We start from the raw sequence: 110,329 nt of genomic DNA on the forward strand, positions 1-110,329 counted from the left end.
GTGTCATCCACACGTAACCTCTGCCGGTCAGGAACAAGCCTGACATTTCGGAACAAGGGCAAGAACATACAACTGTTGTAATCCTTAATCTGCGCTGGCTGCGAGCCATATCCTGGCAAATCCTTGGAGGCCAATTACTAGATATAACATATTTGTAGATACAGACACACAGAATCAGCAGGACCTCATTAAGATGAACTAATCCAGCGTTCAAGTCCCAACTTCCGTACTGTGATAGGTCCTGTGACCCAGTTAACTTTTTTTGGCAGAGTATTTATAGATGCTGACTTGCCTGTCTTTGACTTCAGCTAGAAGTTCTAGGTGAGGGAACCAAAAGACAAAATTAGTCCCACTTACTCGTCACCAGACACTAACCTGATGGCAGTTGGCATCCAACCGGTAAGGAAACGCTGCATCACTGAGCTTTGTTTCAATTCCACAACTGAAACCATTCCTTTCAAAATAAAAGCGATATTAAGAAATACATTGAGTACTCGTTAACAAAATATTTACTGCCACCAGCAAGGGGCTTCACAGGCACGATGTAAAAGAGCTTTTGTGTGTGTGGAGTGAATTAGTACAACACACATCAAAAAAAAAATCAAACTCAAGCAAAGTTCAAAGCTAGGAGAGGGGATGCCACACCGAGCGGTGTTTTGCAGAGGCGGATGCGAGGAGGCAGCCTGTTCCCGCTCCTTACCAGGCGCATCGTGAGGAGGCAGCTTAAGGACGAAGATCCCTCCCAAAGCAGAGGGCAGAGCGAAGACAGCCTCCCCTTCGCTGCTAAGCCACGCCGCTGAGGCAACAGAATTAGACGCCAGGCCTGGCACGCTGGGAATCACGTAGTAATTTGAAGGATCTCTGAAGTTGATTTTGCCGATATCTGTAAACACGGACTGCATTTGGCTCTCTGTTATCAGCTCCTGGAGGAGGGAAACACAGAGAGTACAAATCCTTAGCACACATACGCAAGGCACAGAAAAAACCAACAGATGACTGTGGAATGGCAACTGCAACACTGCTATTGATAAAAAGGATTGTTCTGGTAAGAACTCCCATCCCTACCACTCCTGTTTCCCTTACTGTTAATCCATGACCACCGCTCTTTACGAGCAGATATGAAAGGGATTTCAAAACCTGCAATTTTCTAGCAGAACGCTCGCTCACTCTCTCCCTCATATACTGCAAGACCTCCAAAGGAGTCCTGCGATCCATCAGCTGCTTCGAGACAGCTCATAGCAAAATGCTGGTAATGAGCCCCGTGAAGAGCAGCTCTGCAATAGCACAGCGTAATCCCTTGGGAAAGCTGTCTGGAATTCCAAGAGCAAGAGATGAGCTCTCCAAGAGAGGAAAGGGACCTGACAAGACACACCCAAAAGCGGACATGAGAGAAAAAGTCACAGCAAATGTAAATTTTGCATAAGATCCATCTTCCACACAAAAAAAAGATTCTATACCTTGCTGCGTACAGAGGGCAAGTTACAAACACAGCCAGGCCTCCCTCTGAAGCACTGTCCCTACCTCCAAAGGGTACTTTGTCCCCATTGTCACAAGGCCGGGCCCCAGGGCGAGGGGCCACCTCCAGACTCCGAGCCTCACTTCAGGTTCTGTCACCAACTTTCATTGAAATCGGAGCCCTATTCACAAATCTAAAACACCCTCAGCTTTGGGGTAAACACTGCAAGTCTGACTCCTATGGCCTCGACCCCCCCTGCACGCAGTCTGAGTACATTCAGTTCCAAACAAAGCGAGATTTCCAGCTTGCTTTTCCTATCCGACTCTTTTCCCCAGCAGTTTTCACTTCCACACAGAAAACTACCCGGCACTGATGAACACACCTGCTGTATCTGGCCAAGAATCAGAGAACTTGGAGTTTAGCAGTTTATAACGTCTATGAAGAAATTGAACTAGAAAAGTTTGGAGAGTAAGAAACTAAAGCGCAGAGTTTTCCACAAAATTCAAGAGACCGTGACATGCTCCAGCTCTGCGCCTCTGGAAACACCAGAGGGGTCCAGTCCAGGGTACAAATCCCCACCACAGAGCTACGAAATGGATCGGTCGTGGTGGACTGACCCAGCTGGCAGGTAACTATTACCAGCCACGGGCCCCAGCAGGGCATGGGAGAATAAGAGCAGCAAAAACTCGTGGGACAATATAAAGGTGATTTAATAAGCGAAGGAAAGAGGAAGGAGAAGAAAATAACACCAAACCAAGCAATGCCAAGGCAATCCCTCGCCACCTCCTCCAAGCAGCCTGATGCCCAGCCAGGTGCTGAGCAATAGCCACCTGCCCCAATTCCCTCCCCTGTGTCGCTGAACATGGTTGTCACAGCACAGGGACTGTCCCCTCCCTGTCCCGGCTGTGTCCCCTCCCAGCATCCTGCGCATCACAGCCAGCTTGTTTGGGGAGCAGAGTGAGAAATGGAGAAGCCCCGGACACTGTGCACGCACTGCTCGGCAACAGCTCAAGCAGCAGTGTGTTCCCAACTCTGCTTTGGTCACAAATCTGCCACACAGTACCACGTGAGCTGCTGCAAAGAAAACCAACTCCATCCCAGCCAAAACCAGTATACAGTCTACTCGGCAGGGAAAAAAATCCAGCCCAGCTGGAACGGGCTCAGGGAAAGCTGAGCTTTATACACATCAGCAGCTCACCTCCAGCGTTTCGACAGCCAGCCCACGCAACACGGGCACGACAGGGTTTGCGTGAAGCCCCGCAACAGGGTGGTGTTGGGGGTTAATCCCGCTGGGCAGCAAAGCGGCACACAGCCACACGCTCACTCTCCCGCCCAGGCTGGATGGGGGGAGAGGAAAGGATGAATAAAAGCGAGAAAACTTGGGGGTCAAGATAGCAAAATAAAATAATTGCTTAATAAGTGATAGGCAAGCAGAAGAGAGAAGAAAACAAAACAAGGGACAAAAAGGCTGGATAGACTGACACCCGGCCAGTTTCCAAGCAAAAGATGGCTAACCCCCCCCAAAAAACCTCTTTTCCCTCTTATTGCTGGCAAGGAACATCCCTTTGCTTAGTCCGGGTCCTCTGCCCAGTTGTGCCCCCTCCCAAACCACGGCACACCCCCAAATCTATTCATGTGGGGGGCAGAGTGAGAAACAGAGAAGACCTTGAGGCTGCGCAAACACTGCTCAGCGAAAGCTAAATTATTAGCGCATTATCAACACTGTTTTGGCAGCAAATCCAAAACAGGGCACCACACAAGCTACTGTGGTGAAAAGTAACTCTGTCACAGCCAAAATTAGCTCTGTCACGGCCAAAAGCAGCACGGGTGGGAAGGAGCACTTTGTGCCCATGCTGAGAAGCACGCCAAGGCCTTTGCTATTTTGCAACGCACTTAGCAGCTTCACTGAGGGCTCCTGATGGGCAGGACGGAGGCAGGTGGCTGACACTGGCAGGGAGCAGGCCAGCCCGGTACTCACGCTGCGGTACATGCGGGCGGGATGCGGCAGGAGCAGGCGATGCACCGTCTGCCTGGTGATCAGCAGGACGACCAAGTGGCTCTGCACTTCGCAGAGGTGCACGCCGCCCGGTAGGAACGGACAGCCCTGGATGCGGAGGCGTACGGCGTTGTTCAGCAGGTTGACGTCCAGAGATTCCTCCACCAGCTCCACCGTGTCTCCCGATGTGGTCCTGAGGGAAGAGACGGGGAAAGGTGTGAGGACGGCGGGTACAGGCGGGGGTGGAGAGGTGGGCCCAAGCCGGGGGGGATGAACCGGGCCCGGGGGCAGGCCCAGCCGCGGAGGGGGGCCGGGGGCAGGCCTAGCGGGGCCTGCCCCCGGGCCCGCACTCACCACCGCACGAAGCGGTTCCTAGTCGCGGCGGCGAGCTGCGCGCTCTCCTGGTAGCAGAAACCCCCCGCGCTGTCCCCGTAGCGACCGGCGGGGAGCGGAGCAGTCCCCGGCGGGCTAAAAACCACCTCCCGAGGCCGTCGCGGTGGGCCCCGAGCCGCCGCGCTCAGCTCCAGGCAGCTCCGCTCCGCCAAGCCCGCCGCCATCTTGCCGCCCGCCTTCCCGCCTCGCCCGCGCGGGGCATCACGGGAAGGGAGGCGCGGGGGGTGACGGGCAGGGGCGGGGCTGGGGGAGTGTTGCGGCGCCCCCTAGTGGGCGGGCGGAGAGGGGGAAAGACGTGGGGAGGGGGTGCGGGGAGGGGGGGCCTGGGGAGAGGGGAGGGGGAGAGGGGGATTAGGGGAGAGAGGAAGGGGAGAGGGGAAGGGGAGAGGGGGATTAGGGGAGAGGGGGATTTGGGGAGAGAGGAAGGGGAGAGGGTCTGGGGAGAGGGGGATTTGGGGAGAGGGTCTGGGCACAGGGGGATTTGGGGAGAGGGTCTGGGGACAGGGGGTCTGGGGAGAGGGGGATTTGGGGAGAGGGGGATTTGGGGAGAGGGTCTGGGGATGGGGGTTCTGGGGAGAGGGGAAGGGGAGAGGGGTCTGGGGAGAGGGGGATTTGGGAGAGGGTCTGGGGAAGGGAGCTCTGGGGAGAGGGGGATTTGGGGAGAAGGTCTGGGGAGAGGGGGATTTGGGGAGAGGGGGATTTGGGGAGAGGGTCTGGGGAAGGGCGGTCTGGGGATGGGGGTCTGGGGAGAGGAGGATTTGGGGAGAGGGGGATTTGGGGAGAGGGTCTGGGGACGGGGCTTCTGGGGAGAGGGTCTGGGGACAAGGGGTCTGGGGAGAGGGGGATTTGGGGAGAAGGTCTGGGGAAGGGGGGTCTGGGGAGAGGGTCCTGGAAGAGGGTTATGGGCAGGGAATCTGGGGAGGGGGGTTTGGGGAGAGGGTCTGGAGAGGGTGTTTGTGGAAGAAGGATCTGGGGAGAGGGGAAGGGGAGAGGGGGATTAGGGGAGAGGGGGATTTGGGGAGAGAGGAAGGGGAGAGGGTCTGGGGAGGGGGGGATTAGGGGAGAGGGGGATTAGGGGAGAGGGGGATTTGGGGAGAGAGGAAGGGGAGAGGGGAAGGGGAGAGGGGGATTTGGGGAGAGGGTCTGGGGAAGGGGGGTCTGGGGAGAGGGTCTGGGGACAGGGGGTCTGGGGAGAGGGGGATTTAGGGAGAGAGGAAGGGGAGAGGGTCTGGGGAAAGGGGGATTTAGGGAGAGGAGGATTTGGGGAGAGGGTCTGGGCACAGGGGGATTTGGGGAGAGGGTCTGGGGACAGGGGGTCTGGGGAGAGGGGGATTTGGGGAGAGGGGGATTTGGGGAGAGGGTCTGGGGACGGGGGTTCTGGGGAGAGGGGAAGGGGAGAGGGGTCTGGGGAGAGGGGGATTTGGGGAGAGGGTCTGGGGAAGGGAGCTCTGGGGAGAGGGGGATTTGGGGAGAGGGGGATTTGGGGAGAGGGTCTGGGGAAGGGCGGTCTGGGGATGGGGGTCTGGGGAGAGGAGGATTTGGGGAGAGGGGGATTTGGGGAGAGGGTCTGGGGACGGGGCTTCTGGGGAGAGGGTCTGGGGACAAGGGGTCTGGGGAGAGGGGGATTTGGGGAGAAGGTCTGGGGAAGGGGGGTCTGGGGAGAGGGTCCTGGAAGAGGGTTATGGGCAGGGAATCTGGGGAGGGGGGTTTGGGGAGAGGGTCTGGAGAGGGTGTTTGTGGAAGAAGGATCTGGGGAGAGGGGAAGGGGAGGGGGACTGGGGAGAGGGTTTAGGGAGGGGGTGTGGAGGGAGAGGGTCTGGGGACAGGGGGCTGAGCAGAGGGACGGGGGAGAGGGGCAGGGCCACGGGGCGCAGGATGGGGTCTGGGTTAGGGGGGCTGGAGCAGCCCCGCGTCCCGTCCCCCCTGGCAGCACCCACCGCCCCGGGCCCCACTGGGTGCTGCCGCCCGCGCCGCCGGCAGCCGCAGCCAGACACGCCGCCTTCCCACGCCCGCCCGGCCGGGCACCGCGCTGCCGGCACCCACCGTGCCAGCCTCCGGCACCCGCCTCTTCCCCACGCCTCGGCCCCGGTGAAGGAGCCGGTGGCCGCCTGCCCGGCCGTGCCGTGGGGACGGCGTGGTGCGTGCCAGGCACGCCGAGGCCTGGCTGCGGGCAGAGCACATGCCGGCGTGCCGGCGAGGGCGGCGGGGACCCCACAGCCCCACTGGCCCGGCGATGCCGCACGCCCCCCCCGTCACGCCGCGTGGCATCGGTGCCGGGGGCCTGGCCGGGCACGCCGCACCGGGGGCAGCCGGCCCCGAACAATCCTGCCTTTGAGCGGGAGCCCAGCGCCGGCGGCACAAGGCGCTCGGCCGCCCGCCCGCAGAATGGCCCTATTCTGGTGGCGGCAGGTGCCGCGGAGTGCCGCACGTGGGCCTGGGGCTCTGGCTTGCCCCCCTGCTTTATTTGGGGGGCTGGCAGCACCCCGGGCTGCTGTGGGACCCATGGGGAGCTGGCACCAGGTGCCTTTCGGGGCTCGTGTGCCGTGGCAGTGCCGGGCCGGGGCCGAGCTCGACCGAGCCGGGGCCGGAGCCGGGCGCAGGCCAGGGAAGGGGCAGACGTGGCGATGGAGGGGATGCTGGGTGCACCCGCCTGCCCACGGGCACCCACGCTGCCCCGGCCCCGAAGTGGGGGTCTCGCTCACAGTGCCCCACGTCTGCAGTGTGGCGGTGGCGGCCCCGTGGCGGTGGTGGCCTGCGGCACCCGGGGGGTCTGCCCGCCTGGTGGGGTCCCACGGGGCAGGGACCCCACAGGGTGCCCGTGTCCCCTTGGGCTGGGACCCCACGGGGTGCCCCAGTGCCTGCGGGCTCCCCCCATGCCGTGCCTCAGTGCACCCCAGGACCGTGCCAGGACCGTGCCAGGACTGTACCGGGACCGTGCCAGGACCGTGCCGGGACTGTACCAGGACCGTGCCAGGACCATGCCCGGGACCATACCGGGACTGTACCGGGACCGTGCCACGACTGTGCCCGGGATCGTGCCCGGGACCGTACTGGGACCGTACCGGGACCGTGCCACGACTGTGCCCGGGACCGTACCGGGACCGTGCCTGGACCGTACCGGAACCGTGCCAAGACCGTGCCAGGACCGCGCCCGAGACCGTACCGGGACCGTACCGGGACCGTGTCCAGGACCGTGCCAAGACCGTGCCGGGACCGTGCCCAGGACCGTACCGGGACTGTACCGGGACCGTTCCACAACCGTGCCCGGGACCGTGCCGGGACCGTGCCCGGGACTGTACCGGGACCGTACCGGGACCGTGTCCGGGACCGCGTCCGGGAGCGGGCGGGGGCCGGGGCGATGCCGGAGCGGCCCGGGCGGGGCGGCCGCAGTCCCCGCCCCCGGGGCTCTCCCGCCGCTTCCTGCGGGCACGGTCGGGCCGGGGCGGCGGCGGCGCGCGGTGAGTCCGGCGCGGCGGCGGGAACGGGGGCGCGCGGGGACGGGGCGCGCCGGCGGGAGCGGGACACGACGTGCGCGGCGCGCGGGGTCCCCGTGGGGAGGGAGCCGTGGGGTGTCCCCCCCCCCGCCCCGGGGCGGGAGTTCTCGGTCACGGTGGAGCAGGAGCCGTGGGTCCCGGGGGGGCGGCAGCTGTGGGTCCCGGGGGTGCCTGGCACCGGGGGGGGGGGTGGTGTGGGAGCCGTGGGTCCCGGTGGAGTAGGTGCTGTGGGTCACGGGGGTGCCCGGTGCCGTGGGTGCCGGTGGGGTGGGAGCCACTGCATCGCAATGGAGCAGGATCTGTGGGTCCCGGTGGGGCAGGAGCCACTGCATCCCGGTGGGGCGGGAGCCGTGGGTCTCAGTGGGACAGGGAGCTGTGGGGCCCAGAGTCCCCAGTGCTGTGGGTGCCAGCGGGACAGGGAGCTGTGGGTCCCAAGGTGCCCGGCACTGTGGGTGCCAGTGGGGCCAGTGCCATGTGTCTCCGTGGGGCAGGAGCTGGAGGTCCCCGTGGGGCGGGAGTGGTGGGTGCCCATGGGGCAGGAGCTGTCCCAGGGTGCCCAGGGCCGTGGGTCCAAGTTGGGGCAGGAGCCGTGGGTGCTGGAGGGAGTGTGGGGCGCAGGTTCCTGGTGAGCCGTGGGGCAGGGCCGTGGGCCCCAGGGGAGGGTAGGGGACCGTGGGTCCTTGGGGTGCCAGGAGGTGCCTGGGGCAGGCAGCCATGGGGCTGAGGGGGACCCCAGGCCCAGCCGGGGGTGCAGGCTGTGGCATGGGGGTGACCCCCGGCTGTGTGCCAGGGGGCTGGGACGGGGGGTACCGCAGCGGGACCCCCAGCCGCGCGTGGGGTGCGGGTGCCCTGCGCCCTTCCGGTGGGATTAGGTGGCCGCTGGCCACACGGGACGCCATGGGCGCCGGGCACTAAGAGGCTTTGGCAGCCCCGTGGGGTCGATGCCGCCGTGTCCCGGGAGCGCGGCACCGCCGACGTGGGCTCCGGTCCCACCCGGGCACGGCATCACGGCTGCCGTGGTACAGGGCCACCCTGCTGTGGCACGGGGACCCTCGTCGTGCCGGACCACCTGCGGCACCGCCATGCTGCGGGCAGGGGTGCCAGCACCCAGCTTGTGCCCACTGGGCACCAGTGGTGCCAGCCGGGGCCGGGAGCGACAGCCGTGGCCGCGCCGAGCCGTGGCAGCTGGGCTGGAGCCGGCAGCGACCTTCCCTGCTCCCAGGGCCGCTGGGATCCTGGAAAACGCCTGGAAATGGTGAACTGCCTTCCCTTATATGGCTCCGCCAGGCTGGCCCTCCTCCGGCCCGGCTCGGCCGGCTGCCCGACCGGCACCCCCGGCCTGCCCGCCCTCTCCTCTCCCGGCGTGCCGTGCCGTGCCGGGGCCCTGGGAAAGAGCTGTGGGCCGTGCCTTGCTCCCCGTCTCCGGTGCAGGAATGTGCAACAGGGCCGGCGATCCCGTGGTGGGGAGAAAATCCCTCGCACCGGCACCGGTGGCTCGGCACAAGCTCCTGCCTCAGTTTCCCCACGCTGGGGAGTTTTGGGGACCCACCATGCCAAACCGGCCGGCAGCCCCCCGGCTGCCTGTGCCGCCGGTGGCACCCGGGGGTCGCATCCGGCTCGGCACCCCGGGGGACTGTCCCAGTCCCCACGGTGGGGCTGGGGGTGCCCAGGGCCTCCGGCAGCCCCCAGCTCGGGGGGGTCGGGGGGAGCAGCCCGTCCCGCCCGGGGTGAAGGTCAGGGCTAATCCCCACCCGGAGGAGGCGGCAGGCGGGAGCCCGGGGGCTCTGGCCGGCCGCGTGCCCACCGCGGTGGCATTGGAGGGGTAAGAGGATAAACCCCCCCCGCCCGGCGGGCCGGGCCGGCGGTAGCTGGGGGGCCGAAGCGAGTGGCCGCGGTCCCTGTGACGTGGGGCCAGCGCCGTAATCCCGGCGCGCTGAGCGGATTAGGGCGGCCGGGGGCGGCCTTCGGGAACGAGCCGCGGTGGCTGCAAATCCCCGGGCGGGCATCACGTGGGGGACCCTCTGCGGGCACTGGGGTGCCGTCCCCCCCGTGCCGGTGGGGCGCGAGCCGTGCCCCTCTCTGTCCCCCCAAAGCCACCCGGGTGTCCCCTCATCCCCCAGCAGGGACCCGGTGATGGGTGGGTATGGGGGTTGGACCACGCTGGGGGTGGGTGCTGGGGGTCTCTGACCCCCATGTCCCCAGCGGTATGGGGTGCCCTGGGGCTGGGTGCCCCCTGGCCGAGGTGGCCATGGGGCCAGGGCAAAGCTGAAAGGTTTGGGGGGGCTGCTCCCCAAATCGCCCAGAGCCGGGGTGCTGAGAGAGTGCCCCACGGCAGAGCCAGCTGTGCCGGCACCTGGGGACCCGGGCTGTGGCACAGCCTGGGAATGTGGGGCTGGGCCCCACTTGGGGGGCACCATGGTGGATTTTTGGGGGGCTCCTGGCTTGCGCGGGAAAGCCGTGGGGAGAGTGGCGGCGGGATCGCGGCCATGCGGCACGACGGGTGCGGGGAGGAGCTGGCGGGAACCGGCCTGACCGGTTCGGTGCCGGCACCCCCAGTGCCGGGGGGCTCGGGCGGCCCCGCCGCCGGCACGTGGCCCGGCTGAAGGTCACCGTCCCCGGGGCCACCCGCCTGCCAGGGTGAGCGGGCTCGCTGCCCTGCCGCAAACTCTCCCTCTGCCAAAAAGCGCGGCGGCGAGCCCTTGCTTGCCGCTCCGGCACACTTTGCTGCTGGTGGCCGGTTTTTGGGTGCGCCAACCAGGTCGGTGGCACTGAGGGATTTCGGTGGCACAGAGCGGTTTCGGTGGCACAGGAGAATCCCGGTGCTGCAGGGGAGTGGCTGGTGGCACTGGCTGTCCGGAAGGGTGAGCCGGCGCTGAGCTCACCGGGAAGGTGTCCCGCGGGCGCGGCGGTGACGCACAGCCCCGGCACAGGGTGCCGGCGGGTGGGGGCTCGGTGTGGCGATGGCGCTGGTCCCGCTGGGGCATCTCCTCCTCGGGGAGCATGGCCCCCGGCTGTTGGCGCGCATCACCCGGCTCTGGGGTAAGGGGGGGGTGAACCCCCAAATTTGAGGACCTCCGTGGGTGGGAGGCCTCGATGGGCTGTGCCAGGATCCGGCTGGGCCGTATCCTGCCTCGGCCGATCGGCAGCCAGGGATTTTGGGGATTAGGGGATGCTGGCACGTCCCCGCCTGGAGGGTTTGGCCATCAGGTCAACACCAGGAGCTCTTCACCATGGGGGGGTGTGAGCACCCCTTGGCCCCAAACGCTGCCCGGACCTCGGGGGGTGTCCGCACCCCCTAACCGTGCTGCTCTCCCCTCCAGACCCGCCCTGTGCCCCGCTGGTGCCGGGGGATGCCGGCATGCCGGTGCCCACCTGCCCGCAGCGCCCTGCCCTGAGCCCGGTGCCGGAGCCCGGCCACGCCATGGAGGAGCCGGCCGACGGTGGGGCCGAGCCCTGGGCCGAGGGGCTGCGCAACAGCAACAACAACGCTTCCCCGGGGGGGTGGACGGGTGCCCGCGGCGGGCACCCCCTGGCACCTTTCGGTGGCCCCGGGACCGAGCCCAGCTACCTGGGGCGGGTGGTGCTGGAGATCGTGGAGTCGGAGCGCACCTACGCCCGTGACCTGCGCAGCATCGTGGAGGTGAGCGCCGGGGCGGGACACCCCTCGAAGGGGGTTTGGGGGGGCGGCCAGTTGCACCGGGGCCGCCACCCCCAACTGCGGGTGCCCGGCAGGGTTACCTGGGCAAGATCATCGACGCGGAGGAGCCGGTGCTGCGGCCGGAGCAGGTCAGCGCGCTTTTTGGCAACATCGAGGACATCTACGAGCTCAGCAGGTGAGTGCTCCCGGTGCTGCCGGGGTGTGGGGGGGCACAGCCGGTGCCACCCCGTCCCACGGTGGCGGGGGGCTGCTGTCACCCCATCCCCTCTGTCCCCTCCAGCACGCTGCTGCAAAACCTGGAGAGCTGCGCCAGCGACCCCGTGGCTGTGGCCGTCTGCTTCGTCACCCGGGTAAGGGCGGGCGCAATGGGGGGCACCGGGGGGGCACGGGGCCGTGCCGGGCTCTCACCGCGCTCCCCATCTCCACAGAGCCAGGAGTTTGCCATCTACACCCAGTACTGTAACAACTACCCCAGGTGAGTAGGGGGGGCGCGGGCGGGCAGGGGGGCAGGCGGGGGGCTGAGCCCGCTCCCTGCCCGCAGCTCGGTGGCGGCGCTGGCCGAGTGCATGAGGAGCAAGCCGCAGGCTCGGTTCCTCCGCGAGTGCCAGGAGCGGCTGCGGCACGCGCTGCCCCTCGGCGCCTACCTGCTCAAGCCCGTCCAGAGGATCCTCAAGTACCACCTGCTGCTCCAGGTGAGCCGGCACCCGGCGCGTGGTGCGGCATGGCGCGGGCACCCGGTACAGGATGGGTACCCGGTGTGGCATGGGTGTGTGGTGTGGGCGCCTGGCACAGTCTGGGCACCCGGTGTGGCATGGGGATGTGGCATGGCATGGGCACCCGGCAGAGTAGTGGCACCCAGCGCAGTCTGGGTGCCCGGCATGGCATGGGGATGTGGCAGAGCATGAGTTCCTGGCACAGTTGAGGCAGCTGATGTGGCACAGGCACCCGGCACAGCCTGGTCCCCCGGCATTGCAGGGACACCCGGTGTGGTGAAGGCACCCAGCATGGTGTGAGCTCATGGCATGGCACAGGCACGTGGCACAGCCTGGCACATGGCATGGCACAGGCACCTGGTGTGGCACACTTCCACGGCACAGTCCAGGCACCCGGCACAGCACATCTCCCTGGCACAGCCTGGTCCCCTGGCATGGCACAGGCACCCTTCCCTGGCGCAGCCTGGTTCCCCGGCATGGCACAGGCACCCTTCCCTGGCACAGCCTGGTTCCCTGGCATGGCACAGGCACCCAGCATGGCCCATTTCCCCGGCACAGTGCACACACCCAGCATAGCACAGGCGCCTGGCACAGCCCCGGCACCGAGCACCGCAGCCCCATTGGTGCCGCCCCGACACCGTGTCCTTTGCCGGCAGGAGATTGCCAAGCACTTTGAGCACAAGTCGGGGGACGACTACGAGGTGGTGCTGGAGGCCATCGACACCATGACCTGCGTCGCCTGGTACATCAACGACATGAAACGCAAGCACGAGCACGCCATCCGCCAGCAGGTAGGCGCCGGCGGCGCGGTGGGTGGCACCGGGCGGGCACTGCTGCGGCAGCGGGTGGCCTGACGCGCCCGTCCCCGGGGACCCGTGCAGGAGATCCAGTCGCTGCTGTTGGGCTGGAAGGGGCCAGACCTGACCAGCTACGGGGAGCTGGTGCTGGAGGGCACCTTCCGGGTGCAGCGGGTGCGCCACGAGCGTGCCGTCTTCCTCTTCGACAAGACCCTCCTCATCACCAAGCGCCGCGGTGACCACTATGTCTACAAGAGCCACATCCCGGTGGGTGCCGGGGATGGGGGGCCAGGGGGGTGCTGGGGATGGGGGAGCCTGGGGGTCCCGGGGATGGGGGAGCTCGGGGGTGCCGGGGATGGGGGGCCAGGGGGGTCCCAGGGATGGGGAGCCCGGGGGTGCCGGGGATGGGGGGCCAGGGGGGTCCCAGGGATGGGGAGCCCGGGGGTGCCGGGGATGGGGGGCCAGGGGGGTCCCAGGGATGGGGAGCCCGGGGGTGCCAGGGATGGGGGGCCAGGGGAGTCCCAGGGATGGGGAGCCCGGGGGTGCCAGGGATGGGGGGCCAGGGGGGTCGTGGGGATGGGGGGCCAGGGGGGTGCCTGGGGGGCTGACGGCCTCTCCCCGCAGTGCTCCTCGCTGATGCTGATCGAGAGCACGCGGGACTCGCTTTGCTTCAGCCTGGCTCACTACAAGCACAGCAAGCAGCAGCACAGCCTGCAGGTAGGGGGGCACAGGGTGGGGGGCACCCTAGGGACCTCCCTGCCCGACCCCACTGCCCTCCCTGTCCCCCCCAGGCCAAGAGCGTGGAGGAGAAGCGTGTGTGGACCCACCACATCAAGCGGCTCATCCTGGAGAACCACCACGCCATCATCCCCCAGAAGGTGAGGGCAGAGCGGGACGGGCACCGCAGTGGCACTGGGGTCCCCCCCGCATGGCGAGGTGGGGGCGGCTGCACCCCGGCTTCACCCCCCATCTCTCTCCACCTTTCCTCCGCCCCAGGCCAAGGAAGCCATCCTGGAGATGGACTTGTTCTGTGAGTGCCACCAGCGCCCCGCGGTCCCCTCCCTGCCCTCGCGTGTCCCCCCTGTCCCCCAGCGTCACCCCCTGTGCCCGCAGATCCCCCGCGCCTGCCCCGCTGCAGCCCCGAGCACCTGAAGAAGAGCTGGTCCTGCCAGCCCCTGGGCGACACCGCCGCCGAGCCGCGCCAGGGCCGCCGGCAGTCCGGTGAGACCCGTGCATCCCCGGTGTCCCCGCTACCACCGCCGCTGTCCCTTCCCTGGGGCAAAGCCACCGCCGGCTCGTGCCGATGCCCGCGGGCGGGGATGATGGGCACTGGGTGCCGGCGCTGACGGGTGTCCCTGTCCCCGCAGAGCCCTTCCAGCGCCGGGACCGCGCGGAGACACTGCCAGACCGGCTTCACGGGCACATGGGGCGCAGGCAGTCGGGTGCGGACGCTGGCGGGGAGTGGGGACCCCAGCTGGGGCGGGGGGGGCTGGGTGCCGGGCTTGGGGTGCTGGTGGGGTTGGGGACGGGTTGGGAGATGCAGGGATGATGCCACTGTCGCCTGATTTGGGTGCCCAACTTCTCCCCGCAGAGCCTACCAAGCAGATCCTGCGGCAGCTGGGCGAGCAAGGTGAGCTGGCACGGCCGCTGGCACCGGTGGGGTGGGTGGAGGGGGGCCAGGGGCTGGGGGGGGCATTTTGGGGTGCTGCTCCCCCCCATAACCTCCACTTTTCTCTTTCTTGGCTGGCAGGACTCAAGGTAAGGCCGGGGTGCGGGGTGGGCTGGGGTGCCCCGTGTCCCCAGCCCTGGCACACCGCTTGCCGGGGTGGCACGGGGCGCTGAGCCCGGCACTCGTCCCCGAGCAGCACGCTGGCAGCGACGGGGCTCTCCTGGAGGCAGGGGAGCCCCCCCAGCACCCCAGTGCCTGGGCGGTGCCTGAGGGCGTGGTGGAGGAGGAAGAGGAGGAAGAGGAGGAGGAGACTTTGGGCAAGGACTGCCAGGAGGAGCTGCCTGGGGTCGGGGACCTGCCGGTGGAGCCCCAGGAGGAGCAGGTACCCACCCCGGCCCCCCAAACCCCAGGGAGGGCACTCACTGCGTAGTGCTACCCAGGGCACCCCATGTAACTCCTGGGGCGCCCCATATTGTTCCCAGGGTGTACCCCACATCACTCCCGGGGCACCCAGCATCACTCCTGGAGCACCCGATGTTGCTCGCAGGGCATCCCACGTCACTTCTGGGGCACCCTGCGTCACTCTGGGGGTACCCCACATCATTCCCGGGGCACCCAGCATCACTCCTGGGGCACCCGATGTTGCTCACAGGGCATCCCGCATCACTTCTGGGGCACCCCACATCACTCTCGGGGCACCCAGCATCACTCCTGGGGCACCCGATGTTGCTCGCAGGGCATCCCGCATCACTTCTGGGGCACCCCGCGTCACTCTTGGGGTACCCCACATCACTCCTGGGGCACCCAGCATCATTCCTGGGGCACCGAATGTTGCTCGCAGGGCATCCCGCATCACTTGTGGGGCACCCCGTATCACTTCCAAAGCACCCCACATCACTCCCAGGGCACCCTACATCACTCCCGGGGTACCCCGCATCACTCCCGGGGCACCCTTTGTTGCTCCCGGCACCGCTGTGGGATCCTCAGCCGTGGCTTGGCCAGGACTCATCTCCAGCAGCGCTCCTGCTCGGAGAAGCTGGGGGGGGTCTCCCTGCAGCCCATGACACCCCACGTTTGCTCTTGCCCAGGTCGGGGGGCACCCACCGGCGCCGGAGGGACCCAAGCGGCCAAGCAGCTGGGGGCCAGGGAGCTGCGAGAAGGTCAGTGCGGCCCCGCAGCCCCCACCCAGGGATCCGGAGGGACCCAGCACCCACCCGCCTGCCCCTCCGCAGGCCGGCAGCGCTGGGGAGCACCCTGAGGGGCTGGGGGCACCCGAAGCCCCGTCCTCGGCGGGGACCCCGGTGCTGCCCGGCAGGGAGGGGGAGCCGGAGCGTGCTGCGGAGGATTTGCAGGGGCTGAGCAGCGAGGAGGAGGAGGAGGAGGAAGAAGAAGAAGAAGGAGCTGCCGGCAGCATCCTGCCGCCCTCGGTGCTGGACCAAGCCAGCGTCATCGCCGAGCGCTTCGGTGGTGGCGGCAGCTTCTCCCGCCGCAGCAGCCTGGCGCTGGATGGGCCGGCGGCGCGACCGGCCAGCCGTAGCGGCAGTGCCCTCAGCCTGGACGGCGGTCCCCCGCTCGAGGCCGGGGAGCCCGGGGGGTCCCGCAGCACCATCCCCTCACCCGAACCCCTCGCCGGAGCCCGCCGGGAGTCGATACTCTCCAGCCGGGACCGCCTGCTCCTCGACAAGATCAAGAGCTACTACGGCCACGCTGAGCACCGGGACGCCGGCTTCAGCGTTCGCCGCCGCGAGAGCCTCTCCTTCATCCCCAAAGGGCTGGTGCGAAGCTCCGTCTGCCGCCTCAACGGCCTCCCCCGGCCCCCGGCGAGCCCTGAGCCCCCCACCCAGCCGGCACCGGGCGGGCCCGAGGCATCGCCGGAGGAGCCGTGCCAGGAGAATGGGGTGCAGCCCCCCGAGCCGCTGCTCATCCTGGAGGAGGACGACCTGGGTGCCGTGGGCGAGGGGCCGCCGGCCGGGCCACCGCCGCAGCTGCTGCTGACCCCCCCGCACGCCGGCACCAAGGTGTACCAGTTGGCGCGGCAGTACAGCCTCCGCATCAAGAGCCGCCGCGCTGGCGCCCGTTGCGCCCCGGCGCACCCAGAGGAGGGGGACCCATGTGCTGGCACAGTGGCTGTGCCGCGGGGCGGGGGGCCAGTACCGTCACCCTCCCCGGGTGCCCCCCGCAGCCCCCTGAGCCCCGGCGGTGCTGAGCCCTTCGCCTGGCCCGACGTGCGGGAGCTTCGCGCCCGTTTCGGTGCCCCACGGCCCCCGCCGGTGAGCCGCAGCCGCTCGGCACCTGAAGGGCCGTGCCGGGGCGGCCGGCCAGCCGAGAAGGAGCGGGGCAGTGGCCGGAGCCGGAGTGCCGAGGCAGGCGGGGGGCCCAGCACCCCCGGGCCGGTGCCGGCACGGCATGGCAGTGACGGGGCGCTGTGGGTGGCAGCGGAGGCCCCCCTGGGTACTGGGCAGCGGGTGCTGGTGCTGGAGCGGTTGCCAGCCCCCCCTGAGCCCCCCACTTACGTGCAGATCCGCTCGCCCACCACCCGGGAGAAGATCTGCTTGAAGGCGGTGGTGGAGCGCTGCAAAGCCTACCAGGCATCCGAGGAGTACCGGCGGCGCTGCCCTGAGCCCCCCGACACCCCCGAGCCCCCCGAGCCCCCTCGCCCCGGCCTCGTCAGGGACCTGCGGCAGAAATTTCAGACCCTCGACGCCGCCAGCTAAGTGGGTGACAGGGAGAAGGGGTGTCCCGTGGACCCCCGGGAGAAGGAGCACCCCGTGGACCCCCAACCTGCCTGGGAGAAGGGGCACCGCATGGACCTCCAGCCTACCTAGAAGAAGGGGCACCCCATGGACCCCCAACCTGCGCAGGAAAAGGGGCACCCCATGGATCCCCAGCTCGCTTGGGACGAGGAGCACCCTGTGGACCTCCAACCTACCTGGAAAAACGGGCGCTCCGTGGAGGCCCAGGCTGACCAGGAGAAGGGGCACCCCGTGGACTCCCAGGTTGCTTGGGAGGAGCAGCACCCTGGGGACCCCCAACCTGCCCAGGAGCAGGGGCACCCCATGGACCCCCAGCTCACCCGGGAGAAGGAGCACCCTGCGGACCTCCAACTTACCTGGAAGAAGGGGCACCCCATAGACCCCCAGCTCACCTGGGAGAAGGGGCACCCTGGGGACCCTCAACTTGCCCAGGAGAAGGGGCACCCCATGAACCTCCAACCTGTCCAGGAGCAGGGGCACCCCACGTCCCCCCGGTGCCCAGCACTGTGCCCGTCTCACTTTCACGTCTTTATTAGAAAAAAAAAACCCCAAACTGAACCAAAAGTTCCTCTCTGGTCACCCGCGCTCCCCCCGGGGTGGTTCGGCATGGCCGTGGGGTGCAGGAGGGTCCCCCCACCCTAGCAGCGCTGGTGGGGACACAGGGTGGTGGGTGCAGACGAGGGGCGGTGGCGAGCGGTGCTCCGCGCGCCCACGGGCCGACGCTCTTTGGTTGGTGCCCGCGGGGGGGCCGGGGCTGCCCCCTCTGCACCCACGTGCTGGGGGGGCCGGGGGTGTTATGGCTTTGGGGGGGCACCCACAGCAGCCCCCCGTGTGGGTGCTGGGTGCCGGGTGGGGGGGCATGCACGCGTGTGGGGCATGCGCACCCGTGGCCGTGCGCGCGGAGGGGTGGGTGCACCTGCATGCAGGGACACGCGTGTGCACACGTGTGCATGCAGGGACACGTGTGTGCACGGGGCTGCTGTGCGTGGGGCACCTCTGGGTGCACACGCCTGGAGGGGCACGTACACACCTACGCATACGTGTGTGCACATGGGGCACGTACACAGGGCTGTGCGTATACCTCCGCGTTCATCTCCACATAGGTGTGTGCATACCCTTAAGCATGGAAATGTATGTATATATATAAATACAAATATATACATACACACACGTGCACGCAGGCACGTGTTCAACGCACACCGCGTGTGCCCGCTCGTATATGTGCCGCTATATGTATACATAGATGTGAGCCCACGCGTGCGCTCGCAGAGGTGAGGGGTGCGTCGACGCGTGCCCGTACAGGGGCTGTACGGCTCCCGCACACGCGTGAAGCCTGGAGCTGCCCCTATAGACCCGGCTGTACGTGTAGGTACGCGCACACGCAGGTCCCTATGCGCACGTGGCACCGCCGGCGTGACGGGTCCCCGAGGCGCGGGGGAACCCCCTGGGGGGGGGTGTTATTTCTTTTTTGGGAAGAAGCTGAACCGTTTCTCCTTGTCCTTGCGGGGCAGGGGGGGTTCAGGGGGGGCCAGGGGCAGGGGCAGGCTCTGCGCCTTCCCCCGGCTGCTCCGGCACTCCGTTATTGCTGTGCTCAGCCCCTGCAGCCAGGCCTGCAGCTCCTCCTGCGGGCATGGGCACCGGCTCAGGGTGGGGGGCTCCCCTGGCCCCCCATCACCTTCCCAGCCACCCCCATGTCCCCCTGGGTGATACGAGCTGCCCCACATTTTCCCCAGGCACCCATGTCCCCCTGGACACCGCCAGCCCTCCCCCATGTCCTGATGGCACCCCTGGGCACCCCATGTCCCCCCCCACATCCTCATGGCACCCCTGGCCACCCCATGGCCCCGCAGGCAGTGCCAGCCACGCTGTGTGCCACTGGGCACTACGGGTCATCCTGTGTCGCCCCCCCCCTCCGGGCACTACTGGTCCACCCTGTGTCCCCTGGGCATCTCTGTCCCCCCGCCACGTCCCCTGGGCACTGCCAGTGTCCCCTGGGAACCACCAGCCACCTTCTGTGCCCCTGGACATCTCTGGCCACCCCCATGTCCCCTGGGCACCACTGGTGTCCCCTGGGAACCATCAGCCACCTTCTGTGCCCCTGGACACCTCTGGCCACCCCCATGTCCCCTGGGCACTGCCAGTGTCCCCTGTGTCCCCTGGGAACCACCAGCCGCCTTCTGTGCCCCTGGACATCTCTGGCCACCCCCATGTCCCCTGGGCACTGCCAGTGTCCCCTGTGTCCCCTGGGAACCACCAGCCGCCTTCTGTGCCCCTGGACATCTCTGGCCACCCCCATGTCCCCTGGGCACCGCCGGTGTCCCCTGGGAACCACCAGCCACCTTCTGTGCCCCTGGACATCTCTGGCCACCCCCATGTCCCCTGGGCACCACTGGTGTCCCCTGGGAACCATCAGCCACCTTCTGTGCCCCTGGACACCTCTGGCCACCCCCATGTCCCCTGGGCATCACCAGCCACCCTCTGTCCCCGTGGCCACCGCCATGTCCCCTGGGCACTACCAGCCACCCTGGGTCCTCCTGGGCACTGCTGGTCCCCTCTGTCCCCTGGGTATCTCCAGCCCCATCGTGGCCCCCCGGGCACTGCTGGCCACCCCGTGTCCCCCCGGGACGCTCCTCACCTCATCCTTGCCGTGGAAGAGCCACTCGCTGCCATTGCTGAGCCTGGGGACAGAGCGCAGGTGCCGGTGAAGCGTGTGCCGCCCTGTGCCGTGCCATGCCACACCGTGCCGTGCCATACCAGGGCCGTACCTGAGTTTGAAGACGTGCTTCTTCTTCTTGTAGCCGGCGGCCACCTCGCAGAGGGCGTCCTGCAGCCCCAGGGGCTCCTCGCCGTGGCAGGGCAGCCCCAGCGCCCGGCTCTTGGCGTCCTTGAAGAAGGCAAGCTGGCCGCCCCGCAGCACGCAGTACCGCGTGCTCCACGACCTGCCGCCACACCGCCCCGTCAGCCCGGCGCGCGCCCGCAACCGCCCGGGCACTGCCACCACCGTCACCGCCATGCCTACCGGTTGGACGCCCGTTTGGTGGCCGCCTCCAGGTCGTGCTTGCGGCCGAGGTAGCCCTCCAGCTGGACACTGCAGGTGCGGGCCGGCAGCGTGGCCGGCTCCTCCGGCTCTTCCCGTGGCAGCCGTGGACTTGGCGACGCCGGCTCCTCATCGCCCGTCGTCCGCGCCAGCTGCCGCAAAGCAACAGCCCTGTTACGCTGCGGTGTCGCTGCCCGCCACCAAAAGCCACAGCCTGAGGTCCCATCCCCTCCCACGGTGGCACTCCGCACATGGGTCCCTGTCCCCAGCGGGGGCTCACGGTCCCCGAGCCGGTGGCCCAGCGGTAGGTGCCAGCCAGGCGTGGGTCACCCCCAGCTCTCGGTGCCAGTGTCCCCACCAGCTCCAGTACCCAGGAGCTGGTGGCTACTGGGAGGACCCCAGTGGGCGGCTGGGATGCGGTCCAGCCCTGGGACCCGCACCCCGGGCTCAGCGCCGTGCCAGACCCCCCCCCAGATTTGGGGTGATGGGGTTGAGCCGAGCCAGGCAAGCAGCCCTGGGAGCCACCCCGGTGTTGTCCCCCACCCAGGGGGCTTGGGGACAGTGGGGGATGCTGGTGGGCAGACGGGGCCCGGTGGGGGGCCATGGTGCCTGTCCAGGGACAGCAGCTGGGTGCCACAGGAGGGGCTCAGCCAGGGTGGGTGCAGGGCCAGGGCGCGGTGATCCCAGGGTGCCCTGATCCCAGGGTGCCCGTCCCCTCCTCCTGCGCTCGGGGACGGCCCCAGACCCGCATGGCTGTGTCTGCCGGCACCGCGGGGAGCACGTGAAGGTCCTGCAGTGCGTCCGGCTGAGAGTGACGGGAGGAGGGACACTGTCCCTGGCAGGCAGGAGGTGACCGTGTCCCCAAGCAGGCAGGCAGAGAAGGATTGTGTCCCCAAGCAGACAGAGGGGCTTCTGTCCCCAAGCAGGTGAAAGTGACTGTGTCCCCAAGCAGGCAGAGGGGGACCCTGTCCCCAAGGAGCCAGGAGATGCCCATGTCCCCAAGTAGGCAGAGGGGGACCCTGTCCCCAAGAAGCCAGAAGATGCCCGTGTCCCCAAGCAGGCAGAGGGGGACCCTGTCCCCAAGAAGCCAGAAGATGCCCGTGTCCCCAAGCAGGCAGACGGAGTCCCGTCCCCAAGGTGCCAGAAGATGCCCGTGTCCTCAAACAGGCAGAAATGATCTTGTCCCCGAGTAGGTACTCAGGGATCCTGTCCCCAGGCAGGTGAAAGTGATCTTGTCCCCAGGGAGCCAGAAGATGCCCGTGTCCCCAAGCAGGCAGAGGGGGGTCCTGTCCCCAGGGAGCCAGAAGATGCCCGTGTCCCCAAGCAGGCAGAGGGGGGTCCTGTCCCCAAGGAGCCAGAAGATGCCCGTGTCCCCAAGCAGGCAGAGGGGGGTCCTGTCCCCAAGGAGCCAGAAGATGCCCGTGTCCCCAAGCAGGCAGAAGAGGCAGAAGGGGTTCCTGTCCCCAAGCAGGCAGAGCAGGCAGGAGGAGCAGAGAGGTTGGCAGCGAGCACAAGGTGGCTGACACACGGGGTGACGATGCCCTGAGGCGTGACGATGCCGTGTGCGGTAATGATGCCCCACAGGGTGCTGATGCCTTGGAGGGTGACAATGCCCCATGGGATGACGATGCCCCACGGGTGATGATGCCCCATGGGGTAATGATGTCTTGCAGGGTGCCGATGCCCCATACAGTGATGATGTCTCTTGGGGTGACAATGGCCCTCGGGGTGATGATGCCTCGCAGGGTGACATCCCCATGGCGTGACGATGCCCGAGGGATGATGAAGCCCCAAGGGCCAGGTGCTTCGTGAGCACGGCCGGCCAGGAGCGCCGTTGCTGTGTGTCCGTGGGCAGCTCTGCCCGATGTCCCCTCCGTGTCGGGGCAGAGCCAGCCCTGGTTCCAGGGCTGGGTGCTTGGAAAGCCGGGTGCCGTGCGGTCGGGGCCCTGCGGTGTCCCCGCGGGTTCCTCCGGGGATGCACGCTGCCTCGCCGACAGCAGAGGATGGTGGCCGGGATCTGCCCGCCCCAGGGCAGACACTCCAGCTCTGGCTGCTGCCCCGATCCCAGAGACACCATGCACCCATGGGTGCCAGCCTCCGCCAGCTGGCCTGAGCCTGGTCATGGGGAGAAGGGGTGCTCCAAGCCGCCGCAGGGACCCCCCCAGGAGTCGGGGTGAAGGGGAAGGTGCAGCACCCGCGTGCCTGCCCGACCTTTTTGGGGTCATTTAGCATTTATTCAACTCAAGGCAAGGAACAAGGCAAGGGCTGGGGGTGCGGGGAGCCGTCGGCATGCCACGGTCACGGGGTCTGCCAGGAGCCTGTGGGACATGCGGGGAGACCTTTTTTGCTGCTGGGGAAGGAGAAAACTAAACTCGAGAACTGACCAGCTCTGGTCCGTCAGTGGTGGGCGGAGAGGCGTCCCGCGTGCTCGCGTCCTTCCTCTTCTCCTCCTCCTCGGACCTGCGGCAGGGAGGCAGCCCGCTCAGCGTCCCCGGCGGAGCGCAGCACCCCCAAAATCCCCGTCCCAGCCAGCTTGCTGGGGAAACGCAGCCACAGTCTCGCAGGGACCAGGGACTGGCGCTGCTCTCCCGACCCCGCCAAGGGGTGAAAGCCCCGGCATGGCAGGGCTCGACCTTCATCTCTGCTCTTCACCTGCATCGCTCTACTGCTCCGAAAGGGCGAATTACTAAAAAACCCCTTAATGCTTTGAGAAGAGGGATGCTGGAAACGATGCCCAGGAGCCGGCTGGGCACTACAGGCTGCCCCTGCCCGAGATGCTGCTGCAGCCGTCTGGGAACGGCACCGGCATCTCTTACCCGGCCTCCAGCTCCCCATCCAGATCCAGGCGGTAGTCGGGAGCCTCGGTGCGCGTCACCCCGTCCCGCGCCAGCCCCTCGCGCAGCGTCCGCCCGCCCAGGAGCTCCAGCTGCCGGGGAAGGGGACAAAGGTGTTAAGCGCTGGCGGGGACATGAGGTGGGGAAACTGAGGCAGGGCAGGCAGAGGCCAGCCAGGACTCGCCATGCCCCATCCCGAGCCTTCCTCACCGTCGTCAGCTTCCTCAGGGCGGCGATGCGCTCCTCCCAGGTGGCCGAGGACTTCTCGAAAGCCTCATGCCGCTTGAGCAGCTTCTCCACCGCGTCCACCGTCTGCCCATAGTCGCTGCTGGCGAGGTAGGGCTCCTGTGCCATGAGCCACGACTCGGCCACTGAGGCGTCCCTGGAGAACTGGCACACCTCCAGCACTGCAGGCAGGGACAGACAGCACTCAGCCCCCTGCCACCGTCACCCCCCAGCCAAGCCATGCTCCCCTCCGGCACCGCCGGCGCACTCACGCAGCCGCAGCTGGTCCCAGCGCTGCTCCCACATCTCCATCATGGCCTTCCTCTTCTCCACCAGCTCCACCAGCTTTGCCTTGATCTGCGAAGGGACACCGTCACCGGGCCACCCCGGTGGCACCGTCCCCACCGCGCCCTGGCCCCGGCCGCCCTCACCTCGGGCGAGTCCTGGTGCTTGCGCTGCAGCAGCTTCTTGCCCAGCTCGATGCAGGTGGCAAAGCTCTTGCCCCGGGCGTCCACCTCGGCCCTGATGCTCTGGTGGTACTTCATGAGCAGCTCCACCGAGGAGACATCCCTGGAGACAGAGAGGTGCCGGCGTCGGTGGTGTCATCGGCACTGGGTTGCGGCATCGGCGCTGGGTCCCGGCATCGGTGCTGGGTCCCAGCAAATGGTGCCAGGTGCTCGCCGGGCGCAGCCGTACCTGGGTTTCTCCTGCGTCTCGATCTGCCGGACGGTGCTCTCCATCCAGGAGAGCAGGTCCCGTGCCATGCCGAAGAAGCGATGCTTGTCAGCCGTGTCCACCAGCCGGGCCCGGCGCCCGCTGCATGCCTCCAGCAGCGCCCGCAGGGCTCGTGCCACCTCCTGCTCCCGCTCCTGGATGCTGGCCGCCTTCTCCCCGGCGTAGGCAGTCTGCAGGCGTGCCGCCGTCTCCCGAAACTGCTGCACCTGCCCGGCGGAGCCAGAGAGCGTGGGGAATGCTGAGTGCCAGCAGCGGCAGTGCCGGGCATGCCCGCCGGCTCTGGGGTGCAGCCTCACCTGCGCCTCCAGCAACTGGAGGTCACGCTCGAAGGCGCTGTGCATGCGGTGGAAAGCCTCCACCGTGCCGGCATCTTCGCCCAGGTCCTGGGGCAGCTCCTGGCGCCGGGCGGCGATGAGGGCCAGCAGCTCAGTGCCGTCGTAGAAGTACTTGTGCAGGTCGTGGGAGGCGGCGAGGAGCTGCATACGGGTGTCGATCAGCTCCAGGAGGTCAGCCCAGCTCTCGTTCAGCCCGTCCTTCCACTCGGCCATGGTGGCCGCCTCCGCGTGCCCCGCGTCAATAAGGTCCTCGATGGTCAGGTTCACCCGGTCCACGCGTTCCTGCCCCACGCTGCCTGTCTCCCGAGCGAACTCCCGGAACTTCTCCCGCAGGAGCTGCACGGGGGGAGAAGGGGGACGGAGAGAAGAGTCAAGGTTGCCCCCCCAAAACCGCGCACCGGCACCGCCATGCCCGCCCCAGCACCCTCACCGTGACGTGGTCCAGGTCCTGCCCCATCTCCTGGGAGGAGGCGACCACGTCGCGCTCTGCGATCCACTGCTCCAGGTCCTCCACCTCCCGCTTCAGCTGGAAGAGGTGGGACATGTTCTCCAGGCGCCGGCGGCGCTCCTCGGCCGCCTCCTTCAGCCCTGCGTAGTGCTTGTCCACCTGGCCCTGCAGCCGGATGATCTGCTCCCTGCGCGGCCCCGGCACACAGACACCCCAGTTCTCACCCGGGAAAAGGTGCCCCCGACCCATCTGTGTTGCCAACTGGGGGGGGGGGGGGGTGTTTGGAAAGGGACCCACTTTGCGCTCCCCACGTCCCTCTGCCACCACCTCCCTGACGCAGCCGGGGCAATGCCACCCAGCTGGAGCGAGACGCCGGGGCCGGAGCTCCAGTTGAACCACCCACCCGCCCCGGTGCTGAGGGCATGGGGCTGCCCCGAGGGACAGGGGACACAGGATGATGGCACCTACCCCTCAGGGTGGCCGGCAGAGAGCAGCTGCTGAGCCCTCCCCGCCAGCTCCTTGATGGTTTGGCCGTAGTCCTCGATGGACCGCTGCTGCCGGACGTGCCTCTTCAGCATCACCAAGCCGCTCTCCTCATCCTGCAGCACGGCAGACACCAGTGCCCGTCAGCACCCGGCATTGCCATGGGATGGGGACCAGGGTCCAGCCCCAGCACCCACCCTGCAGACACGTCCTGCCTCTGTCCGGTGCAGCGGGGAGTGATGGCGAGCTCAGCGGGGTATGGCACGGCGTGGCACGGCATGGCAACAGATAGCATGGCCTGGGGTGGCGTGTAATGGCACAGCTTGGCACAGGATGGGATGGCATGGCATGGGTTGCAATGGCCAAGCACAGCATGGCACAGGATGACCCGTAATGGCACAGCATGCCATGTAATGACAAGGCATGGCATGGGTTGACCTATAATGGCATGGCATAGGGTGGCCTGGCGTGGCATGTAACGGCACAGCCTGCCATAGCATGGGATGGTGTGCAATGACACAACATGGCATGGGATGGACAGCGTGTTATAGCACAGCATGACGTGGCATGTAATAGCATGGCATGACATGCCATAGGATGGCGTGACATGCCATAGGATGGCATGTGATGGCGCAGCATGGGATGGATGCCACATAATGGCACGGCATAGGATGCGATAGCGTGTAACGGCATGACACAGCATGGTACAGGATGATGTTTAACAGCACAGCACAGCCCGTGTTGACATAGGATGTCCCCGCATGGCAGAGCGCGGCATGGCACAGAGCCCCCCCCCAAGACACGGGGGCACCACACAGAGCCACCCCTCACCTTTGGCTTCTCCTCAGCTCCCATGAAGAGCTCCTGCTCACTGACCCAGGCCTCGGCTTCGCCGGCATCCAGGTAGTACTGCTGGGCCTCGCCGGCCTCCCACAGGCGCCGGTGCCGGGCGGCCACCTCCGCCTGCAGTGTCTCCCACAGCCCCCGCAGCTCCCGCACCCGTGCCTCCAGCTCCGGGCTCGGTTCCCCGCCGCTCGCCGCCACCTCGCCCCGGCTCAGCACCTCGGCCAGGCGGGGGGCATGGCCCGCCAGCTCCTTCTGCAGCGTCTGCCGGTGGGGCGGGCGGTCACAGCGGGGGTCACCCATGGGATGGGTGGCCCCAAGGGACCGGCCGGGGGGGCGGGTGCTGCCACTGCGCCCGGGCTCACCTGGTTCCTCTTGGCCAGGCGCTGCACACTCGGGAGGTCGGTGCCGTGCTCCGTCGACCTTGCCAGGGGAAGCCTCTCCTGCACCCACAGCTGTGGGTGAGAGCACCCGCTGAGCACCGCGTGGCACCCACGGGTGCACCTGGCATGCCAGACCCTGCCGCGGCAAGAATGCTCACCGTCTCGTCCTCCAGATCCCGCCCAAGCTGGTACATGGCCTTGGCAGCCTCCAGCTCTTTCCTCTTCCTCCCCAGCGGCTCCAGCAGGTCGAGGAATCTCCGCTGGAGCCTCTGCTCATGCCCATCGGCATCCGGCACGTCCCCGGCAGGGGGGGGCCCCTGCCACCCCAGCTCCTCCAGCTCCTTCATCCGCGCTCCCACTTGCTCTTCCAGCCTCTGGCAGGACACAGCCGTGTGAGCCGGGGGGCAGAGCCGAGCCGAGCCGGGGACCCCCAAGGCACTGGACCAGCCCCGTGCCGCGACATGACCCAGCACCTCGGCCCCCCTGCCCCAAATGGGGAGCAGCGCATCCCTACCCAAAGGAAAGGCTGAGGTGCCAACACCCTTCCGCCCGCCCAGCCGCTCGGCTGGCAGTGCCACCACCCACCGTCAGCCTCTTCAGCAGCAGGTTGGTGGCGGTGAGGTCCTTGGCCTGCTCAGCAGCACGCAGCTCCTCCTCCACCCGCCCCAGCCAGCTCTCCAGCTCCCCGTAGCTCCGGGCGTACAGCGTCGAGCGGTCAGCCTCGAAGAGCCGCCGGCCCTTCTCCTCGGCGGCGCTGCACAGCCCGTCCCACCGGCCCCGCAGCTCGTCCAGCTGCCGTGCCACCACCTCGCCGTACTGCGGCTTGCGGCTCGCCAGCTCCTTCCCCTCCTGCCAGCAACACCAAAGAGGTTGGTGGCCGCCGCAGCGCGGCTCCACGCTGGCACGGGGACCTTCTGCCCGGCCGGGGGGCAGCGAGGCTGCCAGGTACCGGTGCCAGCACCCACCGTCTCAATCTTCTCCAGCCAGCCCTGGTTGGGTGCCAGCTCGGCCATGAACGCCTGGTGCTTCTGCCACTTGCTGTGGAGACCACGGGCTTCGCCGTAGGAGACGTCCTGTGCCGTCAGCATCTTCTCCTCCACCCAGGCCTCGAGCTGCGGGCACGGGGCGTCAGTGCTCGGCTGGTGGGGACCCCCAGCACCACCAGCCATGCTGCGTCCCTACGCGTCCCTACCTCCCGGCAGCTCTGCAGGAAGGTCTGCAGCTCGTGGTTGTCCTGCAGCAAACCCGCCGCCTCCTCTGCCTTGGCCGTGACGGCCCCGTGCCTGGCAGGGTGACCGGAGACGGGCAGCGTCAGCCCCGCTGCCCCACACACTGCCCACCCGCCAGCCCCTCACCAAACTCACCGCTCCCGGAGGGCCTGGCACTTCTCAGCAATCTTCTCGGCAAAGATGTTCCCCTCGGCCACCAGCTTGGTGCCGCTGGCCACCACGTCGGGGATCTTCTCGGCGCTGCTCTCCATGCTGGCACGGAAGTCCTGGAAGCGGCGCAGAGCGGCGGCCGAGCCCTCCAGCGTGGCGGGCAGCTCCAGGTGTGCCAGCGTGTACTCCTGGGGGGGCACGGCGGGGGGTCAGTGCCCTTTCAGGGCACCCGAGAGCCAGGGACCCCCCCAAACCCGCCTTGGGCACCCACCTGGTTGGTGAGGAGGATCTCCACCTGCTTGGCATCGCGGAGGAACTCCTGGAAGCTGCGACACTGGATGAGGAAGCGGTGCTGGGCCTCCGCCATCCTGCCCAGGGCGGCCCAGCCGGCCTCCACGCCGCGCAGCCGCTGCCGCAGACCCTCGTACTGGGGGTCCGCCTGCTCCCCCACCACCCTCTCCCCCGCCTCCACCACGGCGGCGAAGGCAGCCGCGTGGTCTTCCGCATCCTGCCGGGCGGCCTCGTGCCGCTGCAGCAGCTCCTCCGCCTCGGCCAAAGAGGCCGGCACCTCGTCGGCAGCCGCCACGGCTTTCTGAGCCCCGAAGAGCCAGGCCTGGAAGTCATCCAGGTCCTGCAGGAAGCGCCGGAGCTGCCCGGCTTCCCCCAGGGAGGCCGCCTGCTCCCCCAGGGCCTCCTGCAGCTCTTCCCAGGCGGCCGCCGCCGCCGCCAGCCGCTCCGTCGCCTCCCCGGCCACCTCGGGCCGTTCCTCGGCCAGGCGGTCGGCCTGGGACCGCAGGGCAGCCAGGCGGCCCTCGGCGACCGCCAGCTCCCGCTCAATGCCGTAGAGTTTGCGTTGGGTGGCCAGGACGCCGGCCAGGTCCCGGCCCAGCTCGGCGGTGGCCTTGACCACCCGGGTTTTGCTCTGCAGCCATTGTTGGGTCTCCTCGCACTCCAGACGGTAGTTGAGGAGGCGCAGCGCCGAGCCCACCGCCCGGCGACGCTCGGACACCAGCTCCCTGAACCGGTCCCACCTGCGGGGCGGAGGCGGGTGACAGCAGGAGATGCGGCCGGTGGGGACTGGCCTGACCGCCTGGGTGTCACCCGCCACCATACCTCTCGTTGAGCTGTTCCTGGCACTGCCGGACCTGGGGGCTGCGGGGGTGCCCGCTCGCCAGCAGGCTGTCGGCTGCCTGGTTGACGGCGGCAATCTGGGAAGCCACGGTGGCCATCTCCTGCTCCAACCCGTCCAGCCTGCGGGGACGGCCAGGCTGAGAACGGGCTGCACCTTGGTACATGGCATGGCAGCACTACCACCGCGGAAGCCCCTACCTGTGCTGCGCCACGTCCAGGTCCTCCAGCGCCTGAGGGACCTCCGGCTGCCGCAGCCAGGTCTCCTTGGCCCCCATCCAGAGGTGGCAGGCATCGCTCTCGCCGAAAACAGTGTAGAGGTCGAGGGCGTCCTGCAGCTGGCGGCCCCGCCGCTCGGCCAGGGCGGCCGCCTCGGCGTGCAGCTGCCGCAGGGCCGCCAGCCGGCTCTGCGCCTCGGGACCGGCCCGCAGCTCCGGGGGGAACCCCTCGGCTTGCTGGGCCAGCCCGTCCAGCTGCTCCTTGGCGGCCGCCATCTCCTCCAGCAGCTCCTGGTGCTGCCGCAGCAGGGCACGGGTGCGGGATTCGTCCTGGCCCAGGTCCTCGGCGGCCGCCCGCCGGCGGGCATCCCGCAGCCCCTCCGCCAGCTCCTCTGCCTCTGCCTGGAACTGGAAGAAGCCCTCGGCCTCCCGCAAGCCACGCCGGCGGAACGCCGCCAGCTCCTCCAGCTGCGTCCACAGCGCCCGGACCGCCGCCCCCCGCTCCCGCAGCCGGCTGGCCGCCTGGCCCGCCGCCGCCAGCCCCTCGCCTGCCACCAGCGCCCGCTCCAGCCGGCTGCCCCGGCTCCGCAGCTCAGCCTCAAAGGCGGCGTGCCGGCGCTGGAGCAGCAGCACGCCCGGCAGGTCCTTCCCGAAGTCCAGAGAGGAGTAGAGCTGCTCCTGCTCCTTGATCCAACCTTCTGCCTCGTCCAGCTCCCACAGGCAGGTCCAGAGGGACCGGGACTGCTCCAGCAAGGCTCTCCTCCGGGCCGCCAGCGCCTGCAGCTCCCGCCGGCACATCTCCAGGTGGCTCACGCGGTCCCGGATGACTTTGGGGTCACAGGGACGGTAGCCTGGCCAGGGAGCAGGGCGGACACCCATCAGCAAGGCGTCCCGGCTTCCCCCAGCCGTGCCATGATCCCAGGGCATCCCGGCGTGCCTACCCTCAGTGTCGGCGAAGCGGAGGGCAGCAGCGCTGATGGCCCGTGTCTTTTCCGCCTGCAGGGCCATGTCACCCTCCAGCAGCCGGTGGGTCTGCAGAAGCTCCTCCGCCTCCAGAAGGTGCTTCCCAGATTCGGGCGATGCCAGCTGCACCTGCGGGAGAGCCCTGGCCGTCACCCACCACCGGCTCTGGCGGAGGGCACCCGCTGCCACCCAAAAGCTGCCGCCAGCACCCCAGCATCTCATCTGCCTCTCCAGGGGGGACCCACCAATGCCCTGGCCGGTGGGACCAAGCCACCCCACCCATGGTGACACCCAACACCCATGGCTCACCTTGACCTCATCCATCCAGTCGATGCTGTGGAGCATCTCCTGGAAGAGGTGCTGCAGGGTGAGGTTCATCTCCAGGCGTTGGCGCCGGGCGGCGAGCAGCTCCAGAAGCTGCTCCCAGAGCCGCAGAATGTTGTCCTTGCGCCCGTTGATGCGCTGGATGTCATGGTAGCCCTCCACCTCCAGCTCCTTCGCCACTGCCTCGATGGCCTGCACCCGCTCCTTGTAGGCAGCCGTGTCCGTCTCGATGGCCTCGTGCTTCTTCTTGGCCGCCTCCACTGCCGGCAGGTCCTGGCCAAAGTTGTCCTGCCCCGGCACAAAGCCCACGGTGAGGCTCCGGCGGGGCGCACCGGTCCTGGGGTGGGTGTCCCCGACCTCACCTGGGCCACTAAGCGCTGGTTCTCGCTCAGCCAGGCCTCCCGCATGGCCGCTTTGCGGTCAAAGCGCCGCGCCAGCTGCTCCAGCTTCTCCTGCCGGATGAGCTCGGTGCGCAGCGCCAGCTCCCGCTCGTGCTCGGCTTTCTCCAACTGCTCCCAGGCCTGGGGGAAGGCGGCACCAGACTGGGGTGGCACCCGTGTCCCATGTCCCCCCCGCCACGTCTGTTCTGCTGGTTAACCCCAACGTGACCTGTGGGTGGGGGAGCACGGCTGGAGGAACCCAACCTCCCCTGGGATCAACCGGACCTGCCCCAGGATGGACTTGGATGTGTCCTGGGATGGACCCAACCTGCCCTAGGACCTGAACTACCTTGGGATGGACCCAACCTGCCCTAGGACGTGAACTACCCTGGGATGGACCCAACTTGCCCCAGGAGATGGACCCAACCCGCCCTAGGACCTGAACTACCCTGGGATGGACCCAACTTGCCCCAGGAGATGGACCCAACCTGCCCTAGGACCTGAACTACCCTGGGATGGACCCAACTTGCCCCAAGAGATGGACCCAACCTGCCCTAGGACCTGAACTACCCTGGGATGGACCCAACTTGCCCCAAGAGATGGACCCAACCTGCCCTAGGACCTGAACTACCCTGGGATGGACCCAACTTGCCCCAAGAGATGGACCCAACCTGCCCTAGGACGTGAACTACCCTGGGATGGACCCAACTTGCCCCAGGAGATGGACCCAACCTGCCCTAGGACCTGAACTACCCTGGGATGGACCCAACCTGCCCCAGGAGATGGACCCAACCTGCCCTAGGACCTGAACTACCCTGGGATGGACCCAACCTGCCCCAGGAGATGGACCCAACCTGCCCTAGGATGTGAACTACCCTGGGATGGACCCAACTTGCCCCAGGAGAGGGACCCAACCTGCCCTGGGACAGCCTGGGGAGCAACGCCCCCGGGGACACCAGGGGAAGAGCTCCCACTAGGTCGCAGGGTGCCACAGGAGCAACCATGTGTCCCCGTGGCATGGCACGGCACACGGCCAGGCTGCCGGGAGGGGCTCCATACCCGGTTGATGTCGGAGACCAAGCGCCCCTCGTGCGGGGTGTAGACGCGCTGGTTGTTGGCTCGCATCCGTGACTGGATGGTGAAGAGCAGCACCTCCAGGTTACCCTTCTCCTGAAACCTGCCCCAGAGAGAGCTCAGCCCAGGGCACCCATGGGTGCTCACCACCACCGCGCAGGCACCAGGGGCTCGGAGGCGCTTACTTGGGGGGCTTCTCCACGGTGCGGTAGGTGCTGAAGGCTTGCAGCTGGTGCTGCACCCCGGCCAGCGAGTTGGCGAAGCTGCGGCTGTTGAGGGAGGCGATGGTCTGCTCGATCCAGGTGAGCAGGTCAGAGGCCAGCCCCCCGTAGCCCTCGATCATCCGCTCTGTCTCCTTGGCGTGCTCAATGACCTGCGGCGGGGCCAGCGGTGAGCACTGGGTGCCGGTAACCTGGCAGAACCCCCCTGCCCCAACGCTGTCCCCTACCTTGCCCAGACGCCTGCCCTCCACCTCCAGCACCTTCATCTTGGAGAAGTAGTGGTAGAAGGCCACCACGTAGGTGATGATGGACTTCTCGTCGGGATTCTCCGTGAACACATCTGCCCAGCGCGAGCGAGAGGTGTCAGTCCTGACCCAGCCTCTGCACCGCCCCGGCATCACCCCGCTGGCAGTGGGCCACCACGACCTCATGAGGTCCCTCCATGCTCCCACCCAGACCCACTTCCACAGGGTGGCAACCTCTCCATCCCTCCACGGGGTCTGGGCTCATCCCAGGGTGCAATGGGGAAACTGAGGCAGGAGGGTCGGCAGCGGCAGCCTCACCTTCAGGGTCAAGGAGAGGGGTGATGCCCAGGTGCCGCTCTGCCACGCTGAACGCGTGCTCCAGGTTGTGCCGGGCGTTGGATTTGGTCAGGTTTTGGAAGTCAACCAGCTCAGGCCTGGGGACAGAGGGTGCGGGATGGTGGTGGCACAGCCATGGGACATGCCCCGGTGCCACTGCCGCCCTGGCACATCCCGGTGCCCGCCGCAGTGCCACCTACCTGTGCTTGTGGATGAGGGCATTGAAAGCCAGCCCGTCCTTCCAGCTCGAGGTGAAGTTGGTGACGTTCACGTGGGGATACCTGCGATGAGGACAGGGTGTCACCGTCACCCTCTGGGCAACCCTGGGCACGGTGGGGTGTGGGTCCCACCACCTACCCCGCTGTCTTCATCTGGCACCAGAGCAGCAGCGCATCCCTGGCGGAGCGCGTCTCCCGGCCCTCCTGCGTCTGCACGATGATGTCCTGGATCTGGGGGCAGAAGGACATCCCGGAGTTGAGGGAGGACATCCACGGAGGAGGGCTCCAGCTCGGGAATGAGCCATGGGGTGCTGAGCTGAGGGGTGTCCCTCATCCACCCCATCCCACCTGGAAGCGGAGGATGATGGTCCAGATGAGGCCGAGGACGAGGCGGTGGTTGCCATCCACGATGTCGTGGGAGCCCATGTTCTCCAGGTGCACCCGCTGCTCCTTCAGGAACTGCAGCGCCTTGTCCACGTTCTCCAGGCAGTGGATCCGCATCCGGCCCTTGGTGGGCTTGGGCTGGGGCACGACAGTGCTCAGCACCCTCCCCTCCACGCTGGGCACCCCCAACCCCTGCCCGGGGACACCGCTGCTGCCACCCCAAGCCTGGTGGAGCCTTGGTCAACACCAAGGTCAACAGCCTTGGGGGAGCACCAGAGGTCTTGGGGCATGGCATGGCATGGCATGGCATGGCATGGCATGGCATGGCATGGCTCGGCTCACAGGGTCCCCAGCTGGATGCGAGTCCTACCAGAAGCTCTCCCGACAGCACCTCCAGCAACTTGATGAGCACCCGCCCGTCCCGGAGGTCCATGTAGAGGTCCGAGATGCGGCAGGTGACGCGAGCCAAGTGCGAATTCACCCACTTGGTGAAAGTTTTCTTCTGCACAGCCTCCCGCTCGTCTGCAACAAGAGTGGGCACGGTGGCACCGGCGGTGGGGACAACACGGGAGGACTGAGGGGACCCGAGACCCGTCCCCGACCTGCCAGAGCTTTGATGCGGGAGCGCTCGAAGAGGCGTGCCGAGCTGTTGTCGTTGTCCAGCTCATCATCGGAGGCGTCCCAGCGGACGTTGATGCGGCTGTACTGCTGCTGCAGCTCCAGCTGCTCGTAGTCGTTCGCCGAAGTCATGGTCCCGGTGTCCCCCGGCCGGGTGGCCGTCGGCTACCGGCAACAGGCCCCTGGGGGAGAGTGGGGGCTGTGGGTATCAGCATCGCCGCGGCAGCTCGCCGCCCCTGCCGCAGGCAGGGATTTGCGGCTCAGAGCTGCCGGTTAAGCTGCTCAGAGGGATTTAGCCTCTCCCCCAGCCAGGTGTTGGGGAGCACCTGGGTGCCACACACTCGGAGACTCGCCCTGCTGGCACGGACCCCTGTGCCGAGCCGTGCCGATGGCTACTTACGGCGGTGCTTCCCCACTCAGGTCCTGCCTGCCCACCCAGCATGCCTGGCCAGGTCCCCAGGGGCATCCCCCCAACCCTTGGGTGCCCCTGGGTGAAGCGGGTGCTGCTCGCACCCACCCTGACGCCTGCACCGTGGAGGGGCTTCGCCAGCACCCGTGGCAGAAAGCGGGTGGCAGCTGCTGGCGGGGGGGCCACCCACCCCCGGGGACATTTGAGACACAGATAGGACACGGCCGGTATCTAAAAATGCCTGCGAGCAGCTGCCGGGAGGAGGCTGCTGGGGCCCCCGAGGGGTGCGGGGAGCCAGGCTGGGGCTCCCCACAGCCAGCACCCTGGCCGGGATCCCCCCTGGCACCCCGGAGCCGCCGGGAGCCCTCGGCCACGGGTGCACAGCACAGCTGGGGGAAACCCCGGGCACCCCAAAAGCCCTCGTGTCCCCGCGAGAGCCCCCGGCCCCCAGGGACCCCCCAGGCAGCCAGCGGGCAGTTGAGCTTTATCGGGGCCGGCTGGGCTGGGCACCCTAATCGCAGCCGCGCAGGCAGGGCCTTGGCTGGGGAGCCGGCTTGCATGCAAGAGCATGCCAGAGCGTGCAAGGACTTGAAGGAGTGTGCAAAAGCATGCACGTGCAAGCAAGGACATGAAGGAGCGTGTAAAAGCATGCACGTGTGAGGAAGGACATGCAGGAGCATGCATATGTGAGCAAGGACATGCAGGAGCATGCATGTGTGAGCAAGGACATGCAGCAGTGTGCCAGAGCATGCAAGAGCACGCACGTATGAGCAAGGACATGTAGAGGCGTGCCAGAGCGTGCAAGAGCATGCACATGTGAGCAAGAACACATAGAAGCATGCCAGAGCACGCATGTATGAGCAAGGACACGTAGAAGCGTGCCAGAGCATGCAAGAGCACCCACATGCAAGCAAGGACATGCAGGAGCATGCACGTGCAAGCGAGGACATGCGAATGAATGCGAGAAGGCACACGAGAGTGTGCAAGGCAATGCAAGCGCATGCAGGAGCACGTGGGAGCGTGCAAGAGCAGGGCCCGCAGCCCTCCGTGCCGTGGCTCTGTGCCGCTGCCAGCCAGCGCAGCTGGCACTGGGCTCGCCCTCCTGTCCTGCAGCAGAAAACCCCTGGGGAAGCCCAAATTTGGGGATCTCCACCCCAACACCGCAGGAACTGCAGCTGGTCTGCCTGGGCCCTGCAAAAGGACTGGGTGTGCTGAGTTGTGTCGGGTCTCTCTGGCGTGCTACAGCCTGGTGCTGCCATCCCGGCAGGAGACCTCGGTCCTGGCTGGGCCTCCCCCACACCACCACCACAACAGCAGGGCCACGGCCGCGAGCATCCGAGGAGGAGGAGGAGATTGCGCCGAAGGGAGCCACAGCGGGGCCCAAGGGAGCCGCCAGCGTGCATTTCGAGCATGGGTGCTCGCTGACCCTTTAAATCTCCCTCTGCCGCACCGGTGTCTTCCAAACAGCCCCGTCTGGCAGAGCCACGCCACCAGCACCAGCCGCCCAGGGATTGTCATTCCACCCGCTCGGCAGGAGGAAAGCCGGGAGTGCCGGGGTGCTGGCCCCGCCACGAGCATCCTGCGGCCAGGGCCAGGGCAGCCTCGCCTTCCCCAGCCGACGGCTCGATGCCGTGAATCAGCACTTCCCAGCAAGGGGCTGGCACCGTGCCGCCGCCGAGGTCTCCCCACCGGGCCCGGGTGACGTCCCCCCCTGCACCCCGAGTGTGGCTGGGGCAGCAGTTTGGCGCCTGCCACTCGCAGCACCCTCGAACCCCTTCCCCGGCTCAGCGCTCGTCACCGCAGCGCGCTGCTGCAACATCGGCTGCCGGTGCATGAGAGCTCATCAGGGTCCCCCAAAACGCACCGAAATAGCTGCCCCATCACCTCCGCCTGCAGCCTGGCAGGTCCCTGGGGCACCCGCTGCCCGGCATCACCCCGGCTGCTTCGCTTCACCACTTAATGCTGTTATTTTGCATCTCCACCAAGCCAGCAGTCAGCCACACTCCCGATGCAGCCGGTGCTGTCAGGAAGGGGCAGGAGCTGGGGGGCATCCCCGCGGCCCCCCGACAGCCGCCTGCCTCCCCAGCGCATGGCCAGGACCGGGAGCAGATGGCCCCGCTCGGCACGGCCGCTCGGCACAGCACGGGGTTGTTGGGCACGGTACGGCACAGCTCCTCCGGCCGGCGATGCCCCGTTCCGGCTGTGGCTCCCCGGCCATGCTCTCACCCAGCGGGCGAAGGTTTGGGTTTCCCCAGGGCCGGAGTCAGCGCGGATGCCAGCCGTGCCAGGACTGTCCCATGTCACCTAACCCGGCAGTGCACCGAGCGGTGACACGCACACGTGCTGACACTCCACAGACATTTTTGGCTATAAATAGGCCTCCCCTGCGCACGGCGCGGGCCGAGCCCCACTCCCTTCTTAGGAGCTGCCCCTCTGCACCTCCTCACCTACCCCAAAATCACCGGCTGGGGCCCTAAAAACACCTGATATCTGCAAAGTACTCCTCGGGGGACCACGCCGGCACCCACCAGGGTTGCAGGGGTCTCCTTTGCTTGACACCCCCTCAAACGCTCTCTGTTGGCTTCATCCAGCGGAGCGAAGGGCACCACAATCCCCTGACTCCGGAAGCTGGAGATTTGCAAAGGCAAAAGCCGCTCTGAAAGAGGAGCTGGGAAATCAGCCCTGGGTGGCCCACGGCTTATTGGGGTGCAGGCAGGGGTTCCCCCAACCCAAAACCAGTCCGTCAGCATCCTCCTGCCGCTGCGCTGGGACGAGGGTGGCCAAGGGCACGGCAGCCAGAAAACTCTTCCCAGTAACTCCAGTTCCCCCAGTTGCTAAAAACCGGTGGTCGAAGCGGGCCGGGTGCTGCACCCCACCGAGACCCGCCTCACGTCGCCTCCGGAGCCCGCTCGCCCACTGCGTCCCACCGGCACATGTTCGGCGGTGCCGGGAGCGCCCGGGACTGCTGCGGGGACCCCGCGCAGGGTTGGCACCCGGGGGGAACGTGTCCCCAGGGTGTCCCCAGAAAGGCACCGCCGCTCGCCTGACCCCTCGTCCCCGCAGCTGTACGTCCCCCGCGGGGGGACACGGGGTGCCACCGGGCCCCGCACCGCGCGGGGAAATAGGGGCGCTGAGCCCCCCCCCCCGCCAAACTTTGCTCCGTGCCCGCAGCCCCCCGGGACCGTGCCCGGTGCTGCACCCCAAACCCGGTGTCCCCGGGGCGGGCAGCGCGTCCCGCTGCCCCCCCCCGCTTCTCCCCCGGGGAGCGGCGCCTCCCGGTGCCCTCCGGTCCCTCCCCGCTCCCGGAGGCGGCGCATCCCGGTACCCGCCGGCGGTGCCCGGGGCGGCCGCGGCTCTCACCTGCGCGGGGCGGCGGGCGGACGAACGGCGGCGGCGGGCCCGGGGCGGGAGCCGGGACGGGAGCGGGGCGGGGGGAGCGGAGCCGCCCTGCGCCGCGATATAAATAACATTATCTGGGCGCGCAGGGACATTCCTGCCCGGGGCCAGCGGCGCTGCCCGGCCCCGATAGCCCCGCTCCCCCCGGGAGGGCCGGGCGGAGGCGGGCGGGGACGGGCCGCCCGCCCCGCAATGCAGCACAGCGGCCCCCCCCGGCCGCCGCCGCCACCACCGGCACCGGCACCGGCCGGGCGCGGAGCGGCGCAGCGCCCCGCTGCCACCGGCGGGGCCGCCGGTAACTCGGGCTGGCCGCGCTGCCCGCCCCCGGCAAGCCCCCGCTACCCCCCAGCTAGCCCAGGGGGCACCTCAGCTGGCCCTGGGCGTCCCCCAGGCAGGCTTGGGTGTCCGCCAGCTAGCCCGGCCTGTCCCCCGCCGGCTCAGGTGTCCCCCAGCGCCCCTGGCTAGCCCCAGGCACTCCTGGCTAGCCCTGGGGGGCCCCCAGCTAGTCGCAGGCATCCCCCAGCTAGCCCTGGGGGTCTCCCACTAGCCCTGGGGGTCCCCAAGCTAGTCCCAAGCACCACCCAGGTAGCCCTGGGTGTCTCCCACTAGCCCTGGGGGTCCCTCAGCTAGTCCCAGGCATCCCCCAGCTAGTCCCAGGCACCCCACAGGTAGCCCTGGGGGTCTCCCACTAGCCCTGGGGGTCCCTCAGCTAGTCCCAAGCACCACCCAGGTAGCCCTGGGTGTCCCCCAGCTAGTCCCAGGCACCACCCAGGTAGCCCTGGGGGTCTCCCACTAGCCCTGGGGGTCTCCCAGCTAGTCCCAGGCACCCCACAGGTAGCCCTGGGGGTCTCCCACTAGCCCTGGGTGTCCCTCAGCTAGTCCCAGGCATCCCCCAGCTAGTCCCAGGCACCCCACAGGTAGCCCTGGGGGTCTCCCACTAGCCCTGGGTGTCCCCCAGCTAGTCCCAGGCCCCCCCCAGCTAGCCCTGGGTGTCTCCCACTAGCCCTAGGTGTCCCCCAGCTAGTCCCAGGCACTTCACAGGTACTGCCAGGTGTCCCCCCGCTAGCTCAGGTGTCCCCCAAGTACCCCTGAGTGTCCCCTGGCTAGCTCAGGCACCCCCACAATTAGCCCTGCTTGCCCCCAGCTAGTCCCACATGCCCCCCCCGCCCCAGGACCTCCCCGACTCAGCGATGGCTACCCAAATTCCGGCCCGTACCCCGCGGGGGGGGTGCAGGGGCCGGCTCCGAGCTGCTGTCCCGCCCATCCCGCCTCGCCCGAGGCGGTTCCGCAGCGGACCAGCCCGGGGGGCTCCGGTGAGGGCTCCGCGGGGGGGCACAGCCCCGTCCGCACCCGCCTCACCTTAACTCTGCCCGCGGCGGGGAGCCCGGGGCGGGGCCTGCCGCTAGCCCCGCCCCTATAACAAGCCCCGCCCCTACAACAAGCCCCCCCGCCCGTATATAGCCTTTCCGCTCCCGAGCCCCGCCCCGCTACAACAAGCCCCGCCCATATATAGACTTTCCACTCTCGAGCTCCACCCATAAGGCGGGGGCTCTCAGCCCACACCACGCCCCCGCCTCTAAGCCCCGCCCCACGGCGCAAATCTCGCGAGATCTGCAGGGCGGCGGCGGCGGGATGTGCGGGGGCTGCGTGGGCACCGAGTACCCGGAGCGGGTAGGCCGCGGCGGGCGGGGCGGGCCGGTCCCGGCGGGGGCCGGTCCCGGTGTCAGCCGTCTGCTGCCGCCGTAGGGCACCACCTGCCTGGAGGGCGGCTCCTTCCTCCTCAACTTCGTGGGGTGCGCGCAGTGCGGCCGCCGGGACTTCGTGCTGCTCGACAACCGCGCCGCCGGCCTGCACGGCGGGGACGAGATCGTCACCTACGACCGTGCGCCGGGCTTGGGGGGACCTTTGGGGCCTGGGGCTCGGGGGGGGCTGAGGGCTGGGGGGAACCTTTGGGGCCTGGGGCTCGGGGGGGGGGCTGAGGGGGACCTTTGGGACCTGGGGCTCGGGGGGGGGGCTGAGGGGGACCTTTGGGGCCTAGGGCTCGGGGGGGGGGCTGAGGGGGACCTTTGGGGCCTGGGGCTCGGGGGGGGCTGGGGGGGACCTTTGGGGCCTGGGGCTCGGGGGGGGGGCTGAGGGGGACCTTTGGGACCTGGGGCTCGGGGGGGGCTGGGGGGGACCTTTGGGGTCTGGGGTTCGAGGGGGCTGGGGGGTGGCGGTGGGGGCTTGGGGGTCGGGGAGGGGAGGCCTGGGGGGGTTTAATTGGGGAGGGGAAGATTTGGGGGCCCGATATTCAGGGGGGGGCTCAGTGCGTGGGGATGACTGATGCTTTTGGGGGGGCAGGGGCTGGGGAGGTGATGCCCCAGGGGGATCTCGAAGCTTGGGGGTGGGAGGGGGGTGTCAGGGCACTGATGGCTGTTAAGGGGGGGTCAGGTGCTGGGGGGAAGTTGGGGGGTTTGATGCTCTGGGACCCACCCTGGGGACTGGGGGGTCAGTGCCCCAGGGGGTGAGGGTGGGGGCTTGTCCCCAAGGGACTGAGGGGATTGGGGAGGGGGGGGAGTCCCCCAGGGACAGCGGTGCCGGGGCTGGGAGCAGCCGTGTCCCCTCAGCCCCTTAAGCCGCTGTCCTCTCCCCTCCACAGACCTGTGCAAGAACTGCCACCACCTGATCGCGCACCACGAGTACACCTTCAGCGTGGTGGACGACTACCAGGTATGCCCGGGGGAGCGGCTTGTGCCCCGCAGCCCCTCTCCAGCTCCAGAGACGTCCTAAGCCGAGCCCCGGGCTGTTCCTCTGCCTCTGGGTCTCCAGACCCACCCTGCCGTGGGCAGCCCCGCAGATTCCCGCCTGCCCTAGCAGCCGCAGGAGGGAACCAGGCGGCTTCGACGGCGAGCCGTGGTACCAGCCTCAAAGGTTTCAGAGCCGCACTCCTGTGCTCAGGGCTACTTGGAGCCCCCTGGCCACTAGTCCCTGCTTCGTGGGGGGCGGCCCAGCTCACCTCTCGCCTCCCGCGCAGCCCCTGTGTGGGAACGTCAGTGATGTGTGCGGCCCAGAGCAGCAAAACGTGGCTGCGTGGTGGAGGGTCCTGCGGCTCTCCCAGCCCTCCTCCCTGGAACATTTCCTATGCAGCAGCTAAACGCTGGAAAATGGGCTCAGGGGAGCTGGTGGGGTTCGTCCCGGGGGACGAAACGAGATCCCCCCGGGTCTGATTGCAGTCGAGGATCAGGTGCCGGCTCTGGCTCGAGTTTCCCTGGCTGTGCCCGGAGCGGAGCTGTGGCAGAGCGCGGCTATGGCAGTGCCCCCCTCTCCCGTCCCACCGCAGGAGTACACCATGCTGTGCCTGCTCTGCGGCCGGGCCGAGGACTCCATCAGCATCCTGCCCGACGATCCGCGCCAGATGACCCCGCTCTTCTGAAGCCGGTTTGTATCCCGGCATGAGTCCCTCTGTGCCCCGGCGCCTCCTTCCCTACCGCGCAGAGCCGCGGCACCGGGAGGTCCCTGGATCCCTGGCACAGGGATCCCTGGGGACAGCGCAGTCCCTTATGTGATTCTCTTCTCCAAACCTCCAGCCTGGATGTGGCGGACACACCTGATGCCGGATGCTCCCACGTGCCCGGTGGCAGCTCAGCCCTGCCCGCTGCCCTGCGGCTCCGACCCCGGCTGCAGGAGCACCGCGGCCTGAGCCCCCCTTGCGCTGAAGACATGAAGGGGGCCTGACATGTCACCCCAAAAAGGGGTCCAAAAGGATGCCCGCCCTGTCCTGCCTCAGGAGCCCACGTGTGTGGGGGCAATAAATGTGATGTGTTACAGCTCGGTGGTGCAGGCGGGAGCGCTTTGGGGGTGGGCTTCACCCCCCTGGACTCCCCGTACCTGGGAAGGCTGCGGGGGCCCAATGCAGGGATCGGGGGGGGCTTTTCCTTTCCCGGGAGCCTGTGGGATTCCTACCCCTGTAGCGGATCTGGCCCTTCTCCGCATCCCAGAGCCCACTCTGCTCACCAGCGCTCTCCCAAACCCAGCTAAGAAGTGTCTTAATTATTTCCCCCCCTCCAGGGGCTGCGTGGGGCTGGTGTGGGGTCCCTGCACCCCCCCCGGGGCCCATTTCTCCGGGGTGTGGAACCCAGCCCTGCCCTGCCCGGGGATGCAGGTTCCTGGGGCGGGAAGGAGCTGGGTGAGCCGCAAGCTGCCGAAATCACTCCCTTGGGGTGGGGTGTGCTGTTGGCACCCAGCCCCAGCAACGCCCGCGGGGAGCTCGGTGCTGCCGGCCTGGCACCGCTCCATCCCTCCACCACCATTTCCTGGATCCAGCACGCCGGGGCTCGTCCCTGGCAGCCCCCCCCACAAACCACACGGACGCGGGCACGCTCCCTCCGGCTCATTTATTGCCGCCAGCCCGCGCCATCCCGGTGGCTCCAGTCCTCTGCCCCCATCGAGCCCCCTCCCTGTGGCAGTTTCGGAGGGGACCGTCACCTTGCGGAGAGCTGGGACCGTCCCGGGGGGGCGGCAGCCGGCGGCGGGGGGACGCCGGAGCCAGCCTTACTTGGCCAGCTTGAGGAGCCGCTGGATGTCGGGCTCCAGCTGGGCGGTGGGCATGCGGGGGCTGTAGCGCCGGAAAGGTTCCCCCTCAGGACCCACCAGGAACTTCTCGAAGTTCCAGGAGATGTCGGAGCGCCGCACCGGGCTCCAGATGAGGAAGCGGGGCTCGGTCATCAGGTGTGTCGCCTCGTCGGCCGGCGCGGGCAGGTGAGCCTTCAGGTAGGCGAAGACGGGGTGGGTGTCCTGCCCGTTGACCTGGCACTTCTGGAAGAGGGTGAAGTTGGGCTCAAAGCCGCCCCCCGGCCGCACGTGCTTCAGGGTGTTGAGGATCTCCTCGTTGGTGCCGTTCTCCTGCGGCGAGGAAGGAGAAAGCCGGGGCCGTGCCGCGTTTTCCCCCTTCTCGCACCCGGTGCCGGGCACCGCGGTGGCCCCCGGGGACTTACCTGGTAGCCAAATTGGTTGCAGGGGAAGCCCAGCACGACCAGCCGCCGGGGATAGCGGGCTTGCAGCTGGTTGAGCTGGGTGTAATCCCGCACCGTGGTACCTCAGAGGGACGCCACGTTCTCGATGAGGACCACGCGGCCCCGGAAGACGTTGAAGTCCACCTTCTCCCCCTGCAAGGAGGTGGCGCTCAGGTCGTAGAAGGACTTGGCGATGGGGACGGTCATGGCTGCGGGCGCGCGTCTGCCTTCCCCGCGTGCCCGTTGGTGCGCCTTAAGGGCTGCCCGGCGCCCACGTGATGTGCCGGCTCCAAAGGTCTCCTCGCCCTGCCGTGACTTGGCAGAAACCAGAGCCGACCCACCCATCCCACGCGCTGGCACCCACCCAAGGGGGGAAGGAAGAGGCAGGGGAGCGCGCGGGCGGTGTGGGGCCAAGGCGATGCTCCTACCTGCCTCAATAATTCATGGGGCGGCGTGGTGTGGCACGACTGCTCTTCCCCGTGCCTGTAAGTTGTGGGATGCCGTGGGGCTCGGTGCATCCGGCCTGGCACGGTGTGTCCCCGAGGGCTGGGAACACCCAGGGCAGTTGGGAAATAACAGGACTCCAGGAGCTGGGGCTGCGCAGGGCGGAGGAGGGGGCGACTCGGCCGCGGGCGGGCGATGGGAGGGATGGGTGCCCCAGCGCACCTCCTTCCCCGGGGCTGCTTTGGCACCGCTCCCGGGACCTCCATCCCGGTGCGCGCTGCCTTCCCCCCTCCCAGTGCCCACCAGTCCCGGTGCCCACTGGTCCCAGTGCCAGCGTCCACCCTAGTACCCATCTACCGTGCTGCCCACCATCGTCCCAGTGTCCACCCATCCCAGTGCCCACCGCCATCCCGTTTGACCGCGCTGGCCCCATCCCTGCCGGGGCTGGCTCCTGCTGTTCCCGCTGCCGGAGCCGAGCCGGCAGCCCCACCGGACAGCGGTGGCGGGCACGGTGCCCCACAGACCCGTCCCCCAGCCTGGAAAGGGGACACCGTCCCGGTGGCCCTGGAGCGGCCTCAATTATTGATAACCGCTCGGGTTGCCGTGGCCCGGCTCTGCCCGCGGCACACTGCCCCGCTCGCCCGGTGCCGGCGGCTGCCCCGTGGTGCCGGGGGCTCCGGTGGGGTACAGCCGGCGTGGCACCGTGCCACCGGCGTGGCACCGTGCCCGCAGCCCCCCATGGCAGCACACGAGCCACCGGCCGCCTCCAGCATCACCTTTATTCTGCAAACCGTGTGTGTGTAAAACCCCGGGGGGGGCCCACGGGCAGCGGGTGGGCACACAGCGCCCGTGACACCCCCCCACCCCATCCCGCCCACTGAGGGGGAACGCGGGTGCCAGGGTGGGGGGCACCCCCACCACGCCTGCCCGGCCCCCGCCAACCCTGGAGGGGGGGTCCCCGGTTGCTCCCCCGCCACCAGGCACCCGCCACTCCCCCCCCGCATTGGGGCTGCCCCCATCCCGCACCCGCCGTGCCCCCCCCCAACACAGCCCGGGGTGGGGGGGTGTCGGGGGGGGCCCAGGCTTCAACACCAGCAGGTTTTGGGGTTGTCCTCGCTCCCCAGGGGCTGCTGCTCGTCCTCCTCCAGGCCGGCCAGGGTGGGGGCGCGGGGGGGGCCCCGCAGCCCCTCCAGCTCCTTGCGGTGCGCCTGCAGCACCAGCTCCGTCAGCCGCGTGAAGGACTGCGGGAGAGGAAGGGGGGGGTGAGCTGGGGGACCCCCCTGGACCCCCCCCTGCACCCCAGTCCACCCCCAAAGCCCCCCCCCCGCCCCCCCCCCGCACCTCCTTGATGTTGAGGTTGCTGCAGGCGCTGGTCTCGTAGAAGTCCATCCCGTACTCCCTGGCCAGCTGCAGGGCGAGGGGCCGGTGGCGGCACCGTAATTTGGGGGGGTGTCACCACCCCCAGTCCCCCCCCCTTGCCAGCATGTGCACAGCCGGGCACGGACGCACGGACAGACGGATGAGCTGTGCTGCCTGGGGGGGGGGGGGCTGGCGTAGGGGCAGCCCCTGGGGCTGGGCACTGGGTGCAGGGGTCCCTGGGGGGGGGGCAATGGGTGCTTTGGGGGTGCAGGGGACCATGCTGGAGGTGGGGGGGGGGTGGGGGTCCCTGGACACACTGTGGGGGGGAACAGGGTGGCATAAGAGGAGCCCCGGGGGTGCACAGGCACTGGGGGGGTCCCTGGAGGCACTGGGGGCTGGGGGGGGGTTAGGGGTCCCTGGCTACAAAGACTGCAGGAGGGTGGGGGGTCCCTGGCCATGCTGGGGGGGGGCTGGGGATGCTTGGGGTTTGGGGGGGTCCCTGGACACAGACAGGGTTGCAGGAGGGTTGTTGGGGTCCCTGGGGAGTGCAAGGGGGGGCTCAGGGGGGGTCCCTGGCCATGCTGGGGGGGGCCTGGGGATGCTTGGGGTTTGGGGGAGTCCCTGGACACAGACAGGGTTGCAGGAGGGTTCTTGGGGTCCCTGGGGAGTGCAAGGGGGGGTCCCTGGCCATGCTGAGGGTGCCGGGGGGGGGGGGCCTGGCCACCCTGGGGGTGCAGGGGGGGGCCCTGGCCCCCCCGGGGGCACACGCCAGCCCCCGCTCACCTGCAGCCCTTGCTCTTTGGCCACTTGCCTCTTGTGCTCCTCGTCCGCCTTGTTCCCGATGAGGATTTTCTGGACGCCGTCGGGCGCGTACTGGGGAGGAGGGGGCGGAGTGAGGACCCCCCCCCGCCCCGCTCCCCACCACAGGGGGGACCCCCCCCAGACCCCCGCCCCTGCACCCCCACCTCATCCACGTCGCTGGCCCACTTTACGATGTGCTGGTAGGAGCGTTCGCTGCCGATATCGTACACCAGGAAGATGCCCTGCAGGAGAGGGGGGGCGGCCATTTACACACACCATCACCCCCCCACCCCGTGCCTCAGTTTCCCCTCTCCTGCGGGCCAGGATGGGACCCCCCCACCCCGTACCTGCGCCCGCCGGTAGTACTGCTTGGTGATGGTCTGGTACCGCTCCTGGCCTGCCGTGTCCCTGCAGCCGGGGAGAGCGGGTCAGCGCCGCCACCCATGGCACGAGTTGGTCAGGGCTCAGCCCTCACCCTGGAGGGGGGGATTCAGACACCCCCCCCCCCCCCCCCCCAAATCCCCCCCACCCCGGGGCTCAGCGCTGGCACTCACCAGATTTGTATCCGCACCTTAATGCCATCCACTTCGATGGTCTTCATCTTGAAGTCGACGCCTGGGATGAGGAGGGGAGGGGTTATGGGGTGCCCTGGTGTCCCCCCATCACGAGGACTGCTGTCACCAGGGCCACCAGGGTCCCTCCGGTCCCCTCACCCTCCCCTGGCCCACCCCATGGTGCCAAAACGGGTGCCAGGGCTCGCCCGTGCCCACCCCGTGCCCGCAGCCATAGCCCTGCTGTGGCCTGGTGCCCCGGTAGCAGCCAGTGCCGGTGCCCACAGCCGGTCCCGGGCCTGACGGGTGGCCCTGGGTGCTGGCCCCGGCCCCACTGCCAGGTGGGCGCTCCCGGTTTCACCGTGCTGTGGCTGCCCGGTGCCCCCGGTTCCCCCGTGCAGCAGCTCCCTGGTGCCCCTGGTTTCCCGGTTCCCGGGTGCCATGGCTGTCCGGTGCCCCGGTGCCACAGCTCCCCGATGCACCCCGTTCCCCGGTACCGCAGCTCCCCGGTGCTCATGGTTTCTCAGTGCTGTGGCTGCCTGGTGGCCCCGGTTCCCCGGTGCCACAGCTTCCTGGTGGCTCTAGTTCCCCGGTTCCCCGGTGCCGCGGCTCTCTGGTGCCCACAGTATCCCAGTTCCCCGGTGCAGCGGTTCCCCGGTGCTCCCAGTTTCCCGGTGCTGAGGCTGCCCAGTGCCCCCAGTTCCCCAGTGCTCCAGGTTCCATGGCTCCCCGGTGCTCCCGGCTCCCCGGTGGTGCGGCTCCCCTGTGCCCCCGGTATTCCCGGTTCCCCCATGCCGCGGCTGCCCGGTGCTCCCAGTTTCCCGGTGCCGCGGCTCGCAGGTTGCCCCGTTCCCCGGTGCCCCCGGTTTCCCAATTCCCCCGTGCTGCGGTTGCCCAGTGCTCCTGGCTCCCCGGTGCCCACGGTTTCCCGGTTCCCTGGCTCCCCGCTGCCCGCAGTTTTCCCGTGCTCCGGTGCCTACGGCTCCCTGATTCCCGTGTCCACGGTTTCCCGTTTCCCCGGTGCTGCGGCTCCCCAGCACTCCCGCTTCCCCGGTGCCCACGGTTTCCCGGTTCCCCGGTGCCGTGTCTCCCCAGCGCTCCCACTTCCCCGGTGCCCATGGTTTCCCGGTTCCCCGGTGCCACGGCTCTGCAGTTCCCTGGTGCTCCCGGTTCCCCGGTGCCCACGGTTTCCCGGTGCTGCGGCTGCCCGGTGCTCCCGGTTCCCCAGTGCCCACGGTTTCCCGGTGCTGCGGCTGCCCGGTGCTCCCGGTTCCCCAGTGCCCACGGTTTCCCGTTTCCCCAGTGCTCCCGGTTCCCCGGTTCCCCAGTGCTGCGGCTGCCCGGTGCTGCCGGTTCCCCGGTGCCCACGGCTCCCCGGTACCCACGGCTCCACCGTTCCCTGGTGCTCCCGGTTCCCCGGTGCCCACGGTTTCCCGGTTCCCCGGTGTTGTGGCTGCCCAGTGCTCCCGGTTCCCCGGTGCTCCCGTTTCCCCGGTGCCGCGGCTCCCCGGTGCTCCCGGTGCCACAGCTCCCCAGTTCCCTGGTGCTCCCGGTTCCCCGGTGCCCACGGTTCCCCGGTGCTGCGGCTGCCCGGTGCTCCCGGTTCCCCGGTGCCGCTGCTCCCTGGTGCTCCCGGTTCCCCGGTGCCCAGTTTCCCGGTTCGCCGGCGCTGCGGCTGCCCGGTGCTGCCGGTTCCCCCGTGCCGCTGCTCCCCGGTGCTCCCGGTTCCCGGGTGCCCACGGCTCCCCGGTTCCCCGGTGCTCCCGGTTCCCCGGTGCTGCGGCTCCCCGGTGCTCCCGGTTCCCCGGTGCCCACGGTTTCCCGGTGCCCACGGCTCCCCGGTTCCCCGGTGCTCCCGGTTCCCGGGTGCCCACGGCTCCCCAGTTCCTTGGTGCTCACGGCTCCCCGGTGCCCACGGTTTCCCGGTTCCCCGGTGCTGCGGCTGCCCGGTGCTGCCGGTTCCCCGGTGCTGCCGGTTCCCCGATGCCGCGGCTCCCTGGTGCTCCCGGTTCCCCGGTGCCCACGGCTCCCCGGTTCCCCGGTGCCCACGGTTCCCCGGTGCCCACGGCTCCCTGGTTCCCCGGTGCTCCCGGTTCCCCGGTGCCCACGGTTTCCCGGTTTCCCGGTGCTGCGGCTGCCCGGTGCTGCCGGTTCCCCGGTGCCGCGGCTCCCTGGTGCTCCCGGTTCCCCGGTGCCCACGGTTCCCCGGTGCCCACGGCTCCCCGGTTCCCCGGTGCCCACAGCTCCCCGGTTCCTCCGCTCCCCAGCCCTCCCTCCATCCCCAGCGCCCCCGGTTCCCCGCTGCCCGCTTCCCCCGCTTCCCCCGCTGCCGCCGGGCGCTCCCCGTGCCCCCCGCCGGTGCCCGGTACCGATGGTGGAGATGTGGGCGGGGTGGAACTGGTTGTCGGTGAAGCGGCAGAGCAGGCAGGTCTTGCCCACGCCCGAGTCCCCGAGCAGCAGCAGCCGGAAGAGCACATCGTACTGCTTGGCCATGGCGGGCCGGGCCGGGGCCGCCGCTGCCGCCGCGACCGGGGGGCGGGAGCGCTGCGCCGCCGCCGCCGCCGCCGCCGCCGCCGCGCCGGGCTGGCACCGGGGCGGGGCGCGGGGCGGGGGGGGGCTGCAGCGGGGGATGCTGTGGGGAACGGGGGGGGGGGCACACACCGGGGATGCACCGGGGGGGGGACACACCGGGGGATGCGGGGGGGGGGGGGGCACCGGGGGGACACCGGGGGATGGTTTGGGGCACCGGGAGAGGGGATACGGGGCAGGGAGCACCGGGGATGCAGCGGGGGATGCTGTGGGGAACGGGAGGGGGGACACACACCGGGGATGCACCGGGGGGGGGGGACACCGGGGGATGCGGGAGGGGGGGGGCACCGGGGGGACACCGGGGGATGGTTTGGGGCACCGGGAGAGGGGATACGGGGCAGGGAGCACCGGGGGGGGACGATACCCTGGGGGATGGGGGGGGGGGGGCACCGGGGCTGCAGCGGGGGATGCTGTGGGGAACGGGCGGGGGGCACACACCGGGGATGCACCGGGGACGACACACACCGGGGGATGCGGGAGGCGGGGGACACCGGGGGGACACCGGGGGATGGTTTGGGGCACCGGGAGAGGGGATACGGGGCAGGGAGCACCGGGGATGCAGAGGGGGATGCTGTGGGGAACGGGAGGGGGGACACCGGGGATGCACCGGGGGGGGCGACACACACCGGGGGATGCGGGAGGCGGGGGGCACCGGGGGGACACCGGGGGATGGTCTGGGGCACCGGGAGAGGGGATACGGGGGAGGGAGCACCGGGGATGCACCGGGGGGGGACGATACACTGGGGGATGCGGGGGGGGAGGCACCGGGGCTGCAGCGGGGGATGCTGTGGGGAACGGGGGGGACATACACCGGGGATGCACCGGGGGGGGGACACACCGGGGGATGCGGGAGGGGGGGGGCACCGGGGGGACACTGGGGGATGGTTTGGGGCACCGGGAGAGGGGATACGGGGCAGGGAGCACCGGGGGGGGACGATACACTGGGGGATGAGGGGGGGGGGCACCGGGGCTGCAGCGGGGGATGCTGTGGGGAACGGGGGGGGGGCACACACCGGGGATGCACCGGGGACGACACACACCGGGGGATGCGGGAGGCGGGGGACACCGGGGGGACACCGGGGGATGGTTTGGGGCACCGGGAGAGGGGATACGGGGCAGGGAGCACCGGGGATGCAGAGGGGGATGCTGTGGGGAACGGGAGGGGGGACACCGGGGATGCACCGGGGGGGGCGACACACACCGGGGGATGCGGGAGGCGGGGGGCACCGGGGGGACACCGGGGGATGGTCTGGGGCACCGGGAGAGGGGATACGGGGGAGGGAGCACCGGGGATGCACCGGGGGGGGACGATACACTGGGGGATGCGGGGGGGGAGGCACCGGGGCTGCAGCGGGGGATGCTGTGGGGAACGGGGGGGACATACACCGGGGATGCACCGGGGGGGGGACACACCGGGGGATGCGGGAGGGGGGGGGCACCGGGGGGACACTGGGGGATGGTTTGGGGCACCGGGAGAGGGGATACGGGGCAGGGAGCACCGGGGGGGGACGATACACTGGGGGATGAGGGGGGGGGGCACCGGGGCTGCAGCGGGGGATGCTGTGGGGAACGGGGGGGGGGCACACACCGGGGATGCACCGGGGACGACACACACCGGGGGATGCGGGAGGCGGGGGACACCGGGGGGACACCGGGGGATGGTTTGGGGCACCGGGAGAGGGGATACGGGGCAGGGAGCACCGGGGATGCAGAGGGGGATGCTGTGGGGAACGGGAGGGGGGACACCGGGGATGCACCGGGGGGGACACACACCGGGGGATGCGGGAGGGGGGGGGCACCGGGGGGACACCGGGGGATGGTTTGGGGTACCGGGAGAGGGGATACGGGGCAGGGAGCACCGGGGATGCAGAGGGGGATGCTGTGGGGAACGGGGGGGGGGCACCGGGGATGCACCGGGGACGACACACACCGGGGGATACGGGAGGGGGGGGGCACCGGGGGGACACCGGGGGATGGTTTGGGGTACCGGGAGAGGGGATACGGGGCAGGGAGCACCGGGGGGGGACGATACACTGGGGGATGAGGGGGGGGGGCACCGGGGCTGCAGCGGGGGATGCTGTGGGGAACGGGGGGACACACACCGGGAATGCACCGGGGCGGGGGGGACACCGGGGGATGCGGGGGGGAGGCACCGGGGCTGCAGCGGGGGATGCTGTGGGGAACGGGGGGGACATACACCGGGGATGCACCGGGACACACACACACACCGGGGGATGCGGGCGGGGGGGGGGGGCGGCACCGGGGGGACACCGGGGGATGGTCTGGGGCACCGGGAGAGGGGATACGGGGCAGGGAGCACCGGGGATGCAGAGGGGGATGCTGTGGGGAACGGGGGGGGGGGACACACACCGGGGATGCACCGGGGACGACACACACCGGGGGATGCGGGGGGGGGGGGGCACCGGGGGGACACCGGGGGATGGTTTGGGGTACCGGGAGAGGGGATACGGGGGAGGGAGCACCGGGGATGCACCGGGGGGGGACGATACACTGGGGGATGGGGGGGGGAGGCACCGGGGCTGCAGCGGGGGATGCTGTGGGGAACGGGGGGGGACATACACCGGGGATGCACCGGGGCGGGGGGGACACCGGGGGATGCGGGGGGGGAGGCACCGGGGATGCAGCGGGGGATGCTGTGGGGAACGGGGGGGGCACCGGGGATGCACCGGGGGACACACACAAGGGATGCACCAAGGGGGGACCGGCGGGGACACCGGGGGACATTGTTGGGGACACCGGGAGATGCTCCGGGGCACCGGGGGGGGCCCAGGGGACAGGCTGGGGGACACGGGTGGGGACAGCAGGAGGAGCTCCGGGGCGTCAAGGGGAGCACAGGGGGTGCAGGGGGGGACACAGGGGGTGCACTGGGGAGGGGACATCTGGGGACGCACCAGGGACCCCCCCCAAGGAGAGAGTGGGGGACACAAGGGGGGGCACCCAGGGATGCACCAGGGGACACGGGGGTGACACAGGGACCCGCACCCAGGGGACACCCCGGAGGGACTGGGGGGGCTCCCAGGGATGCACCAGGGGACACCGGGGTGACACAGGGACCCGCACCCAGGGGACCCCCCCGGAGGGACTGGGGGGGCTCCCAGGGATGCACCAGGGGACACCGGGGTGTCCCCGGGGCGGAGGGACCGGGCGCAGGGCGGGGGGGCTGGGGGGGTCCCCAGGGCAGAGCGGGGCAGCCCCCCAGGCAGGGCTGCAGCGGGGAGCTGCGGCGGGTGCTGGGGTGCAGCACTGGGTGCTGGGGTGCAGCGGGGCAGTGCAGGGCAGCGCAGGCCGGGGCGGTGCAGCGCGGCCCCCCCAGTGCTGCCTGCGGCAGGGCGGCACGGCGCAGCGTGGCGCATGTGGCAGCACGGGGCGTCGTCGTGGCGAAGACGCTGGGGCAGCGATGCAGCGAGGCGGTGCAGTGCAGCGGCACCGCAGCAGTGACGCAGCGCGGCACTGCAGTGCCTGCATGCTGCTGTGCAGTGACACCCCGCCACGAGGCTGCACCGCGGCGCAATGCGGCACAGAGGGACTGTGCAGGGCCGGAGCGTGATGATGCAACGCGGCACTGCAGTCCAGCGGTGCAGTGCCATAGTGTGACGATGCAATGCAGCACTCCAGCGCAACCATGCAGCGCTGTAGTGTGACGATGCGACGCATCGCTGCATCACAACCACGCAGCGCTCCAGCGTGATGATGCAGCGCTGTAACGTGATGATGTGATGTAGCGCTGTAGTGTGATGATGCAATGCAGCACTGTAGTGTGATGATGCAATGCAGTGCTCCAGCGCAACCACGCAGTGCTGTAGCATGATGATGCAATGCAGCGCTCCAGTGCAACGATGCAGCGCTGTAGTGTGATGATGCGATGCAGTGCTCCAACGCAACGATGCAGCGCTCTAGTGTGACAATGCGACGCATCGCTCCATCACAACCATGCAGCGCTCCAGTGTGACAATGCAGCACTGTAATGTGATGATGCGATGCAGCGCTGTAGTGTGATGATGCAGCGCTGTAGCGTGATGATGCGATGCAGTGCTCCAGCACAACCACGCAGTGCTGTAGTGTGATGATGCAACACATCGCTCCATCACAACCATGCAGCGCTCCAGTGTGACGATGCAGCACTGTAACGTGATGATGCGATGCAGTGCTGTAACGTGATGACGCGATGCAGCGCCGTAGTGTGATGATGCGATGCAGTGCTGTAGTGTGATGATGCGATGCAGTGCTCCAGCGCAACGCTGCAGTGCTCCAACACAACGATGCAGCGCTCTAGTGTGACAATGCGACGCATCGCTCCATCACAACCATGCAGCGCTCCAGTGTGACGATGCAGCGCTGTAACGTGATGATGCGACGCAGCGCTGTAGCGTGATGACGCGATGCAGCGCTCCAACGCAACAATGCAGCGCTCTAGTGTGACAATGCGACGCATCGCTCCATCACAACCATGCAGCGCTCCAGTGTGACGATGCGATGCAGTGCTCCAGCACAACCACGCAGTGCTGTAGTGTGATGATGTGACACATCGCTGCATCACAACCACACAGCGCTCCAGTGTGACAATGCAGCGCTGTAACGTGATGACGCGATGCAGCGCCGTAGTGTGACGATGCGATGCAGCGCTCCAGTGCAACGATGCAGCGCTGCAGCGTGATGATGCAACACAGCGCGGCAATGACGCAATAAGGCAGCGCAGCGCCGCCAGGGGCAGGCCCCGGCCAGCTAGCCCAGCATGACGTCACAGCGCGGTGACGCCGCGCGGCCGCGCGGTGACGCCGCGCCCGCCCTCCCAGCCCGCTCCGCCGCGCATGCGCGCCCGGGCCAGGCGGCGGCGGGGCGGGGCGAGGCGCGGCGGGGCGGGGCGAGGGGCGGGGCCGCGTGTCCCCGCCCGGCCGCCGTCGTCCCGCTGCCCCCCGCCGGCGCGAGCCGCCCGCAGCATGGCGGGAGCCTCCCCCCCCCCGGGCGGGCGGCGGCGGCTGCGGGACGACGGGCTGCGGACCGCCACCTCCGCCGAGCAGGTGCGGGACGGCGGCCGGGGGGGGCCCGGGGGGTCGGCCTGCGGTGGGGCCGGGCCGGGCCGGGGGCCGCCATGTGGGGCTGGGCGCGAGGGAGTCAGCCTGCGGGGGGGGTGCCGTGGGGCCGGGGTGGGGGGTGCCGTGGGGCTGGCTCTGAGGGTGCCAGGCTGCCGTGGGGCTGGGGTGGGGGGTGCCGTGGGGCTGGCTCTGAGGGTGCTGGAGTGCCGTGGGGCTGGGCTATGGGGTGCCGTGGGGCTGGCTCTGAGGGTGCTGGAGTGCCGTGGGGCTGGGGTATGGGGTGCCATGGGGCTGGCTCTGAGGGTGCCAGGCTGCCGTGGGGCTGGGGTATGGGGTGCCGTGGGGCTGGCTCTGAGGGTGCCAGGCTGCCGTGGGGCTGGGGTGGGGGGTGCCGTGGGGCTGGCTCTGAGGGTGCCAGGCTGCTGTGGGGCTGGGGTGGGGGGTGCCGTGGGGCTGGCTCTGAGGGTGCTGGAGTGCCGTGGGGCTGGGGTATTGGGTGCTGTAGGGCTGGCTCTGAGGGTGCTGGGGTGCTATGGGGCTGGGGTGTGGGGTGCCATGGGGCTGGCTCTGAGGGTGCTGGGGTGCCGTGGGGCTGGGGTATGGGGTGCCATGGGGCTGGCTCTAAGGGTGCTGGAGCGCCACGGGGCTGGGATATGGGGTGCCATGGGGCTGGCTGTAAGGGTGCTGGAGCGCCACGGGGCTGGGATATGGGGTGCCATGGGGCTGGCTCTAAGGGTGCTGGGGCGCCACGGGGCTGGGATATGGGGTGCCATGGGGCTGGCTCTAAGGGTGCTGGAGTGCCACGGAGCTGGCTCTGAGGGTGCGAGGCTGCCGTGGGGCTGGGTGATGCCCACCCCACTTCCTCCCCACGCGGCTGCTGGCCCCACACCTGCCTGTCGCAGCAGCTCAGGCACCCGGGGTTTTGGGGGGCTGCCACCCACCAGCCATGGCGGCTCCCGGGGGACACCCACCGGGGGCTGTGACACGTGTCACCCGGGACCGGGCTGCCCACCCTGCCCCTCCTCGGAGAGGGCGAGGGGGTCCCGGGGGACGGCCAGACCCCCCTCCCCGCTCCGGCTGAGCCTGATCCAGCCCCGGCGGTGCCGACGCTCCCCTGGGTGCCGGGACGGGCCTCGACGGGGTGAAAGGCAACGCCGGCGTTTCTCAATCCGTGGGGCTCCCACTCGCCTCCGGCCCGGCGGGACGCGGTGCCCGTGGACGGGGCTGCCCGTGCCGCCCCTCCTCGCCCGTGAGGCTGCGGAGACGCCCCCGCCGAAGCCCGGGGTATTTTTTGGGGGGCCAGGCGGATTACCCCGGCTTGGGACGGCGCTGGGTGTTAAGGTCAAGTCTAAAATGAGGGGACGGTGCCACAAGCCCCCGTTAGCCGGCAGTGCTGTCCCGGCATTAGCGGGAAGAGGGAGGCCACGGTGTTTTACATTCGGGGTGCCAGGACGAACCAAACTCCATCTTTAAAACCACTGCGTGTGAAAAGCAACACTGCACGGTGCTCGAGTCCCCGCCTGATCCCGGCCGCAAAGCTTCTTGGCAGCTCCCGCTAAGCCGCTCTGCGGGCAGGCGGGACCGAGCGGCTTTCGGTCGCTTTGGTTTTCCCGGAGAAGGCGATGAGACGGTGCCGCCAGTAACGGGGGGCGGCTGTGAGTGGGATAAACCCCTGGGAGAGGGCAGGAGCCTCCCCGGCCGGGCTGGGAGCCGGGGAGGGCTGCGTTAGGGATGGGCAGAGCCGCTTTCCAGAGCTCACCGTGGTCTTTGTTTCCCCCCTGCCCTCTCCCTGCCGCGCTGCGGCCGGCGGCAGACCAAGGTGGAAGACATCGTGCAGGAGGTCTTCGACGCCTGCAAGACGAACCATCACGCCTCGCAGTAAGTCCTTGCGGCCGCTCCTGCGGGCGTTGGGGCGGGATCCTGCCCCTTCTCACCGACGCAAACCCTGAACGCGGTGGCGTCGGCTCAGGGCTCGTGGCTCCGCTCGGCCGGGCTGCCCTGGCTGCCGGCGCTTTGCCCGCCGAGCCCTGCCCTGCCTGTCTTCCAGATTCGTCCTGCAGCGGGAGAAGCACTTCCATTACCTGAAGAGAGGCCTCCGCCAGCTGACCGAAGCCTACGAGGTACCCGCCGTGCCGGCGGTGCTGCCGGCTCCCTGCTCTGCCCTCCGGCTGGGGCGAACCCTTCGCCCCGGGGCTGCTGCCGGAGTTGTCACCCGGTGTTTGCCGTCCCCAATCTGTCGCTGCCGGCCCCGGGGCGGAGGCAGCGGTTCCTAGTGTCCCCTTGGGTCGCGCTCGTCCCCGGGGTGATGCTCCAGAGCAGCAGCTCTGGGGGCTCTCCTGCCTGTACCCTCTCCTGCAGCAGCTCTGCCTGCTCCTGCCTGCACCCCCAGGCCCCGCACCGCTCCCCGGCCGCCCTGACTGTCCCCTCTGGTCCCCGCAGTGTCTGGACGCCAGCCGCCCCTGGCTCTGCTACTGGATCCTGCACAGCTTGGAGCTGCTGGACGAGCCCATTCCCCAGTCGGTTGCCTCTGAGTAAGTGGCACCGGCGCGGCGAGAGCTGGGGGGAACCGCAACGGCAGCCAGGGGACCCCCGCCGCGGACCCGCGGGTCACCCGCGTGATGCCGGAGGTGCCACCTCCCGCTGTCCCCGGGCGCTGGCGGCAGCAAAGGAGCGCTTTGTCTCCCCCGCGGCAGTCAATGCTGCCTATTCTTCCGGCCAGCGCCTCGCGCTCCGGCGTCTTGTGACGGACGGAGATGGGGGAGAGAGATAACCTCCGGCTCCGACCTCGGGGGGGGACACACCGGGGGTTGGGGGGGGCTGGGCTGGCCCCCGTCCCGGCACGTGGAGCCCCCGGTGCGGCTGGGGGGTGAGGAGGCATCTCCCTCGCCCGGCTGGGAAGTGTCACCCCACCGGGAGTGCCAAACCCCTTCCCCACCCTCCCCCTGTGTCCCCGCAGCGTCTGCCAGTTCCTGAGCCGCTGCCAGAGCCCCCAAGGCGGCTTCGGGGGGGGGCCCGGCCAGCACCCCCACCTCGCCCCCACCTATGCCGCCGTCAACGCGCTCTGCATCATCGGCACGGAGGAGGCGTTCGGCGTCATCGACAGGTACGGCCAGCACGCCGGCGGCGTGGGGGGCATCCAGCCAGCCGGTGCGGGGCCGGGGGGAGGCAGGATGCGTGCCCCCCCTTGTAGCCCGCTGGCTCTTGCAGGAAGAAGCTGCTGGAGTACCTGCACTCGCTGAAGCAGCCCGACGGCTCCTTCCTCATGCACGTCGGCGGCGAGGTGGACGTCAGGTGAGCTCCCGGTGTCGGGAACGGCTCTGCCGCGCTTCCAGCCGGCTGGGTGCCGTGGCGGGGAGCCGGTGCCGTGGCTCTGAGCGCCCGTCTCCCGCAGGAGCGCCTACTGCGCCGCCTCCGTGGCCTCGCTGACCAACGTCCTCACGCCCGCGCTCTTCGCCGGGACGGCCGAGTGGATAGCGAGGTGAGAGCCAGCGTACGCAGGGACGGGTGGGGGGACAGGGGACGGCCCCTCGTGTCGGTGCCGTCCTGAGCCCGCTGCCCACGCAGGTGCCAGAACTGGGAGGGCGGCATCGGCGGAGTGCCCGGCATGGAGGCCCACGGCGGTTACACCTTCTGCGGCGTGGCGGCCTTGGTCATCCTCAAGAAGGAACATCTGCTGAACCTCCGGAGCTTGCTGGTGAGTGGCACCACGCGTGCGGCCCCTCGGCTCTCCCGGCGTTTGCCAGGACGGGGTGTCTCAGCCGGTCGGCGGTGCCAGGGGGTGTCCCTGTCCTCGCACCGGCACCCGCTCCTGTCCATCCCACGCAGCACTGGGTGACCGGCCGGCAAATGCGCTTCGAGGGCGGCTTCCAGGGCCGCTGCAACAAGCTGGTGGACGGCTGCTACTCCTTCTGGCAAGCCGGCCTCCTGCCCCTGCTCCACCGCGCCCTCCACGCCAGGGGTGAGTCGGTTGTGGGGGGCTCCCGGCTTCCTCTGCCCCCAAAAACGGCATCTCCGGGGAGGGATGAAGGTGTTTTAGTGAGGGAATAAAGCGTGGAGTAACTCGGTCCTTCTCATGTCCCTGTTCTCAGGGGGGCTTCGTGCTTCCCCACAGGTTTCTTGGCAGCAAGGCTTGACCGTCTGCGGGGCAAACACCTTGGTGGTTCCCTGGCGTGTGTGGGAAGGCCCCGGGGGGGGGTTTTGCCACCTTCCCGGGGGCCCCTCCAGGCATTTCACCGGCTTTCCCCTCCAGGCGACACGGCGCTCAGCATGGCGCGCTGGATGTTCGACCAGTCGGCGCTGCAGGAATACATCCTCCTGTGCTGCCAGTGCCCGGCCGGGGGGCTGCTCGACAAGCCGGGCAAGTGAGTACCAACTCGGGGTGGGGAAGGGGCTGCCCGGTGCCCCAGACCCCTGCTCAGCACCCCAATATCCCCCCCAAGGTCCCGGGATTTCTACCACACCTGCTACTGCCTGAGCGGGCTGGCCATCGCCCAGCACTTCGGCAGCGGCGATCTCCACCACGAGGTGGTCCTGGGCGTCCCCGAGAACCGCCTGGTAGGTGCCGGGCATCGCCGTGAGCTGCCGGGGCGGGCAGGGCTGAGCTGCCGGGCCTCTGCCCGTCCTCCGCAACGCCAGAAAAGGTATCAACCTCCTCTCTTTCTCTCTCTGGCAGCAGGCCACACACCCCGTCTACAACATCGCGCCGGAAAAGGTGGTGAGAGCGGTGATGCACTTCTTGCAGCAGCCCGTGCCCAGCCTGGAGCCGGCGGCCGCTGCCGACTAGGGGTCCCGCTGCCCCCGGACTATGCGGAGGGGCCCTGCCCGGGGCCGGCGGGGAGCTGCCGCGGTGTCTCGGCGCGGACGGGCAGAGCGAGGTCCTCAGGGTGCTAGCAATACCAAAAACCGGCCTGCCCCACGGCCGCCAGCTCCCGCCACCGTGCCGGGCACCCTGCCGACCTCCCGGCAGGAGCCGAGCTGGCCGAGGGGGACACGGGATGCGGCGGAGCTTTTGGCATCAATAAACCAGAACAGACACCTGCCGTCTCCTGTGCGCGGGGAGGGCACGTAGTTGCCACCGCCTCTGTGCCACCGATGGTGGCCCTGGGGACGCGGGGCAGGAGGTGACACCAAGCTCGGGCTGTTTCCAGCCGCCGCCGGGAGCTGCCCTGGTGCCACCTCCCCTCCTGCCCCAAGAACACGCGGCTACCACGGGGAAGGATAAAATAAGTTTTTTTTTTTTTTATTATTTATAGTCTTATAGTAAAGGGAAGCCTTAACTTGCAAGACAACTCTGGGCAGTATGTACAACATACCTTAGATCCATGGAATGAATGGCATCAAAATGGGGACGGGGTCACCTACGGGGCCGGGACGGGACACTAGAGTTCAGAAAAATGCCACGGAGGTGGGGAAGGGCCGGGGGAGGCGTGGGGGGGTGAGGGAGGGAAGGAGGAGGGGACAGGGCGCACCCACAGACCACCCAGCCCGGCGCTGCACCGTGGAGGGAGGGTTGCGGGCGCTGCTCCCCGGCTCTCGCAGGCGCTGGGGGCAGGTGGAATTGCACACGCAGAAAATAAATAGCGAGACCCCCCCAGCGCTTGCCGGGGTGGGGCAGGCGCAACTCCCCGCAGGGCCTGGCCTTTCGGGGGGGCGGGGGGGGCTGCCCGGCTCCTGCACAGCCTCACCCTTCAGCTCAGGACTGCCGTGGTCCCCGGGTATAAATAGAAATGCTCATATAAAATCCGAAGGGAGAGGCGCTCGCTAGTTGTGGGAGGGCGATGGGGGGGCATCTCTCCTCGCAGCCCCCGGGATTTCCCCCCCCAAGTCTGTCGGGCGGGCGCTGCGAGGCCCTGCCTGGCCGGCTCCCCCCGGGGCCGTTGCGGTTAGAGCGGGGAAAGGGCCGGGGAGGGCTTGGGAAGCTGCAGTCCGAGAGCCTCTACGAGAGAAGGGAGAGAGTCCTTACGCAGCCGGCGGGCAGGCGGCCGACAGCAGCGGGGGGCCGTGGGGGGGCCTAACTGGCCTCCATGCGCAGCTTCTTCCTGCTCTGCGGCTCGTCGGGCTCCGAATCGGAGCTGGAGTCGGAGCCGCCGTCGAAGGCGGAGATGGTGCTGCCCTTGGGGTTGGTGTAGAGGCTGTTGTCCGTCGAGGGGTAGTTGGCCTGCAGCTGGGCGCTCGACCGGGCCTTCTCCAGCGCGCGCACTGCAAGGCAGGGCCACCGCGTCACCCCCGTGGCTCCGGCACGCGCGTCCCCCCCCAGCCCCGGCTCCCATGGGACTCCCCCCCCCACCCACCTTGCTGCTCCAGGAGGGCGTTCTGCCGCTTGAGGTCGTCGATGTCCTGCTGGTGCGTGTGGTTTTTCCGGCGCATGTACTGGATGTACTCTGTGGCTTTGTCCAGGATTTGGGCCCGGGATGCCTGTTGCAATAGTGGGAAAAGACAGAGGCGAGATAAAGACCTAGCCCGGGGGGGAACCGATGGGGTTTCGTCTGCCCCGTCCCACCCGCAGCGCAGCAGAAAGGATTTTGCCCTTGCTCTGCTGCGCCGATGTCACCGGGCGGAGCGAAGCCCAGCTCTTGTCCCCGCCGGCGACCCAACTGGGGACCCCCGTGGCGGAGCAGAGCCTCGCTGCCACCGGGAAGGGTCATTTCTCGACCCTGCTGATGGTGCTTGGCTTGGGCGGAGAGAGCCGGCCCCAGCCGAAACGTCCCCCACAGTGGCATCCCAAAACGAGAAGCCACCAGCGCGCACGAGGGTGCTGACAGCTCCACCGCCACCTGCGCAGCCACCAAGCAAAGCACCGCTATCCCCGGCGGGCAGAGCTGCTCCGTGGCCGAGCCCAGAAGATGCAGCCACGTGAGGTGGATTCGCCCCCTCTGCCTTCCCAAAAAACCAGGTGGTGCCGGAGGCTGGTGCCGGAGGCTGGGTCCGGGCTGCTCGGGCCGGCAGCGAGCGGGCAGGGCCGGGGTGCAGGACCTGCCCCCAGGAATGCCGCTCGGCAGGCCCCGCGGGCAAGGAAGCGCAGCTCAGCCCCGCTGATGCGGCTTCCCATCGCTGCCGTGGAAATCCCCGTCCAGGCTCGGTGCGGCGGGCCGGGACCCCGGGTGGGCGCATGGCCGGGCTCCCACCGCGCTCCATAAACTCACCTTCTCTCCCTGGAGGGAGGGGACGGAGTCCCGCAGGCTGTGGAAGCTGTCCTTGATGTGGTCCCTGCGCTTGCGCTCCAGCGCGTTGTGATGAGCCCGTTTGTCGGCCTGAGAGGGACGGGAGAGGGGAGCCTGAGGGGATGGCATCGCCGGGAAAACCACGACCCGCTCCCCTCTCCTGTGCTACGGGACAGCCCATCGGGTCCCAGAAGTGAAGGTGAAAAGCCTCGTTAGCGTTTCGGCAGCCGCCCCACTTCGCCCAGAGGAGAAGCCGGGGCAGGAAGAGGCCAGGCTGCCCACCTTCACCCAAAAACCCCGTGCCGGCAGCTCTGGATGAGGTGCCCGGAGCCGGTGCGGGAGCTCGGCCGAACCCCTGAGCCTTCCTCGGCCGGGCGGCACAGCGGCCGCGACGCCTCTCGCTCCACCGTGGCGGCAGCGCGAGGGCGTGGGAAGGAGGCGGCTCCCGTTGCTTTCGGTTTCCCCCGGCCCGTCGGAGCCCGCGGGCAGCTTCCTGCTGCCGGGGCAGCCCTGAGCCCCACCGATGGGGGGGGCAGCGCCGGGGCCCAGCACGGCCCCAAGGAAGGGGAGCACCTCCCAGCGCCCTGTCCTGCACCCCCCAGGACATGCCCCCCCCCCCAAGAACCAGATACAGGCCCCCCCATCTGCCCCCTGCCCAGAAACACAGCCCCACACGCTCCCCCCCCCATACATCCCTAAGATGTGGCCCCACACATCCCCCCTCCCAGAGACAGCCCCCCCCGGGGAAATGGCTCCGCAAACGCCCCCGAAAGACCCCACACGGCCACCCCCAAAAGACACAAACCCCCCGGTCCCCCCCCCAAGAAACACCCCCATTCTCCCCCCAAAAACCACATCCCCACGCTCCCCCCCCCCAAAGAGCCCCAGCCCCACAGGGCCCCCCCAAAGAGCCTCAGCCCCATAGGGCCCCCCCATCACACGTCCGCCTGAAGAGCTGTGGCCCCACAGGTATACCCCGTGCCCCCCTAAGACCCAACCCCACAGTCCCCCCCCCCAACACCCCCCAAGAGTCCCAAGCCCCACATATCACCCCCCAACCCACCACCCCATGTCCCCCCCCCCCAAAAGCCCCAGTCCCACAGGTCCCCCCCCCAAAAGACACAAACCCCACAGGTGTCACCCCCCCCAAGAGCCCCCGCCCCACAGGTGCCCCCCTAAACATGCCCCCCCCCCCCGACATGACCCCACAGGGAGGTGTGTGTCGCTCAGCCCCACAGGGCCCCCCTAAAGAGCCTCAGCCCCACAGGTCCCCCCATCACACATCCGCCTTAAGAGCTGTGGCCCCCCCCAACCCCACAGTCCCCCCCCCAAACACCCCCCAAGAGTCCCAAGCCCCACATATCACCCCCCAACCCACCACCCCATGTCCCCCCCCCCAAAAGACACAAACCCCACAGGTGTCACCCCCCCCAAGAGCCCCCGCCCCACAGGTGCCCCCCTAAACATGTCCCCCCCAGACATGACCCCACGGGGGGGGGTGTCGCTCAGCCCCACAGGGCCCCCCTAAAGTCACAGCCCCCCCCCAAAGGACCCCCCCCCCCCATCCCCGCGCAGGCGCACTGCCCCCCCCCGCCCCCACGTGCTCCCGGTACCGGGGGCGGCAGCGACGTACCGCGGACTGAAACCTCGGCTGCTCCTCCTGAGGGGACCGGGCCGGCGGGGAGGAGGAGGAGGAAGAGGAAGGGCGAGGGGGGGAGCACCGGGAAACGGGGCCGTGAGGAAGGAGAGAGAGAGAAACCAAACGTTACCCCCCCGCTGTCCCGTCCCCGGCGCTGCGGGCACCGGGAGGGGATGCGGGGGGGGAGTGTCCCGGTGGCGGGGGTCGACTCACGTCGCTCTCCACCTCGATGTCATCGTTGTCGCTCATCGCTACCGGCCGGGTGAGCCGCGGGCCGCGCCGCCACAACAACAGCCCGCAGCGCGCATGCGCTGCCGGCGCCGCACGTGACCGCTCTCACCCCGCCTCCTCACCCTCTTCGGCGCGGGGGATTGTGGGTGAGGGAGTCCGCGGAGGGAGGCGGGGCAGCGAGGCCTGCCTGGGCGGGGGACTACAACTCCCGGCGTGCACCGCGCTGCGGCGCTGCGGCGCTGCGGCGCGGTGCACGCCGGGAGTTGTAGTCCCCCGCCCGCGCTTCTGCCTGGTCCCCCTCATGGAGGGCGGCGAGGCCGCGACGACGCGAAGGCAGAGTATGGCGGCAGCGGGCGCGGAGGCGGTGGGGGGCAGAGCTTTTATTAAGCCATAGGAGAGCAGAGGAGGGCCGGGACGGTTTGGATGTGGTACCTCCGGGGGTGACAGGGGGCTGTAGGCCTGGGGGGGGCTGCAGGGGTGGTTGGAGGGGGCTGCAGGCCTACCTGGGGGGGCTGCGGGCCTGGCCTGCGGCATCTGCCGTCCTGCCTGGGGGGCTGCAGGCTTGTCTGGGGGGGCTCCGGGCCTGCCTAAGGGGGCTGCAAGCCTGGCCTGTGGAAGTTTGGGCCCACTCGGGGGGTTTGGACAGGTCCAGGGAGGGCTGTGGATCCCCCCTCAGGTTCAGAGAGCGGAGAGACCACCGTTGGTGGTGGGGCAGGAGGGGTTGTCTCTAACCCAGCTGGTCCTCATCATCTTTCTGCAGCTCGTCCCCAGCGGCGGCCTCCGCCGGGTGCTCATCATTGTCGTCGTTGCCGCCGTCGCCCTCCGAGCCGGTCTCGTCCGAGTTGTCCTCCTCCAAGTAGCGGTAGCCGTGCATCCTGTGGCGCGGGCGGGGGATGCGGGGCAGGCGGTACGCCACGTGCTGCGCCAGCTTGTGCTCCATCCAGAGGTAGGCCCACACCGCCACCACCAGCGTCAGCAGCATGATGGAGAGCTTGGCCTGAGGGAGGGCAAAGCGGGGGATTAGCGTGGCGCTACACCCCCCCTGAGCCCGGCAGGCCCCGGAGGTGATGGAACCAGCTGAGGGGCACTGCGGGGACGGCTGCCCACCCGCCTACGCTTACCTTCATGGGCAGCCCGGACCACAGGTAGACGGTGAAGATCGCCAGGGCCTGCCACCAGTGGTAGATGGTGAAGATGAAGTCTTGGCGCTCCTTGTCCTCGTACAGCATGCCCAGGAGAACTGCATCGGAGGAGACCAGCTGTCAGCATCCCCCTCCCGTGTCGGTGTCCCCTCTCGGGGCACTGTTAGCAGGACCCAGCCGCCGTGGATCTGTCCTGCTCCTTGTCAGTGGGTCCAAAGAGTCGGGGACCACCAGGTTGTGGTGCCAGGGGACGCGAGGAGAGGATGCATCGGGGAGCTGGGGACAACCTGGCTGTGCCGGGTGACAAGAGAGGCTGTGTTGGGGACCTTCCCAGTACTCACTGCTAATGCTGGTCTTGTTGAGGGCGCTCCCCATACCCCAGAGCACGGCTATGGCGTAGAGCTGAGGCGCCTGGACCAGGTGCCGGGGCTCGGGTGCCCAGCAGAAGAGAGTCACCAGGAGGGCGGCGTGGATGAGGGCTCCGGCCAGCAGTGGGATCTGCCGCCGCAGGCGCAGCATGCAAAGGGCCAGGCTGGAGCAGGCCGAGGCGGAGAAGCCGTAGGCCATGAGGAGGTACGCCAGCTTCTCCAGCCCCAGGGCACACACGCCGTAGTTCTGCAGCGAGGACAGGCTCAGCATCACCCAGCCCCTGTCCCCGCTCTGTCACCCCCCGCCCCATCCCCAGGCCCTACCAGGGAGAAGCCGGTGCAGACGAAAAGCACCTCGAAGCCGCTGTAGATGAACAAGGGGAAGAGGTGGCGCAGGCGGTAGTCCCGCATGTGCTTGAAGGGCAGCTGGAAGATGTTCCCCCAGCCGATGCTGCGCAGGTCGATCTCCTCCGTGGGCCGATACGCCGAGCCGCAGAGCACCAGGACCTGCCGCGCAGCCGTGGGTGAGGCTCTGCCGGCGTCCTGTCCCGTCCCGTCCCCTGCCCACCCCGGCACTCACCACCAGCATGGCGAGGAAGGCGGCCGCCATCAGGGCGCTCTCCACGATGATGAGGTTGACGCTGCGGGGCAGGCTCTGCAGCACCGTCTTGTTGAAGCCGGGCAGCGTGCCGTGGCTCAGGGTCCCTGCCGGGGGGGCACAAACCATGGCTCAGCCCCAACTGAGGAGCTCCCTGTGCCACCGCGCCATCCCACGCCACCGTGCCTTCCCACGCCCGTGCGCTCACCGCAGTGCTTGACCCCGAAGAGTGTGTGGTTGAGCTGGTAGAGGTAGTTGTTGAGGAAGAAGAGCATGGGCATCTGAGCACAGACGAAGCTCAGCTGCAAGACACAGAGTGAGGGACACTCAGCACCGGGCTGCCTGGCACAGCCCCCTGCCAGTGCTGCGCTCCCCGCCGGCGCTCACGTGGAAGCAGGCGTAGAAGACGGTCTGGAAGATGACGATGTAGGCGTTGCAGGCACCCCGCGGTGCTCGCTGCTGCTCCTGCACGTGCTCCTCCTTGTAGTTGGCGCACTCGTAGTACTTCTGGGCCATCCTGCGTGGCACGGCGGGTCAGCCGGTGCCCCCCGGCCTCCCCTGTCCATCGCCCCCCCCCCCACTGCCTACCGCGTGATGTAGTTGCCCATGGAAGCCCAGAGGGGCACGATGGCCACCCCGATGGCCACGGCGGAGGGCACCAGCGTGTAGTAGCGCTCCCAGTAGTTGCTGGAGACGAAGAGGGCGTAGATCCCCACCGCCAGGAACATGGCCCACTTGGTGCCGAAAAACCTGCCGGGGCGAGGAGGGGGAAGCATGGGTGCCCACGCCGACATGCCGGCGGGAAGCGTGGGCGGCACCGTACCTGATGAGGACGGGTGTGTAGAGCAGCGCTGCGATGGGGGTGACGTTGATGCCCATCAGCACCTTGCGGTCGATGTCCTCCAGCTGTATGTTGCTGTACTTCACCTCCCGGTAAGTCTCGTCGTAGTGCAGGATCAGCTGCATCTGCAGGAGGCCTGGGGGGGGTCCAGCGGCCGTCACCCCCTGTCCCGCGTCCCCCAAACCCCCCACACCGCAGCAGGGGGTCCCCGGGGAGGCGCAGGGCCGTACCCAGGTAGACACCGTAGGTAACCGTGCCGGCCAGGCTGGCGGCCAGCACGTTCTTGACCACGCCGAGGCGCTGGCGGCGGAAATACTTCTGCTCCTCTTCCTCCTCGTTGTAGTCGGGGTGAGCACCCACAAAGTCGTCCAGCTGCAGGGGATCCTGGCCATCAGCCCTGGAGACGGCCACCGCGGGCCTGGCCCCTGCGGGTCCCCCGCCCCGGCCTCACCTGCGTCTCCGTCCCGTCGGCGCCCAGCGCGTCACCCGCCACTGGCTTGGCCGCATCCTGGTAGTAGCTGGGGTCTTTCTCCATCGCTGCCTTGGCGGCGGGGGCCTGGACGGTGTCGGGGTGGGGGGGACACTGTTGGCACCCCCATGCCCTGCACCCACATGTCTTATACCCCCAGAGCTGCACCCCTGTGCCCAGCACCCCCAGCCCCTGCACCCATGTGCCTTGCAGCCCTCTGTCCTGCACCCCCGGCCCCTGCACCCATGTCTTGAACCCCCCAGCCCTTGCACCCTACACCCAGCACCGCGCACCCTTGTGCCCCGCACCCCTACACTGTGCACCCATGTGCTTTGCACCCCTGCACCCCGCACCCCCAGACCCTGCACCCATGTGCTTTGCACCCTTGTGCCCTGCACCCCAGCCCCGTGCTCCCCGGTACCCGGTGCCGCTCGGGGCGGGGCGGGCGCCGCTTCCTCTTTCGGAGGGGGCGGGCGGGACGGGGGCATTTAAAGGGGCCGCTCCCGCACCCCCCCCCCGGGCCCGGCACCCCCGGTGTCCCGCACCCCCGGTGTCCCGCACCCCCGGGTCCCACCTGCGCTGCCGCCGCCTCCGGCCCGCACCCCCTGCGCCCCCCACCCGCGTCCTGACCCCCTCCCCAAACAGCACCCATCACACCCCAACCTGCACAGCACCCTGACCCCCCCTGCACAGCACCCATCCCAACCTGTGCAGCACCCTGACCCCCCACACAGCACCCTGACCCCCCTGCACAGCACCCGTTGCAACCCCGTTGCACAGCACCTACCCCAATCCGCACAGCCCCCATCCCGCCCCCTCCACAGCACCCCGCTCCCCAGCACCCCTGTCCCCCAGCACCCCCAGCAGTCGCACCAGGCCCTGGTGTGGGTGCTGCCTGCTCGGCGTGGCCTGTGGCGCTGGGTGCCAGCCCTGCCCTGGGCCCTGCCACTCTCGCTTCCCCTTCCCGGCCCCGGGTGATGTGGCAGGGTGGCCGGGGCGGGGGGACACCCTGCTTTGGGGGTGTGGGGCTGGTTTGGGGGGTGACGGGGCATACACCTGTCCTCGTGTCACCCAAAACCGGGGGCCGGGAGGGTGCCCGGGTGCACGTGATGCCGGGGTGCCCCCGGCCGTGCTGTGCCAGTGCCCCAGGGCAGGGTGGGGAGACCTCTGGGCAGGGCGAGAGGGTGAAATCTCCGTCACGGGGAGCCGGGGCAGGATCCGGCCCAGCCGGTAGCGGGAGATTCTTGAGACGCGGTGGAGGAGCAGCCAGCGCCGTGTGGGGAGGGTGCTGAGGCCGTGGCTCCCGTGGGATGGGGGTACGTGGCGGGGGACAGCCCCGGGAAGGGCCATGGCAGTGGTGCAGGATGCGGCCCTGGGGGTCAGGGAGCAACACCCCCCGCCAAGGCCCCCCTCGCCCCGGGCAAGAGGAGCCACCCCGGGGTGCTGGGGGCAAAGCGCCCTTCCCGGAGGTGTGGGTCTGTGACCCCAAACGTGGGCGATGGTGGGCAGTGAGGCAGGCTGTGGGTGCAACCCCCCCAGCGTGTCCCCCCGAGGCCGATTTGGGTCCCCAGCACTGTGCAACCCCCAGGTCTGAAACCACCTCCGCTCCGGCACCGGTGATTCCGATAGAGAGCCGCTCCTCCGGTTTTCCCCTTCCCCAGGGGCCGTGCAGAGCATCCTCTCCCCGGGCATGGCCCAAACTGCGATGGGGGACCCCGGTACCCCCCACGAGCCCATTCTGGGTACTGATCCGCTGCTGTGCGTTGTGGTTCTCTCCGGTGGACGTGTGGCACCCTCCGTGGAGGCAGGGGCTGCTCGGGGATGGCTGTGCCCCCCTCGAAGCCGGGGCTGGCTCCTGGGGCTGCCCCGGGCATCACGGCCAAGCTCACAGTGCCAATTTGGGGTGCTGCCGGGGGGGAAACTGTTCCCCCTTCCCCGGGGGGCTGCTGTGAGTCTCTGGGGAGCACGGCCATGGGGGCTGAGCCCGGGGCGTGGTGGCGGAGCGTGTGGGGCAGGGCTGCTGCCCTTCCTGTTTACGAAGCGGGGTAATTAGCGCCGGGCGGGGGACCGACGTGCGGGGAGCTGGCGTTGACAGAGGGGAGGCAAGGGCTGCGGTGCCGGGCGGGAGGAACTGGTGCCGGCGGGCAGGGTCGGGCGCGGGGTGAGCTGAGGGGTCAGCCAGCCGGCGCTGGGGTGGGATTGGGCAGCCCTATGGAGAGGGCACTCGTGGGGTCCATTGGGGGTGTCTGTGGGGTCCCCATGGGTCAGGGTGGTCCCAGAGAGTAGGATGATGGGTGTCTATGGGGTCCCCGTGGGTCAGGGTGGCCCTAGGGAGCAGGGGCGAGGTGTGTCTGTGGAGTCCCCATGGGTCAGGGTGGTCCCAGAGAGGAAGGTAAGGGGTCCCTGTGAGGTCCCTGTGGGTCAGGGTGGCCCAGGGGAGCCGGGTGAGGGGTGTCTATGGGTCCCCATGGGTCAGGGTGGCCCAGGGGAGCAGGGTGAGGGGTGTCTGTGAGGTCCCTGTGGGTCAGGGTGGCCCAGGGGAGCCAGGTGAGGGGTGTCTATGGGTCCCCATGGGTCAGGGTGGCCCAGGGGAGCCGGGTGAGGGGTGTCTGTGGGTCCCCATGGGTCAGGGTAGCCCTGAGGAGCCAGGTGAGGGGTGGCTGTGGGGTCCCCATGGGTCAGGGTGGCCCAGGGGAGCCGGGTGAGGGGTGTCTGTGGATCCCCATGGGTCAGGGTAGCCCTGAGGAGCAGGGTGAGGGGTGTCTGTGGGGTCCCAGTGGGTCAGGGTTCACAGTGGTGGTTTCGTGGCTGTGGGAATTCCTCAGTGCCACCGTCCCATGGGGGAGGTCCCATCCCATCCCATCCAGTCCCATCCCATCCCATCCCAGGCCTTGTCCCGACTGCCAGCCCCACGGAGGCGGGGTGCTATCTCCCCACTGCCAGCCCCATGGAGGCGGGGCACAGTCCTGCCCGCCCCTGGCCATGGGGCCCATCCACCGGCCCCACAGCATTTAGGAGGGGCACCCTGAGCCTCAGCAGTGCCAGCCCGGCATCGTGCTCCTCTCGCCACCACTCAGCCCCCCAGGTAGGCACCTCGGGGCCCCAGGGACTGGACCCCCCTCCGCGGCACTTGGCTGGCCCCACGGCTGGGCTTCTTTGGCCCCACGCAGGTGGAGGCTGTGGGGCACGGGGCACCCTGCTGGGTGGGCTCCCTCGAGGAAGGGTGGGTGCGTTGGCCATGGAGAAGGGCAGGGGGGGCAGATGTGGGGCTGCGGCTCTGCCCCCCAGCTCTGGGGATGTCTTCGTGTGCTGGTGGAGCGATGCTGAGCCCAAAGGTGGGCTGGGCTGAGGCACTACGGGTGCTGGCTCACACGGCCCCACACCGGGGTCCCTGGGGATCCCCAGGGGTCAGCCCGGGATGCTGCCCCCCACCAGCGTCCTTGGGGATCCCAGTGGGGCAGCCTGGGATGCTGACCTGCACTGGGGGATCTGGGGATCCCCATGGGGCAGCCTGGGGTGCTGCTCCATACCAGGGTCCCTTGGGGTCCCTGCAGGTGACCCTGCCTCGGCAGGACAGCCCGGGCAGGTCCGTGGCCGGAGGCTGGCGGCCATCCCGGCACGCGAGGAGGGCCCGGGAATCCCAGGCATGCCCCGCCGGCTGCACCGGGGCCTCCAGCAGCCATGCCGGGCTGAGTCACCCCGCGGCCGGGACGGCCTCGAGCTCCACGCCACCCTTCAAAGGTGCCGCAGGCAGCCCCAGCCGGCTCGGGGCACGGGTGTCTGTCTCGCTGCGGGGTGACTCCTCTTGGGACCAAGCCGGCATCTCTGGCGCTTCCAGCTCCGACGTAACCCACCCCGTGTCTCTCCCCAGGGCCACCACACTCTCGGTGGAGACCAGCAGCTCCTTCCCACAGCTCGGCATGCACCAGCCCCTCGAGCCCCCCGGGCAGCAGCCCCCGGGCCACGGCAAGTGCAGCCCTGTGGGCAGCGATGCCGGGAAAGCCGCCGGGTGCGGCGCAGGCAGTGGAGGCATCGGGAAGGGGCCAGTGATCTGCAGTGCCGTATGGTGAGAGTGAGGGGCCGGGGGCATGCGGCTGGGGGCAGAAGGGAGACGGGGTGGTTGGGGTGAGGTGGGCAGGGGGTGCTGTGGTGGTGCTGGGGTCCCTGAGTTGGTGCTGATGAGGGATGCTGGAGGACAAGTTTGGGGTCTGTGGGCCACCAGACACCAGTGTGGCCCAAGGGAGGAGACAAGGGACTGCCGGGAACGGTGCTGTGTAGGGCGCACAAGGAGCCCTTGCTCCCGGCAGCAAGGGGAAGACCCAGGTGTCCAGGCTCCCTGCCCCCTCCCCAGAGACTCTGCGGCTCCAGTCTGATGCTGGGCTGGGGTGAAGCGGAGCTGGGGCGCCGTGGAGCTCCTCTCCGTCATCACCCAGAGCGCGAGGGGCTAGGAAGGGGCTGGGACGGGGCTGGGATCCCTCTGACATCCCCATCCCCACAGCGCAAACCCCTACGCGGGGCTGGTGAGCCACCTGCGGGCAGCCTGGCTCTCGGGGAAGACACGGCCCATGGAATATCGCGTGGCCCAGCTGGAGGCCCTGGGACGCTTCCTGGATGAGAAGAAGCAGGACATCCTGGAGGCCACCGCCTTGGACATGCGCAAGGTGAGAGGGGGCCGGGTGCTGGCCACCAGGGTCACATCTTCGGGGCTCCGTATACCCCCTTGTCTGGGTCTTGCATCCTCCTGGGTGCAGGTGTGGGGCTGTGGGCATGGGGGTCCCCTTAGCGGGGTCCTGCATCCCCCTTGACGTGCTCCAGGGCCGATGCGGTGCACCTGTAGGTGCGGGGTCCCTGCAGAGCTCTCCGTAGCCAGGGTTAGCCAGAGCACACAGAGGGACCACGCCACCGGGCAGGCTCGACGCTGCTAACCCTGTCCCCGGTGCACTTAAACCGGGCAAAGCCCCCGTTGGCTGATGTGAAGTGGGAACCTCGGCGTTACCGAGCTTCACCCACCACATCCGCCCCACGCATCGAGTCTCCGATGGCCTCATGCAACCTCCGCAAAGGGTGATGTCCTGGGGTGCTCCTTGCCAGCCTGGTCGCACCTGGGATTACCGGCACTGTGCAACGTGCTGGCCTTGCGCATTCCTCCCAGGGCTGCTCAGGGCCGGGGTGGCTCGCCGGCCTCACAGGGACTGGTTTCGCTGGCCCGCTGAGCCGTGCGGTGGCACAGGTGGGGACCTGGATGTGGCTCTGGGTATTGCGGCACGCCGGGAGCTCCTGGACGGTCTGTCGAGGAAGCGGGAGCATCCCCGCCGTGGCTGTGTCTAGCAGTCTCAGCTCATCTCTTCTCTGGTTGCTTCAGGACCCTATTTTCTCCCTTTTTCCCTTCCTGACGTGTGCTGCAGCCCAACAGAGCACCGCACGCTTTGGCCGTGTGGCATTTGGAAACATTTTCAGAGGGATGGCTTGCCCTGGCGCAGCGTAACTGGTCTTATCTGGTAGTGGTAGCACTTGGACCCAAAGGACTTGTGTCTGTGGGTGTATCAGTGCAACGGCTGTGCCCTCAGACACGGGTTTCAACAACCTGACATCTCCCCAGGCTCGTAATTGCCTTGTTTGTTTGAGGTGAGGGCCTTCTCCTTCAGCCAGGGGTTGATAGGCATCAGCGCTCGAAGTGCGTCCTTCATCTCTCCTAATTGTATGTAATTAGAGCCGGTTGTCTAGTAATATGCTTGTTATGCAGTCGGGCCTTCATAGTTAGATGGACAATTCATCTGGCCTTACGTATCTGAGGTGGGTACCTCACCTCCAGGGATGCCGGTTTCTCTCCACTGATGATCGAAGGAACGTGGATGACCTCAGACTTAATGTCCCATGTCACCAGCAATTTCCTCATCTTCCTAGTGATGCAACTGTCAGCCGGGGCCGAGAGTGGCCCCGTTGCTTCACCGGACATCCGATGTGCTTGCTGAGCCCTCACGTCTAGGAGCAGCACGGCCTCCTGGCAGCGGCGTGTGTCCGGGCGCCTGAGCGATGTTGGGGACCTGAAGGTCTCTTGAGTGGGGCTTGGTGGTGGAGCGTGAGAGGTTGCTGCCTGGGAGTCAGCAACCAGACTTTCCATCCCCAAAGTGGCGTTTTGCTGCAGCGATGGAGGAAGGCTCCCACCCAGGGATGCTTTTGGGTTGGAGGAGTCCAAAGCACGTTGTGGTGGAGGGTGTCAGACAGCTGCGCCCACCACGCTTTGCAAACACGGCTTCACAGCGCAGGAGCTTTGCTCCTCCTGCTCTCCAGGGCGACGGAGGGGCTTTACTGAGCCTGCTGAGTTATTGTCTCATGTCTTCACACTTCTCCTGCAAGAACGGTCCTGAGCTGTGCTTACGGCAGCGGTGAGGACCCACCGCATGCAGGAAATGCCTCGGCGGCCCCTGCGATCCCGGCTCTGACATCCTGCCACCGCTCCCGAGTCACCGTCCGTTTAGTCATTGCCTGTTGGGACAGTCTATCTTGGAGAAACCTGCTGGGTTTGTTTGATTCCCCGACTGGGGCGTCTCACCCAACCTGCCTTTCCCAGGCACGTGCTGGCTCAGTGCAGGAGCCCCGGGAGCTACGGGGGGTTTCTGCCCAGGATGGGGGTCTGGTGGCATTCAGCCGAGCTCCATCACGAGGCGTTTAATTAAGCAGTTGCTCTTCCCATTTCTCTTTGTTCAAAGCAAGGTCTTAAGTTCAGCTTTTGTGCACGGGCTGTGGGAGGGAGCTCAGGGCTTTGCTTCCAGCTCATGTGCCCAAGTGGTCGGGACACAAACGCACCAGTGCAAGAGCACTGTCCCATCCCAGGTCAGCAGCGCGGAGCTGCCTCTGACACCGGTACCAGCTTTTCTGTAGCTCCTGGCGTGCCGGTGACATTGCTCTGTCCCCGCTTGGCTCAGGGCTCTGTTGCCAGTTCACAGATGCTGAGCTCAGGAGGCTGTTAAATATTGTGAAGATGTTAAATATTGTTTTTTTCCTCTGGCCAAATACTGATTTTCATAAAATTTCAGGCACTGTGATATTCCCTGGTGGTTGCAGGGGGTCATAGCCACTTGTGCTTAATACCTTCTACTTTATAGCTTCTCCTGTTCTTCATGGGCAGAAGAGAGGGGAGATGTCTCTTGCGGTTGGGGAGGAGATGGGGTCGGTGTTGGGGTGATGCTTATGTGATGTCTGTCCCCAGCCATCCTTTGAGGCTTACTTCACCGAGATCCTCCTCTGCAAGAACGAACTCAACAACACCCTGAACAACCTGTCCCACTGGATGAAGGACGAGCATGTGGACAAGAATCTGGTACGGCAGAAGCTCTGGGCTGACCTGGGAAGGGAAGAGAGGGGGACGAATTGTGGGTGGCGAGGGGCAGAGCGGGTTGGGGAGGGCAGCACTACGCGCTGGGCTGAGGCAGGGCAGGAGACGGTGGGAACGGCACTGAGATTGTGGCCTTTCTTGCAGGTGACACAGCTGGACTCTGCTTTCATCCGCAAGGACCCGTACGGGGTGGTGCTCATCATCGCGCCCTGGAACTACCCCATTCACCTCTTCCTGGTGCCCCTCATCGGGGCCATCGCTGCCGGTGAGCCAAACCCGTCCCCTGGCCTGGAGGATCCAGGCAATGCCGAGCAGCGGCAGGGGGGTCTGGCTGTCACCTTGTCACCATGTCACTGCTCTGATGACCTGTCGATCTCCCCCCAGGTAACTGTGTCGTTGTCAAACCCTCGGAGACAACCAAGAACACTGAGAGACTTGTTGCCGAAATGCTGACCTGCTACCTGGACAATGTAAGAAGCTCTCCCTGTCCTTGTCCCTGTCCCTGCCCCAGGGCCATGGTGTTCCCAACCCTGCCTTGCACACAGCGGCACCACACCGACCCTGGGTTCAAGTGCTGCCGTACCTCCTTCCTCCATGCTCAGCCGGTGTCCACACGCCCAGCAGCCCGGGGTGCTCCTGATGGGGACAGGGACACAGTGGCCCGGGCAGATGCTGACAGAGGCGAACCCTTCCCCTTACGTTGCAGGACTGCTTTGCCGTGGTGACCGCCGGCGTGCAGGAGACCACCAGACTGCTGGAGAACAAGTTCGACTACATCTTCTTCACCGGTACGTCCCGCGGGCCAGAGCAGAGCCCTGCCTGGTTTTTGTGCAGTGAGGAAGAGGGATTCCCACCAGACCCCCTGCTGCGGCTTACCCTGCCCATCCACGGGAGACGGTGGGCAGCCTGCCTGCAAACAGGCGCCCTTCCCTGCCCGCTGAGAAGGCAGGGCTCATCGTGTCGGGGATCTGGTGTCAGGATCTGTTGGAGAATCTGGGGTGTGTGTGTGTCTGAGGGTCTGGTGGGTCTTGGTGCATTTCCCCTGGTCCTGGCTCCCCAGAGTGCCGTGTCCCAGAGCCGTGCCGTAGCTGGTGGGATCCCTGCCGTGATGCATCTCTTCCCTGCCCACAGGCAGCCCCTCAGTGGGGAGGATTGTGATGACGGCTGCTGCCAAGCATCTGACGCCCGTGACGCTGGAGCTGGGGGGCAAGAACCCCTGCTATGTGTCCGACACCTGTGACGTGCAGAACGTGGCCCGGCGGGTGGCCTGGGGCCGCTTCTTCAACGCGGGGCAGACCTGCATCGCGCCCGACTACGTGCTGTGCAGCGTGGAGATGCAGGAGAAGCTGATGCCTGCCCTGCGCGAGGCCATCACTGAGTTTTTTGGCTCCAACCCCCAGGAATCCCCTGACTTTGGCCGCATCGTGGGGGACAAGCAGTTCCGCCGCATCCGGGCGCTGCTGTGCAGCGGGCGCGTGGCCATCGGAGGACAGACGGACGAGAAGGAGCGCTACATCGGTGAGGGCCGGGGGCCTGGGACTTGTGGGACCACCCGTGCCTGTGCACTGAGTGACGTGTTGCCGTAACCCTTCTCCGCAGCTCCCACGGTGCTGGCGGACGTGCTGCCCTCTGATCCTGCCATGCAGGAGGAGATCTTCGGGCCCATCCTGCCCATCGTTGTTGTGGCCAACATGGACGAAGCCATTGACTTTATCAACGCGCGGCCACGGCCCTTGGCCATCTACGCCTTCTCCTGTGACAGCAAGGTGCGTGTGGTCCACGGACCAGAAAGTGGGGTGAGGGAAATGGGGCAGTAGGACCAGTGCCCACCTCACCGATACCCCACGGCATGCTCTTGGAATGGTCTTTTGAGCCCAGCTGCTCTGGGCACACCGGGATGATGGATGAGTTGGGTGATGTTTGACAAGCGCTGCCCGTGGAGCCAGGGTGCGAGACCCACATCCCTCTTCTCTGCTTCCCTCCCAGGTGGTGAACCAGGTCCTGGAGCGGACAAGCAGCGGCGGCTTCTGCGGCAACGACACCCTGATGCACGTGACCTTGACCTCGCTGCCCTTCGGTGGGATCGGTAGGTCCAAATCTCCCAACCTGTCTGTCCCTGGCTCAACGTGAGCCGGGTGTGATCCTACCCATGGTGCCTGAGCCATGCTGGCTGTGGTGGGGAAGGGTCTCAGGGGCACCCAGGCCTGGGCCCCAGCTCCTGAGGGCTCGATGATCTGTAGGGAAATCCTTCCGCACCTGGTAGGACCTCACCAGAAGCCCTTTGCCTCACTGCGCGAGGGCTGAGCTCTCAGGCTTTGCAGCCCCGTTTCTGCTGAACATGTGTGGAGCACTGTGAGGTTTCTGCTCTCTGTTCTTGCTGTCCCAAGCAGAGCGTTCCCCGTGTACGTGCAAATGCTTCATAGAAAAGGTAGGGAAATCTGTACCACTTGATTATTTCCCTGGTATTTCTGAGCAGCACGGGTACCGTGAGTGAATTTTGTGCCAAGGCGAGTTCCTGCCTTGCTCAGGCTTACCTGGGAGCTCCTCCAGTGCTGCTCCCTCTGGTCTATCTATCACTCCGCTCCTCGTTTGGGAGCACATCCGACACGTTGTGCTTCTTGGGTAGGTGAGGTTCCTCCTGCAGACAGCGTGGTGCTGGGTAGGAGCCCTTAACATCACTCAAGAGCAGGCTTGTACCTTCATTCTGCCTTTTAGGACTAAATAGTGGGAGCAAAACACTTGTTTCCCCAGAATACTTTCCCAATCTCCCGGTCTCATCCCCAGAATATTCTCTGGGGAAAATATCTCAGTTTTATCCTGCCCATGCTCAGCATCTCTGTTGGGGCTGGCAGCTGATTCAGACATAATAGGACACCACGACAGCAAAGCGCAATTAATTCCTCACCTGACTGTGGCTCAGGGAACAATTTTTGGTGGTTCCCATACCGTACCTTATCTTTATGGAAATGATTCAGACAAACTGCCTCAAATTACCAGGTGAAGCCATTTTATAGCAGCCCGGTCAGGTGAAGGGTCTGAAGTCATCGGGGTGAGATGGCATTCACCGAAGCTTCCACAGTAGCTCGGACGTGAAGTCACTGGGCTATTAACCGCCATGTGCAACCTCAGGCTTAAACCAGCCGCAGGAATCGGGAGAACCAGTGCTGCCAATGTAGCTCCAATTTTTAAGAGCTCCAGGAAGAAGCTGGCCTTTGTGGGGGCCACGCTGGTAGCTCCTAACCATGGGTAGATATGGCAAAGCACCGTAGAGGCTGTCGAGGGAAATAATGGAGCCTCGTAGACCCAGCAGAGCTCACGTAGACAAAAGTAGGCCAGTAAAAATGATGCACTTGGACCTCCAAACAGTGGTGAGCTGCAGAAGGATTTGCTGGACTGAGTAGCTGTAGAGCTGGAAAAGGCACAGGGAAGGGTGAGATCTCCTCCACCATGTCTGTGTTGCTCAGCAGCGGGAGCATTTACATGAGAAAAGCCTGTAAAGTTTTCCTTGTGTTGACTGTGCTCGCAGGAGCAGAGTCCTGCAGCAAGTTTGGACCTGTGCTGTGTGTTGCAGGAAACAGCGGCTTGGGGAAATACCACGGCAGGTTCACCTTCGACACCTTCACCCAGCACCGCGGCTGCCTGCACCGCAACATGGGCCTGGAGGCCCTCAACACCCTGCGCTACCCGCCCTACAGCCAGCAGAAGCTGGGGCTGTTGACGACCACCTTCGAGATCAAGCGCAAGGGCATGTGCACCCTGCTCTGAGGGCTGCCCCGCGCTGCTCGTGGACTGGGTGGGGGGATGACTTCTGGGTCCCCCCGGGGAGCAAAACCACCCTCCCCGGGAGGCCGGTGTCCTCCTCCCTCCTCGGCACCGGTCCCCTGTTCCCTTAAAACATCCTTTGCCCAATGCACGTCGGATGGTGGGGACGGACATCTCCTCCTGCACGCTCGCTCCTCCCCAGCTGCCTCTGCTCCGGACCGTTTGCCAGGACACATTTGAAACAGCAAAAAGTTCTTCTTCTCACCCCATACTTCTCTTCCCAGCAGAGAAACGGTCCCTGCGAGGCTGAGGACCAGCAGTTAGCCCCATCTCCCGTGAGACGGACCTTTCCTTCTGGATAAACCTCACTCTCTCTCCTCAGTGCTGGCTGTTGCTTTTTCCTCCGTGTAGCCCTGCCTGTAGTAAAGACTTTGCATTGAGCTCTCCCGCCTGGCCTTGCCTCGTGCCTCCGTTGCCCGGCTTGGGGGCTGCCGGGCAGGAATCCGGCAGCCGAGCCCTGGGAGGGTGGGTGCCCAGACCCCCGATGTCCCCATCCATCACACTGACACCCTCAGCCACACCCTCGCGCCCCGTTGGGGTTGTATCCACCTCCATCACCCCGTGCCCGCTGGCTGCGTGGTGGCGAGGTGCCCCGGGCTGGATTTGGGGCGCGTTTTGCATCCCAAGTGGTTTGGGCTGGAGCGGGGCCAGCGGTGACGCGGTGGGGCAGGCAGCCAAGGGGCAGAGCAGGAAGCTGGCAGCCTCCCTCCTCCGGGGGAGTGGACTGCAGCTGGGACTGGGATAGCTGCCTGCCTGCACCCTGCCTGCACCCTGCCAGCCCCACGGGCAGCCCCAGAGCTCCGCAGGGCCCTGGCTGCGGTGCCGGGGTGCTGGCTGCGTTCCCTGAAGCCACCTCCTCCGGGTAAGGCACCCCGTTAGCTGGGGCGGGGAACCTGCGGTTGCAGCCCAAACAGTGCGAGGTTACCGGCAGCCTGTCCAGCCCGCGGACAGCCCCGGCGTAACTCGCCTCGTCCCTTGAGACGATGGAGACTGGCAGCGTCTCCCCGCAGCCCGGCACGGAGCAGCCCCTCCAGCCCCCCGGGCAGCAGCCCCCGGGCAGTGGGGCCGGGAAAGCCCCTGAGGATGATGGCGGTGGTGGGAAGGGGAGCGTGGACGGCGATGCCACGAGGTGAGAGCGTGTGGCTGGGACAGAGGGGAGGCAGGAGGGGTCTGGATGCTCTGCCCTCTCCCCAGGGCTTCGGTTTGATGCTGGGCGGGGGCAATGTGGAGCTCCTCTCCCTTGTCACCGGGAGCACGAGGGGCTGGGATGGGGCTGGGATCCCTCTGACATCCCCGTCCCCGCAGCGGGAACCCCTACGCGGGGCTGGTGAGCCGCCTGCGGGCAGCCTGGCTCTCGGGGAAGACGCGGCCCATGGAATACCGCGTGGCCCAGCTGGAAGCCCTGGGACGCTTCTTGGATGAGAAGAAGCAGGACATCCTGGAGGCCACCGCCTTGGACATGCGCAAGGTGAGAGGGGGCCAGGAACCGGGGGACGCAGTGGCTGGGGAGGTGGGGGGGCTGCCCACAGCCCTGCCGGCTCCTGCCGTCATGCGGAGGATTGATGCGATGCCCCAACAGAGCTTCAGCACCCGTTTGGTGCGTGGATGTGGGTGGAGGCAGCGAAGGGGAGACCCGTCTGGAGCACGTCCCAGCCCACCTCCTCCAGAGCTCATCCCTGCTCCCAGGGTGGGCAGAGGGGGGCTGTGGGGAGCGTCCAGACATGATTAGCCATTCCCAAACCCATCAGCCTCAGTTTACCCCTTTTCTGGGCAGGTCCAGCCCCAACTCCTGGCACTCCCTCTGCCTGCTCCCTGCCCTGGGCTTTCCACCGAACATCATTCCCTTCCCTCTCCCGGTGCTCACCCGGGCTGCAGCTCTCAGAGCCCGGACACTGCGGCTTTGCATCGTCCCCTCCTCTTTGCTCCCTACCTACGCCAGGGTCGCCAAGGGCAGAGGCAGCGCAGACCCGTCCCCTGCGTCTCCATAAGTCCTCCGAGAGCTCCAGCCCCCCCCCAGCCCTATAGTTCCCCCTTTGGTACAGCTCATTCGCCCACAGCCAGCGCCTCACGCACCACACAGCGCTCATCATGTTCTTCTCCATCCTAGTTCACAACTTCCCGTCGGACACCCTCCCCATCCTTCCCGCAGTCCGGATTGATGGGATCCGCGTAATTTTTCCTATTTTTAAGCACCCAGCCCTTGTGCTGAGGGGAGACCCGGAGTAATGCTTGATCCCGTTAGGGAAAGGTGTGCTGCATTTCACCCCACTTCCCATTTGCCTCTGCACCCTTCGTGCTTCTCCTTTCCTCATCTGGGCGGGGGCCTGAGACCCACCTGCGCTGGGAAGCCTCCAACGCGGGGTTCAGGAAGCGCTGCCCACGCACGGTACCGCCGGCGCTGACTCGGTCCCGGGTGGAGGGAAACGGGATGACCTTCCCTTCCCTGCCCGGTGGTGAGCGTCTCCGGTCAGGTCTGGCCGGTGCGGTGCTTGCGGCTCGCGTGGTGCCCAGCAGCTGGTGGCCAGGGCTGCGGCTGGCGGTCGGTGCTCGCGTGAAGGTCTTGCCCATCCGAACTTCAGCGTGAGAGAAGAGAAACGGTGGCGGCCAACAACTGCCCTCACCCAAGGGATAAATCCGAGACGGAAAAACTCTGCCGATGAGCCCATGGGTTATCCCCATGGGTTATCCCCAAGCCACCGGCGATAGCTACGGCTTAGTAAACCCCCACAGCTCCTACATGGACACAAGGATGGTGCATCAAGCGAGATCAAAGGTCTGCCCAGCCTAGGCTCGCTGAAGGATGCTCGGAAACAGGGTGAATACACAATACTTCCAAATATTTTTGGAAGCCAGCAGCACTGCCTCCTGCCCACAGTGAGAGCTGTGTGCGTGCTCCATACTGGCTCCATCCGCGGCACCACGGGCAGCACCGGCCACCCGGAGATGCGAGCTGCCCCCGGGGCCACAACTCCCGTGAAAGGAAAAAATGAGATACCCAAACAGCTACTGCTGCTCCCTCACCGAGAGAGCCATTTGTGCTGTCACACGAGGGAGTCAGAGCACCCTTCCGCCTGCGGTTCGGCCAGTCTCTTCTTGGGACACCTCCTGCAATGCCCTCCCTGGTCGCCGGGTCTCGGCTTCTTCTTTCTTCTACTCGGCGGTGAGGTACCAGGCTTGGTCTTTCCTGGCCTCATCTCGGAAAGCCCCACGCGGGGCTCTGCTCCCGCTTGGGCTGCATCCCCCGCCACAAGCCCAGCCGCTCCAGCCCAGCCGAGACACCCCGCTCGCCCAAACACCCACCGCAGCGGGCTGACAGCTATCGTGAGTGCCGGTTGTGCTTCCTCGTTGGCCTGAGGTTCCCTTTTCCTTGGAAGAGACATCTAACGCGTCGGTCTGCTCGTGCCATCTGCTTCTCATCCTGATGTCGTGCTGAGCCACACGCCTGCACTGCTCCCATACTCCTCCGCCCTTCGGGCTCCCTCTCCCTATGACATCCCTCCTCCTGCCCTCCTGAGGACAACCTCTGGAAGCCTTAGCTTCCCGCTCTCCCTCCTTCCTAGGCTCGGTGGTGGATCTCCTCCCCACTTTCTCAGCTCACTCCACCAAAAAAACCTGCACAAACAGGCTCCAAAATCTGAATATTCCCCTTTCTCCCATATTTCCTCCCAAATCTTGACACCTGGGTGGTGGATATCCCCCAGGACCAGCTGGTTTTATCCTTTGAACCTGCCACTTCCCCACCAGTCCACCTCACTGTCCACCATAGAGAAGAAACCCAACTGCAGGACAAACATTGTCCTCCCCAAATACTTGATTCTCCTGAACCTTGACGGAGCTCCCAGCAGGGAAAGCCCTGTCGCAGGCGGGTTACTGCCGACAGGACAGACCCAGTGATATTACGACGGGATTTCGGAGCTCACCAAACCCCAACGCCGCAGATGCGGTGGGCTCACCCCCTCCCCGTGGCGGGCTGTGCCACGCAGCTTGGGGGTGAGAGCAAAGTGCCCATCCACCATGGGAGATGAGGGGTTTGAGTCCCCAGATCCTGGATAAAAAAATAGGCAGGGTAGGGATAAGAGCTGCTGCTGTGCTGCAGCACGTGCAGAGCTGACACGTAGGGCGCTCTGTGTCCCCAGCCGCCCTTCGAAGCCGAATTCTCCGAGATCCTTCTCTGCAAGAACGAGCTCCATGAGACGCTGAACAACCTGTCCCACTGGATGAAGGATGAGCCTGTGGACAGGAATCTGGTAAGGAGGAAGATGAGGGAGGGGATGGGGGGAAGGACCCACCTGCCGGGCAGAGATGGGTGGGACGTGGGCATGGAAATGGTGATGCGACGAAGCAATCCTGATGCGGTGGGTGTCCTGCAGGTGACCCGACTGGACTCTGCTTTCATCCGCAAGGACCCGTACGGGGTGGTGCTCATCATCGCGCCCTGGAACTACCCCATCAACCTCCTCCTGGGGCCCCTCACTGGGGCCATCGCTGCCGGTGAGCCAAACCCGTCCCCTGGCTGGGAGACTCCACGCAGTGCCGGGCACTGGCGAGGGCACCTTGTCCCCAGGCTGGGGTGCCAGAAGGGCTGGCTGTCACCGTGTCGCTGCTCTGACGACCTGCCTATCTCCCCCCAGGTAACTGTGTCGTCCTCAAACCCTCGGAGATGACCAAGAACACCGAGAGACTCGTGGCTGAAGCGCTGCCCGGCTACCTAGACAAGGTAAGCAGCTCTCCTTGTCCTTATCTTGTGTCTGGGGTGTTCCCACCCCCTGCACACACCGAGCTGTGCCCCGCCTGCCTTGCACACAGCGGCACCACACCGACCCTGGGTTCAAGTGCTGCCGTACCTCCTTCCTCCACGCTCAGCCGGTGTCCACATGCCCAGCAGCCCGGGGTGCTCCTGATGGGGACAGGGACACAGTGGCCCGGGCAGATGCTGACAGAGGCGAACCCTTCCCCTTATGTTGCAGGACTGCTTTGCCGTGGTGACCGCCGGCGTGCAGGAGACCACCAGACTGCTGGAGAACAAGTTCGACTACATCTTCTTCACCGGTACGTCCCGCGGGCCAGAGCAGAGCCCTGCCTGGTTTTTGTGCAGTGAGGAAGAGGGATTCCCACCAGACCCCCTGCTGCGGCTTACCCTGCCCATCCACGGGAGACGGTGGGCAGCCTGCCTGCAAACAGGCGCCCTTCCCTGCCTGCTGAGAAGGCAGGGCTCATCGTGTCGGGGATCTGGTGTCAGGATCCAGTGGAGGATCTGCCACCAATGTGTCTGAGGATCTAATAGCTGTAACTGGGTTTTGTAACGCTGACCTGGGGGATGCCATGGTTGAGCTGGAGAGGGTGCTGGAGGTGAGGGCTCAGCCATGTGCTGCACACCAAGGTGGGTGCAGGACAGGAGTGCGACTTGACATGTCCTCCCTGGCCCTGGCTCCTCAGAAGGCTAAGGCCACAGTTTGGGCTGTAGCATGGTGGGATCCCTGCCGTGATGCATCTCTTCCCTGCCCACAGGCAGCCCCTCCGTGGGGAGGATCGTGATGACGGCTGCTGCCAAGCACCTGACGCCCGTGATGCTGGAGCTGGGGGGCAAGAACCCCTGCTACGTGTCCGACACCTGCGACGTGCAGAACGTGGCCCGGCGGGTGGCCTGGGGCCGCTTCTTCAACGCGGGGCAGACCTGCATCGCGCCCGACTACGTGCTGTGCAGTGCAGAAATGCAGGAGAAGCTGCTGCCTGCTCTGCGTAAGGCCATCACTGATTTTTACGGCCCCAACCCTCAGGAGTCCCCTGACTTTGGCCGCATCGTGGGGGACAAGCAGTTCCAGCGGGTGCAGGCGCTGCTGCGCAGCGGGCGCGTGGTCATCGGAGGACAGACGGACGAGGAGGAGCGCTACATCGGTGAGGGCTTGACTTCACATAAGTCTTCATCCTTGTATGGAGTGGACTTGGATTTTTGATATGGTGTCACAACCGGAGGGGAGGTTCTAGATGGAAGGGACATTTAGGGAAGGTTTGCACGGGAATTGGGGAGCTTGGCGAGGCGTCCTATCTCAGAGGATGTTGGGGAGAGGACCAAGGCGTCATCTCCAACCTCTGTGCATGGCTCATGCCTTCGAGTTTCTTTCTCTGCAGCTCCCACGGTGCTGGTGGACTTGCAGCCCTCTGATCCTATCATGCAGGAGGAGATCTTCGGCCCCATCTTGCCCATTGTCATTGTGGCCAACATGGATGAGGCCATTGACTTTATCAATAGCTGTGAGCGGCCGCTGGTTGTGTATGCCTTCTCCTCCGATGACAAGGTATAGCGTAGAGACTGTGCGAAGCCAGAGCTACGCTTGCCCCACGCTCCTTGGCAGGTGTATTCAGCCTCGTTCATGCTCCAAAAATTTTCTTTAGAGCAGACGGCCCTGGTTGCGGGGGAAGGATTGCAGCTGGAGGTGCAAGACCCACATCCCTCTTCTCTGCTTCCCTCCCAGGTGGTGAACCAGGTCCTGGAGCGGACAAGCAGCGGCGGCTTCTGCGGCAACGACACCCTGATGCACGTGACCTTGACCTCGCTGCCCTTCGGTGGGATCGGTAGGTCCAAATCTCCCAACCTGTCTGTCCCTGGCTCAACGTGAGCCGGGCGTGATCCTACCCATGGTGCCTGAGCCATGCTGGCTGTGGTGGGGAAGGCTCTCGGGGCACCCAGGCCTGGGCCCCAGCTCCTGAGGGCTCGATGATCTGTAGGGAAATCCTTCCGCACCTGGTAGGACCTCACCAGAAGCCCTTTGCCTCACTGCGCGAGGGCTGAGCTCTCGGGCTTTGCAGCCCCGTTTCTGCTGAACATGTGTGGAGCACTGTGAGGTTTCCGGAATAAGCTTCCCATGGAGGTGGTGGAGTCACCATCCCCGGAGGTGTTCAAGGAAGGTGTGGACGTGGCACTGTGGGACATGGTTTAGTGGGCATGGTGGGGTTGGGTTGGTGGTTGGATTTGATGATCTTACAGGTCTTTTCCAACCTTAATGATTCTGTGATTCTACTCTCCGTGTTTGCCATCCCAAGCAGAGTGTTCCCTGCGTATGTGGAAATGTCTTGTTTAAAAGGTAGGGAATATTGAATGGGGCCACCACAGGAACATCTCTAGACCTTCCTTTCCACATGCAGAGCCTCTCTAGGGTGATGGCAGCCAGCCTGTCCCACCCATCCCGCTGCTGTGCGACCCCTTTTCTCTGCAGGAGAAAACTTGGGAATTGTCACTTACCCACAGTTTTTAGGAACTCAGAATTTCAGTTTTTCATTGATGTCCATTTTGGACTCTGGGTTTGAAGACAGCACAATTTCCAATGAATTCCCAAATTTACACACGTTCCTTTATATAAAACTCCTAAAGACCTATAAGCCTGAAGACCTATAAAACCATAAAACTGTTGAGGAGTAAAGAGCAGGGGATCCAGATCACAGCCTAGCGGAGATACTCTGAGAGTTAAAAGCTTTACAAGCATTTGCCATCATCCCATCTCAGAACTGACAAATCACCCAAGGGTGGTATTTTTAAGGCAAATTTATTTATATGTGCAATTTCTAATGGTCCTCCCTGTTGCTTCACACAAAGCTTTTGGAAATTGGCAGACTCTGAAAAGGTCTAAATTTGATTCTCAACCTTTTGCTGAAGCTTCCCGCTGGGGAAAGGCAGCCGGGGAGGCTGTCGCTCCGCTTCCTGCAGTACCGCAGTCTTCTCCGTATCCACACCAGCCACCAGGCAGTGGTTTTAGGTTTACACTTGATGAATTCAAACAATCATACAAGGATTCCGTGTAACGTGAAGCAAGGAGTTGACTCCGCATACTTACCCAGGCTCTCCCTGAATCCAGGGAAACTTTCAGTCACTATGATACCCCCATAACGTGGCATTTCACAGCTCACGGACAGAAACAGCACTTTGGGGCTGTGTTTCTTCTGGCCTGTTCTGGATATCTATTCAGGCTGAAAAAAACCATGTCCAGAAGTGTTTCTCTCTTCCCTCCGAGAGGAAGAACTCCAGGTGGTGGGGACACCCACTTTTGATCAGATCTTCACCACCATAGAAAAACAGCTCCTATTCTCCACCCGCAACTCGGCCGCTCAGCTCTCCGAGAGCCACCCCGTGACCTTCCTTCGTGCTAGGGCTGCCGACGTGCGAGATACCGAACGTAACTCATCAGCTTGACCAGGATTTGAATTTTATCAGGAAGACTGACCGGCTCAAGCTGACACTCAGAATTTTATTGCATCAGTTATCAGCACACAGCTGGATTCCCTTATTTTCTGCCAGCCTGCCTGGCTTTCCCGTGCTTGCTCCCAGGCAGCCAGCCTTCACCTCCCAACAGCCATTTCACTTGCCGTTGGAGATGGGTCACTTCCTCACTAAAGCCAACTTGACAATCACCCCTCTCCACTCCTGGAGTCTCGCCGGCAGCGGGGCTGGAGCCAGCACGGAGGGGACATGTTTTGGAGGGTTTCCCTGTGGTAGGGAAGCTTGGCTGGTGGGAAGAACCTTGCTGGTGCTGCCCGCTCCAACACTACGTCGTCAGTGACGCCCTTCCCAATTGCTCTGGCACCAGGTGAGGTTTCATGATCAAAAAGGTGTGGTTTTTTTTTTTTTAATCAATAAAGTTTTCAGAATTACAGTAAAAAGAGAACAGAAACTTGAGAGGGGATGTAGGAAGCACCTGCAAAAGAAGAACTGAAGATATAGAAACACAACTGCTTTTCTTTACCGAGTGTTTTAGGTGCTTAAGCATCCATGGAGATGGGGACACACCTCCCAGCATCCTCAAGGGCATCCGTTAAACAAGACGTACCTCTTTCAGGCTGGTATAAATACCACTTACTTCCTGGAGAGTGAGGATGGGAGGGCAGCGACCAGCGCTCTCGCTGCCTGTTCTCTGCCGTGCCACTTCAGATCCTCTCCCCAAGCAGCAGGATGACATGAAAGGCTCCAGCCTTCGCCCAGTTTCCTCGGCTCAGAAATCCTCCAAGACGCGGTCCCTCCTGTTGGGAAGACGACGTTTTGCAAAACTCTTATTCTATCAACATTTTTCTAAGCCTGGCGTAATGTAGTGAACTTTGCACCGGGGCTAAACGTGCTACCTGAAACGGCGCGATCCAGGCTGAGAGGGTCACTGGGAGCCTGTCCTCTCCCCAGCCATGAGCATATTGGTGTGCTCTTCCTCCTCCAAACATCCCTTGAGCTCCATTTGGGTGTCCAAAGATCGCTTTCTGGGGAAGCCTGGCCATGGCCAGCCCTCCCCACCGGCCCCGGTGTTAGAAAGCAGCTGGATGAAAACGTTGTGCCATCCACAGATGGAAGCGGTCTCCATCGCCGGCACCTCCTCCGTGCTGCCCTTGAGAGGGGAGCTGGGAGCTTAATTTTGGGCTCGTTGGCCCAAACGGTGGGTGAAGCGATGGCCAGATCCCGCCACCAACCAGGGACCTGTGCTGTGTGTTGCAGGGAGCAGCGGCCTGGGGATGTACCACGGCAGGTTCACCTTCGACGCCTTCACCCACCACCGCGGCTGCCTGCACCGCGGCATGGGCCGGGAAGCCCTCAACGTCCTGCGCTACCCGCCCTACAGCCAGCAGAAGCTGGGGATCGTCCGGGCTGCCTCCGAGGTGAAGCGCAAGGGCGCCTGCACCCTGCTCTGAGCGTTCCCCGCAGCCGCCACGATGTCTCCCGCCGCTGGTGGCGGCGGTCCTGGTGGCCAGATGCAATGAAAGGCATTTCCCTGCAACCGGTGGCCTCCTGTGTGCTTCACTTCGGCTCCTGCCTGCTCACCCACTGCCCCCATGACAGGGAGAGGACTGGGGAGGGTGCGGCCGGTGGGAGGGTAGAGCCTGCCAGCAGCTGGGGCAGAGCCCCATAGGGAGTCCCGGTGCCCCACATCCCCCCTGTGCCCCACACGGCTTCCACAGCGCCGCCCGGCTCCCCCCACGGCCCCCTCGCCAGCTCTATGGGTTCCAGCCACACCCGGTGCCACCACCCTCCTGCTCCATCGCTGCTGCCCCCACCACGGCCGAGGGGCTGGTGGGGTGCTCTGGGCGATGCCGGTGGTCACCTCCTGCTGCCCGTCTCCCCCCTTGGGGATTCTCCCCCAAGAAGGTCCGCAGCAATGCTTTCCTCCCAAATTTTTGAGCTGGGATGATCCCAGTTTCCTCCGCCCCATGACCTGCAATTTGCCCTCCCTTATCTCACCCGGGCTGGAAATCTTCTCAGCAATCAAACGGAGACTTTGGAGCGAGCACGGGCAGCTGAGCCCGGAGGACAGGGACAGGTAAGGTGCCAGCAGGGACGGGGGGTCTTCTCCTGCAGCATTTTGGGGTGTGCTGTCCTCCGGAGCTCCTCTCTGCTCTGTCCTGGTTGCTTTGGCTCCATCCTGGTGGGTTTCGGGGCTCCGTTCCTCTATCCCAGCAGCTCCTCCTCTCCTCCGGCCCCACTACCCCCACCGTATCCTTTGAAAATGGAGAAACCAAGCCAAACCCAGCCCGCCGCTTCTCAAGAACAAAATCCCCTTGGACGTGTCCCACCTAGCACGGTGCATGGTCCTTGGGGAGCAGAGGGACATGCCAGGCTGCTCGATCCCCCAGCTCGGGGAGCCGGCTGTACTGGGGAAAGGGGTCCTCCTCCCTGTCAGGCCAACCCCGCTGACCGCGGGGGAAGAAGGGAAGGGGGTGGCTTTGTCCACGGGCCGTTCAGCTGCGTCTCCCAGCCCACCCGCTGGGATTTTACCCCATGGTCACGGCTGGTGAGCCGCCTGCGGGCAGCCTGGCTCTCGGGGAAGACGCGGCCCATGGAATACCGCATGGCCCAGCTGGAGGCCCTGGGACGCTTCCTGGACGAGAAGAAGCAGGACATGCTGGAGGCCACCGCCTTGGACATGCGCAAGGTGAGACCACCATGGCCAGGGCGGCCGGTGGGGAATGCTTCCCTTTCTAGCGCTTGATATTTTCTCCCCCCCCTCTTTCCTTCCTTTACAAAACTGTATCTCACGCCAATTTTTCTTGCTTTTGCCCTTTCGAGTCCCTCCCCGTCCCGCTGCGGGGTAGCGGCAAATGGCTGGGTGGGTGCTCAGTTGCTGGCCAGGGTCAGCCCACTGCACCCAGGGAGCGGTGGACTTTGTTTTTTTGCTGTTATCTTCAGCTTCCCCTTCAGGGATGCCCCTGGGGCAGGGGGGGAACACCACACAGCACTCTGGCTGCACAGAAATGGGGTGAATTATCTCTGGGGAAGCCTTTGCTGAGAGCAATTCAGGACCCCTGTTCCCATCTCCACCACCGGAGCCAAGTCTGCATCGTGCCATGTCTGCTGTAGCTGAAGCTTTTGAGATACCAAACCCACATCTTCAACTGCGACCTTCTACTCCATCCCAGGAACCTGCTGGCATGGAGCAGCATGCGGCCAGGCAGCATGCTGGGATGCAGGTGGCATGCTGGAGGGGTGGCTCTGCCACCCATCCTTGCCACTGCAAGGCCACAGGGTGTCCCTGAGGGTGTCTGCCCCAGCAGAGGTGGTCACATCCTGCTACAGCTGCCAGGAGACTCCATGCTGACCTCCGTGAGGACAGCCATCATGGGGTGGCCATGGGGCTGCGCCCGCAGCGGTGGTCACGATGACCTCCTGTCTGTCCCCAGCCACCCTTTGAAGTGGAGCTCTCCGAGATCTCTGTTTGCAGGAGTGAGCTCAACCACACGCTCAACAACCTGGGCACCTGGATGAAGGATGAGCACGTGGAGAACTGGGTACGGAGCAGTGGCCGGCCAGGGATGAGTGGGATGGGAAGCAGGTGTCCCTCACGCCATCCTTCCCTCTGCAGGCAACACAGCTGGACTCTGCCTTCATCCGCAAGGACCCGTACAGGGTGGTGCTCATCATCGCGCCCTGGAACTACCCCATCAACCTCCTCCTGGTGCCCCTCATCGGGGCCATCGCTGCCAGTGAGACTGGGCTGTGTCCCTGCCATGCTGGGGGGTACCAGAACCTCACTGGGGGACGTCCTACATCCTCCCTGGGGTGGGAATGGGTGATGGTGGTGGGGCTGCACTGGGGGCGGGTCTGCTGCTCCCCAAGAGCAAGGTCCTTACCAGGAGGGAGCTCCTGTCCTGCAGGTAACTGCGTTGTTGTGAAACCCTCCGAAATCAGCAGGAACATGGAGAGGTTAGTGGCCGAGATGCTGCCCAGGTACCTGGACAAGGTAGGAGAACCTTCTGCTGCAGCCACCTCTCTCTCCAGGGACACCTGCCCCTCTGTGTCCCAAACCCGCTCAGCTGAGCCACGTCCCCCCCACGCGCTGTATCTGCTCCTGCCCGGCTCTGGTGCCGCACTCCCCACCTCCCCTCCCTGTCACAGGACTGCTTTGCCGTGGTGACCGCCGGCGTGGAAGAGACCACCAGACTGCTGGAGAACAAGTTTGACTACATCTTCTTCACCGGTACGTCCCACAGGGACACTCCGGTCCCATCCCTCTTCTTCAAGGCAGGGAGACAGGCGCGGGGTTACCCCAGCAAGCCTGGCGTGGATCCGTGGGGGGAACCTTAACCACACTGGGCTCACACTGCTCCTCCTGCCCACAGGCAGCCCCTCCGTGGGGAGGATTGTGATGACGGCCGCTGCCAAGCACCTGACACCCGTGACGCTGGAGCTGGGGGGCAAGAACCCCTGCTACGTGTCCGACACCTGTGACGTGCAGAACGTGGCCCGGCGGGTGGCCTGGGGCCGCTTCTTCAACGCGGGGCAGACCTGCATCGCGCCCGACTACGTGCTGTGCAACGCGGATACGCAAGAGAAGCTACTGCCTGCCCTGCGCGAGGCCATCGCCGAGTTTTACGGCCCCAACCCTCGGGAGTCCCCTGACTTTGCCCGCATCGTGGGGGACAAGCAGTTCCAGCGGGTGCAAGCGCTGCTGTGCAGCGGGCGTGTGGCCATCGGAGGACAGACGGACGCAGAGGCGCGCTACATTGGTGAGGGCATGGGGTGTACTGTTGGTGGGAGGGCAGAAGCACAGGGTGGGGGTCCCGATGGAGGCGGTCTGTGACACCCAGGCTCGGCTCTCCCCCCCGCAGCCCCCACGGTGCTGGTGGACGTGCAGCAGGACGACCCCGTCATGCAGGAGGAGATCTTTGGGCCCATCCTGCCCATCCTCACGGTGGCCAGCGTGGACGACGCCATTGCTTTCATCAACGCCCAGGAACGGCCGCTGGCCCTCTATGTCTTCTCCTCCTGCAAGAAGGTGCGGAGCTGGGCTGGGAGCAGCATCCCCCTCAGCCCGGGTCGCATCCTGCTGTGCGGGCCTGGATAGCCACAAGCACCCTCCCCAGTCAGCACCGCTCCTTTGGCCTTGTCCCTGGTCACGGGAGGAGAGAGCCCCTGTGTCCCCTGTCACGCGTGTCCTGGTGTACCCCAGGCAGCAGGGAGGAGGCAGACAAGGGGTGCCCAGTGGGTGCTCAGCCTCCCCCTGCCCTCACCCCCCAGGTGGTGAACCAGGTGCTGGAGCGGACGAGCAGCGGCGGCTTCTGCGCCAACGACACCATCATGCACATAACGCTCACGTCGCTGCCCTTCGGTGGCATCGGTACGTCCAGCCCCAGGAACAGGGTGCTGCGGGGACCCCCCCGCCCGCTGCACCCAGCGCTGGCAAGGCCAGGGCCCTGCCTGCTCCGGGGGGAACCCTGCCCAGAGCCCTTCCAGCTCTGCCACCACCCTGCCCGCAGCAGGTCCCTGCTGCTCCGGGGTTGAGTTCCCAGCGCTGGTGCTGAACCCCTGCCCCAGGACCCCCAGGGCTGTGTCTGATACCGGTGCCCCGGTGCTGACCTCCCGCCTCCAGGGGCTGTGCCCGGGGGCCAGAGCTTGGCGCAAACGTTGACCCCCCCGGTGCTGAGCCCCTGCCCTGGTTCCTGCTGTTCCTGTCCTTGGGAGTCCCGGTGCCTGCCCTGAATTCCCCCGGGGCTGTGCCCAGCGCCGGTTCCCCAGGTCCGTGCCCGGAGCTGAAACCGGAGCCGGGTTCCGAAGCACGGTGTTCCGCAGGGCAGAGCGGCCTAGGCCGCTACCACGGCCGCTCCAGCTTCGAGACCTTCTCGCACCCGCGGTCCGCGCTGCTCCGCGGGGCCGGCCGGGAGGCCCTGAACGCCCCGCGCTACCCGCCCTACGCCCCGCGCCGCGCCGCCTCCCGCTGCTCCGCGCCGCCACCGAGACCAAACGCCACACGGCCTGCGCCCTCCTCTGAGCCCCGCCGCCATAATAAACACCCACTTCCGCTTCCGCCTACGCTTCGGACCCGCCCCGCCGCCTCACGCCCGGCCAATCGCCGCGGCGCCCCGCCGCCTCCCCGCCCAATCCACGAAGCTCCCCCCATCCTCCCCTCGCCCTCCCTTCCTCAGCGGCCTCCGGCCAATGGGAAGCGAGTCTGGCGCCGCCTGCCCCGCCCCACCCCGAGACCCCGCCCTCAGTGCGGCGGCCCGCCCCCTCTCCGGCCCGTGACCCCCGGCGCCGCTCTGCGCCTGCGTCCCTGCCCTTCGCGCCTGCGCAGTGCGCCTTGGGGGCGGGCCAGGGGTCAGGACGCCTGGGTCCTTGGGGGAGGTGAGCGGGGGGGGCCGGCGGCCCCGGGGCGGCGGGGGGGCCCTCGGGAGGGGGCGGGGAGGGCTGCCCGGGGGCCGGGGAGGGCTGTGGTGGCCCATGGTGGCTTGTCGTGGCCCTCAGATCCCGCTTGGGGGTGGAGGGGGCGGCCCAGACGCCTGGGGCCCCCCCGGGGACACACAGTCGGGGCGCCTGCGGCCTTTCTGGGGCCGGGGTGTCGGGACGGCTCGGTCTCCCGGGGGGGGTGCTGTCGCTTGGGTGCTGGAGGGGGGGGCTTGGGGCAGGGCTTTTGGGTGCCATGGGGCAGGGGAGCCTGCCTGGGTCCCTCGTGGGGGCGTGGGGGGGGACCAGGGCGCCTGGGTGCCTTGAGGGGGACAGCTGGGTCCATTGGGGGGGGGGGGAACAGGACACCTGGGTCACTTGGAGAGTGGGGGGGTCCCTTGTGGGATTGGGGGAGGCAGGACCCGTGGGTCTCTTGTGGGATGTGGGGGGGGCAGGACCCGTGGGTCCCTTGTGGGAGGTGGGGGGGGCGACAGGACTCCTGGGTCCCTTGTGGGAGGTGGGGGGGGGGGGCAGGACCCGTGGGTCCCTTGTGGGAGGCGGGGGGGGCGGCAGGACCCCTGGGTGCCTTGGGGGGGGGGCAGGACCCCTGGGTCCCTTGTGGGAGGTGGGGGGGGGGCAGGACCTCTGGGTCCCTTGTGGGAGGTGGGGGGGGGGGGCAGGACACCTGGGTCCCTTGTGGGATGGGGGGGGGGGGGGCAGGACCTCTGGGTCCCTTGTGGGAGGTGAGGGGGGGGGGCAGGACCCCTGGGTCCCTTGTGGGAGGTGGGGGGGGGGGCAGGACCCCTGGGTCCCTTGTGGGATGGGCGGGGGGGGTCAGGACCCCTGGGTCCCATGTGGGGGGGGCAGCAGGACCCCTGGGTCCCTTGTGGGAGGAGGGCTGCCTAGGGGGGTGCCTAGGGGGTCCGGGTCTTTTCTGGTGGAGGATTGAGGGTCAGGACACCTGGGTCCACTGTGGGAAGTGGGGGGGGGCCAGGCCCCCCCAGCCGCCGGCTGGCCCCCCACCTGAGGGCTGGCAGCGAGCGTCAGGCTGGGCCCTTCTGCCGGCAGCAGGACCGGACATGGCAGCGCTGCGTTTGCTGTACCGGGCTGCCCGCACAGGTGAGGGCCGCACCGGGCACCCCCTCGCCCCCCTCTCCCCGGCCCGAACCCCCCCTTGACACCCCTCTCTCCCCTTCCCCCAGGCCCGCCGGCCCCCCTGGGCTACCTGCGTCCGCTCAGCACCACCCCCCCCAGGGACTCCTACAGTGAGTAGGGGCGTGCTGCCCCCCCCTTCCCTTCCCCTCTGCCCCCGGGCTGCCTCCCCGCACCCTCTGCCCGCGGGGGGGGGCACGGCTTCCCCCTCCCCACAGCGGGGGGCACAGCTTCACTCTCCCCACAGAGTATGTCAACGTCCAGGAGCCGGCCATGGACATGCGGTCCGTCACCGACCGGGCTGCCCAGACCCTGCTGTGGACGGAGCTCTTCCGAGGTGAGTCCCGGAGCCGGCTGGATGCCTCTGCGGGCAGAACAAACCCCTCTCGGCCACCCCACACACGGCCCCTGGTCTGTCTGTGGGGTGCCAGCCCCGCTGCGCGTGCCGTAACCCCCCCGTCTCTGTCTTCCAGGCCTGGCCATGACACTGAGCTATCTTTTCCGGGAGCCGGCCACCATCAACTACCCCTTCGAGAAGGGCCCGCTGAGCCCGCGCTTCCGCGGGGAGCACGCCCTGCGCCGCTACCCCTCAGGGGAGGAGAGGTGCATCGCCTGCAAGCTCTGTGAGGCCGTCTGCCCTGCACAGGTGAGCCTTTGCCCGCCCTCATCCTCCTGCCGGGGATGGCGCGTTCCCCGGAGCGGGAGCTGACGGCGTGCCCCGCGGCAGGCGATCACCATCGAGGCCGAGCCTCGCGCCGACGGCAGCCGCCGCACCACCCGCTACGACATCGACATGACCAAGTGCATCTACTGCGGGTTCTGCCAGGAGGCCTGCCCCGTGGACGCCATCGTGGAGGTGAGCAGGGGGGCTGCGAGACCCCCCCCGAGGCCGGGGGTCCAGCAGGCTCTGAGGGCGAGCGTTTCCCATCCCGGCAGGGCCCCAACTTCGAGTTCTCGACGGAGACGCACGAGGAGCTGCTCTACAACAAGGAGAAGCTGCTCAACAACGGCGACAAGTGGGAGGCCGAAATCGCGGCCAACATCCAGGCTGATTACCTGTACCGGTGACAGCCGGGCGCCGCCACGTCTCCTCCCCACTCCCCTAATAAAGGGTCTGGGGGGGGTTCTGCCACCCCTGTCCGTGCTGGGGGTGCCGGTCCCTTCCTAACCCGGAGCTCCGGTTTTCTCCGTGTCTCTTCCTTTCCAGCACTGGGTTGGGGAGGGGTTGAACCCCCTGGGCAGGTACAGCCCGGGGGTGCGTGGGTGCATCGTGGGGAGGGGGACAGGGGTCCTGGGGCTGCCGTCGCCCGCATCGGGGTTGGGGCATGGGAACGTGGGGGGGTCCCGGTTGCCGGGAAAGGTGTGGGATGGGGAGGGGACTTGGAGGCTGTGGGGCAAGGCTGGTTGGGGGGGGCCCAAGGGGCAGTGCTGGAGGGGTTAGGGGGCTCGGGGGGGGGGGATGCCACTGCCTGCAGCCGGCTCTGGAGCCGCGGGGGAGTCATTCCCGGCCCCCAGCTTCCCGGGGCAGCCAGGGAGGGGGGGTCCCTTCCCTTTCCATGCTCCTCGGGGAATGGGGCGCTCCTGGCTCCGAGGGATCCCGGCCCCCTGCTTCCCGCGGGGGGGTCCCGGGGGCTTCCCGCGGGGTGTGAGCCCGGGCCCGGGGGGCTCCCGGGGGTTCCCGGGGAGCGGCGGGGCCGGGCGGGCCGGTCCCTCCCCGCGGCCGGGCCCTTCCTGGGGAAGAGGAAGTGCCGAGCCCCGGCCGGCCCCGCGCTGCCGGGTAGGGGCGGGCGGCCCCGCCGCCCCCGGGGGACGGCCCCGCTCCTCGCCCCCCCGGGGAGGGGGGGTCCCGGGGGCGGGGGGTGGGTCCCGGGGCAGCCTCTCCCCCGCCGTGCCGGGGGGGGGCGGCCGGTGCCCGGTGGCGGTCCCGGGGGATGCGGTGGCCCTGAGTCAGATGCAGCTGAGCGGGGCGGGGGGGGGGGGGGTTGGACCGGGGGGGGTGGAGAGCGTTTTGTACGCCCGGGGCTGGGAGAAGCCGCGTGGGACCGGGCCGGGTCACTTCCCCCCGCCACGGCTGCGGGGACCCCCCGGCTCCGCCGCCGCAGCCCCCCGGGAGAGGGTGACCCCGGGGTGACCCCCAGCCCTGCTGCCACCCCGGCCCTGCCCCCCTCACCCCCCTCCCTCTGCCCCCCCCCCCAGGCGGGTGCCCTCGCGCCTCCGCACCCCAGGGACGGAGCGGGGTCCCGGGGGGCGCCATGGGGTCCCTGTTCCGCAGCGAGGAGGTCTGCCTGGCCCAGCTCTTCCTCCAGTCCGCCTCGGCCTACAGCTGCGTCAGCGAGCTGGGGGAGCGGGGGCTGCTGGAGTTCAGGGACGTACGTAGGGGCTGGGGGCGTGGGGTGGGGGGCCCGGGGTGCAGGGGGTCGCTCTGGGCGGGTTTGGGTGCAGGGAGTGGGTGCAAGTGGCTTGGGGTCCCCTGGGTGCAGGGGATTGGTCTGGGTGGTTTAGGATCCCATGTGTGCAGGGGGTCGGTCTGGGTGGGTTTGGGGTCCCATGGGTGCAGGGGGTTGGTCTGGGTGGTTTGGGGTCCCATGGGTGCAGGGGGTCGGTCTGGGTGGGTTTGGGGTGCCCTGGGTGCAGGGGGTTGGTCTGGGTGGTTTGGGGTCCCCTGGGTGCAGGGGGTTGGTCTGGGTGGTTTGGGGTCCCATGTGTGCAGGGGGGTTGGTCTGGGTGGGTTTGGGTGCAGGGGGTGGGTGCAAGTGGCTTGGGGTACCCTGGGTGCAGGGGGGTTGGTCTGGGTGGTTTGGGGTCCCATGGGTGCAGGGGGGTTGGTCTGGGTGGGTTTGGGTGCAGGGGGTGGGTGCAGGTGGCTTGCGGTGCCATGGGTGCAGGGGGGTTGGTCTGTGTGTTTTGGGGTCCCATGGGTGCAGGGGGGTTGGTCTGGGTGGTTTCGGGTGCCCTGGGTGCAGGGGGTTGGTCTGGGTGGGTTTGGGTGCAGGGGGTGGGTGCAAGTGGCTTGGGGTACCCTGGGTGCAGGGGGGTTGGTCTGGGTGGTTTGGGGTCCCATGGGTGCAGGGGGTTGGTCTGGGTGTTTTAGGATCCCATGGGTGCAGGGGGTTGGTCTGGGTGGGTTTGGGGTGCCCTGGGTGCAGGGGGTTGGTCTGGGTGGGTTTGGGGTCCCATGGGTGCAGGGGGGTTGGTCTGGGTGGGTTTGGGTGCAGGGGGTGTGTGCAAGTGCCTTGGGGTCCCCTGGGTGCAGGGGGTTGGTCTGAGTGGTTTGGGGTCCCCTGGGTGCAGGGGGGTTGGTCTGGGTGGTTTGGGGTCCCATGGGTGCAGGGGGGTTGGTCTGGGTGGGTTTGGGTGCAGGGGGTGTGTGCAAGTGCCTTGAGGTCCCCTGGGTGCAGGGGGTTGGTCTGAGTGGTTTGGGGTCCCCTGGGTGCAGGGGGTTGGTCTGGGTGGTTTGAGGTCCCATGGGTGCAGGGGGGTTGGTCTGGGTGGTTTGGGGTGCCATGGGTGCAGGGGGGTTGGTCTGGGTGTTTTAGGATCCCATGGGTGCAGGGGGTTGGTCTGGGTGGGTTTGGGGTGCCCTGGGTGCAGGGGGTTGGTCTGGGTGGGTTTGGGGTCCCATGGGTGCAGGGGGGTTGGTCTGGGTGGGTTTGGGTGCAGGGGGTGTGTGCAAGTGCCTTGAGGTCCCCTGGGTGCAGGGGGTTGGTCTGAGTGGTTTGGGGTCCCCTGGGTGCAGGGGGTTGGTCTGGGTGGTTTGGGGTCCCATGGGTGCAGGGGGTTGGTCTGGGTGGTTTGGGGTCCCCTGGGTGGGTGCAAGTGGCTTGGGGTGCTATGGGTGCAGGGGGTTGGTTTGGGTGGGTTTGGGGTGCCATGGGTGCAGGGGGTTGGTCTGGGTGGGTTTGGGGTCCCCTGGGTGCAGGGGGTTGGTCTGAGTGGGTTTGGGGTCCCATGGGTGCAGGGGGTTGGTCTGAGTGGGTTTGGGGTCCCATGGGTGCAGGGGGTCGGTCTGGGTGGGTTTGGGGTCCCATGGGTGCAGGGGGTCGGTCTGGGTGGTTTGGGGTGCCCTGGGTGCAGGGGGTTGGTCTGGGTCGTTTAGAATCCCATGGGTGCAGGGGGTTGGTCTGGGTGGTTTGGGGTCCCATGGGTGCAGGGGGGTTGGTCTGGGTGGGTTTGGGTGCAGGGGATGGGTGCAAGTGGTTTGGGGTGCCCTGGGTGCAGGGGGTTGGTCTGGGTGGGTTTGGGGTCCCATGGGTGCAGGGGGTTGGTCTGGGTGGTTTGGGGTCCCATGGGTGCAGGGGGGTTGGTCTGGGTGGGTTTGGGTGCAGGGGATGGGTGCAAGTGGCTTGGGGTGCCCTGGGTGCAGGGGGGTTGGTCTGAGTGGTTTGGGGTCCCATGGGTGCAGGGGGGTTGGTCTGGGTGGGTTTGGGGTCCCATGGGTGCAGGGGGTTGGTCTGGGTGGTTTGGGGTCCCATGGGTGCAGGGGGTTGGTCTGGGTGGTTTGGGGTCCCCTGGGTGGGTGCAAGTGGCTTGGGGTGCTATGGGTGCAGGGGGTCGGTCTGGGTGGGTTTGGGGTCCCATGGGTGCAGGGGGTCGGTCTGGGTGGTTTGGGGTGCCCTGGGTGCAGGGGGGTTGGTCTGGGTGGTTTAGAATCCCATATGTGCAGGGGGTTGGTCTGGGTGGTTTGGGGTCCCATGGGTGCAGGGGGGTTGGTCTGGGTGGGTTTGGGTGCAGGGGATGGGTGCAAGTGGCTTGGGGTGCCCTGGGTGCAGGGGGGTTGGTCTGAGTGGTTTGGGGTCCCATGGGTGCAGGGGGGTTGGTCTGGGTGGGTTTGGGGTCCCATGGGTGCAGGGGGTTGGTCTGGGTGGTTTGGGGTCCCATGGGTGCAGGGGGTTGGTCTGGGTGGTTTGGGGTCCCCTGGGTGGGTGCAAGTGGCTTGGGGTGCTATGGGTGCAGGGGGTCGGTCTGGGTGGGTTTGGGGTCCCATGGGTGCAGGGGGTCGGTCTGGGTGGTTTGGGGTGCCCTGGGTGCAGGGGGGTTGGTCTGGGTGGTTTAGAATCCCATATGTGCAGGGGGTTGGTCTGGGTGGTTTGGGGTCCCATGGGTGCAGGGGGGTTGGTCTGGGTGGGTTTGGGTGCAGGGGATGGGTGCAAGTGGCTTGGGGTGCCCTGGGTGCAGGGGGGTTGGTCTGAGTGGTTTGGGGTCCCATGGGTGCAGGGGGGTCGGTCTGGGTGGGTTTGGGGTCCCATGGGTGCAGGGGGTTGGTCTGGGTGGTTTGGGGTCCCCTGGGTGGGTGCAAGTGGCTTGGGGTGCTATGGGTGCAGGGGGTCGGTCTGGGTGGGTTTGGGGTCCCATGGGTGCAGGGGGTCGGTCTGGGTGGTTTGGGGTGCCCTGGGTGCAGGGGGGTTGGTCTGGGTGGTTTAGAATCCCATATGTGCAGGGGGTTGGTCTGGGTGGTTTGGGGTCCCATGGGTGCAGGGGGGTTGGTCTGGGTGGGTTTGGGTGCAGGGGATGGGTGCAAGTGGCTTGGGGTGCCCTGGGTGCAGGGGGGTTGGTCTGAGTGGTTTGGGGTCCCCTGGGTGCAGGGGGGTTGGTCTGGGTGGTTTGGGGTCCCATGGGTGCAGGGGGTTGGTCTCGGTGGTTTAGGATCCCATGAGTGCAGGGGGTTGGTCTGGATGGGTTTGGGGTCCCATGGGTGCAGGGGGTCAGTCTGGGTGGGTTTGGGGTCCCCTGGGTGCAGGGGGTTGGTCTGGGTGGTTTGGGGTCCCCTGGGTGGGTGCAAGTGGCTTGGGGTGCTATGGGTGCAGGGGGTTGGTCTGGGTGGGTTTGGGGTCCCATGGGTGCAGGGGGTTGGTCTGGGTGGTTTGGGGTGCCCTGCCTGCAGAGAGGTTAGTGTGGGTGGTTTGGGGTGCTGTGGGTACAGGGGGCTTGGGGTGGATGGCTCGGGGTGCAGGGGGTGGATGTGGGTGGTTTGGGGTGCCATGGATGCAGGGGAGTGTGTGGGTGATTTGGGGTGCCATGGGTGCTGGGGACTGGGTTTGGGTGCCTTGGGATGCTCTGGAGGGTGCTGGTGGCTTGGGGTGCTCTGGGTACCGGGGGCTGTGGCACAGTGCTGGGCTGGGGGTGCTGGGGCTGCCCCCCGGGGTGCTGGACGTGCCCCCCCCGGGGCTGTGCCATGACCGTGTGTCCCCCCCGGCAGCTGAACCCCAAGGTGAGCGCCTTCCAGCGGCGCTTCGTGGGCGAGGTGCGGCGCTGCGAGGAGATGGAGAAGACCTTCAGTGAGTGCCGGGGGGCCCCGGGGCTGGCGGGGGGGGTGGCTCAGGGTGGGGGGGCTGCTCAGGGGGTGCCCCCCCCACCCCCTTTGGCCCCCCACATCTGACCGCCGCTCTCGCAGCCTTCCTGCAGCAGGAGCTGCGGGACGCCGGGCGGGCGCTGGAGCCGTGCCCCGACAGCCCGCGGGCGCCGCTGGCGCGGGAAGCGCTGCGGGTGCAGGAGCAGTCGGAGCAGTTGGCGCAGGAGCTGCGGGAGGTCAGCCGCAACCGTGCCTCCCTGCGCGGGCGCCTGCGGGAGCTGCGCCAGTACCTCCACGTCCTGCGCGAGGGCCAGCGCTTCACCAGCCTGCCGGTGGGTCCCCGGGGGGGCCCGGGGGTGCCGCCCTGCGCCCCGCTTTCCCTCCCGCCCAGTCTCATCTCTTTGCTCCCCGTTGCCGCAGGCCCCCCTGGGCTCCCCGCCGCGGCCCCGGGCGCTATCCGAGCGTGAGCCCATCCTCGACCCCTCCCTGCACCAGCACCTTGACCGCAAGATCAAGTAAGCGGGGCTGGCATGTGGGGCAGGGGTTGGAGAGGGGCCGTGGGGCAGTGGGCATGGCTGTAGGGTAGGGGTTGGAGATGGGCCATGAGGCAATGGCATGGCCATGGGGCAGGAATCGTGGGTAAGGGTGTACCGTAAGGGTTGGAGATGGGCCGTGGGGCAGTGGCTTGGCCATGGGGCAGCTGGGAAAGCTGTAGGATAAGGGTTGAAGACGGGGCAGGGGGCAAGGCTGTAGGATGAGGGTTGGAGATGGGCCATGGGGCAACAACATGGCCATGGGGCAACTGGGAAGGCTATAGGATAAGGGTTGGAGATGAGCCGTGAGGCAGGGGGCAAGGCTGTAGGATAAGGGTTGGCCATGAGCCATGGGGTAGCGGTGTGGCCATGGGGCAGTGGGCATGGCTGTAGGGTAAGGGTTGGAGATGAGCCACGAGGCAATGGCATGGCCATGGGGCAGGAATTGTGGGTAGGGCTGTAGGGTAAGGGTTGGAGATGGGCCATGGGGCATTGACAGGGCCATGGGGCAACGACAGGGCCATGGGGCAACAGGGAAGGCTATAGGGTAAGGGTTGGAGATGGGCCATGGGGCAACGACAGGGCCATGGGGCAACAGGGAAGGCTATAGGGTAAGGGTTGGAGATGAGCCGTGGGGCAGGGGGCAAGGCTGTAGGATAAGGGTTGGCCATGAGCCATGGGGCAGCGGTGTGGCTGTGGGGCAGTGTGCGTGGCTGTAGAATAAGGGTTGGAGATGGGCCATGGGGCAACGACATGGCCATGGGGCAATAGGGAAGGCTGTAGGATAAGGGTTGGAGATGACCTATAGGGCAGTGACACAGCCATGGGGCATGGCTGTAGGATGAGCTCTGGGGAGGAGCTATGGGGCAGGGGCCTGGCCATGGGGCAGCGGTGGAGCTGTGCCCGTCCCAGCGCCCCCACTGTGTCCCCTCAGCTTCGTGGCCGGCGTCATTCACCCATGGCGGGTGAGCGCCTTCGAGCGGCTGCTGTGGCGCGCCTGCCGCGGCTACCTGGTGGCCAGCTTCGTGGAGATGCCCGAGCCCATGGAGGACCCGGCCACGGTGAGCGGGGCACCGGGGTGGGGGCTGGCAGGGAAGGGGGGCCAGGGACTGACGTGGGCTCTGCTGTCCCCAGGGCGAGAACATCACCTGGGTCATCTTCCTCATCTCCTACTGGGGCGAGCAGATCGGGCAGAAGATCCGCAAGATCTCGGACTGGTGAGCCAGCGGCCCCCCGCCACGCGGCCGGCCACGCAGAGGTTTATTTAGCAAGACCCGCTCCGGACCCCCGACGAGGAGGGGCTGGGCTGCCCCGGGGAGCCCTGGCACCCCCTGACGCGGCATCGTCCGTCTGTCCCAGCTTCCACTGCCACGTGTACCCCTACCCGGAGAGCGAGGCCAGCCGGGCGGACACCATGAGCGGGTTGAACAGCCAGATCCAGGACCTCAGTGTGGTGAGCTGGGCACCACGGCGGGGAACCGGGGGGCCGCGCCGGGATGCCCCCGTCCCTGACCCACTGCCGGGCGCCCGCAGGTGCTGGAGGAGACGGAGCAGTACCTGGCGCAGGTGCTGGACAAGGTGGTGCTGGCGCTGCCCACCTGGCGGGTGCAGGTGCAGAAGATGAAGGCCATCTACCTCATCCTCAACCAGTGCAGCTTTGATGTCACCGAGAAGTGCCTCATTGCCGAGGTCTGGTGTCCCGTGCGGGACCTCACCCAAGTGCAGGATGCCCTGCGCCAGGGATCGGTGGGTTGCTTGGTGTCCCCATGTCCTCGTGCCAGGGGTTGCTTGGTGTCCCCATGTCTTCATGCCAGGGGTTGCTCGGTGTCCCCGTGTCCTCGTGCCAGGGGTTGCTCGGTGTCCCCATGTCCTTGTGCTGGGATTTGGTTGGTGTCCCCATGTCCTTGTGCTGGGGTTGCTTGGTGTCCCCGTGTCCTCATGCCAAGGGTTGCTCGCTGTCCCCATGTTCTCATGCCAGGAGTTGCTTGGTGTCCCCGTCTCCTCGTGCCAGGGGTTGCTCGGTGTCCCCATGTCCTTGTGCTGCGGTTTGGTTGGTGTCCCCATGTCCTCGTGCCAGGGGTTGCTCGGTGTCCCCATGTCCTTGTGCTGGGGTTTGGTTGGTGTCTCCATGTCCTCATGCCAGGGGTTGCTTGCTGTCCCCATGTCCTTGTGCTGCGGTTTGGTTGGTGTCCCCATGTCCTCATGCCAGGGGTTGCTCGGTGTCCCCATGTCCTTGTGCTGCGGTTTGGTTGGTGTCCCCATGTCCTCGTGCCAGGGGTTGCTAGGTGTCCCCATGTCCTTGTGCTGGGGTTTGGTTGGTGTCCCCATGTCCTCGTGCCAGAGGTGGCTCAGCGTCCCCATGTTCTCCTGCCATGGTGGGGCGGGTGCCGGGCAGGGGGGTGCCGTGGGTCAGGTGCCGGGTGCTTTCCCCGCAGTACAAGAGCGGCTCGAGCGTGGAGTGCTTCGTTCAGCGCATCCCCACCTCGGAGAGCCCCCCCACCCTCATCCGCACCAACAAGTTCACCGCCGGCTTCCAGAGCATCGTGGACGCCTACGGGGTGGCCAGCTACCAGGAGGTGAACCCCGGTAAGGTCCCCTGGCCCCCTGCCACGGCCCTGGGCTGGGGTGGGGGGCCCGTGTGACATGGTCCCTCTGCCCCTGCAGCGCCCTACGCCATCATCACCTTCCCCTTCATCTTTGCCATCATGTTTGGGGACGTGGGGCATGGGCTGCTCATGTTCCTCTTCGCTCTCTGGATGGTGCTGTATGAGAACAGCCCCAGCCTGCAGCAGGCCAGCAACGAGGTGAGGGGGACAGGGCGGGGGGCCAGGCGTGGAGGTGTGGGGCCAGGCGTGGAGGTGTGGGGCCAGGCGTGGAGGTGTGGGACACGGTTGGGGCATGGGATGCGTTTGGAGACGTGGGATGGGGTTGGTGGTACAGGATGGGGCTGGTGGCGTGGGACAGGGACAGTGTGGGGCAGGGTTGATGGTGTGGGAGGGGGACAGTGTGGGGCAGGGGAGGTGGTGTGGGACTTGGGAGCCGTGTTTGCCCCCACCAGATCTGGCTGACGTTCTTTGAGGGGCGCTACCTGATCCTGCTCATGGGGGCCTTCTCCATCTACACCGGCTTCATCTACAACGAGTGCTTCAGCAAAGCCACCGTCATCTTCCCCTCCGCCTGGAGCGTGGCCACCATGGCCAACCACTCCTCCTGGAGGTGGGACCCCCAACCCCTCTGTGAACCCCCCCAGGTCCCTGCCTGCACTGACACCCCCTCACTCTGCCCACAGCTCTGCCTACCTGGCCACCCACCCGTCCCTCACCCTGGACCCCAACGTCACCGGCGTCTTCCAAGGACCCTATCCTTTTGGGATCGACCCAGTGAGTGTCCCGTGGGGGAGAGGACGGGGTGGGACCCTCGGTGGGGTGGCCCAGAGTCTCACCCACCTTGTCCGCGACAGATCTGGAGCTTGGCCACCAACCACCTCAACTTCCTCAACTCCTTCAAGATGAAGATGTCCGTGGTGCTGGGCATCGTGCACATGGGCTTCGGCGTCCTGCTGGGGGTCTTCAACCACGTGTGAGTCCCCGTGGCTGCGCCCGCGGGCTCTGGCCACCCATGGTCTTGCTAAGGGGGCTGGGGCTGGACTCACCCGGGTGGGGTGGGCGAGCGGAGTCCTGTACTACGTCTGGGTGGGAGCCCAGGACACGTGGGGACGCGCCATGCCATGCTGAGCGTGGCTGATGTCCCCCTGCCCAGGCACTTCCAGCAGCGGCACAGGCTGGTGCTGGAGCTCCTGCCCGAGATGATTTTCCTCCTGGCGCTCTTCGGCTACCTCGTCTTCCTCATCTTCTACAAGTGGGTCAAGTTCAGCGCCGCCGACTCCCTGGTGGCCCCCAGCATCCTCATCCACTTCATCGACATGTTCCTCTTCACCTCCAACGCCGACAACCTCCCGCTCTACCGGGGGCAGGTAGCACCCCGCCGAGATGGGGGGCACCCACCCGGGGACCCTTCTCGTTGCCCGGGCTGGGAGCAGCGGGGAGCCCCGCGGGGGCCGGCGTGGTGGGGATGGGGTCCCCCCTGCGTCATGAGTGGGGTACCCGGTGCTGGAGGGGACCCTGAACCGGTGCCCCTGCGCCGCAGGTGCCGGTGCAGACCGTGCTGGTGGTACTGGCGCTGGCGTCGGTGCCCGTCCTGCTCCTGGGGACACCGCTCTACCTGTGGTGCCGGCGGCGCGCGCCGAGGAGGGGCCGCCCTGCGGTAAGGCTGGGGTGGCGGCGGGGGGGGCTGAGCTGGTGGGGCGCAGTGGGGTCTCACCGCCGGTGCGGTCCCCACGCAGCCGGCAGCCGCGGGGGAGCAGGAACCGCTGCTGGAGGGGCAGGAGGCCGGCAACTCCGTCAACGCCACCAAGGAGGACGTGGAGAGCGGGGGGCACGGCGCCGATGCCGAGGTGAGGGGCACCGTCCCGGTGGGCTCTGGCGGTGGGGTGGGGGTGGCCGTGCCCCCCGCCGACGTCCTGTGTCCCCTCCGTCCCCACAGCACTTGGACTTCGCCGAGATCTTCATGCACCAGGCGATCCACACCATCGAGTACTGCCTGGGCTGCGTCTCCAACACCGCATCCTACCTGCGGCTCTGGGCGCTCAGCCTGGCTCACGCCCGTAAGTCCCCTGTCCGGCCCCGCCGTGTGCCCCCCCCCGGGGCCGGGCAGAGCCTCACCCCCTCCGCCTGCCCCTGTCCCCCCACCCCAGAGCTCTCGGAGGTCCTGTGGACCATGGTGATGCGCAATGGCTTCGTGCGGCTGAACTACGCGGGCGGCGTGGTGCTGGTGCCCGTCTTCGCCGCCTTCGCCGTGCTGACCGTGGCCATTCTGCTGGTGATGGAGGGGCTCTCCGCCTTCCTCCACGCCCTGCGCCTGCACTGGTGAGCCCGGCTGAGGGGGTGCCGCTGGGACGGGGTGACCGAACCCCCGCCCCGGTGCCGCTCCTCACCGGCCCCTCTCCTCGACAGGGTGGAATTCCAGAATAAGTTTTACGTGGGCGCCGGGTACAAGCTGTGCCCCTTCGCCTTCGCGCCTGACGCCTGGGAGTAGCCGTGCCGCCTGGATGCCGGGGGGCTCGGAGCATCGGCCGGACCCAATCCCGCATCCCGCTTGGCTGGGGGGTGCTGTGGGGCAGGGCTGCCCCCCCCAAACCCCTGGGGCTGTGGGGGTCCGGCCGCAGTATCCTCCCGTCCCCTCCTCGGCAGCTAATAAAGCCGTCCCCGTGGCTCGTCCCCAGCTCTGCGTTACCGTCCCCTCCGCTGCGGGCTGGGTGGGGGGGTCCTGGGGGGCAGGGGGTGCCCCCCATCACTGCTGCCCGTAGCCGAAAGCGGGGGCCGCGGCGGTGCCGTAGGTGCTGAGTGGGGGGAAGGTGGGCAGGGGGTAGGGCAGGGCGCGGGGCTTGGCCCCTGCGTAGACGCCGGGGGGGCAGGCGAGGGGCTGGAAGGGGGGCGCGGGCAGCTCGGGGAAGCCGGGGGGAGCTGCCAGCGGGGCCGGTTGCGGGGGGACGATGGCAGCCAGTGCCCCACGGCTGCGGGAAGCCCCCGGAGGGGGGAGAGAGAGCAGCGGGGGGTCAGCTCCCCCCCCAGCCCCCCTACCTTTCTCCTGCTTGTCGGGGCGGCAGGGCAGCGCGGTGGCCCGGCTGCGGGGCAGGGAGCCCAGCGGGGACCCCGCCGGCACCCCGCACCTGCAAGAGAGATGGGGGGCTCAGGGGGGGAGGCGTGGAGCCCCTCATCATGGCCTCGGGGCGGTGTCGGGGGTGGCCTTACCACGGCTCGGGCTCGCCGTCCCGAAAGCCCTTGGCGAAGGGGTTGCTGGCGATCTTCAGCTGGGTGATCTGCGGAGGGGAGCGGGGTTAGGGGGTCCCTGGGGGAGGCACCCCCATGTCCCCCACCCACCCCCGGGGCTCACCCGGTGGTTCTGGTAAGCGGTCACCGCCATGAACTGGGTTTCGGGGAAACTGAAGGACTTGAAGTTCTGGTGGGCGAAGCGTTCGCTGTCCCGTCGCGGGTCCACGAAGACCACATGGAAGCGGGGCTGGTAGCGGTGCATGGAGTTGAGGATGATCTGGGGGGTGGAAAGACGGGAGGTGGGCAGGACCCCCCCATGCAGGGGTGCATCATGTCCCCCCCAGTCGCCCACCCCGGGGCCGGGTCCTCACGTGGCCGTTGTCATCCAGGAGGTTGTTGGTCAGCTTGAGCTTGTCGAAGGAGACGATCTGCCGCATCCACTGGGCACCCTTGGCCGGGGAGTCGGGGTGGAAGTGGACGCGGCCGGGGGCTGCCGGGTCGGCCCGTCCCGCCGCCAGCCAGGAGGAGCTGTGGAAGGCGTACCTGCGGGGCGGGGGGCTCAGCACCGCCAGGATCCGGCTCCCCCCTGCCCCAGCATCCCCATCGCTCCGTCCCCACCTGTATCTCTTGTCATCCAGCGGGATGAAGTCCATGAGCAGGACGTAGTCGGCCAGCGGGTCCAGCCCCGACAGCTTCACCTGGAAGGTGGGGAACATCCTCCTGCGGGGAGGGGGGGGTGGGAAGGGGGTGCCCCCCGCCCCGGGAACCCCCTCGCCTCGCTGCGGTACCCACCTGCCCGCCTTGGTGACGATCATCTCGGTGCCCAGGCGGTTGAACTCCTCCCAGAGGCTGCCCATCTCCAGCCGCGCCGCGGCGTGGCACACGCGCCGGTTCTTGCCGCCGGTCCCCGGCCCCTCGCCTGCCCACCCGAGGCCGGTGCTGCAGGGGGGCCCCTCGCCCGCTCCCCCCAGGAAGGCTGCAGAGGGGTGAGGGGATGTTGGGGGGGGCCTGATCCTGCACCCCAGATGTGGGAGCCAAGCTCATGCGCTGCCGGCCACGCCATCGCATCCTCCCTCTGCGGAGGGGGTGGGAGGACCGGGGGAGTCCTGGCCCCCCGCTGTAGTGGGGTTTTATCCCCCCCATTGCAACCCCACTCTCTTGTGGGGCTGGGCGACCCACCGCACCCCGAAAACACTGCGGGACCCCGCTGCGGGGTACAGGGGAGCGTTGCCGTGGGTGGGTTTTACCTGCCATGGGTGCAGCGGGTGGGCAGGAGGTGTCCGTGGCTCCGTCCCCCGGCACGGCGGCGGTGGGGACCCCAACGAAACCCCCTCCCAGCGCAGTGCCAGCTCCGGACTGTCCCCCGCAGTCTGCCGGGGGTTTTATGCCCCAGCTTGGGGGTGGAGACGCGGGGGCTGGAGCACAGCCCCCTTCCCCAACCTGCCTTCGCGCCTTGACGCGATGATGATGGACGGGAGGCAAGCGGTGGCCCTTGGACCACTGGGACCACTGCTGGTCCCCAGCAGGATCTCGGGGTACCCTGGGCTGAGCGGGACAGCTCTCTTGGGGTCTCCTCGTCCCCTTCATGTCACACGGCTGAGTGGGGGGAGATGGGGGCTGCTTCAACCCTCTCCCCCGGGCAAAGCCCCTCTCGGCACGCGGCAGCCGCCCGTGCACCGATGGCTCAGACGACAGCCTGCCGTCAACACCCGCTATTAAAAAGCACGGCGAGGTGTTGAAGCATCCGCAACGTGCCGGCCGCTCCTGCAAAGCCTCTGGGGCTCCTGGGCGGGGGGAGGAAAGCGCTCCCCGCTCCCCTGCACCCACCCCAAATGGTGGTCCTGTCTCTGCCCTGGTACCCGGGACCCCCAGTCCTGCCCCGGGGCTGAGCTCCCTCCACCCCACGCCTCCCATGGCAGCACTTGATACCGGCCTGACAGCGGGAGATGGATGGGGACAAGCCGGCGCCGCGGGGGCAAAGGATGCGTGTGGGGAGGTGACTGATGCAGGGCTGGGGGACTGCAGGGGGGGAAAGATCTCTGGGTTACTCCGGAGCCCCCCACTCCCCTCCGAACTGCAATGGAGCCATGGACACCGTCTCATTGCACACCACGGGTGTGTATTTGGGTGGGATGAGGGATGCTGGGGCTCTGGGGATGGGTCTGGAGGGAACAGGGGACATCCTCACGGGGATGCCGATGGCTTTCTGTCCCCGGCGGTACCCCGGTGATGGTGGCACTGGGCAAGGGCTGAAATCCCTCCCTGCTTTGCACAGAGCCAGCTGTTTTCTCCAAACTGGGACTCAGCCTTCACTTCTGCTTTGGGGTCGGCGCTTAAATCCTTCCCACGGCCGTCGTAACAGAGAGGAGCCCCCCTGGCCCCCGTACGCTGCAGGGTGGCCAAGGGGGGGCTGTGCGGGCAGCACTGGGTTTTGGGACCGGGACTGATGCAAACAGGGGAGGGACCATCTCCCCAGGTCCCCCGCGTCCATCACATCCCCGCACACGTCCCATGCCCTGCGGCGCCGGCTCAGCCCCATCCGTCTCCGGCTGTCAGCCAGGCCACGGCCGCAGGGCCGGTATCGAGCGGGGAGATGAGGAGGTGCGAGAGGCGTCGCTGACAGCGGGCAGAACGGAGGGGGCTCAGCCCCAGGCAGGACCAGACCTGCCAGGGCTCATCCACGGCATCGCAGCTGATTTTTCTGCTGGAGAGGAAAGGAAAGGCAGCGATGGGGCCCTGGAAGGGTTTTAAACCCCAAATACTGCCCAGAGCATGGGGGTTTGCTCCTGGCCGTGCACCATCAGGGGAGGGCAGCCTCTGGCTCCGAGTCTGTAAAACACCGATTCTCAGTGTCCGAGGTGAGGTCTAATCCGACCCCGCTTTGAACGGTTTTTCCTTGCCGAGAGCGGCGGCAGAGCCTGGATCTGGCCGAACTCTGGTGCGAATCCGTGTGGCATTTACTTTCCTTTTGTGTTTGGCTCTGGGAGGTTTCAACCTGCTGCCCCACTCGCTGCTCAGCAAAGGGTGTGGGTCAGGGCTTTCTGCGTCTAAGTTAATTCCTGCTCTGCAAAATACGCCTGACCTTATCCCACAGCGGTTTCTGCTGCCCTTGGCAGCTCACCTTTGCTGGGTGTGAAAAGGCTGTAGAAAGAGGTGCACCACATCGCCTCTTGGGCTTGGGAACGTCCATCAGAGCCACCAAAGACTGGGCCAACCCTAGAGCTTTCCTTCATCCCTTCAGAAGAGCCCTTTTCCCCTCTTGCTGCTCCTTTCAGTCCTTTATCACGCTCCTCATCTGATCCTTCCCATCACCTTCCTTCCAGTTTTGGGCATCTCAGGCTCTCATTTTAGCCTTGCGGCTGGTGCGTTTCCAACGTGATGGGTGGAAGAAGGTGACTGTCATCATCAAGAAGGAGGGCACGAGGACTGCGGGCTGCATCAGTCCCCTGCGGGATTAAGAATCAAACCCCCCTGGAAGCCCTCTCCAGGCAGAAGAAGGACAGGAGGGTGACCGAGAGTGGCCAGCGTGGATGTACCGAGGGTAAGTCATGCCTGACCAACCTGAGTGCCTTGGGTGATGAGAGGATTGATGGCTGCGTGGACAAAAAGACCTCAGCTTTAGCAAGGTCACCAGGATCTTCTGTAGGCTCCTTGCAGCCAAACTTATGAGCTATGGTTTGAGTAGAAGGCATTTAAGATGGGTAGAAAGGTGTCTCGTTGTCTATGGTGCCTGGGACTGCTGATGGACCCTGTTACCAGCCTTGGCTCAGCCCCTGTGGGACTGTGCCCCATCGGCGAGGTCCCCCTTGGCTCCCTGGCAGGATAATGTCAAACACGGCACTTGTGGAGATGTAACTGTCTCTAAAATGCTCGAAAAGTGAATGTGAAAGATGGGGCGTTGTTCTGTGGTTTGCTCTGAAGAGACCCCAAAGCCCTGTTGCTCACTCAAGCTGAGGTCATCTCCTCTGGGTACACTTCTCCAAACTAAGAAGCGCAGAGAAAAGATAATGACCCGCTTTGGGCTTTGTCACTCTCCCGGGGCTCAAAGAGATTCACAGTCCCCAAATCCCCAATTTATGTGAAATAGCAAGGGTGTTTGCTGATGGTGGTTTATTTTCAAGCTCCCCTGCAGAGCTTCAGACACACGCGTCTTCATATCTATCTCCAGGAGCATCAGGAGGGAAGCAGAGATAGTGCCGAGATGTAAGTGAGGGTCATCGTCTTTCAGCCCAAGCTGGAGCTCCGGTACCAGACTCTCGAGCAAGGACAGTGCGTGCTGAGCCACCCATTTCCCATAGTTTTCTCTTGCAAAAAAGAAACAGCTCCTATCTTCATCTCATGCCCTACCTGCAGGGTCCTGGGCTTCCGTTCTTCATGATATTCTGGACTTTCCACCAAAACCAGGGATCTGGCTGCCCAGTGTCCTCACCACACAACTGCTGAGAAGGCAGGTCTGGAGACCACCCTGTTGGAGAGCACTCTCAGGAGGCTTCCTCTCCCCATTGACCACAAAGGGCTCCTGGAGGAGGACCAGAAGCTTTCCTGTTAAGAACATTTAGGGAGCTTACTGTAGCTGAGAGGAGGGATGTCCAAACGATGATTTTTTCCCCAAAATATTTTCAAGGAGTGATTGCTCAGCTTTAGGGGTTGCCCGCTTCCATTTGAAGACTCTAGGAACAGGCTAAAGACCCAGGAAAAGTTCTGATAGCTAAAACAGCGTATCAGGAGGGAGGGGAAACCAAAATAAAACTCTGTGTAAGGTTTCATAGTTAGGAAGAAGTCCCAGCAAAGAGGGAGGAAGCAGGTGGGTTGGCAAATGCCAACGAGAGGATGAACAATCAACTCTGCGCTGTAAAAGCACTGTGTTTCTCTGTGTTTCAGGTTGAGCTGGATGATCTCAGAGTCCTAAGGCTGAACACTAACAAAGGGGATGAAATACAGCACCAAGGTAAAGCTAC

General features: G+C 67.0%; 14 protein-coding genes and 1 pseudogene across 18 annotated transcripts in view; 8 read left to right on the forward strand and 7 right to left on the reverse strand.

Annotated features, from left to right (window-relative positions):
* The window catches only part of NUP160 (nucleoporin 160), a 28,650-nt gene extending 24,641 nt beyond the window's left edge, over window positions 1-4,009 (reverse strand). Inside the window, exons 1-4 of the mRNA XM_059826077.1 lie at window positions 3,807-4,009; window positions 3,435-3,645; window positions 701-923; window positions 376-454 (exon numbers count right to left, since the gene is read on the reverse strand). Coding sequence (XP_059682060.1) covers window positions 376-454; window positions 701-923; window positions 3,435-3,645; window positions 3,807-4,009 — 716 coding nt within the window. The remainder of the gene's footprint in view (window positions 1-375; window positions 455-700; window positions 924-3,434; window positions 3,646-3,806) is intronic.
* A 6,688-nt stretch (window positions 4,010-10,697) lies between these two features.
* Window positions 10,698-16,989, forward strand: PLEKHG3 (pleckstrin homology and RhoGEF domain containing G3). The gene is made up of 16 exons (XM_059825871.1): window positions 10,698-10,979; window positions 11,072-11,172; window positions 11,278-11,347; window positions 11,426-11,472; window positions 11,539-11,689; window positions 12,367-12,501; window positions 12,592-12,774; window positions 13,132-13,224; window positions 13,299-13,385; window positions 13,504-13,537; window positions 13,621-13,728; window positions 13,875-13,968; window positions 14,010-14,137; window positions 14,258-14,265; window positions 14,373-14,558; window positions 15,265-16,989. The coding sequence occupies exons 1-16, from the start codon at window positions 10,698-10,700 to the stop codon at window positions 16,888-16,890; spliced, it is 3,333 nt and encodes a 1,110-aa protein (XP_059681854.1). The 3' UTR covers window positions 16,891-16,989.
* A 696-nt stretch (window positions 16,990-17,685) lies between these two features.
* Window positions 17,686-37,539, reverse strand: SPTB (spectrin beta, erythrocytic). The gene is made up of 36 exons (XM_059825866.1): window positions 37,510-37,539; window positions 33,725-33,922; window positions 33,493-33,644; window positions 33,087-33,260; window positions 32,878-32,969; window positions 32,721-32,801; window positions 32,503-32,618; window positions 32,167-32,279; window positions 31,904-32,091; window positions 31,704-31,821; window positions 30,627-30,785; window positions 30,250-30,552; window positions 29,919-30,069; window positions 28,961-29,828; window positions 28,745-28,882; window positions 27,903-28,662; window positions 27,617-27,819; window positions 27,445-27,535; window positions 27,218-27,364; window positions 26,838-27,101; window positions 26,411-26,626; window positions 26,235-26,324; window positions 25,858-26,133; window positions 25,012-25,142; window positions 24,526-24,730; window positions 24,057-24,431; window positions 23,722-23,966; window positions 23,457-23,595; window positions 23,298-23,382; window positions 23,011-23,207; window positions 22,783-22,892; window positions 22,351-22,426; window positions 19,949-20,118; window positions 19,695-19,868; window positions 19,565-19,607; window positions 17,686-18,551 (listed from the first exon to the last, which is right to left on the reverse strand). The coding sequence occupies exons 2-36, from the start codon at window positions 33,870-33,872 to the stop codon at window positions 18,387-18,389; spliced, it is 6,963 nt and encodes a 2,320-aa protein (XP_059681849.1). The 5' UTR covers window positions 33,873-33,922; window positions 37,510-37,539; the 3' UTR covers window positions 17,686-18,386.
* Window positions 37,540-39,177: 1,638 nt separating this feature from the next.
* CHURC1 (churchill domain containing 1) lies at window positions 39,178-41,351 on the forward strand. Its single transcript, XM_059825919.1, has 5 exons — window positions 39,178-39,216; window positions 39,292-39,427; window positions 40,184-40,254; window positions 40,865-40,962; window positions 41,112-41,351. The coding sequence occupies exons 1-4, from the start codon at window positions 39,178-39,180 to the stop codon at window positions 40,955-40,957; spliced, it is 339 nt and encodes a 112-aa protein (XP_059681902.1). The 3' UTR covers window positions 40,958-40,962; window positions 41,112-41,351.
* Window positions 41,352-42,075: 724 nt separating this feature from the next.
* GPX2 (glutathione peroxidase 2) lies at window positions 42,076-42,743 on the reverse strand. Its single transcript, XM_059825907.1, has 2 exons — window positions 42,519-42,743; window positions 42,076-42,426 (listed from the first exon to the last, which is right to left on the reverse strand). The coding sequence occupies exons 1-2, from the start codon at window positions 42,741-42,743 to the stop codon at window positions 42,076-42,078; spliced, it is 576 nt and encodes a 191-aa protein (XP_059681890.1).
* Window positions 42,744-44,065: 1,322 nt separating this feature from the next.
* RAB15 (RAB15, member RAS oncogene family) lies at window positions 44,066-48,184 on the reverse strand. Its single transcript, XM_059825910.1, has 7 exons — window positions 48,061-48,184; window positions 45,695-45,755; window positions 45,488-45,548; window positions 45,305-45,382; window positions 45,123-45,212; window positions 44,322-44,387; window positions 44,066-44,221 (listed from the first exon to the last, which is right to left on the reverse strand). The coding sequence occupies exons 1-7, from the start codon at window positions 48,182-48,184 to the stop codon at window positions 44,066-44,068; spliced, it is 636 nt and encodes a 211-aa protein (XP_059681893.1).
* Window positions 48,185-53,180: 4,996 nt separating this feature from the next.
* Window positions 53,181-58,140, forward strand: FNTB (farnesyltransferase, CAAX box, beta; the record flags this gene model as incomplete). Its single annotated transcript, XM_059825901.1, is given in 13 exon segments — window positions 53,181-53,201; window positions 53,203-53,319; window positions 55,148-55,212; window positions 55,382-55,454; window positions 55,774-55,865; window positions 56,291-56,437; window positions 56,542-56,625; window positions 56,726-56,812; window positions 56,899-57,028; window positions 57,160-57,292; window positions 57,584-57,695; window positions 57,774-57,888; window positions 58,007-58,140. Coding segments are annotated over 13 exon segments (1,287 nt in total), but the record flags the coding sequence as incomplete, so codon positions are not given.
* Window positions 58,141-59,303: 1,163 nt separating this feature from the next.
* MAX (MYC associated factor X) lies at window positions 59,304-62,409 on the reverse strand. Of its 3 annotated transcripts, XM_059825912.1 has the most exons (5): window positions 62,347-62,409; window positions 62,128-62,154; window positions 60,477-60,584; window positions 59,625-59,748; window positions 59,304-59,532 (listed from the first exon to the last, which is right to left on the reverse strand). In XM_059825912.1, exons 1-5 carry the CDS (start codon window positions 62,380-62,382, stop codon window positions 59,345-59,347), a joined length of 483 nt encoding a protein of 160 aa, XP_059681895.1. In that variant the 5' UTR covers window positions 62,383-62,409; the 3' UTR covers window positions 59,304-59,344. The 3 variants fall into 3 exon arrangements, with proteins under 3 accessions (XP_059681895.1, XP_059681896.1, XP_059681897.1); XM_059825913.1 differs by lacking the exon at window positions 62,128-62,154; XM_059825914.1 differs by lacking the exon at window positions 60,477-60,584.
* Window positions 62,410-63,091: 682 nt separating this feature from the next.
* Window positions 63,092-65,866, reverse strand: UNC93B1 (unc-93 homolog B1, TLR signaling regulator). Its single transcript, XM_059826078.1, has 11 exons — window positions 65,765-65,866; window positions 65,544-65,685; window positions 65,296-65,449; window positions 65,061-65,222; window positions 64,860-64,989; window positions 64,681-64,774; window positions 64,455-64,579; window positions 64,199-64,381; window positions 63,848-64,121; window positions 63,486-63,604; window positions 63,092-63,361 (listed from the first exon to the last, which is right to left on the reverse strand). The coding sequence occupies exons 1-11, from the start codon at window positions 65,846-65,848 to the stop codon at window positions 63,092-63,094; spliced, it is 1,737 nt and encodes a 578-aa protein (XP_059682061.1). The 5' UTR covers window positions 65,849-65,866.
* Window positions 65,867-68,729: 2,863 nt separating this feature from the next.
* LOC104258744 (aldehyde dehydrogenase family 3 member B1-like) lies at window positions 68,730-76,883 on the forward strand (annotated as a pseudogene).
* Window positions 76,884-77,923: 1,040 nt separating this feature from the next.
* On the forward strand, window positions 77,924-86,603 carry LOC104263332 (aldehyde dehydrogenase family 3 member B1-like). The gene is made up of 10 exons (XM_059826079.1): window positions 77,924-78,069; window positions 78,246-78,408; window positions 81,077-81,187; window positions 81,311-81,431; window positions 81,572-81,657; window positions 81,908-81,989; window positions 82,449-82,835; window positions 83,070-83,236; window positions 83,414-83,513; window positions 86,410-86,603. Exons 1-10 carry the CDS (start codon window positions 77,924-77,926, stop codon window positions 86,601-86,603), a joined length of 1,557 nt encoding a protein of 518 aa, XP_059682062.1.
* Window positions 86,604-87,119: 516 nt separating this feature from the next.
* Window positions 87,120-91,428, forward strand: LOC132318515 (aldehyde dehydrogenase family 3 member B1-like). Its single transcript, XM_059826080.1, has 11 exons — window positions 87,120-87,229; window positions 87,652-87,841; window positions 88,587-88,694; window positions 88,769-88,889; window positions 89,061-89,146; window positions 89,302-89,383; window positions 89,526-89,912; window positions 90,015-90,181; window positions 90,424-90,523; window positions 90,976-91,156; window positions 91,329-91,428. Exons 1-11 carry the CDS (start codon window positions 87,120-87,122, stop codon window positions 91,426-91,428), a joined length of 1,632 nt encoding a protein of 543 aa, XP_059682063.1.
* A 73-nt stretch (window positions 91,429-91,501) lies between these two features.
* On the forward strand, window positions 91,502-93,892 carry NDUFS8 (NADH:ubiquinone oxidoreductase core subunit S8). 2 transcript variants are annotated; one of them, XM_059825905.1, is made up of 7 exons: window positions 91,502-91,527; window positions 92,638-92,685; window positions 92,769-92,831; window positions 92,966-93,055; window positions 93,192-93,364; window positions 93,446-93,574; window positions 93,655-93,892. In XM_059825905.1, the coding sequence occupies exons 2-7, from the start codon at window positions 92,646-92,648 to the stop codon at window positions 93,784-93,786; spliced, it is 627 nt and encodes a 208-aa protein (XP_059681888.1). In that variant the 5' UTR covers window positions 91,502-91,527; window positions 92,638-92,645; the 3' UTR covers window positions 93,787-93,892. The 2 variants fall into 2 exon arrangements, with proteins under 2 accessions (XP_059681888.1, XP_059681889.1); XM_059825906.1 differs by having other exon boundaries at window positions 91,511-91,527; window positions 92,635-92,685.
* A 1,078-nt stretch (window positions 93,893-94,970) lies between these two features.
* TCIRG1 (T cell immune regulator 1, ATPase H+ transporting V0 subunit a3) lies at window positions 94,971-104,791 on the forward strand. 2 transcript variants are annotated; one of them, XM_059825877.1, is made up of 19 exons: window positions 94,971-95,087; window positions 98,915-98,993; window positions 99,110-99,339; window positions 99,428-99,522; window positions 100,475-100,601; window positions 100,675-100,757; window positions 100,900-100,993; window positions 101,074-101,286; window positions 101,976-102,126; window positions 102,205-102,344; window positions 102,599-102,756; window positions 102,830-102,920; window positions 103,001-103,119; window positions 103,300-103,513; window positions 103,687-103,803; window positions 103,883-103,993; window positions 104,083-104,203; window positions 104,294-104,465; window positions 104,553-104,791. In XM_059825877.1, exons 1-19 carry the CDS (start codon window positions 94,971-94,973, stop codon window positions 104,632-104,634), a joined length of 2,514 nt encoding a protein of 837 aa, XP_059681860.1. In that variant the 3' UTR covers window positions 104,635-104,791. The 2 variants fall into 2 exon arrangements, with proteins under 2 accessions (XP_059681860.1, XP_059681861.1); XM_059825878.1 differs by having other exon boundaries at window positions 99,428-99,470; window positions 100,453-100,601; window positions 103,687-103,795; window positions 103,890-103,993.
* A 98-nt stretch (window positions 104,792-104,889) lies between these two features.
* Window positions 104,890-108,535, reverse strand: TBX10 (T-box transcription factor 10). The gene is given in 7 exon segments (XM_059826081.1): window positions 104,890-105,112; window positions 105,180-105,418; window positions 105,493-105,648; window positions 105,743-105,914; window positions 105,990-106,091; window positions 106,164-106,347; window positions 108,493-108,535. Coding segments are annotated over 7 exon segments (1,119 nt in total).
* Window positions 108,536-110,329: the final 1,794 nt, after the last annotated feature.

Source organism: Gavia stellata, chromosome 17 (genome assembly GCF_030936135.1).
Source record: "Gavia stellata isolate bGavSte3 chromosome 17, bGavSte3.hap2, whole genome shotgun sequence".
NCBI lineage: Eukaryota > Metazoa > Chordata > Aves > Gaviiformes > Gaviidae > Gavia > Gavia stellata.

Bases quoted from the DNA above. Each gene is read 5' to 3' on its own strand.
- LOC104263332 (XM_059826079.1), top strand. From the start codon at position 77,924: ATGGAGACTGGCAGCGTCTCCCCGCAGCCCGGCACGGAGCAGCCCCTC. The intron at 81,432-81,571 runs GTGAGCCAAACC...ATCTCCCCCCAG, and splicing joins CACTGGGGCCATCGCTGCCG to GTAACTGTGTCGTCCTCAAA. The intron at 82,836-83,069 runs GTGAGGGCTTGA...CTTTCTCTGCAG, and splicing joins CGAGGAGGAGCGCTACATCG to CTCCCACGGTGCTGGTGGAC.
- NDUFS8 (XM_059825905.1), top strand. From the start codon at position 92,646: ATGGCAGCGCTGCGTTTGCTGTACCGGGCTGCCCGCACAG. The intron at 92,686-92,768 runs GTGAGGGCCGCA...CCCTTCCCCCAG, and splicing joins GTACCGGGCTGCCCGCACAG to GCCCGCCGGCCCCCCTGGGC. The intron at 93,365-93,445 runs GTGAGCCTTTGC...GCCCCGCGGCAG, and splicing joins AGGCCGTCTGCCCTGCACAG to GCGATCACCATCGAGGCCGA.
- TCIRG1 (XM_059825877.1), top strand. From the start codon at position 94,971: ATGGGGTCCCTGTTCCGCAGCGAGGAGGTCTGCCTGGCCCAGCTCTTC. The intron at 100,602-100,674 runs GTGAGCGGGGCA...TGCTGTCCCCAG, and splicing joins CCATGGAGGACCCGGCCACG to GGCGAGAACATCACCTGGGT. The intron at 100,758-100,899 runs GTGAGCCAGCGG...CGTCTGTCCCAG, and splicing joins ATCCGCAAGATCTCGGACTG to CTTCCACTGCCACGTGTACC.
- CHURC1 (XM_059825919.1), top strand. From the start codon at position 39,178: ATGTGCGGGGGCTGCGTGGGCACCGAGTACCCGGAGCGG. The intron at 39,428-40,183 runs GTGCGCCGGGCT...TCCCCTCCACAG, and splicing joins CGAGATCGTCACCTACGACC to ACCTGTGCAAGAACTGCCAC. The intron at 40,255-40,864 runs GTATGCCCGGGG...GTCCCACCGCAG, and splicing joins GCGTGGTGGACGACTACCAG to GAGTACACCATGCTGTGCCT.
- RAB15 (XM_059825910.1), bottom strand. From the start codon at position 48,184: ATGGCCAAGCAGTACGATGTGCTCTTCCGGCTGCTGCTGCTCGGGGAC. The intron at 45,549-45,694 runs GTGAGTGCCAGC...CCCCGGCTGCAG, and splicing joins AAGGTGCGGATACAAATCTG to GGACACGGCAGGCCAGGAGC. The intron at 45,213-45,304 runs GTGGGGGTGCAG...CCTCCTCCCCAG, and splicing joins GGGCCAGCGACGTGGATGAG to TACGCGCCCGACGGCGTCCA.
- UNC93B1 (XM_059826078.1), bottom strand. From the start codon at position 65,848: ATGGAGAAAGACCCCAGCTACTACCAGGATGCGGCCAAGCCAGTGGCG. The intron at 65,686-65,764 runs GTGAGGCCGGGG...GATCCCCTGCAG, and splicing joins CCGACGGGACGGAGACGCAG to CTGGACGACTTTGTGGGTGC. The intron at 64,382-64,454 runs GTGAGTGCCGGG...GCTGCGCGGCAG, and splicing joins CCTTCCTCGCCATGCTGGTG to GTCCTGGTGCTCTGCGGCTC.
- PLEKHG3 (XM_059825871.1), top strand. From the start codon at position 10,698: ATGCCGGTGCCCACCTGCCCGCAGCGCCCTGCCCTGAGCCCGGTGCCG. The intron at 10,980-11,071 runs GTGAGCGCCGGG...GGTGCCCGGCAG, and splicing joins ACCTGCGCAGCATCGTGGAG to GGTTACCTGGGCAAGATCAT. The intron at 11,173-11,277 runs GTGAGTGCTCCC...TGTCCCCTCCAG, and splicing joins GACATCTACGAGCTCAGCAG to CACGCTGCTGCAAAACCTGG.
- SPTB (XM_059825866.1), bottom strand. From the start codon at position 33,872: ATGACTTCGGCGAACGACTACGAGCAGCTGGAGCTGCAGCAGCAGTAC. The intron at 32,092-32,166 runs GTAGGGGACAGC...GCCCCGCCGCAG, and splicing joins AGGGCAGGCGTCTGGGCAAG to GTCATTGAGCACGCCAAGGA. The intron at 30,553-30,626 runs GTGAGGTCGGGG...GTGCCGGGGCAG, and splicing joins ACCAGCGCTTAGTGGCCCAG to GACAACTTTGGCCAGGACCT.
- LOC132318515 (XM_059826080.1), top strand. From the start codon at position 87,120: ATGACCTGCAATTTGCCCTCCCTTATCTCACCCGGGCTGGAAATCTTC. The intron at 89,913-90,014 runs GTGAGGGCATGG...TCCCCCCCGCAG, and splicing joins CGCAGAGGCGCGCTACATTG to CCCCCACGGTGCTGGTGGAC. The intron at 90,182-90,423 runs GTGCGGAGCTGG...CTCACCCCCCAG, and splicing joins TCTTCTCCTCCTGCAAGAAG to GTGGTGAACCAGGTGCTGGA.
- MAX (XM_059825912.1), bottom strand. From the start codon at position 62,382: ATGAGCGACAACGATGACATCGAGGTGGAGAGCGAC. The intron at 60,585-62,127 runs GTACGTCGCTGC...CGTCCCTCTCAG, and splicing joins AGCCGAGGTTTCAGTCCGCG to GCCGACAAACGGGCTCATCA. The intron at 59,533-59,624 runs GTGGGTGGGGGG...CCTGCCTTGCAG, and splicing joins CGCCCTCCTGGAGCAGCAAG to TGCGCGCGCTGGAGAAGGCC.